The 144,179-nt window shown below is 42.6% G+C and overlaps 2 protein-coding genes across 5 annotated transcripts; one reads left to right on the forward strand and one right to left on the reverse strand.

Annotated features, from left to right (window-relative positions):
- Positions 1–39,138: 39,138 nt before the first annotated feature.
- Positions 39,139–93,337, reverse strand: PDGFRA (platelet derived growth factor receptor alpha). 4 transcript variants are annotated; one of them, XM_049886881.1, is made up of 23 exons: positions 93,154–93,337; positions 81,906–81,966; positions 79,737–80,054; positions 74,039–74,299; positions 72,646–72,776; positions 70,103–70,274; positions 69,821–70,010; positions 67,203–67,318; positions 66,140–66,266; positions 63,335–63,528; positions 62,275–62,369; positions 61,922–62,054; positions 59,481–59,585; positions 58,802–58,912; positions 58,383–58,536; positions 55,813–55,979; positions 53,105–53,220; positions 52,586–52,708; positions 51,107–51,218; positions 50,068–50,167; positions 49,847–49,952; positions 47,731–47,972; positions 39,139–42,223 (listed from the first exon to the last, which is right to left on the reverse strand). In XM_049886881.1, exons 2-23 carry the CDS (start codon positions 81,952–81,954, stop codon positions 42,076–42,078), a joined length of 3,270 nt encoding a protein of 1,089 aa, XP_049742838.1. In that variant the 5' UTR covers positions 81,955–81,966; positions 93,154–93,337; the 3' UTR covers positions 39,139–42,075. The 4 variants fall into 4 exon arrangements, with proteins under 4 accessions (XP_049742838.1, XP_049742841.1, XP_049742840.1 ...); XM_049886884.1 differs by lacking the exon at positions 93,154–93,337 and adding an exon at positions 91,997–92,080; XM_049886883.1 differs by lacking the exon at positions 93,154–93,337 and adding an exon at positions 90,294–90,479.
- On the forward strand, positions 92,536–99,936 carry LOC126076748 (uncharacterized). The gene is made up of 3 exons (XM_049885305.1): positions 92,536–92,679; positions 95,563–95,934; positions 98,748–99,936. The coding sequence occupies exons 1-3, from the start codon at positions 92,536–92,538 to the stop codon at positions 98,970–98,972; spliced, it is 741 nt and encodes a 246-aa protein (XP_049741262.1). The 3' UTR covers positions 98,973–99,936.
- The last annotated feature ends 44,243 nt before the right edge of the window (positions 99,937–144,179 follow it).

Raw genomic sequence — 144,179 nt, forward strand, 5'->3', positions numbered from 1 at the left:
TCTTCTTCAGCCTTCCTTATTCATTGTTCAGCTTTCACATGCATATGAGGCAATTTAAAAAAGCATGGCTTGGATTGGGCACACCTTAGTCCTCAAAGTGACATGTTTGCTTTCTAACACTTTAAAGAGGTCTTTTGCAGCAGATTTGCCCAATGCACTGCATCTTTTGATTCCCTGACTGCTGCTTCCACAGATGTTGGTTGTGGATTCAAGTAAAATGAAATCTGACAACATCAATCTTTTCTCCATTTATCATGGTCCATTTATGAGGATTTTTGTTTTCTTTATGTTGAGGTGTAATCCATACCGAAGGCTGTAGTCTTTGATCTTCATCAGTTAATGTTTCAAGTCCTCTTTGCTTTATATATATCTCCACCACCCATCTGACAGTTTGTTGTCCTGTGGTGGCTTGCATGTTGCTGTGATGCTGGAAATTATACCATCAGTATTTCAAATACTGGCAGTGTCACCCATGCTAAACAGGATTCATTGGAGCTTCCAGACTAAAATAGAGTAGGAAGAGAGGCCTAGTGAACTACTTACAAAAATTAGCCAATGAAAACTTTATGGATCACAACAAAATTTTGCCCAACTCACTTACTTTGGTCACATCAACAGGAAAGATCAAATCGCTGAAGGGGGACATCATGTTTGCTGAAGTAGAGGCCAGTGAGGGCTAGAGAGACCTTTGATGAGATGGATTGGCACAATAGTCACAGCAATGGACTCTAACATGCTGGCAGTTATGAGAATGACATAGGACTGGGCAACGTTTCATTCTGTTATAGGTAATGTCACCATGAGTCAAAGTCAGTGGAGGCAATCTGTCTTAGGATGGCTTCCCTAGAGAAGCAAAACCCTAGAGAGAGAGAGAGAGAGAATGATTTATCTCAAGGATATGGCTCACACAGTTGTAGAGGCTGGCAAGTCCTAAGTCCATGGGTCAGGCATCAGGCTTGAGGCTTTCCTGCAGAGGCTGATGAATCCTAGATCAGCAGGTAAGATGGCAGGTGACTGACTCACAAACTATGGAGGCCAAGCAATCCCAAGATCAGCAGATAAGATGGCAGGCTTCTGGCACATAGCCTGCAAAGGCCAACAAATTCCAAGATCTGCAGATACGACAGCAGGCCACTGGCTTACAGGCCGCAAAGGCTGATGAATCCCAAGATGGGCACATGATACAGTAGGCTGTTGGTTCAAGTTCAAAGAACCAGGGGTCAAATGATGACTAGCAGGATGCAGGACCCAGAACAACCAAGCTTTGCCAAAACATCCATATATATATTTGATACAGGCCACACCCCCCAAGGAAACTCCCTTTTCAAATGATTGAATGCTCACATCAGATCAAAAAATGAGAGATGACTACATCATTACATAACTGCCAAACCACATCATTTTATAACTGCCAAACTACTGAGAATCATGACCCAGCCAAGTTGACACACAACCTTAATCATCCCAGTCTTGGGATGATCTTACCTGCTGATCTAGGATTCATCAGCCTCTGCAGGAAAGCCTCAAGCCTGATGCCTGACCCATGGACAGTCTACCCCTTGTCAGCTTGGCATCTATGCACATGTCCTTAAACCATACATAATTTCTAAATAAAAACAATTATAAGTCATACTTGTGCCTAACATGATACAACTAACATGCATACAACTGAAAATGCACTATCCTATTTTATATCTTATATTTTATACGTGAAGAAATATTTGATGCACACATACAAGGAAGAAATACTCATAACAACTACAGACCTTGTTTCTACACCTGGTCATGTGTTTGTAATTGGAATTTAGAACTACCTTCTTCTACCACCTATTCAGTATTCCCTTTATCCTCAGCAAGCACCTCAGCTGGTCATGGTTCTTTGCCTGGTGGGTGGCCCAAACTTTTATTCCTGTAGAGTCTGGGCCATTAGTAGTCGTTTCAGAATTGGGTTGCCGTAGTTTTCCATCGACTTTAATCACAGTGCATGGTAATACTAAAAGACGTCATGAGGAATCTCCTGTATTCCAGACATGCTCTTTTTTACCTCTATTATGTAATATCAATCCATCTTCCCCTTGGTAATCAGGATCTATCACACCAGTCAATATAGTAACTCCTTTCTTTATGTGTTGATCCAGAGGCATGGAGCCCAAAGTAGCCGAGTGGCATTCTTAACTTTCAGTTCAATGGAATAAATGTTATGTCTCCAGGTGGGAGTATTCCTTCTTTTGGAACTAAGACCTCTAGTCCTCCAGACCACAGAGTCATGAGAACAGGAAGCAAAAAATTTGCTAGTAGGTCCCTAGGGGTAATAGTGAGTGCTGCCACTTCCATTTCTACACCTTGGATCATGTATCCACGAATCTTGGCTATGAGAGAAACAGCACCATATATCGAACTCTGGTTTAGGGCATATACAGTCTCCTGGAGAACATTGCTCCAACCCTGCAAAGTATTGCCACTTAGCTGGCACTATAATTGTGTCTTTAGAAGGTCATTCCATTGTTCTATCAAGCCAATCACTTTGGGATATGGGGAACATAGGAGTACCGCTGAATTCTATGAGCATAGGCCCACTGCCACACTTAATTTGCTGTGAAGTGGGTCCCTTGATCAGAGGTGATGCTGTGTGGAATACCATGATGGTGGATAAGGCATTCTGTAAGTTCACAGATGGTAGTTTTGGCAGAAGCATTGCAAGCAGAAAGGCAAATCCATATCCAGAGTAAGTGTCTATACTAGTAAGAACAAAATGCTGCCCTTTTCATGATAGAAGTGGTCCAATGTAATCAACCTGCCACCAGGTTGCTGGCTGATTACCTTGAAGAACTGTGTCATATTGAGAACTCAGTGTTGGTCTCTCCAGCTTGTAGATTAGACATTCAGCAGTGGCTGTAAGCAAGTCGGCCTTGATGATTGGAAGTCCACGTTGCTGAGCCCAAGCATAACCTCTATCCCTGCTACCATAGCCACTTTGCTCATGAGCCCATTGGGCAATGACAGGAGTGGCTGGGGAAAGAGGATGATTGGTTTCCACAGAACGAGTCATCCTATCCACTTGATTACTAAAGTCCTCCTCTGCCAAGATCACCCTTTGGTAAGCATTCATACGAGAAGCAAATATCTTCACTTCTTTGGCTCATTCAGAGAGGTCTATCCACATATCTCTTCCCCATATATCTTTGTCACCAATTTTCCAATCATGTTCCTTCCAAGTCCCTGACCATCCAGCCAAACCACTGGACACAGCCCGTGAATCAATATTCAGTTGCACATCCGGCCATTTCCCCTTTCTACCCATTGGGAAATTTCCCTTCTCCATTGTCCTTCTGGGAGGTTCTGGAAAGGGGCTGCACTGCTGCTGCAGTGCACTTTTGAGTTGTGCCTACATATCACACAGAACCATCTGTAAACCAGGCATGGCTTTTCTCTTTCCCAGTCAGTTGATCATAAGGAACTCCCCATGAGGCCATAGATGCAGACTGGGAGATGGAAGGTAATGTGACAAAGGTGGACACCATGGGTATTTGGACCATTTCCTTATGCAACTTACTTGTGCCTTCACCTGCAGCTTGAACCTGATGTCATATATACCACTTCCATTTAATGACGGAGTGCTGCTGTATCCGACTTTATGACTTTGAGGTTCAGAAAACACCCAGTTCATGATGGGCAGCTTAGGTCACATAGTTACTTGGTGGCCCACAGTTAGGCATTCAGTCTGTTCTAACATCCAAAAACTGTTACTCAAAAAGTGAGTAGTTATCCGTAGAGGATGGCAGGGCTTTGCTCCAAAATCCCAAGGGTCTGCACTGTGATTCACCAATAGAGTCCTGCTAAAGACTCTAAACAGCATCTCTGTCTGCCACTGACACTTTAAGCACCATTGTATTAGCTGCATCATATGACCCAGGTGACAAAGCAGCTTTCATGGCAGTCTGAACCTGTTGCAGAGCCTTCTGTTGTTCCAGGCCCCACTCAAAACTAGCAGCTTTTCAGGTCACCTGACAAATAGGCTGAAGTAGCACACCAAAATGAAGGATATGTTGCCTCCAAAATCCAAAGAGGCCCACCAGGCATTGTGTCTCCTTTTTAGTTGTAGGAGGGGCCAGATGCAGTAATGTATCCTTCACTTTAGAAAGAATATCTCAACATACCCCATACCACTGGACTCCTAGAAGTTTCACTGAGGTGGAAGGTGCCTGAGTTTTTGTCAGGTTAATTTTCCACCCTCTGGCATGCAACTGTCTTACCAGTAAGTCTAGAGTAATTGATATTACTTCCTTATTAGGTTCAATCAGCATAATGTCATCAATGTAATGGACCTGTGTGAAGTCTTTCAGAAGTAAAAGGCAATCAAGGTCTCTGTGCACTAAATCAAGACATAGGGCTAGAGAATTGGTATACCTCTGAAGTAGGAAAGTGAAGGCGTATTGTCAAACTGCCTCTGGTGTTCCTTCGAACAAAGATGGAATAATCTTTTTGGATGGGAGTAAGAGGGCTGGTTCTGTTGGCAGCAGTGAGTCAATGGAATTTAGGGACTCGGTGTCCCCATCTTCCTGATTATCTGTCCATACGTCTTCATCCCAAGTTTCAGGATCCCATTTCTTCCCAATCACTTCACTTTAACTTCAGACACCATTAGAGGTTGGAAATTCAATTGGCCTTGTAATTCAACCACTCTTATGATAAGAGTCTGTGTTTGGTTTTTGGTGATATTAGCTATGTTACTACAAGAAATAAGGCTTTCTTTTAGGTCACGAGTGGCAACTTGAAGGTCTTTTATGTGGTCCTTGAGCTGCAACTCTGCATTTTTATATATATATATATATATATTCTAGCAAAGCTTGGTTGCTCTATTTCTTGCATTCGGCTCCTCATCATTTGACTTCCAGTTCTTGGAACTACAACCAGTGGCCTGTTGTCATACTGTGACTCCGAAGCCCTAAGCTCATCTTTTTCTTTCACCACTTTGTCTAGTGAAAGTAAGACCAACCAGCTTCCCTATATTCTCATTCTGACAAAATTGTAGAAAGGTATCAAACATGCGGTCACCCAGAGCCTCACTTGTCATCAACACTTCATCTATTGGCAGTGATATTTTGCATATTAATATTGCTGCCTCATGCCATGGATTAGCCACACCCTCTTTACTACTGGAGGCAGAGTAATCAGTTCCTTTAAGACTAGTTAGACTTTAGAACCAATTTAGAAAACTCATCCTTACTGTTTTTCTAGAATCATTCTCAGTAGCAAATTTCTTAGGCTGGGTTCTCTGGAAAAGCAAAACTATATATATTAAAAAAAACCCTAACTCATTGCCATTGAGTTGATTCTGACTAATAGCGACCCTATAAGACAGAGTAGAACTGCCCCTTAGGGTTTCCAAGGAGTGGCTGGTGGATTTGAACTGTTGAACTTTTGGTTAGCAACTAAGCTCTTAACCACTGTGCCACCAGGGCTCTGTATATATGTAGAGAGAGACTTATCTCAAAGGAATGGCTCATGTGGTTGTAGAGGCTGACAAGTCCCAAGTCCCTGGGTCAGGGATTAGGCTGGAGGCTTACCCTGCCTCAGAGCTGTAGGGGGTGACAAATCCAAGACTGGCAGATAAGATGGCAGGCTGCTGGCTCACAGGCTGAATCCTGAATTCAGCAGTAAGACAACAGGCCACCGGCTGTAGTTTCAAAACTGGAAGTCAAATGACGACAAGCCGAATGCAAGAAACAGAGCAACAAAGCTTTGTTAGAACATATATATATATACACACATAATGCAGGCCACACACCAAGGAAACTCCATTTTCAACTGATTGGCTGCTCACATCAGATCACAAAATGGAGATGACAAAGTCAGATCACAAAAAGAAGGATGACTACATCATTACATAACTGCCAAACTACATTGTAACTGCCAAATGACTGCAAATCATGGCCCAGCCAACTCGACACACAACCTTAACCATCATACTATCTGTCTGTCTGTCAAGCTCTCTCTTTCTCTCCCTCTCTTTCTATCCTCTATTGTGTTCTTCAAACAGGAAGGAAAAGACAATTTGAGTGTGTTAAAAAATACTGACGCTCCAGCTTACATATTAATCTACAGAAAGACAAGAAAAAATAAATCTTCATTTTAATATACAAATCATGGTCATACATATATATGATGTTGTTGTTACTAGGTCCCATCAAGTCAGTTCTGACTCACAATGATCCTATGTACAACAGAATGAAACACTGCCCGGTCCTGCACCGTCCTCACAACTTTTGCTATCCTTGAACCCATTATTGCAGTCACTGTATAAATCCATCTGGTTGAGGGTCTTCTTTTTTTTGCTGACCCTCTACTTTACCAAGCATGATATCCTTCCCCAGGGACTGGTCCCTCTTGATAACATATCCAAAGTATGTGAGATGAAGCCTCATCACCGTCAATTCTAAGTAGCATTCTGGCTGTACTTCTTCCAAGAAGATTTGTTTGTTCTTCTGGCAGTTCATGGCAGTCCAATATTCTTCACCAATCCTGTTATCCAAAAAAAAAAGGCATCAATTATTCAGCCTTCTTTATTCATTGTTTAGCTTTGACATGCATATGAGGTGTTTGAAAATACGATGACTTGGTCGGGTACACCTTAGTCCTCGAAGTGACATCTTTGCTTTTTAGCACTTCAAAGAGATCTTTTGTAGCAGTTTAGTCCAATGTAATTTATCGGTTGATTTCTTGACTGCTGCTTCGATGGATGTTGATTATGGATTCAAGTAAAACAAAATCCTTGACAACATCAATATTTTCTCCATTTATCATGATGTTGCTTATTGGTCAAGTTGTGAGGATTTCTGTTTCCTTTATGTTGAGGTGTAATCCATACTGAAGGCTGTAGTCTTTGATCCTCATCGGTAAGTGCTTCAAGTCCTCTTCGCTTTCAGGAGGAAAGTTTGTGTCATCTTCATCCAATCCTGATGCCCCGTTCTTCTTCATACAGCTCTGGGATTATTGCTCAAAATACAGATTGAATAAGTATGGTGAAAGGATACAACCCTGATGCACACCCTTCCTGATTTTAAACCAAGCAATATACACTTACACTGTTCAAATGACTGCCTCTTGGTCTGTGTACAGGTTCTGCATGAGCACAATTAAATGTTCTGGAATCCCCATTCATCACAATTTATCCGTAATTTGCTATGGTCCACACAGTCAAATGCCTTTGCATAGTCAATAAAACACAGGTAAATGTGTTCCTGGTATTCTCTGCTTTTAGCCAAGGTCCGTCTGACATCAGCAATGATATCTCTGGTTCCACATTCTCTTCTGAATCCAGGTTGAATATCTGGCAGTTCTTAGTCAATGTACTGCTGCAACCATTTTTGAGTGATTTTCAGCGTAATTTTACTTGTGTGTGTTATTAATGGTATTGTTTGAGAATTTCTGCATTCTTTTGGATCACCTTTTTTTGGAATGAGCACAAATAGGGGTCTCTTCTAGTCAGTTGGCCAGGTAGGTGTCTCCCAAATTTCTTAGTATAGACCAGTGAGTGCTTCCAGTGTTGCATCTGTTTGTTGAAGCATCTCAATTGGTATCCCCTCACTTCCTGGAGCCTTGTTTTCACCAATGCCTTTAGTGCAGTTGGACTTCTTCCATCAGTACCATCAGTTCTTGGTCATATGCTACTTCCTGAAATGGATGAGTATCAACCAGTTCCTTTTGGTACAGGGACTCTGTGTATTCCTTCCATTTTCTTTTCATGCTTCCTGCATCATTCAATATTTTGCCCAGAGAACACTTTAATATTGCAACTCAAAGTTTGAATTATTTTCTTCTGTTCTTTCAGCTTGAGAAATGCTGGGCTTGTTCTTTCCTTTTGGTTTTATAACTCCTGGTTTCTGCACAGAAACCCTGGTGGCATAGTGGCTAAGAGGCTGGCTGCTAACCAAAAGGTCACCAGGCACTCCTTTGAAGCCCTGTGGGCAGTTCTACTGTCCTTTTTTTTTTTTTCTTTTCTTTCTTTTCTTTTTTTGGTCTTTGCACATTTTGTTATAATGCTTTGTCTTTTCAAGCCACCCTTTGAAATCTTCTGTTCAGCTCTTTTATTTCATCATTTCTTCCACTCGCTTTAGCCACTCAATGTTAAAGAGCAAGTTTCAGAGTCTCTTCTACATTCGTTTTGGTCTTTTCTTCCTTTCCTGTCTTTTTATGACCTTTTGCTTTCTTCATGTATGATGCCCTTCATTTCATCCCACAACTCATCTGGTCTTCTGTCATTAGTGTTCAATGAGTCAAACCTATTCTTGAGATAGTCTCTAAATTCAGGCGGCATCTTCTCAAGGTTGTACTTTGGCTCTCGTAGGCTTGTTTTAATTTTCTTCTGCTGCAATTTGAATATGCATATGAGCAATTGGTGATCTGTTCTGCAGTTGACCCCTGGCCTTGTCCTAATGATATTGAGCTTCTCCATAGTCTCTTTCCACAGATGTAGTTAATCTGGTTCGTGTGTATTCCATGTGGTGAGATCTACCTGTATAGTCCCCATTTATGTTGTTGCAAAAAAGTATTTACAGCGAATAAGTCATTGGTCTTACAAAATTGTATCATGTGATCTCCAGCATCATTTCTATCACCAAGGCCGTATTTTCCAACTAATGGTCCTTCTTGTTTATTTCCAACTTTCACGTTCCAATCACCAATAATTATCAATATATCTTAATTGCATGTTTGATCAGTTTCATACTGCAGAAGTTGGTAAAAATCTTCATTTTCCTCACATTTGGCATTAGTGCCTAGTGTGTAAATTGGAGTAATAGTCATATTAACTGGTCTTCCTGTAGGCACACTGATGTTATCCTATTACTGACAGTGTTGTATTTCAGGACAGATCTTGAAATGTCCTTTTTAACAATGAATGTGATGCCATTCCTCTCCAATTTGTCATCCTGATCATAGAAGACCATACGTACAGATATACACATGTGGAAACCCTGGTGGCATAGTGGTTAAGTGCAACAGCTGCTAACCAAAGGGTCGGCAGCTCGAATCTGCCGGGCACTCCTTGGAAACTCTGTGGGGCAGTTCTACTCTGCCCTATAGGGTTGCTATGAGTCGGAATTCACTCAACGGCACGGGGTTATACATGTACTAAAAAATTTAATCGTAACAGTGAACAATAAAAAAAAAAGTTTGGAAACCGCTGGTCTAAATAATCATAAACTCTCAGCATAATTGAAATTTGAAGAAGGAAATGGTAAAAACAGCAACAGCTGGTCAGTGTTTATCCTGCTCTGTTTAGAAACTGGGTTCCTGGCCAGAAAAATGCTTATCAGACATGTGTAGTATGCCAGCTACTATGGCTTAAATGTCAATTCTTTAAAGTTGTCCTGTCCCCTGTGCTTACAGTGGTACCTATGCAGCAACCTTCTAATCATAATCTGACTTCTCATGTAGACTTTCCTACAAGGAGATGATATATAAACCAGCTAACTTCTGACTCCGGATCCATTTGGAAGACATTTTAAATTAGTAAATTAGCTTTCTGGTTTATTAGTCAGTTTGGATTGGGGTTTCTGGTAAATTAAGTAAATGTGAGTCAGGTCTCCTGAGCCTGATTACCTGTAACCGACCTAACCCCCAACACTTGTTCTTCAGTGCTCCTCCCATGAGAAGAAGGAGTGCTTTCCCTCCCCATCTTGGGGTCCTCTCCCTGGGGAGGGACAGTGCATTTGTATGATGTAGCGACTTCTACTATGACAAAAGCAGTGATGATGATGACAGAGGTAGAGCCTAAGGCTGCATTTCTGGTTCCCCAGAGCCTCCCCATGGTAAGCGAGTGACTCAGAAGTTCCCTGGACCTATGGACAGATCCTGGAGGGGCATCGAGAACTGGTAACCTGGCCTGAGAACAAAGTTAAGGGGATGGAGCAATGGGAGACCTTGCCATCAGAGGCTGTAACTAGAACCAGAGACTACAGCAGGGGGCCCCTGAGCAGGAGGCCAGGCAGTCTCCGAAGCGGACCAGTCCTGCCACCCTCAAGAGAGGCAGGAAGGATGCAGAGTGTAACACAAGTATCCAAAGACCCAGACTCCTATTTACCGCTGTGAATCAGGGGATCCACCCCTTTTCCCCATTAAGCTAGTACTTTCTTGGAAAAGAGAAGGAGAGAAGGTGGGAATTGGAAAGCCTCAGCAGCAGCCCCAAAAAAGACTTGAGCTGAGCCTGAATCTTGTTTTTCCGGGGACTGAGAGTGGTTCCTCTGCACAAGACTGAGTTAAAATGGAGAAAGTCCTGGGCAGACCAGTTAGTTGGTCACCCTAGCCTTACAGTACCCATTGCCATCTAGTTAATTGCAATTCATGGTGACCCCATGTATTGCCAGGTAGAACTGCTACAGAGGGTTTTCTTGGCTATAATCTTTACAGAAGCAGATTGCCAGGACTTCCTTCCGTGTAGCCGTTGTGTGGGTTCAAACAACCAACCTTTAGGTTGGTAGTCGAGTATAAACTATTCGTGCTGCCAAGGGACCTATCCTATCTTTAAGAGGCTGTTTAAATGATTAGGTTGAACTAAAATTTAAACTCAGTTGTGCCCAATTGAGTGTTGCGCGCGCACACACACACACACACACACACACACACTATCCATTTCAGGAGAATCACGTCAGTAGAGAGGAGTAACGAACTGCATTTTCTTTCTTCACCTAAGTTGTGTTGTTGTTATTAGGTTCCCTAGAGTCTGTTCTGGCTCATAGCAACCCTATAGGGTAGAGTAGAACTGCCCCATAATATTTCCAAGGGAGCGACTGGTGGATTCGAACTGCTGACCTTTTGGTTAGCAGGCAAGCTCTTAACCACTGCGCTACCAGAGTTCTACCTAACCTGAAAGTGCTAGTAAATTTGCAATCCTGCTTTACAATTTTCAAAGCACTTTGCCCATATTCTCTTGGTTAATCCTCCCAACAGACTTGTAATATAGATGGAAAAGGATTATAGGGGCCATATTAAAGGTGAGGCTAAGAGATTTGCCTAAAAGCCCTTGACTGGTGAATGCATTGCAGGGCCAGGATTGGAGCCAGATTTGCTGATTCTCAGTGCTCAGCATATGATGAATCTTTAGAATCTAGAAATTTGTCACCTAGGCTTATCTTTTCCAGTGATTTAATTTCATTAATAAATTAGATCCTGAATTTCCATCAGAGTCGATTATTATTCATTGAGTGTTCATTGGCTGCACGGCTCAGTTCAAGACCCCAGGCAGGCATGGTCACAGCTGAACAGCAGCCGCCTGCAGCGGGCCCCCACCTGGCTTCCCAGCTAGGATGACAATAGGAAAGCCAGAACAAAGAGCAGGTCGGATCAGAGCACTAATCTCTGTGTGATGCTTCCCCCTTGTGGCCAATACGCTGCTTTGGGCAGGAAATAAAGAATTCTCCGAAGGTCTTCTGGGCTTCACCAGCTCAGGTGAGACAGTGGAGGGCCTGGGCTTGGGTGCGCTCCCCCACACTCATCCCCTGAAAAATTGCAAAAGGATTTAGCTTTTACACTCGTCTTGCGCTCCTGTCTGGGTAAGGGAAGTGGAGGGCAGTCTCGCCCATGAGAAATCTGGATATCTAAAGATTGTGAGGTTGTTAGTTGCCATGGCGTCAGCTTTTGACTCATGGTAATCCCAGGTACAACAGAAGGAAACACTGCCCAGTCCTGCACCATCTTCACAACCATTGGTATGCTCAAGTCCATTGTTGTGGCCACTGTGTTTTCTGAGTGCCTTCCAACCGAGGACGCTTGCCTTCCAGCATGCTGTACAAAATTCTGTTGTGAACCATGGGGATTTTATTGACTAATTTTTGAAAGTAGATCACCAGGCCTTTCTTCCTAGTCTTTCTTAGTCTGGAAGCTCACCTGAAACCCACCTACTATGGGTGACCTTGCTGGTATTTGAAATACTGATGGTATAGCTTCCAGCATCATAGCAACATGGAAGCCACCATGGTTCAACAAACTGAGAAACAGATGGTGGGTCTAAAGATTAGGATCCACAAAATGGAGTCTCTGAACTCCAATTCTAGCCAAGAACTTTATCCTTGCTCGTCAGTTGACTCCCTAGGACACATCAGTGCTTAGCTGTCAATGAATGTTCAACACATTTGAAGGTGTCTGTAGGTTGTCAGCCATGGCTGATGTCAAAGGATGACTGGGAGGGGGAATCATCGTTTAGGAAGCACTGAGCTTCTTCTGCTTATGGTGATGGAAGATTTGGCAACAGATACTGGTGATGGTTGCAAAACATGATTGATATAATTGGTGCCACTGAATTGTACACATGAAAAATGTTGAATTGGCAAATGTTGTGTTATCTGTGTTTTTACAAGAATAATTTTAAAAAGGATGGCTGGGGACAGGGGTGGGGGGATGTTTAACCACTCAATAGTCTCACTAGAACTGTCCTCAAGCCATCCTTGGTACTGTTATCCTTTCATTGTTTACATATTCCTTCAATTTGATATAAATGGAATAAAAACATTTTTAGAAAACAGTGATTTTTATTCATCTTGGCAAGCAAAGAAAAATTTTAAATTAGTTTCCTAGAACCCTTGTCTAGCTACCTCGCTATCCCTAAGGCTCTCTTGTTTAGGTCCTGGGGGCCATCATGGGCTACAAGTGCCTAATGGCCATGACCACGCTTATTCATGTTGACCTGCATCAGGAGTCCAGGGACTGAAGAATGAGGGGCATCTGGAGCCCTACTTTACGCAGATACCAGTGAGAGCAGACCAGAGAATCTAAGAGCAGGAAAATGGAAGACAGAGGTAGGCAGTGGTGGAGGCAAGGCAGAGGTATTCATGGCAGACAAATTCTGGGATTATTTTTCTGAAATCAGAAACTCCAAGTAGACGGCACTGCAGTAACTCATTGTTTAAAAAAATTTCAGCTGAGCTCGCCTCATACTGAGTTTATCTTTCTTGATCCAGAGTAAGGCGAAGGGTGGGAATGAAGACAAAGGTGAGAGCTGAGATGGCAAAAGTCTTTCTATTCGCTTTCTGGATAAAAAAACTTGCCTTCCATCCTTCTCTAACCTCCATCCAAGACAAGGTCAGATTCCCTTTTCTTTTTTTTTTTTATGATTTTATAAGGTTATTTGATAATGAGCTGTTAATTTTCTTTCATAGTGGTTGTCTATAGGTTTATGATAAACAATGCAGAGAGCTTGTCCGGTGGATCTTCATCCTCATTATAGTTTGTGGACAACCATACATGGATAGGTGTGGGACATTCCTTATCCCTTTCACCAGACATCTCTGTTGAGCCTGGTGTCGACGTGCATATCTGGTGTTCTCATCTCCTTCAGGGCAGATTTCCAAATCTTGAGTGCCCGAGGGGCATACTTCTTGAAACCTACTCCATAGATGCATTTGTGCATGTTGATGGTGTCCTCTCTGTTCACCATCTTCTTGCCACCCTTCTTTGTGGGAACCATTTGCCAGAACCCAGTTGGAAAGCCAGATCTCCTTTTTTACGTGCGTTCATAATGCGCTATCTTTTCACTTGCAGCTCTGGTCATAGCTCTAATGAAGTCATTATTTAGGTAATTATTTTACTAAGTCTTTCTGACCATTGAACTGTAAACACCGTGAGGGCAGAGAGGTCAACAACTATTTTTGAGTTAATGAGTAAACGAATGAAGGATTGTATCACTGAATGAGTATGTGCTAAGTGCTATGCCAGGTACGGGGAATGCAGGGAGGAATAAGACAAAGAGGGCCTGCCTTCAAGGTACTTATAATTGAACATGTAATTAGAAGGCTGATGAATGCTTTAAGAGACAAGCAGTAAGCTATGGGAGCCTGCCAAAATCTAACATGAGTTTGGGGGTACATGGATGTGATACCTCAAAAAATGCATGATGATTCACTAAATGAAGGGGTGGAAACAAGAGGAAAGAGCTTTCCAGGCAGACAGAACTCCGTGTGCCAACGCCCAGAGACAGGAAAGAACTTAGCTCTTAGCAAAGCTGAAAGAAAATCATTGTGGGTGGAACAGAGTGAAGGGGAGAGTGATACAAAGAGATGTGGGCAGGGGCCAGACCACGCAGGGCCTTTTAGTCCTTGTTATTGAGTTAAACTTTTCCCTGAAGATAATAAGAAGCCATTGATTGATGTTAAGCCATGGAATGGCATAATTGGATTTGTGTGTGAGTTTGAAAAAAATAATCATTTCTCTGACTGCTTTGTGGAGAATGGGTTGGAGGGAGGGAAAGAGACTTGAATGGGGGAGACTGGTCAAGAGGCTACAGGGCAGTCCAGGGTAAGAAGTGATGTGTCTTGACCTCTGGTGGTGGTTGTGGGGGAGGAGAGGTGTAGGAGGATTCAGGAGAATTTAGGAAACAAAACTTAGAGAGTAGAAGGAAGCCAGGGGAAAGGGTCATGGCAGACCCCCAGGTCTGGGGCTTGAGCAGCTGGCACATACCTTGCTGCTCACTGCAGCAGAGAACATTAGAGGAGGAGTAAGTCTCTAGAGAACAATCTTGACTTCTTGAATCTGAGGAGTCTAAGTGTTTTCCAGAGTCCCTGGGAGGTGTAAACAGTTAACATGCTCTGTTGTTGAGCGAAAGGTTGGCAGTTCAAACCCACCCAGAGGTGCCTCAGAAGACAAGCCTGGTGATCTGCTTCTGAAATTTCACAGCCTTGAAAACCCTATGGAGCAGTTCTACTCTGCACGCATGGGGTCATCATGAGTCTGAATCTATCCGATGTCAACTAATATTAACATCAGCAAAAGCCCTATGGAGCGTAGTTCTATTCTGACACACATGGTGTCACCATGAGTCAGAATCAACTCAACGGCAGCTGGTAAACTGGTGTGTCCTCCATGAGGAAATATCTAATCGGTAATTGGCTATGTGAGTCTGGAGCGCAAAGAGGGACAGCACAGGAAACAGAGAGCATCTAGATGGTAAAGGGCACCAGGAGGGTTCAAGAAGAGAGGCCTGATGAAATCCACCTACAACTAGTGAATAGATACATAGCCAATGACTGCATGAAGACAATGCAGCAACCCTCTGCAAGGTAACTCTTCTTAAGTGTTGTTTTCTAATCTCTGTACTCTCAACAACATCAGAGAATCAAATTCTTATGTGTGGTAGAGGCTACTAGTTGCGTACTCTATATCCAATGTGCCCAGCTAGAAAATTATAATTGCCAGCATCCTTTGCAGATAGGGATGGCTAATGTTAAATGCAATTTCTGAAAAAGCTCTCTAAGGACGCAAGTGCTCTTTTGCTGTTCCACCTTCCTTCACTTCTTGCCTCGAATTTAGGCATGATTACTGGGCTACAGTGGCCATCTTGGACCGTGAGATAACCTTCAGGATAGAAGCTACACACTAAGGGTAGGGAACAAACACAAAGATGGTTTCTGGATCTCTGATGATTGTGGAGTTACCATTAAAGCCTGGAGTACTCTCAGGCTTCTTAAATGTGAGATAAAAAAATAGATCTCTATGTTGTACAACCACTGATATTTGGATTTTATGACAGTCAAATGGCGGCTTCAAGAAAGAAATCGTATAGGAATGCACAAGAAAGAATAAAGCAGGTGGGACTGGTGCATGAAAGAACAAAATGCTCTTTTCTATATCATCAGGGAAAAAATTCCATATTTCTTGCACTATCTTGAGCTGGCAGTGCAACAATTTAAGTAGCTCATCTCAAATGCCTCTTCTTAGGAGTCTATCAGCAATTGAGCATCTTTGAATCACGAGGGGATGTTAACTTCCCATACTAAAAGAAATACAAAAATAGCGTTCATTGTAATTAAGTTCTAACAACTCTAATTGAATAACTGCAAAATTTAGAATATCCCAGATGTCTTAGTTATCTAGTGTTATAATAGAAATACCACAAGTGGATGGCTTTAAGAAACAAATTTATTCTCTCACAGTTTAGGAGGCTAGAAGTCCAAAATCAGGCTGATGGCTCTAGGGGAAGGCTTTTCTCTCTGTCTGCTATGAGGGAATGTCCTTATCAATCTTGCCCTGGGTCTAGGGGGTTCTCAGCGTAGGGAACCTGGGTCCAAAGGACATGCTCCGCTCCCGACTTCTTTCTTAGTGGTAGTAGGTTCCTCTCTCTTTTCTCACTTCTCTCACTTATCTCTTGTGCAATAAAAGATGATGCAGGCCACACCCCTGGAAAACTCCACTTACAACGGATCAGGGCGGTGACTTGAGTAAGGATGTTGCATCCCACCCTAATCTCCTTTAACATAACCTAATCTTGCCTCATTAACCACAGGCAGGGATTAGGGTTTACAACACATAAGATAATTACTTCAGATCACAAAATGGAGTATAACCACACAATACTGGGAATCATGGCCTAGCCAAGTTGACACATACGTTGGTGGGCCACAATTCAATCCATGACACTAGACAATTTAGAAAATGCAGGTGTCTCAGCTGCTTTGAGGTGCATACCCACTCTGTACAAAGTTCCCTAACAAAATTTCTGGGAAAAGTTTCTGTAAAAATATATACATATATTCACGTTTTATTCTCAATTCCCTTTAGTCTACTAGTTTTTCTAGGATTTCTGTCTCCAGGTTCTACTAGCCTGTGAGGTCAAGCCGTGAAATTATGTATTTGAATGGGTATGAGTTACTCAAGATGATTCACTTTCAAGAATTAGCATGCTTGTTTTTCTCATTCAATAAATAAATCTGATGCAGGCTCCACCCACCTAAGCTAAAGGGAAAATTCAATCTCAAGAGTCTTTGGATTAAGATCATATAACAGCCCCAAGGATTTGAGGCAGGGCAGAATTTTGGGGGAGAGACTTCTAGTCTTCAGGCATGATGGTTGCCATGGAGGTGTGTGCTGTCCATTAGAATGCCAACAACTCCAAGCCACATGCCAAAATTATGCAATGGGGATCTTCCACTAGTACTCCCAAGGCTGCCAACTTCGAGATTCAGTGCCTAAGCATTAACGCAACACCACATCAGATGTACATGTCCTCTTAGAGCTTCCTAGGGAATATAGTGCAGACACCTCCTTTCCATTTTGAAGCCTCCCAGATCAGCCCACCTTCAAATCAAAGCCCCAGCCTCCATCTCATTTTCTTTTGGAGATGCCTCCCACTTGTAAGAAAAAAAATGAAAGCAATTTACTTCCTCCCAGAGGGAAGGTGGGCATGGAGAAAATGCAAGACAACTTCAAAGAAACACAATGGGTTTTATTCTTTCCTGGTGAGCCAACCATTAAGTTTTCTTCTTAATAACTGTATCTGCTCACTGGCCTCATCTTCGAACTTGATGGGCCAGATTCCTTCTATGTTATTCTACTCTTCTGATGTCTCACATGTGCCACAAGTGGCCTCTGATCATTTCTGCATTACCGTCTGGTGATTCCCACTTTCCTCTTCTGTAAGCCCCTCCTAGTTGTTGCCTCATGACATCTTCCAACATGCAGAGGACACAGCAACCACTATTACCATGCTAGAGTACGGTGAGGGCCCTCCTCATCCCCCAATTCATAAATTCTCTTATTAGTCCCCTAAATGGGGCAATGTACTTTCAGATTCTTACCCCTTCTCTGGCCCCGCGTTAGAGGATCTCAGCATGGGAGGGCCATCCATCAATTGCAACAGCTCAGATCATTAGGTCCTTGTAGGATTTACCAGCCTTCTCACGGAAACATAAACTTTGGATCATTTTTACCTGCCCATCCAGATGGGCACCTGCCCACATTATCAATGTGCACGCACAGCTTAAGCCTTTCTCTGAGACCTTTCCTACACTGAATATGTGCATGAATTACTAATGCCAAAGGGCTCTGGCTTTGTGTCAGACTTGTGACCCTTCTGAGCTCCTGTAGTTGTCCTGCTGCAATGCGTTAGAAAGAACCAGCCCTGAGCAAGTTTGTAGCATTAAAGGACTATCTCCCTGAAGACTTATTCTTCCTTTGACTGTTGTGCCATTACTAGTAAAGCAGGGGCAGAAAAGCATAGCGGTTAAGAGCACAGACTTAGAAGTGAAACTGCCTGGGTTCACATCCCAGCTCAGCTACTTACCATAATTTGTTCAAATCACTTAACTGCTGTGTGCCTCATTTTCCCCATCTGTAAAGTGGGCATAAATGACAGCACTTACTTCTTAGGATTTTTAGAAAGTTTTGATTAGTTAATATTTGGATAGAGCTAAGAACAGGATCTGCTCCGTAATAAGTTCTTTGTGGGCATTTGTTACATTTTTTTATAATAAATGCAATGTCAATGCACCACTAGCTTGCTAGTGTTAAGAGCTTATCTAAACGCTCCTTGAAACATGAATATTGGTTACAAAAATTAAAACAAAAATAAAGTTTTATAGATATAAAACAGGTTAAAAATTATGCAAACTTCATTGATAACTATATTATCGTTATTACCAATTTGTTAGCAACTATGAAACTTTACAAATAATCAAGATGCATATATATACGGCAATAACCAAGGCTATTGGAAATAGATGATATCAGTGAAATAATTCATTCCACTTCCAATAAATAATGGTGTGATGTTTAGTTTACTTTGTGCGTGATGAGAATCTTCCTGAATAAATAAGTGCAGTTGAATCTGAGAGATATAGGGGGCGCTAGAGAGAAACTCTTTGGGGCAGTTCTACTCTGTCCTATAGGGTCGCTATGAGTTGGAATAGACTTGACGGCACTGGCTTCTGGGTAGAGAGAAAAAGTAAAGGGAATGGAGAACATGAGGGAAAGAAGTGGTAAAGTAGGTAAGAGCAAGATTTTCAAGCTCCAGGCTCTCTTAGACTTCATGTGACTTCTTTTGCCTCTTGCCTGTTTTCAAACCTGGACACAAACGATTTGAGCTGAACAAGAATTCATAGTGTGATGAATTCTGGACTGCTTGGTCCCTACCCCAAAAGTGGACATGAGTCCAGGGTGGATACCAAGTCCCCAGCTTATACTTGTAGTCTATGCACTGCTGAAAGATACCTGGCTAAGGGAGGAAGTGAAGGCTGAATTTCACCCTGAGTTTAGTTCTGGCCCTGGAGTCAGGCTGCATCAGCTTGGAGGCAGCAGCACTGTTTGCACTTCATGCACCCATAGGATGCCTTTGGCAATCGGCACAAAGACACTTGATGTTGCTAGTTGATTCCCCGGTGGGTACTTTGGCCCATCTTACTCCTTTTCTCTGAAAATCACATTGATTTAGATTGCATTCAAGATGTTGAGGAATAGAAAAGTGTATTAAGGGTCCCTTCAAACAGTATAGAAAATAAATGAAGCACTTTGAGGGATTAATATTAGACATTTTTCACAAGCAGCAGTCAAGAAATCAAACTACATATTGCATTGGACAAATCTGCTGCAAAAGACCTCTTTGGAGTGTTAGAAAGCAAAGATGTCACTTTGAGGACTAAGGTGTGCCTGACCCAACCCATTGTATTTTCAATTGCCTCATATGCATACAAAAACTGGACTATCAATAAGGAAGACTCAAGAAGAATTGATCCCTTTGAATTATGGTGTGCCGAAGAATATTGAATATACTATGGGCTGCCAGAAGAACAAATAATTCTGTCTTGGAAGAGGTACAGCCAGAATGCTCCTTAGAAGCGAGAATGGAGAGACTTCATCTCACACACTTCGGACATGTTACTAGGAGGGACCAGGCCTTGGTAGAGGACATCATACTTGGTAAAGTAGAGGGTCAGCGAAAAAGAGGAAGACCCTCAACCAAAGGGATTGACACAGCCGCTGCTACAATGGGCTCAAACATAGCAACAATCATGAGGATGGTGCAGGACCAGGCAGAGTTTCTTTCTGTTGTACATAGGGTCGCTATGAGTTGGAACCGACTCAATGGCATTTAACAACAGCAACACGACAGAACCGTATCCTCCGTGTAAATATAACCCTTAATGGAGGAAAACGTCTAACTTCCTACAAAGACTAAGAAAATAAGGATGTGGCCAAAAGACGAAATTTCAAACTTTCTTTGGAGAGTCTGTTGCTGTCTAGCAACCCCTTGTGGCATTTGAAACAACCTGCAGCTCAGCGCCTCTATTCTAAACCATGCTTTAGCTGCAAGAGGACTGAAATAATGTATACTTCAAATGCACTAGAATCTGTCATAGGCACAAAAATCTTACAGACCTTGCAAGAAAAAGTTAACAGTAACCAAATAAAATGAGCAATTAGCCCATTTCCTGCACACCTATGAAACGTAATTCTTTAAGAGAACCAATTGGGTTAAGCTTCCTTTCTCCTCCTGTCTCTTCTTCCCTCTCCCCTCTCATCTCCAAAATTTACTAAGATCCTACTGTGTACCAGCCCTATGACTGTGGCTCAGGATAATGAGATGGACACAGTATCACACTTTTGTAGGAAAGACAGCAAAATATGTGGGCAAGGGTCAGATCATGTAGGAGCTTTTCTGTTCTGAGAAATTTGAAGGAGATAAGAAAGCACGTAAGATCTAAGCAAGAGAATGATGTAATTAAATCTGTCACTTACAAAAGACCATATGGAAACAGGATGAAGTTGGGCTGGGAGTGGGGGAGAACGGTGGATTAGGAAATTAAGACATCAAGACAGTCTGACTCAAGGCAAAGGTAGTGGACATAAAGAAAGAAGAGGACAACTTGGAGAGATATCTGGGGTTGGAATTGAAGGACCTGGCAAACAGATCAGGTTTCTAACTAGGACAACTGAATGGCTGGTAATGTCAATAGCTAAAGTTGTGAATTTGGGAGATATGGGGTAGAGGGACCCCTGGTGGCACAGTGGTTAAGAGCTTGGCTGCTAACCAAAAGGCTGGCAGTTTAAACCCACTAGTAGCTCCTTGGAAACCCTATGGAGCAGTTCTACTCTCTTCTATAGGGTCACTATGAGTCGGAATCGATTCAGTGGCAACGGGTTTGGTTTGTTTTTTTTTGATTTAGTAAGATGGAGCCCTGGTGGCACAGTGGGTAAGAGCTACGGCTACTAACCAAAAGGTTGGTAGTAAATCCACCACGTGCTCCTTGGAAACCCTACAGGTAGTTCTACTCTGTTCTATATGATTGACTTGATGGCAATTTTTTTTGTTCGTTTGTTTTAGGTGGGAGATGGGAGAAGGGAGAATTTGATGAAGAATTTAGATGATTTCATGGAAAGAGCTTTGCATCTGGAGTCAGGCTCCTGTCTTGATGCCACCTCTTGCTTCGTAACTCTGAACAAGTTACTAACTACTTTGAATTTTCTTTATCTCATCTAACATATAGGGATAACAATAATAATGAGTTATTTCATATGATTGTCATGAGGCTTACTTAAGATATGTGATAATGGTCTTTGTACATTATAAGACCTTGTTCATTATTATCATAAAAATTTTTTATTATAAAATTTATTATTAAAAAAATCAGGAACTGATATAGGATTGTCAGCTTCTAATTTTGCCAAGTAAGAGCACTGAGGAAAGAAATATCAACTATCACTATGCTTCCATTTTTTTTTTTTTTTTTTTGTAAAGGGCATGTTAGCACCAAAAAGGAAGGTCATTGTGTCAACATAAAGGACAATTACTTAAACTGATTAAATTTGAAGTTTGAAAAATGTATTACATTAAGTCTATCTTTATTCTTTCTCTTCATTTCAATTCATAGGCCACAAACCTGGGAGAACATGTCACAGACCAGTACCAATGTGCAGATCTGCGTTAGCGACCACATAGCTCGGGAGACCTGCTTACCATCCATCCCTACCTTCCTCTGAGCATTAACTGTCAATAATCAGTTTCTTGGGGGCACAATATAGCCAATGAATCCATATTCATGGAGAATCACCCCTGTCCAAGGACAGGGTATCTAACTTTTTACCCAGGTAAATTCATGTGGTCTGATCAAAGCAACAGGTGTAGAGCTACAGAAGCTGGTTGGTCTTACCTAATGCAATATCATATGTAAAACTCTACATTTTAAAAAGAAAACAGTAGACATGATTCCCCTAGTGTATAAAATATGGTTGGATTTATAACCATTCTTAAGATAAACTAACCAGAACTTGCCCATTATGCTTTTGCTCAAATTTGGTTGCTAGTTTATTAAAAACTTCCCACAGACTCTTAATCATTGTTGTTCTAAGCACAGAAATTTGACAACAAAAATGGAAGAAATGATGTTTTGGAAAGGAAAGGAAGACAAACTGTGAAAAAAAAAGAGAAAGAAAACGGCCTTTTCCAGAAGCAAAATAGTATTATTATTATTCCAGGAAATAACAGGGTTTCCACAGAGTACACCCTCTGCACACAGTGTCAGGATGCTAACAAGGAAAGACTTGTCTAAGTAATACCAGTCAGAGAGTATCAGAACCAAGATGGTGACTCTACTTAAAGGACCTCAGCATAAGAAATTCTAGATTTCCTGGAGCATTCCTGGGTTCAGAATGAGGACAGATTACAGCAGGGCAAGGACTAGGGTGGGGAAAATAAAAAGCCTAGGGTACAAAATTTAAGGAGGCACTCAGAACACGCAACTCTGTGAGTTCCCCCTGTGCCTGCCCTTCAGTACATCTACAAGAATTTTTTTTAATTCCATTCTGAAGTCATTAACATAGAGGATCGCTACCAAGTGGCTAGCCCTCAGCTTTAGCATAATCTAAATGCAGACTATTGTGTACTGTACTCCACACTGAAGCACGCCTCTATGGATGGACTAGGTCCTTTGCCAAGTAGTCTCCATCAAGACCTAACCAGAGTCCTGAATTTGAAGAGGAATTGAGATTGAAGAATGTTTGCTTATTCAAATCAGAAGTGGAAAAAATTCTCAATTTTAATGAGGTAAAAGCAAGTGTTTCTGAGAAATTCACCCAAAATTCTAAAATATACATGGCTCTATCTTAAGAAAATAGCCACCACCCAAGACCACCCATGCAGTTAATTCCAGTAGTGCTCAAAATCAGAACTTCTCCTACCTCTAGCTCTTGTCCTTTTGCCTCACTACAGGCTTGGACACCAGAACTCTGTTTCCAGTAGAACTCTGGTTTTACTTAAAATAAGGGACTTAATTCTTCCCATATGCCTGAAAGGGTCATTGCAATGGCAAATAAGTACATTCCATGGGGTGTTTAAAAAAAAAAAAAAAAGTTTTTTTTTTTTTTTTTTTTATGGGGTGTTTGAACTTTCTGGACTCAGGAGGAGTTTTATTTAAATATGAGGAGCCGTTTTCAGACATGTCTTGCTAAAACCTTCCCATAAATTCATTAACATGATTTTTGTCCTTTATCCACTAGAGAATAGCCCAGCCATCATGTGTAAGCATTTTGGGTTGATGCACATGGGCAGGAGACTGTGGATCAACACTGAGTTTGGCCTCAGGAGTTACCACAGACTTGAGTGCTGCTTTCTCAGTTAGTCTGCTGCCCTGAAGCTTCCCCTGTAATCCCTCCATCTGTGGTTGGGTGATTTCATTCAACCCTGCAACAAATATTCACTGAACATGTTCTCTGGATGAGGCACTGTTCCAGGCACTGGAAATATATCAGGGAAAAAAACAGATGTAAATCCTATTATTATCGAGCTCACATTCTAGTAGAAGAAACAGAAAGTTAACAATTAACTTATAAACATTTAGATAAACTATACAGTAAGTTAAGAGCCCTGGTGGCACATTTGTTAAGAGCACGACTACTAACCAAAAGGTCGTCAGTTCGAACCCACCAGTCACTCTGCAGGAGAAAGATGTGGCAGCCTGCTTCTGTAAAGATTTATAGCCTTGGAAACCCTATGGGGCAGTTCTACTCTATCCTATAGGATTGTTAGGAGTCATAATCTACACGATAGCAAACAACACACAACATACAGTAAGTTGGAAGGTTATAAGTGCTGTAGAAAAAAAAAAGGAAAAGGATAGGAAGTGCTGAGGCAGGGCTGGGAGGGGTTGGGCGTGAGGATGGTGCTGATGGCTGTTTTAAATAGGGTGGTATGGAAAAGATGAAACTGAAGAAAGTGAGGGAATTATTTAAGCATATATAAGGGAAGAACATTCCATTCCAGAAAAAAGGAACAGCCAGTTCCAAGGCCATAATGTGAGCATGCCTATGGTATGTTCAAGAAACAGCTGTATTGAAAAGTCTGTTGTAAGAAGGTGTTATGGATTGAATTGTGTCCCCCCAAAATGTGTCAACTTGACTAAGCCATGATTCCCAGTATTGTGTGGTTGTTTTCCATTTTGTTATCTGATGTATTTATACTATGTGTTGTAAATCCTAACATCTATGATGTTAATGAGGCAAGACTAGAGGCAGTTACATTAATGAGGCAGGATACAATCTAGAGGATTAGGTTGCATCCCGAGTCAATCTCTTCTGAGATATAAGAGAGAAGCAAGCAGAGAGGAGAGGGACCTCATTACCACCAAGCAAGTAGAGCCAGGAGACCATTTGGATCCAGGGTCCCTGTGCTGAGAAGCTCCTAGACCAGGGGAGGGTTGATGACAAAGATCTTCCCCCAGAGCAGATACAAGGAAAGCCTTCCCCTGAAGCTGGCGCCCTGAATTTGGACTTCTAGCCTCCCAGACTGTGAGAGAATAAATTTCTGTTTGTTAAAGCCATTCACTTGTGGTATTTCTGTCATAGCAGCACAAGATAACTAAGACAGAATTTGGTACCAGGAGAGTGGGGTGCTGCTCTTAAAGATATCTACAGGGTGGAAACAGTTTTGGAATTGAGGAATGGGTAGAGGCTCTAAGAGTTTAGTAAAAGCTTAGATTGCCCTGAAGAAACTTTTGGTAGAGTTACGGACATCAAAGACAATTCTGGTGAGAGCTCAAAAGGAAACGAGGAGGGCTGTTATACTGGAAATGGCCAGGTGGTGAGAAGCAGTAGCAGAGAAACAGCAGTGATAGAACCAGGAGACCAGTGTGAGACTGTGCAGGAGGTGACCCACAGTCAGCTTCAAGCAGGAGGCTTCCTGGCAGACTGGGGTGCCTCTGGGCACTTATTGGTGGAGCTAGGCTTGCCAACCCACAGAGCGAGAGAACTGACTGCCTTCCAGCTGAGGTTTACTGGCAGAGTGAAGTGCCTCCAGGCACTTATCACTTATAGAGCTAAAGAACTTTGGAACACTTGCCCCAGCAGGGCAGATGCTGGGCCAACCCAAGGGACCCAAGGGTCTGAGGGCTCAGTCCGAGAGGCTGAGAGGCCAAGGATCCAGCAGGCAGAAGCTGAAGAGTCAAGGAGCACAAGAAGTAGAGCTGCCTCGGTCTCAAAGGGTGGGGCTGTGGCTCCTAGATTTCAAAAACTCAGGTCTTCACCAACATGGTTCCAAAATGTGAGGCTGCCATTCTTGATTGCCAGAGGGATGGGGCCAAATTCACTGCCCAGAGCTGAGGGGGTGGGGCTTCCATGCCCAAGGGCAGAAGAATGGGGCCTGCTAGGCCAGAAGGGCCGAAAGGGTTGCCACTCAGGTGGATTAGGAGAATGGGGTCACCCAAATTGGAGGGAGCAGAGTTGCAGTCCCAGTGGACCTAAAAGGAAGAGCTGAAGCCCAAGGCCGGGGGCCTCCATCCAGGATTCAGAAACTGAGGCCAACACCCAGAGTCTGGAGAGCGGGACCACTGCCTAAATGGTCTCAGAGAACAGAGGATTATTTTCAGGCCTTGTGAGCTAATGTAATGTGTGCTGCTTTCTTGGTGCCTGTTTACCTTTCTTTCCCTCCAATTTCTCCCGTTTGTAATGGAAATGTCTACCTTGTGCTTGTTCTACCATTGTACTCCGGAAGCAGATAACTTGTATTACATATTTCACAGATGAAGAGAAATTTTGCAGAAGATGATATTTTGGACTTGAAGTTGATTTAAGACTTTTGAGATGATATAATGGGGTGAATGTGTTTTACATGTGGCAAGGACATAAATTTGGAGGAGGGACAAAGCGTGGAATGTTATGGATTGAATTGTGTTGCCCCAAAATGTGTATCAACTTGGCTAGGCCATGATTGTGTGGTTGTCCTCCATTTTGTGATCTGATGTATTTATACCTCTATGATGTTAACGAGGCAGAATTAGAGGTAGTTATGTTAATGAGGCAGGACACAATCTACAGGATTAGGCTGTATCTTGACTCATTTTCTTTTGAGATATGAAAGAGAGAAGTGAGCAGAGGAGAAGGACCTCATTACCACTAAGCAAGTAAACCCAGGAGTACAGCATGTCCTTTGAACCCAGTGTTCATGTGCTGAGAAGCTCCCAGACCAGGGAAGGATTGATGACAAGGGCCTTCCCTCAGAGCCAACAGAGAGATAGCCTTCCCCTGGAGCTGGTGCACTGTATTTGGACTTCTAGATTCCTAGACTGTGGGAGAATAAATTTCTGTTTGTTAAAGTCATCCACTTGTGGTATTTCTGTTTTAGCATCATAAGGTAACTAAGACAGGAGGGGAAAACAGGTAGACTTTTTAAAAGGCTGCTGTAATAATTCAGGCAAAAGGTGATGCTGGCTTTGACCAGGGTGGTAAAAATGAAGGTGGTGAGAGGTGGCCAGATTCTGAGTATATTCTAAGATAGAACCAAAATCTTGACAGATAAGATGTATAGTCCAAGAAAGAAAAAGAGAGGAGCCAAGGATGACTCCAAGATCTGGGGCAAGAAAATCAAGATTAGAGTTGCTATCAAACGAGATGGGGAAGGTTGAAAGTGGATCAAGTCTGAGAAAGGAGAGGGAGTTAAGATTTTGAGTTAAGATGTCAACTATTAGACATCAAATAGAGATGTTGAATAGGTGGGTGGAAACAAGAATCTGCAGCTCAGGAGAGAGGACAGGGTGGGGAATATACATTTAGGAGTTGCCACCAGGATATAGATGTTATTTGAGGCCATGAGGTTAGATGAACCTAAATGAATAAATGAGGCTCAGAGACTGAGCCCTGAGACGCTCCAACAGAAACGGAGAACATGAGAAGAAAAGGATCAGCAAAGAAACTAAGAAAAATCAACCAGTGATGCAGCAAGAAAACTAAGAGAATTTAATGTCTTGGAAGCCCAGTGAAGAAACTATATTAAAAACTGGAACAGCAAGAAAAAAAAGGATGAATTGACAAATGTTATACATAATTTTGCAACTAGAACAACAACCAAGAAAAAAAGGGCCACAGATGCTGATACTAATTAGATATAATCAATCACCTCGAGGGATTAGTTCTCTAGGTTTGAAGACTTAGGGTCATGGTTTCATGGAACAATCCAGTCAATTTACATAATATAGTTATTAAAGTTTATGTTCTCCTCCCAGTACGGTGAGTGGTGTCTGGGGTCTTAAAAGTTTAAGGGTAGCCCTCTAATATACAACTATTGGTCTATTTGTCTGGAGCAAAAGAGAAAGAAGGAAACCCAAGAATTGGAGAAGGAACCAGGGTACAGGACTGTCTCCAGCTTGAGGCCAGAAGAGCTAGATAGTGCCTGGCTACCACTACTGAAAGTTTTGATCAGGGACACAATAGAAAGATCCTGACAGAAAGGGAGAAAAATGTGAAACAGAACTTCAAATTCCTAAAGAATACAGATTTACTAGACATATTCAGGCTGGAAGAGTATCCAAGACTATTGCCCTGAGTTACTCCTCAAACCTTGAATCAAAACTACAACAGTTTAGCTCAAAAAGTTAAGACTGTCACCCTTGAGTATTACGTTATTTTAAAAAATTACCTATATAAGATCCAATGAACAACAGCTATTAAAGCACAGATGAGAAGGTTGTTGGGGCAGGGAAGTTCAGTCAATGGGAGTGAAACAACTAGAACAGAAATAATGAGAATGTTGACAAAATGAGGAATGTAACCAACGTCACTGATCATTATGTCTAGAAACTATTGAATGGGAACAGTTTTGCTGTGTACATTTGCACCAAAAATAAAATAAATTAAAAAAAATTGGAATGGCAGACATTCCCATACAGCTTTTTAGCTTGTTGTTAAAGAGATTATCACTTAGGATGCACTGAGTTACTTAAATGTGCACTTTTCTCATGCGAAAAGGACTCTGGAGGTAGGTAGATCAGGGCTGATACACCTGTGGAAGAACGTCATCAAGGATTCTATCTCTTGGACTGCCACTTCTGGTATTTGGTTTTTAGCTTCAGGATCAAAAGATGGCTGCTGCAAGCCAAGGCAATGTCTACAAGTTCTGGACAGAAAGAAATGAGAAGGGTAAAATGAGAAACACGAAATCTTCTTCCAAAAGCTCTGCCTTTTTGAAGCAGTAAGGGAAGTCTTACCCAGAAATTGTACCTACATTTATTGGCCGGATTCATATCGCATGGCCAAATTCTAGCTGCAAGGGAAACTGGGAGCTTAAATATTTTGCTTTGCAACATTTGTATTAGAAAAACACAATAAAAAAATATTTAGAATGAGTGTTAAGTGAGCCAATATATAGTACTTTCTGCAGAGGTTTAAAAAAGTGCAGAAATAAGGATTGCATGGCGGCTATAAAAGTAGATATAAAGCTGGAGCTTCCAAGGTCATATCTCGCCAATAAATGAATTTATCTAAATGACGTTGAACACATATCTAAGAGTCATAACCAAACCATTGCCCTGTTGCTTCCATTCGAGCCTCATTTTCTCTTTATTCTGATAAATAACCAAGAATTTCATACATGACAGTCCTTCCTTTGATTTTCTGTTAGACCAATACCTTTCACATTTGAAATGGGACCAGTCTAAGAAACAGAAAAATCACTTCAAAAACCAAAAAACCTTTTAGTCCCATCATCACTTTTAGGTTATGAAATGACTGATTCTGTCCCTGCCTTTCAAAGAGATGTTCTATCAGTAGATTGTGTATTATGGATTGAATTGTGTCCCCCAAAATATGTCAACTTGGATAGGCCATGATTCCCAGTATTGTGAGGTTGTCTTCCATTTTGTGATGTGTGGTAAATCCTAGCCTCTAGGTCTTTGGTTGTGGTCTCATTTGGGAATAAGCTGTTTGTTACGTTAATGAGGCAGGATTAGGTCATGTTAATGAGGATTAGGTTATTTTTGTTGTGTTAATGAGGTAGGATTAGGGTAAAATGTATCTTGAGTCACTGTGCTTCACTGCCTTATAAAAGATAAAAGCAGAGAGAAGCAAGCAGAGAGGAGGGACCTCACTACCACCAAGAAAGAAGAGCTGGGAGCAAAGCACATCCTTTGGACCCAGGGTTCCTGTGCTGAGAACCTCCTAGATGCAGGAGAAGATTGATGCCAGGACACTTGGAGATCTTCAAGGAACATGGGGCCCACAGGTTTTGAAAGAAGATAAGGACCTTCCTCCAGAGCCAACAGAGAAAAAGCCTTCCCCTAGAGCCAGTGCCTTAAATTCAGACTTCTAGCCTCCTAATCTGTGAGAGAATGTTTCTGTTTGTTAAAGAAGCCATCTACTTGTAGTATTTCTGTTATAGCAGCACTAGATAATGAAGATACTACTGTTATTAAATATTCATGAGCACACTTAATAAGAGAAAGGTCAATTCATAAATCCTGGCTTATTGTTCTCTTGGCTTAGAATGCTCCTTTCTTTTTCAACTGAAAAAAAAAAATCATTCAAATCCCAGCTCAAAGACCATTGTAACTACCTTCTCCCCACCTGATTAAAGGGTCTCTTCTCAGTTCTCTGATAATACTTTGAGTTATATATCATCCTGCATTTTATTAAAATTTGTAGGATGCAGCTAAATTAATGCCTAGAGGGAAATTTATAGCATTGAATTCTTATATTAGAAAGAAATACATTCTCAAAGAATGGCCTAAGCTTCTACCTTAAGAAATTACAAAAAGAACAAATTAAATATAAAATAAGTAGAAGAAAAGACATGATGAAGAGAAATCAATTAAATAGAAACTGGACAAACAATAGTGAAAACTAATGAAATGAAAGGCTGATGTTTTGAAACAATCATTAAAATTGATAAATCTCTAACAAAAATGATCAAGAAAAGAGAGGAAAAAAAAAACACAAATTATCGGTATCATGAATGAGGATAATACTACAGATCCTAAAGATATTAAAGGAAAATAAGGGAATGTTATCAACAAATTTATGCCAAAGTATTCCACAATGTACATGAAACGAACAGATTCCTCGAAAGACACGAACTACCCAATCTTACTCGGGAAGAAATACATAGCTCGAATAGCCTATATCTGTTAAAGAAATTGAGTTCATAATTTATAACCTTCCAACAAAGAAATCTCCAGGCCCAAATGGATTCACTGGTGAATTATAGCAAATATGTTAGGAAGAAATAATACCAATTCTACACAAACTCTTCCAGAAAATAAAAGAGGAATGAATACTTCTCAACTCATCCTATAGTACTTTGATACCAAACCAAGGCAAACATACGGCAAGAAAACTACAGGCCAATATTCCTCATGAATATAGATTCAAAAATCCTTAATAAAATATTAATATGTTCAAGGGTCCCTAAGACCATCCTCAGATTCAATAAGTCACAAGAAGGACTCACAGAACTCAGAAAAGCCATTATATTCATAGTTACAATTTATTACAATGGATGGACAGAGACTAAAATCAGCAAGCGGAAGAGCTATAAAGGGCAGAATCCAGGAGACCCCAGGTGCAAGCTTCCAGTTGTCCTCTCCCAGTGGGATCATACGGACTGTGTTTAACTCTCCCAGCAACCATGTGTGGCAATATGCACAGGTTATGGCCCACCAGGTAAGTTCACCGAAGCCTTGGCATCCAGGGTTTTTCTTGGGAGTTGATCATATAGGCATGGCTGGCCAACCTCATGGCTGACCTTAGCCCCTTGAGTGGTTAGTCTGATATATCGTGGCCCACGTTCCACACTGTTAGAATAGACTATCTAGTGTGGCCCAAGGCCCTCAGGTAAGCAAAGACACTCTTATCAGGCAGGGCAGGATATTCTAAGTGTTTAGAAGTTACCTCACAGAAGCAAATCAAGGGCCAAAGCTTTCTTGGGAATGTGCAGGGTGTGACATTCCTTTACTGCTCAGTTAATCCTTTACTGCATGATTATCAAATCAAATCCAACTCTTTCTCAACCTCTCTCTCTCTTTATGCATGGGGCAGTTTTACTGTGTCCTATAGGGTTGCTGGAAACCCTGGTGGCATAGTGGTTAAGTTCTACGGCTGCTAACCAAAAGGTTGGCAGTTTGAATCCACCAGGTGCTCCTTGGAAACTCTGTGGGGCAGTTCTACTCTGTCCTATAGGGTTGTTCTGAGTCAGAATCAACTTGATGGCAACGGGTTTGGTTTTTGGTTACAGGGTCGCTATGAGTTGAAATCAACTTGACAGCAATGGTGTATATATAAATCATGACCAAGCGAATTTTATCCCAAGAATGCAAGATTGGTTCAATGTTTGAAAATCAGTCATTGTAACAAACTCACCATATTAACAAACTAATAAAGGAAAATTATATGATAATCTTGATGGATGCGGGAAAAAAGCTTTTTTAAAATAGCCATTCTAAATTAAAAAAAAAAAGAACTTTCTGAAAACTAGAAATAGAAGGAAACTTTCTTAACCTGATAAAGGGTTTCCATGACAAATCTATAGCTAATGGTGAAAGACTGAATGTCCCCTCAAGATGAGAAAACAAAGGAAAGATATTTCTTCTCACCACTTCCATTGAACTTTGTACTGGAGATCCTATCCAGTGCAATAAACCAAATAAAAGAAAGGAAAGATATCCAGATTGGAAAGGAGGAAGTAAAACTATCTTTATTTGCAGACAACATTATTGTCTATATAAAAAATCCCGAGGTATCTACAAGGTTGCTGAATATAAGGTCAAATGTACTAGCAACAATAGAATTGTAAAAATGATACCATTTACAACAACATCAATAAAGATGAAATATTTACAAATAAGTTTAACAAAATATATGCAAGGCTTATACATTGAAAACTACAAAATATGGTGAAACTAAAATAAAGAAGACTTACGTAAATGGAGAGATATGCCATATTCATCGATGGGAAGATTCAATATTGTTAAAATGGCAAGAACATAAGCCCTTTCACACGAGCAAATTTCAAGTATCTATTGTATTATGCCTGCTACAGCCCATTAGCAAAGAGCCACATGGCCAAATCCAACATCAATGAAATGAGGATGTATACTCCTCCTGAGGGAATGAAGGGGAGGAGTATACTTCTGAACAATAATTCAATTCACCACAATGTTCACTGAATATTAGTGATATTATTATTCCTAGGACTTAAAATAATGTTTGGGTAATGGTTGACGAATGGTGACTAAATGTGTTCTTAGAAAAGTACACGAAAGTATTACTTTATGTTTCAATTTGGAAGGATCCGTTTCCAAAATCATAACTACAATATCACAGCCTTACAATGTGATAATGATATTATCTCATCATCTACATCCCTGAAGGTCTGTCATTGCTCACTCTGGGAGCAAAAGGAGTTATGGCATGTGATGAGAGCTGAACGGCAACAACACAACATTCACAGCATTCTTGCTATGAGTGGGAAATTGCCATTTTCTTCTTTCTGGAGAGTTGAGATATAATGATTAAGTTGAACGTGTATAACAATAAAAAAATAGCTTTAACATTATCTCATAACTGCCTCTACCCACCTATTCTGTAAAGCTAATTCTTCCCTGCTCTTTCGGATGAAATTTAGAATCAACACAATCACATTTCTTATTATCCTTAGTTAATAAAATGTTCTCTACTTCTTCCAGTATAAAAAACCCAAAATAGTAACCATAAACTCTGTAACTCCTTGTGAAGTTTTAACTGCTATTTCCCCAGCTTGGACCTACTGAAGAGGAAAAGTCTGCAGTGGTAAAGAGATTGTTGTCATTCTTGTTAGGTGCTATTGAGTCAGTTCCAAAGCATAGCAAACCTATGTATAAACTGAATGAAACAGTAACCAGTCCTGTGCCATTCCCACAATGGTAGGTATGTTTGAGCCCATTGTTACAGCCACTGTGTCAATCCGTCTTGTTGAAGGTCTTCCTCTTTTTTTGCTCACCCTCTACATTACCAAACATGATGTCCTCCTCCAGGGAGTGGTCCCTCCTGATAACATGTCCAAAGTAAGAGAGACAAGTCTTGCCATCATTGCTTCTAATGAGCATTCTGGCTGTACTTGATAATGAATAGGGCTCATTTCTTTTCTATTTTCTCCAACAAGCACTTCTTTATTCCTTCCCTACTCACTTTGTTGCCTCTGGTCCCTCCAGAGGTTAAGGTTATATCAATCAGGGAGGAAGTAAGGAGAATAGAGAGATCTTACCTGGCTGGTATTGTTAGTGTCAAGAACTGGGAAGATTCTGAAATTTTACACTATGTGCAAGCTAGTGTAAAATTTGCTTTCCAGTTTAGCCTTCCGGTTTAATAGATGCTTGCATAAGACATGGGACTCCTGGGTCTGACACAAAGGACTTTACTACTCCAGTACATAAAACAGCATGAGCTTTATATTTGTGTCAGTTCCCCCTTGTCCCCCAAGTCCTGTGGGTGTATGTTGCACACACAGTAGGTTTATGTCACAGCTAAAGAATCTCAGACTTAAGAAACCTCAATATTTTATAAGGGTACAAGAAAGCCTGACCCACTTTTGCCCCAGAGGGAGACACTGTCTTTATTATATCATAATAGACATCAAACAAACCTGCCCTCTCCTCTAAAGGGAGACTTTATGTCTATTTTACATGAATGTAAGGATCTTGTCTGTTGCATTAATTGCTGAACCTCAGAGCCTACAGTTGTGTCTAGCTCAATAACATTGAAGAATGGGGGGATGAAAGTTTTAGTGGATGGATGGGTGGGTGGGTGGATGGATGGATGGGTGGATGGGTGGGTGGGTGGAGGGGTGGAGGGAGGGAGGTATGGGGGATGGAGGGATGGGGGATGGAGGGATGGGATGTCATGAAAGTGGAGTCAAAGCAAGGATGATCTACAAGAAACAAGGCCACCAGGTCTGACTACCCCAGCGCTAGCTCCCCATTCTCAAGAGGTTCAACCGCCCTTTCTGAAAATTTTTAGTATTTTCAGAAGGCTTCAGTAAGCCATACTCCATAGCCTATCTCTTGGCTTTTGTTACTCCCAAGTAAGAAATTGTGGCCTCCCACTACCACAATGTTCTGCTCTGCACTGCTCTGCTCTGTGACGTAACGTTCCCCTCAGATAATTAGCTATCTGGAATTAACTCTGCCAGCTGCCTCATTTAGGCTGAAGCATTTCAGAGAACAAGTAAACAAAGAGAAGGCTGTTCTCTAACGTTTGTTGAAGGAACTAATTTAAAAAATCACTTTCAGGATCTTAAAAGCCTGTGAGCGGCCATCTAAGATACTCCACTGGTCTCACCCCTTCAGGAACAAGGGAGAATGAAGAAAACTAAAGACACACGGGAAAAGTTAGTCCAAAGGACTAATAGACCACATCTACCACAGCCTCCACCAGACTGAGTCCAGTACAACTAAATGGTGCCCAGCTACCACCACTGACTGCTCTGACAGGGATCACAATACAGGGTCCTGGACAGAGCTAGAGAAAAAAGTAGAACAAAATTCTAACTCACAAAAAAAGACCAGACTTACTGACCTGACAGAGACTGGAGAAACCCCAAGAGTATGGCCCCAGTAGTGAAGTCATATTTATGGTTCACACTTTAGCCAAAGATTAGACAGGCCCATAGAACAAAACGAGACTAAATGGGCACACCAGCCCAGGGGCAAGAATTAGAAGGCAGGAGGGGACAGGAAAGCTGGTAACAGGAAACCCAAGGTCGAGAGGGGAGAGTGTTGACATGTCATGGAGTTGTGAAACCAATGTCATAAAACAATATGTGTACTAACTGTTTAATGAGAAGTTAGTTCTGTAAACTTTCACCTAAAGTATAACAAAAAAAAGAAAAAAGAAAGAAAAAAATCACTTTAGGTGGTTGGATCATTGTATTGTGATCACATGTATTTTTTCCATTTAGGAAACCTAACCTCAGTCTGTCTAGGGAGAGAGAAATGATGTCTAAGAATCTCAGACTAATGGAACGGGTATCCACTCTGAAGTTGTCTTCACATACACCAGATATTACATGCCAGCCTGTGGGGTAGCAAGCTGAAGAAAATGAGAAGTGCACTGGAATACTCGAGAGGAAAAAAAAGGCTTTCTGTATTTCAAGGAGTTACTTCATTCCAAATCAAGTCTGAAACTTTGACCAGCCACCCGGTCTGCAGTTCAAGCACCGTACAGAATACCAGAACCAATTCTGTTTGGAGCAGTCAGCAGGAAACGTGATGAAATTCCAAATAGAAGACAGGATACACATGTTCCAGAGGGAAGTCATTAATACCCATGAATAATGATAAAGCAAAATACCATCTGCCAGGATAATGTGGCAAATCTTTTTAAAATTCCAATTAGCCTATAAACTAGAAACAGGGAGCAAATATGCTCCCCCTGCCATGTAAAACCATGTGTCCTTGATGTCTCCACCGCTTTATATGTAAACTAAAATGTGGGTGATGCAAACATTACCATGTATGAATATATTGTGGAGAATGCATTCATTTTTCTTTGGGACCCAGGTGCTATTTATGTAACCAGGTGGAACAGAATGTTATAGTCTGCTAATTAAGACCACATTAGGTACTGTCACATATATTCCTATCGTGGGGTGAAAAAAATTGTATCTGTTAGAAACACAGTATATTAATTTTGCTTTAACGGTGTGCTTGGATTTCATCCTTCTATGTATTTGGAATTGGGGATAATGAAGCATTTCTATCACCCTGTTATGGCAGGGAAAACTGCGTAGTTTATGATGGTTGCAGATATTCTAAGCCGTTTGCCTGAGCTGCATTTTATGAAGCGCATCGCTATTAAAATCATAATACCCATTATTAGAACTGTTGTATTATAGCCTGAAAAGAAATTGCTCTGATTACAAACGCATGCAATAGTTCTACAGGCTGCCTAGTCCATCACTCATCTTGTGAAAATAGCTCAAGAAGCAAAGCAGCCTACTTCTGAACACCGACATTTCCCAGTACCTATTCCATTTCCCGTGGCTTGTGGTGTAAACCAGCTGAATTAGTGTATGTGGAATTTCAATCCCAGTGTTACTATTGCCCATTTGTACGATCTTAGAAAAGTCACTTAAGTCTTTTGGTGCCTTGGTTTCCTCATCAATAAAATGTCTCCCCTGCCTGAAAGTGCTATTTGTAAGAATAAAAAGAGGTACGTGTGAAAAAGATCTTTAACAAAGTTTAAACACCCTCAAGTAGTAAAAGTCATTTTATTATCATGAGAAGACAAGAAGGTAGACAGAGTTGTTGGCATTGTATTAAGAGAATTATACATAATTAATTTAAAATTATACATTTAAAAACACAAATGAAAAAGTTCTCTCCAGGCAGGTTTTGGAAACCTATGCACTGAGGCTAGAACAGGCAGCTATTATTGAATCAGCAGGATTACAGTTCCCGATAATCTGTCTTCTTTGTGGGGCTCGGACAGAAGGCAGGACCATTATCCAACCCTACAGTCAGGCTCTTCCTGGAAGGATGCCAACGATGTATGCTTTGGCATTATTTGAATTGCCAAATATTTGGATTTGTGAAAGAAGGAGTTATGTTGGAATAGGGTGCTGTATTCTATTAACGACATAATCAATTTCCATTATGCACGAGTTGAAAATAACATGAATTGTATCATTTTTTTCTGAAGTCATTTAATTCAGCATTCTAAAGCAAAACAAAAATCCCTCACATACCGCATTTTATCTCCTCCCAGCCATGTTTTAAAGACTCAATTTCTGACCAGTGTGGGGACGAAGAGACCTTAAAAAACTGCGGTTAATCGCAAAGCAGATAATTCACATGCAGACATTCAAGAATTTATTGTGACAATCATATCTGAAGACTTGGAATCAATACCAATTTATTTCTCACATCCTTTGGCCTACCTAGCAATTTTATTTCTAGGCATCTATGCTAACAAAACACTGCTAACAAAATACTGCTATGCATGCTTAAGAATGTATGTACAAGGATGTTCATGAAGTCATTTTAATAGCAAATAATTGGGAACAAACCGTAGATCCATTTACAGGAACGTGATCACAGAAATTTTGATACGTTTACATAATGGGATACTATGCAGCTGGCAAAAAAATAAGAGGGCTCTATCTATTTTTTTTTATCTATACTTCTAGCAGAGCTCTCTAAAACATAGTGTTAAAAGAAAAAAGGACGTTGCAAAGCATTGCATAAACTACAATCTCACTTTGGTAAAATGAGAAGCAAGAATAGCAACGTGTAAATACGTGTATATGCATATATACACATTGCTATTTTTAAACATGTACATACATGCATATGGTGGCACAGTGGTTAAAATGATTGACTGGTAACCAAAAGGTCAGTGGTTTGAAACCATCAGCGGTTCTGCAGAAAGACGTAGCAGTCTCCTTGCATAAAGATTACAGCCTTGGAAACTCCATTGGGCAGTTCTACTTCGTCCTGTAGGGTCACTGAGTCGGAACTGACTCGACAGCATGCCATGTCAACACACATGTATATAGGACTCCTGGGTGACACAAGCGGTTTGCACTAGACTAGTAACTTAAAGGTTGGTAGTTTGAACCCACTAGAGTTGCCACAGAAGAAAGGCCTGGTGATCTGCTTCTGTAAAGATTAGTCAAGAAAAGCCTGTGCAGCACTTCTACTCTATAACACAGGGGGTCTCTATGAGTCAGAATTGACTTGATGGCAACTGGCTTGATTTTTTCGTTTGTTTGTTTTGTAACAGATGTGTATAAGAGTCCCTGGGTAGTACAAACAGTTAACACACTTGGCTGCTAAATGAAAGGTTGGCGGTTTGAACCCACCCAGAGATGCTTCAGGAGAAAGGCCTAGTGACCTGTTTCTGAAAGGTCACAGCCACAAAAACCATATGGAGCACAGTTCTGCTCTGAAACACATGAGGCTACCATGAGTTAAAATTGACTCAACAGGCATGTATAAAGGGGACTAAAAGGGTGAAGGAATGAATGCACACCAAATGACACAGCTTTGCCTCTGGAAAACAGGACAAGGACAGAGAAGAAGGCATGGTAAGACATTTTACTTTATATACTTCTATATTGTTTGAATGTTGTACGGAGTAAAAGCAGTCATGTATTCCCTATGCGGGGGTGAAAAACACTACACAATAAAGACAAAGAAAAGAAACGGAATCCAAGATGAGTCAAGTGCTGGTCATCTTTAAGTCAAAAGCTGTGCCAGAGGACTGACTAGCTCAGACAATGTCTTAAATCTTAAATGTTCTATTGGTTTAATCAAAACCCTAAGATGGGTGAGTGGGAGAGGGAAAAGAGGAGCTATTACTTAAGGGGCACCAAGTTTGTGTAAAGGGTGAGGGAAAATTTGGAAATGGATAGTAATGATGGTGAATGTAATTAATGTTACTAAATTGTACACGTAAAAATGGTTGAAATGGCAAGCATTTTATTATATATATTTTACCACAATAAAAAAAGCCTAAGATGGTTGTCATGGATTGAATTGTGTCCCCCAAAAATGCATGTATCAATTTGGCTGGGTCATGATTCTCAGTACTGTGTGATTGTCCACCATTTTGTCATCTGATGTGATTTTCCTATGTGTTGTAAATCCTGACTCTGTGATGTTAACAAGGGGGGATGGGCAGCAGTTGTGTTGATGAGGCAGGACTCAATCTACTGAATAGGGTTGTGTCTTGAGCCACTTTCTTTTGGGATATAAAAGAAAGAAGTGAGCAGAGAGATAGGGGGAGCTCACACCACCAAGAAAGCAGTGCTGGGAGCACAGCCCATCCTTTGAACCCGGGGTTCCTGCATGGAAAATCTCCCAATTCAGGGGAAGGTTGATGAGAAGGACCTTTCCGCCAAAGCCAACAGAGAGAATGCCTTCCCCTGGAGCTGACACCCTCAATTTGGACTTTTAGCCTACTTTACTGTGAGGAAGTAAATTTCTTTTTGTTAAAGCCATCACTTGTGGTATTTCTGTTATAGCAGCACTAGATAATGGTGTTCTACTGAAATGTTAAGAAAGCAAGTTGAACAGATTTGCTATAATTTACCTCATTAAATGAAAAACAAAAATGCTAGAACTTTAGCACAACTCTAAGTTATATATATATATATATATCTCATTTATTGAAATATAAAAAATCTTCATTTACACGTTTTAAAATGAAAACATGAATGGGGCATTTGTAATACATCTTGTACCCGTGGACCCTCCCAATCAAGTTAGTTCTTCTCACACATTCACCACACCATTGTTTTGGGAATACTTAAGTATTTTTCTCTTTATTATTTCTAAAATATAATTTTTGGACATTCAAAAGTGCAACAGTTAATGTGCCTGTGGGGAATATCACAGTTAAAAAAAAATATAAACAAAGGCAGTGATACAGCTTGTCATAAATGTTTTGGCAGTATTCTCCAAGTCTATATAGAAATACATATATACATATTGATGTATAACATCATTTTATCTAATGTCCCTCTTCACAAAAATAGGACCATTTTGTACAGATTGGCAGACCACATTTTAAGGACATCATTGATCATTGAATAACTCAAAAAATTGTGTTTCTCAGGCCAGCTTTGATTGTCATCATAAAAATAGAAAGCAGAAAGATTGGCAAATTTTCTTCTGGGGACTTATCAGGAGGTCAAAAAGGAAACAAATCTGTGATACACTGAAAACACTGTAAAAACATGTGGTCACGAACTCGGGCGGGAGCATTTGTTAGAGCTTGACACCGCTGGTCTGAGAATTTTCCTCCAGCCTCAGGATGTCATGCAAGGCTCAAAGTAACATCAAAATGCAAAGCACCAACAAGAGAAGGCTATACAAGTGACAGTGAGTGATAAACAGAATGCTTGAGCTGTGGTTCTAGAAACACAAATGTATTTCAAGTCTAATTGGCTCTACACAGTCTAGTCAGGTTTTCTATTTTTAATCGGCCAGTTGGGCTCAGTCTTCACACTTACTGTGAAAAAAGATGGATAAGAAAGTTGGGGCTTGCAGTACGATTACACCAGTAGGTAGTCAAGTACCTTGTTATTGCTTCCACATCCTCCAAAGCATCAGCTGCCGTAGCACGTACAGTGATTGCGGTAATCACAGCCCATGTTTCATTCATAGGGTGTCAGCAATCAAGCAGGATCGCAAAGAATGCCAATGAACCCACACCAACTAGTTCAAGAGTTTGGGTCGATTTAACAATTCATCCTTCCATCTAACTTCAAAAAAATCAGTGAAATTTTTTAATTTTTTTCACCAAAATACTGACCTGGTTATACAGAGACTTGGAGCACCGAATTGCAACATTTTCAAACACGCTTTTTTTCAGGAAATTACAAAAACCCAAACTCAGCACCCCCACTGCAGTGGAAAGCAATGTCTTTACTTTTGGAAGAGCTGCCAAACCAAGATTTAGCTTTCTCAGCCTCAGCTAAGGCTGGAAAACTAAAAAAGGGTAGCAATTGCTAGCTCTATGGCATTAAATATGACTGACCTAAAGCCAAGGACTTAAATAGTAGGTTTCCTGCATGGTTGACTTTTAGCCCAGTTCCATTTCAAATTGTTTTCTTCCCATGGCAACTTCCTGTAACCTAAGCTGGTGTTACCCAAACCTGGCTGATCGGAAGAGCCAGGCTGTTGATAAAAATACAGGTTCCTGCTCCCTCTAGACCTAATAAATCTGAATCTCTGGAATGCAGACCCAAAATCATGTGATTCTGGCTGCCAGTCACATTTAGAGACCACAGATCCAGGCTAATGCACGCATAGCCTTCACTAAACAATGCCTTTATGGTCTCAGAGTTTCAAACTATTTCTCTTTGAGGTAAGAAATGCAGAAATGAGGCTGATGTTCACAGCATTCTTCTGATTCTTTTAGGGTTTGCAGAATCAAAATATATATATATATATGTTGGGATCCACCGAAGTTATTACCAGGCATTTTACAAACCTCTGCAAATCCGGTCTTTTTGCTGACGATGGTGTTTTCCATTGGGCAATAAAATGAAAAGTCTTAGGCATAGGCTTATGCCTTCATATTGAGAACAGTTCGGGTTTTGTTTTAATTCCATTACTTCAGAGGGTAGTTAATTGTTTTTAGTACAGTTGGTTAGGGAACCTATCAGTACACAAGTAAAAACTTTGACTTCCTGGAAGACACTACTTTTACTTTGTTCTCTATGTTCAGCTAAATTTCATCCACTAATGCTATTACCATATCTTATAGAGAAACATATGTTACTTAATATAAATGCCAAAAACTGTCAAACTTGTCACCTACTTAGTAAGGATTTCTTTTTCTTCATTGTGCTTCTTGGTAGGGAAAACGTGTTACATGTTACACATTTAACATTACTGATAACAGTGGAATTATCATAAACCTAGATTACAATATGAAAATGAATTATTGGGTTTCTAAATGACCCAAATCTATTAAAGAAGGTTGGTTAATTATTATTCTTTATCTCTTTAACACTAAAAAAAAAAAAGTAAAATGCTATAGTACCAGTACCTTTTAGGTTCAAAAGTGGTTTTGCATGTACTTCACAGGAGAGTTCAACAGCAGCTGACACCAGGTTTCAAGACAGAAGTACATGAATCGACTGAGTGGTCTCTTCAGAAGTCCAGAGAAGATAGTTAATACAAATCTAAACACATCCTTGGTTAGAGTTATTTACATAATTACAATGCTGGAGTTTTGTCGCAGTAAAAATTGTGCAGGTTGGAATCTCACCAATGCCCTTGAAACAAAAAGATTGTCTTCCGTGGCCGATTTATCCCCTTGTCCGTCTACCTCCGAACTGCACACACCGCTGAGATGCTACTGAAGTGTTGCATGAGGCAACTCTGGAAAAGTTCGTTTCAATATATCCCATTCATTCATATTTAGAAGGCTCCCTGAGGCCCTTGGCTGGGAACTTCTCTTTACACATCATCCAAGTCCTCCTCTCAACCTTTGCATTGCAATAAAGTGGTTTTCTTAAGCTATCCAAAGGCAGCACCTGGTGTGGAAGAGGACTCCTGAATCCACCAGTTACAGGAAGCTGTCCTCCACCAGGTCTGAGGAGTCTATGCCAATGTCGTCCATCATGTCGATGTCCTCAATGGTCTCATCCTCTCTCTTGATAAAGGTAGAACTGCTGGAACCTGTCTCAATGGCACTCTCTTCAGAGGTCTGTGAGCTGGAGGAGAGAGCAAATGGGAAAGGTTAATTAAGGTCTATGTACAGACCAACTAGGCTGTGGTTATATTTCCAGGATGTTCCACCGATGGCGAGGTCTTCCCTCAAGATCCTTTAGCGTGCAAATTCAGGGCTGCCCAGCTTGGCAAGATTCTGCCATTAAGTCAGAGAGCTGTTCATCACCCACCACACTGTTAGCTGGTCACATGGAAAATCAAGGTCCACAGGTAATCTGTAAACTTGCTTTGGCCCTTCAGCTCTCCTTCTCCTCTGCCAAGTTTTTAATCGAAGTTGCTAACACACTGCAACAATTTCTACTTTTACTACTCACTCCTAGTGAAAGAGAAAATAAGCAATCCGTATTCAAAAGGCTTGAGGAAAGAAAAGCAAAGGGATTAAATCATCTGCAAATTGCAGCTAGGCTAGCCACTTGCTCTCTCTGAAAACTCCTGAGCATCCATGCTGTTTTCTTAGGATTTCACCCCACTCCCCTGTATACCTCCTCCCATGTCTCTCTATACCCAATACTTTCTGAGTCTTGAAGGTCCAGGTGAAGGATTCTCACTCACTAGAGTAGTGGTTAAGAGGGGGAATTCTAGAGTCAAATGACCTAGGTCTGGAATGGTTCCACCACTTACTAGCTGAGTGAGGTTGCACAAGTTATAAAACTACCCTGAGCCTATTTCCTTGCCTGTAAAATGGAATGACAATAGTATCTAATGCACGGGAGTACTGCTATTGTTAGGTGCCATCAAGTCACTTCCAACTCTTAGAGACCTATGTACAACAAAACAAAACACTGCCAGTCCTGCACCATCCTCACAATCATTGTTATGCTTGAGCCCGTTGTTGCAGCCACTGTCAATCCATCTTGTTGAGGATCTTCCTCTTTTTCACTGACCCTCTACTTTACCAAGCATGACGTCCTGCTTCAGGGACTTATCTCTCCTGATAACATGCCCAAAGTATGTGAGACAAAGTCTCGCCATCCTTGCTTCCAAGGACCATTCCAGCTGTACTTCTTCCAAGACAGATTTGTTCCTTCTTCTGGCATTCCATGGGATATTCAATATTCTTCACCAATGCCGTAATTCAAAGGCATCAATTCTTCCTCGGTCTTCCTTATACATTTTCCAGCTTTCAGATGCATACGAGGTGACTGAAAATATCATGGCTTCAAGTCAGGTGTACATTATTTATTTTATTCTTTTTTTTTTTATTATTATTAAACTTTAGATGAAGGTTTATAGAACAAACTAGCTTCTCATCAAACAGTACACAATTGTTGTATGACATTGGTCAACAACCCCACGACACGTCAACACTCCCCCTTCTCAACTCTGGGTTCCCTACTCCCAGATTTCCTGTTCCTTCCTACCTTCTAGTCCCTACCCCAGGGCTGGTGTGTCCCTTTAGTCTAGTCAGACGCACTTTAGTCCTCAAAGTGACATCTTTGCTTTTTAACACTTTAAAGAGATCTTTTGCAGCAGATTTGCTCAGTGCAATACGTCATTTGATTTCTTGACTGCTGCTTTCGTGGGTGTTGACTTTGGATCCAAGTAAAATGAAATCCCTGACAACTTCAATATTTTCTCCATTTACCATAATGTTGCTTATTGGTCCAGTTGTGAGAATTTTTGTTTTCTTCATGTGGATGTGTAATACATACTTAAGGCTATGGTCTTCAATCTTCATCAGTAAGTGCTTCAAGTTCTATATTCTCAGCAAGCAAGTTTGTGTCATCTGCATAACAGGTTGTTTATGAGTCTTCCTCCAATCCTGATGTCTCATTCTTCTTCATATAGTCTAACTTCTAGGATTATTTGCTCAGCATATAGACTGAATAAGTATGGTGAAAGGATATAACCCTGACTCACACCTCTCCTGACTTTAAACCAGGAAGTATCCCCTTCTTCTGTTTGAATAACTGCCTCTTGGTCTATGTACAGGTTCTGCATGAGCACAATTAAGTGTTCTACAATTCCCATTATTCGCAATGTTATTCATAATTTATTATGATCCACACAGACAAATGCCTTTGCACAGTCAATAAAACACAGCTAAACATATTTCTGGTATTCTCTGCTTTCAGCCGTGATCCATCTGACATCAGCAATGATATTGCTCGTTCCACATTCTCTTCTGAATCTGGCTTAAATTTCTGGCAACTTCCAGTCAATGTACTGCTGCCACTGTTTTTGAATAATCAGCAAAATTTTACTTGGGTGTGACATTAATGATATTGTTTGATAATTCCACATTCTGTTGGGTCACCTTTCTCTGGAACAGGCGCAAATACAGATCTCTTCCAGTCACTTGGCCAGGTAGCTGTCTTGCAAATTTCTTGGCACAGACAAGTGAACGCTTCCAGAGCTGCATTTGTTTGTCAATTGGTATTCCGTCAATTCCTGGAGCCTTGTTTTCCAACAATGCCTCCAGCGCAGCTTGGACTTCTTCCTTCAGTACCATCGGTTCTTGATCACATGCTACCTCCTATAATGGTTGAATGTCGACCAATTCTTTTTGGTACAGTGAGTGTGTATTCCTTCCATCTTCTTTTGATGCTTTCAATATTTTGTCCCTAGGATCCTTCAATATTGCAACACGAGGCTTGAAATGTTTTTTTTTTTTTTTCAGTTCTTTCAGCTTGAGAAATGTCAAGCATGTTCTGCCCTTCTGGTTTTCTAACTTGGTCTTTCCATGTGTCATTACAATACTTTACTCTGTCTTCCTGAGCTTTTGAAATCTTCTCTTCAGCTCTTTTACTTCATCATTTCTTCCATTTGTTTTAGCTACTCTACATGCAGGAGCAAGTTTTAGAGTCTCTTCTGACATCCATTTTGGGCTTTTCTTTCCTTTTTTTTTAATGACCTCTTACTTTCTACAAGTATGACATCCTTCCACAACTTGTTTGTTCTTCAGTCACTGGTGTTCAATGTGTCAAATCTACTCTTGAGATGGTCTTTCAATTTAGGTAGTATATACTAAAGGTCGTACTTTGGCTCTCATGGACTTGTTTTAACTTTCTCCAGCTTCAACTTGAACTTGAATATGAGCAAGTTCCATATTCTGCAGTTGGCCTTGTGTGAACTAATGATATTGAGCTCCTTCATTGTCTCCTTCCACAGATGTAGTTGATATGATTCCTGTGTATTCCATCTAGAGAGGTCCATGTGTATAGTCGCCATTTATGTTGTTGAAAAAGGTATTTCCAATGAATAGATCATTAGCCTTACAAAATTCTATCATGAGATCTCTGGCGTCGTTTCTATCACCAAGACCATATTTTCTAACTACCAATCCTTCTGTTTTGCTTCCAACTTTTGCATTCCAATCACCAGTAGTTATCAATGCATCTTGTTTGCATGTTTGATCAAGTTCAGACTGCAGAAGTTTGTAAAAAAAAAAAAACTTCAATTTCTTCATCTTTGGCATTAGTGGTTGGTGCATAAATTTGAATAACAGTCATATTAACTGGTCTCCCTCATAGGCATATGTATATTATCTCATCACTGACAGTGCTGTACTTCAGAATAGATCTTAAAATGTTCTTTTTGACAAAGAATGCGACATTTGTTCCTCTTCAGTTCGTCATTCCACATAGTATGATCATATGATTGTCCGAATCAAAATGGCCAATACCAGCCCATTTCAGCTCACTAATGCCTAGGATATTGATCTTCAAGCATTCCATTTCTTTTTAACAACTTCCAATTTTCCTAGATTCATACTTCATACATTCTACTTTATGGCTATTAATGGATTTTGCAGCTGTTTCTTCTCATTTTGAGTCGTGCCACATCAGCAAATGAAGGTTCCGAAAGTTTGACTCCAACCACGTCATTAAGGTCAACTTAGCTTTGAGGAGGCAGCTCTTCTCCAATTATATTTTGAGTGCCTTCCAACCTGCGGGGGGGCTCATCTTCCAGCACAGTATCAGACAATGTTCTGCTGCTATTCATAAGGTTTTCACTGGCCAATTTTTTAGAAATAGATTGTCAGGTCCTTCTTCCTAGTCTGTCTTGGTCTGGAAGCTCCACTGAAACCTGTCCACCATGGGTGACCCTGCTGGTGTTTGAAATACTAATGGTATAGCTTCCAGCATCACAGAAACACGCGAGCCACCACAGTACAACAAACTGACAGATGAGTGGTAACAATAAAAGGTAGCTATTACGATTATCATTCAAACCCTTATCTAAATTTGAATAGGGCTTAGATAACACTAGCTGTTAATTTTCTTAGGTATTATAACGATATTGTGGTTATGCAGGAGAGTGTCTTATTCTTAGGAGGTGTAGTGTCTTGATATTTCCTACTTAGTTTTAAAATAGTTGGGGGAAAAAAAAAGTAGGGAATGTATGTACGTGATATACACAACACATATTACATACACAAAGCCAGATAAAGCAATTGTGGCAAAATGTTAACCAACTATTAAATCTAGGTGGTGGGTGGCTATACAGGTGTTCTTTATATTATTCTCTTAATTTTTCTGTACATTTAAAATTTTTCATAAAAAAATGTTTGGAAAAATGATCTCCCCTAAAGTCTCCAGCCTGGCACAATTCCCTATCTCTCCTCCCTTCTGTGAATTCATAACTCTCATGGTCTTATTATTATCCTGCCTTGTATTGCTATCTAAATTTTTATGTGTAACTTTTCAATCCAAACAGATTATCACTGGGTGAAAGGCAGAACCATGGTTTATTCTCCTCTTCGTGCAGCTATAGCTCTGTGCTATACACACAGCATATTAACAGTAAATATTGGTGGGCCAGCCAGAGGAATACGTCTCACACACACATGCACACACACGCACCCCAAGCAGGGGCTCTGTTCAACCTTTTCAGCTCCTTCCTGCTTGTCGGGTCCAGCCTGAACCCTCAGCTTCTCTTCCCAATTCTCCATATCAGTTCTTGAGCCGAGAACCAAAAAAAAAAAAAAAACGTTCTCGTTGAATCAATTCTCGCTCATGGCAACCCCAAGCATTTCAGTAGAACTGCGCCCATAGGGTTTTCAATGACTATGGACCTCTTGGCAGTAAAAAGGCACCTCTGGGTGGACACGAATCGCCAATCTTACTTTAGTAGCTGAGCACTTAACCATTTGCGCCACTAAGGGAGAGCCAAGCCTGGTCAATCAGAAGTCTTCTCCACTTCCCTTCTGGCCTGGAGAACATAGAACCTATGGAGCTACTGAGCTGCGGTTTCGATTCACAAGTCCTTCCCTATGACTGAGCTTTAGCCCTGGCTCCTAGTTTGTATTCCACCTATCAACCAGCCCCTTCCTGCCCTACACTCATCCCCAGCCCCAGGAAGGACATGTTAGAATCATCTGGAAATATTTTCAGATTAAACGGACCCCTTCAGGGTTCTACAACACCCTCCCCAGTACAGATTCACTACCAGGCAGAGCATGGTATCAGCGGGTCCTCTCTTTCAGGAGTGCTGGGGGAGAGGAGGATGAGAAACATTGCTGGAAGCTGAAGCTGCTGCCCACATCTACCTGTGTCTGTTCCTCTTGCCCAGGTCTTCATCCTCAGGAACAGGGTCGATGTCAGGCAGAGGGATGATGTAGCCACTGTCCGCGCTCAGTCTCTGCTCATCAAGGCCACCCTCCCAGTCCTTCAGCTTATCTTCCTCGTTTTTATAGGTGACGCCAATGTACGCGTTGTCAGAGTCCACACGCATGCGTGCCACAGCAGGATGGTCACTCTTCAGGAAGTCCAGGTGAATTTTCTCATAACTCTATAAGCATTCATTCAACATATGCAAGCGTTATTGACCAGACTGCAAAATGAATACAGATGCTGAAAACTTACTATTATTTAGTTATATGTGTTTTCCAACTACCCCATAGCTTTAAGATTTAAACAATTTAAGGAGCGAATACATCAACCATCCCCAGAGATGCAGGACAGCAGAGAAAAGGCAACCAAAGACAGAGATCTCCTGACGATAAAGCTTAAGATACCCTCCTGCAAGTCAGTAGCTGCAAACATGCTCCAACTCTTCCCTGGGACCATCCTGGACTCCACTGGCCCCTATATATTGTCCCTCTAGGGCTCAGAGGAGCCTCAATAAGAGGTGATGAGGACTTCCACTGGGCGGTCTTCCTAACCTCCAAACGTTGGGACAATCTTACTCAAAACTTAGGAACCATTGAAGAAGCCCTGGTAAAGCAATGGTTAAGAACTTAGCTGCTGACCAAAAGGGTGGTGGTTCAACCCATTCGGCATCTCTATGGGAGAAAGACCTGGCGATCTGCTTCAGTAAAGACTACAGCCTAAAAAACCCTATGGACAGTTCTACTCTGTCACATGGGTTCCCTATGAGTCGATGGCACCTAACAACAAGCACCCAACTCAGAGCAAGCCCAGAGCAAAAAATGTCTGCTAAGTAAATGAGTTTTAAAACAGTAGGGATCTTTGCTGTAAAAAGACCCCACTTTCAAGAATAGTTACAATCTCTTCCCATCAACACATCTTTACCAATCAGAGCATCTCTGACCTAGGGTTAATTTTCTTTTGCCTTCTAGACTGCCTCAATTATGGGAGCTGTTATGGGCAGTGAAATAACCAATAGACAAAAGTATTTCATTTCCAGCCCAGCATGCAACCTCCTAATGCTGTACCCCTCCTTGAAAAGAAGGAAGACAGGCAACAAGTATGAAAAGTCTGTTGCTGTGTGCTGTTGAGTCAATTCCAATACATTGTGACCCTATAGGACAGAGTAGAACTGCTCCATAGGGTTTCCTAGGCTGTAATCTTTACGGGAGCAGATCGCCAGGTCTTTTCTCCCATAGGTTCAAACTTTCAATTTAGCAGCAAACCACTGAGCCACCAGGGCTCCGTAGGAAAAGTCCACCTAGTTACCAATATGAGTCCAGGACATTGAATTTAGTATACAAGTAAGCCGGGGTTTCCTTCTCGGTACCCCAGCACAAAGTTGTTTCATCCATTTATGTACACATTTGTTCATCTGAACAATGCTTCCTATGCAACCGAAAACCAGCTGGAGCCACAGATAACAGCTGAGGCTGTTCTTTTGAATCAGCTGGTAAAAGCCAATTTCGCAGGGATTTAGGTGCATTCAAATTAGCGATTTAATGGCCGTGGATGTCCCAGACTTCTAACTGCACAGGAGCTTCAGATACTCAAACATCTGCAGAGTAAAGTGCTTACAGGTGTTGCACACTTAAAAAAGAGGATGAAAGGGGAGAATTTTGATTAATCATTGAGATCCAGGGCCCATGGAACACTCCATCTTTTCCTCCTTTGAAACAGTTCCCTTAAAACAGTGTGGAACACCACTGCTCCTTGGCATAAAAAAAAAAAAAAAAAAACAGTTGCTGCAGAGTCAATTCCGACTCATGGTGACCCCATGTGTGCAGAGCAGAACTGCTTCATAGGGTTTTCATGGTTGTGACCTTTCAGAAGCAGATTGCCAGGCCTTTCTTCCAAGGTACCTCTGGGTGGGTTTGAACAGTAAATCTTTCAGTTAGCAGCCCAGTACGTAGCCATTTGCACCACCCAGGGACTCTGCTCCTTGGCATAACTGCTAGCTATTTTCTTCTTCCTTTGCCCATTCCTTTCCCTCCATCTCAGTAAACCCAGACAAACCTTCTTATATTGTCCAGGCAGCAGATTCTCCACAATTTCACTCAGGTGGTAGAAGGAGGGTCTCTTCTCTGGCTCACTGTTCCAGCACTTCACCATGATCTCGTAGCTGGAGGGGCACAGAACCCAGAGTGGGCACAGGGAGGAGTGTCAGGGGGCCCCTCCCCATAGAGACCCACACCGGGCATGAATGGCAAGGCCAAGAGGATAGGGAGGGAGCTCACACTTCACTGGTGGCATGGTCGGGTTTGGCCATTCGGTACCCACTCTTTATCTTATTGTAAAAAGTCGAATCCACCATCATGCCAGGGTAGGGTGTGCCACCTAAAAGTCAAAGAATAAAATAAGCAGTATTAACAAACACGGGTGAGATACACTATAGAAACCCTTGGGGTGATAGCACCTTTAGAAAACGCTGGGGATTCTAAAGCCTTAAAGCACTGATTCTTTCATGGAAATTATGTGTTACCACCTCCTTCACTTGCCAGCGTCGCTCAAATCTTGAATTGAGCTAGGACTTCGAGGATGGTCACGGCCAGACACCCCAGGCAAAAATCCTACAGGCTCAGAAAAAGTACCAAAGGTCTTTCAATGTTTCTGACTACCAAAACAAATAAACAAAACCTGTTATTGTGAAGATGATCGATTCTGACTCATGGCGACCCCATGTGTTACACAGTAGGAGTGCTCCATAGCGTTTTCTTAGCTGTAATTCTCATGGAAGCAGGTAGTCTTTCTTTCTTCTATGGTACCACTGTGGGGGGTTTGAATCTCCACCCTTTAGGTTAGTAGTCAGGCGCAAACCATTTGTGCCACCCAAGGACCCTTCTAACTACTGAATCTAAAACCAAACCCATTGCAGTCAAGTCAATTTTGGCTCACAGCAACCCTGTAGGACAGAACAGAACTGCCCCATATGGTTTCCAAGGAGCAGCTGGTGGATTTGAACTGCCAACCTTTTGTTACCAGCCAAACACTTAACCACTGCCAACAGCTCCAATCTGCATAACACCAGTTGTTGTCGAGTCAGTTCAAACTCATGGCACCCCCATGTGTGTCAAGTAGAACCATGCTCCATAGGGTTTTCAATGGCTAATTTTTTTCAAAGGCAAATTGCCACGCCTTTCTTCTGAGGTGCCTCTGGTTGGACTCGAACCTCCAATCTTTCAGTTAGTAGCCAAGTGTGTTAACCGTTTGCACCACCCAGGGACTCCGCTGTTCCTCCATAATAACCCAAAATAAGCACAGAAGTCAGGCCCGTACCAAGAGAGAAGATCTCCCAAAGCAGGATGCCATAAGACCAGACGTCACTCAGGGTGGTGTAGAGGTTGTCAAAGATGCTCTCAGGAGCCATCCACTTCACGGGGAGGAAGGTCTGCAGGGAAGAAGGGGGAAACTGAATCCCGTCTACACACTGATGATCTACACCAGCAGAAATGGAAAGATGGTCACTCTGGACTAATAATAACCTGTACTAATAATCTCGCCACGTTAGTGACTCTGTTGTGCGTTTTCTACACTGCTGTCCTCTAGCACGCAGAAGAGTGCCTGGCACCTAGTGGGTGCTCACTAAATATTTGATGAGTGGTGAATGACCAATGTTGCCTCTTATGTCCTCCCCAAAAAATAACATGCAAAAAAATTTAATCCTGGATTTTTGTCCCCCAAAACATGAGTCCTGAATGCAACTGTGCCCTGTTTTCAGGCGTTCCAAGGAACAAAATTAAAAACACATTCAGTGATCTGTGAGCTTTTGGACCTTAAGAAATACAGTAATTTCCCACCACTGCAAAGAATCATGCGTTAGGGTAAATTTTTCCAACCTCTACTGCAAGGCTGACCCAACTTTTAGAGTAAACACTAGACTGAGGCAGATACATAAAGTAGCCACGTTAGCATCCTTACTCTCTCTAGGACGGCCTGGGGAGATAGCAGAGATTCATATCCTTATTTGAACAGAGGAGAAAACTGGCTCCACCGAAGTCCACTGATTTGTTCAAGGGGCCTAAAGTTGTATAGGAAGAGCCCACGGCTATGTGAGAACACGAACCACGCGGAGCCTGGACTCAGGCCGGTGTCCCTCCCAGCAGCCCTGTGGCCTCTCACAACCAGTGCAGCTGGGTGATTTGGAACTATACACGCAGGTGGCAGATGTACGCCAAGTTACTTACATCTGCTTGGAGATGGAAAGGGCAGGGAGAAGGTCCAAGTATAGGACAGAATGCTTATCTTTAAGGAAATTGTACCCCTAGGATAATACTCAAATGGCCTTAATATTGTGGGTGTTATGGATGCCTTTTGAAAATCTGATAAAAGCTAGAGATGCTCTCCCTAGAAGCACATGCATGTACATGCATGTACACAATTTATATATTAACACCCAACATTTACTGGGTGCTTATATGTGCCAGGCACTGTCCTAAGCAAGTTACAGGAATTAACCGATTTAATCGATACAGTAACCCAGGAGAAGGTACTATTACCACTTTCATCCTACAGATAGGAAAGCTTAGGCACAGAATGGTCAAGTGACTTGCCCCAAATCCCAATGCTAGTAAATGGCAGAGTTGGTACTCACACTGGCAGAGCCTGTGCTTTCCCCATGGAGCCCCCAAGCCCACTCATGACTCTCCCGGATTCCATATTGAGAATACGGGTACCCAATGGTTAGAAGTTACACCTGATTTCAGAGAGTCAAACCAGGGAGGGCGAGCATGCAAAACGAGGGGAGAGAGCACTTACGCTGCCTTTTGACACGTAGTTAGAATCATGCATGATATCTCTGGCCAGGCCAAAGTCACAGATCTTCACAATTTTCCCCTGAGCCAGGAGGACATTGCGAGCAGCCAGGTCCCGGTGGACACACTGCAGGCAAGGGGAAGAAACGACTTCAGCACAATCCATCTGCAGCTAGACAGCATCACCCCCATAAGACTGGCCACTTCATGGTGGTGCTGGGAGCTGCCGGCACAACACCTCAGGCACGGTGTCCCAGCAAACGAAGCAAACCTCCCCACATTGAGGCTCTCATCCCAACCACTCCCCAAAGACAGGGAGCACTGGAGAAAGGGAAGACACTGGTGATGTCGGACTCCTGCTTAGGCAAAGAAGAGTGGAAGAGAAATGAGAAGCAGCCATCAAGACTGCCCTCTCCCAGATCTATCTCCTAACGTCTCCTTCCACACTTGCTCACCCTGGAATCTGTGGCCAATGTCTACAGAGGTTTCTGTTCCTTGATTATTTTTGTTGTTTAATACTTACATTTTTTGAAGCCAAAAACTCCATTCCTCGGGCAACTTGATAGGTGAAGCTCAACAAATCCAACAAAGTAAGGCCTTCTGAGTTATCATCCGAGAGGAGGTTTTTGACTTCTGAGTCTGCAGAAAAGTAATTAAGTGTGTTGGTGTGGGCAGAGCAGGAGATGACACCATCAGTGACACTCCTTCTGGCTGGGCTGTTGTCTGCCCAATCCTGGCCAGAGAATTGTCCAAAGAACACATCTGAAATGATCTTCTCATATAGGGTTTCTCCATCTCACAGGGTGGGTAGCGAAACTATGCAAAGGCTCCTTCTTTAAAAAGAAGTAATATCTACAGAAAAATATACCCAGTCCAGAAAACAAATTAAAAAAAAAAAAAATCCGTGTGTGTGGACGTGGGGAGGGTGTATACACACACACACACATATTTGGAGTCCCTGGGTGGTACAAACAGTTAAGGACTCTACTACTAACTGAAAGATTGGCAGTTAGAACCATCCAGAGGTGCCTCAGAGGAAAGGCCTAGCGAGCAGCTTCCAAAAGGTCACAACCTTGCACCCTAGGGAGCACAGATGTACTCTGCACACATGGGGTCACCATGAGTTGGAATCAACTTGACGGCAGCTGGTTTGATTTTGGTTACACAGGAATATCATCTTATCCATAACGGCCGATCTCAACCAATCTTTCGGATGGTTTTTTGTTTTGTTTTTTGCCTGCTGGGTTTCCTTTTTCAACCTTATTTAGCAAATCACCTGAGTCATCTTTACACAAACACACACTCACAGTCACGCATCTTCCATGTTGAACATACATTATGCCCTTCTGAAAAAAAGAGCTCCCAGAAATTGCTTTTTAAAGCCATCTTTCCTAATACTTGGCTTATTCTGTGGAAAAAAAAAATGAAATACTAATCACAAAAGCTAGAACTCTTAAAGATCAGTGCCAATGGCTTTGCATTTAGTTCACTTTGTTTGTAACTTGTCCACGTTCTCCAGTTATCCTATCTGGAAGGGTCCCAGAGTTTTCGAGGAAGGAGGCAATCTAGGCCAGCAGTCCTCAGCTCTTTCTGAAAGTCTTCAGGCAAGTGAAGAGTGGCTCCAGCCATTCACATTTTTCCAGCCAGCCACAGGAAGGCCAGAAATCAGCGGTCTGTCTGCCAGCAGGGCCCAGGCTTGAGCATGACTCAGGCTCCCCTGCCATCTGGAGCCAAGTCCACCAGCACAGCCTGGGAAGCAATGTAAACTATTTTTAACAATATGGGAGGGAGAGGAAGCGCTGGTTCCGATAACTCTCGTTGGCTAATCTTTAAAAAGCCCTTGGACACTCACCCATTTGGCAATGGGAAGTGAATGGAACTTGGAACCACAGAAATGGAAAATATTATTGTGTACTGAGCTTTGCAAAACAAGCACATTCTTTTTTTTTTTTTTTTGATGGATCCTGCCTTTCACTTAAGAACCTGAAAACATTCAGAACATGTCAGTGATTTTCAAAACAATTTCTATGGCAACTCAACAATTTTTGCATTGACCAGAGCCAATAAGGTAAGCTCGCAGGACAGGTCAATGTCAGACCATCCATTAGTCAGCTTCCTCTCCCCACTCCAACCCTGTAATTAGATAGAACCCCAGAGGCGCCCCTCCACCGCACCTGCCGAGCTGATATGGGGTGGTCCATTTGGTATGGGTATCAGCTCCCCGGAGTTTAGAAATTAATTCAACCCTGCCATATGTTCGTCTGCTTTGAAAACAGATGATCCTCCTTCAAACAACATTCAATTGGAACACCCCCCAATCCTCGTCAGAAAATATAACCTCAGATTGTCTACTCATCAGTATCTATCACAAGCTGGACGTGAGGAAAGCTTTTTAGCAAATATTCAATATGTATTGAACTCATAGATGTCATAGACTTATAAAAAAAAAAAATATTAGGAACCAACATAAGATTCCTAACTTCTAACTTCTCCAAGTAAGGGTGTTGACAAAAGACAATAATCACCACGTTTTCATTTTCTTTTTTTTAAAAAAGAACATTTTTGAAACTATTCCCTGAATTCACCTTTAAACTAAGTTACAGGTTACTTCAAAAAGTAAAGATTGTCAACCTTGAGTATTACGTTCTTTTAAAAAAAAATTATCTATACAAGACTAAATAATCAACAGCTATTTTAAAGCACAGATGAGAAGGTTGTGGGGGTGGGGTGCAGGGAGTTTAGGTTAATGGGAGTGGAACAGAAATAACAAGAATTTGACACAATGTGAAGAACGTAATCAACATCACTGATCATTATGTCCAGAAACTGGGAGCAGAATGGGAGCAGGTTTTGTTGCACATATTTTCACCAAAAATAAAATGAAGTATATATCTTTTTTTTTAAAGGGCATGCTAACACCAAAAAAGAAGGTCATTACATCAGAAAGAACAATTCTTTAAACTGGTTACATTTAAAGCTAGAAAACTTCATTACATTAAGTGTGCCTTTATTCTCTTATTTTCGATTTACAGGTCACAAGCCTAGGGGAACGTATCACAAACCTGGGAGAACATGTCACAGACCAGTAGTGGTGCACAGACCTGCATTAGCGACCGTGTGGCCTGAAAGACCTGCTTACCATCCATCCCTACCTTCCACTGAGCATTTTAAATATCACATTAAGCCACTTAAATGTCACAACACCCAATAAGTGAGTATAGACGCCTTTACCTAACATAGATTTCTTCTTATACGAGGCTGGGCGATCGTACAAAGATCTCTGGATGTCTGAATACTTAGAGACCTCTTTCCTTTCCAGCATGGGGACATACTGCGTGGTATCGGCTTGTTTCATGTCCATGTAGTCACCATTGTTTTCAAAAGATAAAATAACGTAACTGTAAAAACAGAAAAAGAAACCTTAGCCAGGGTTCCGCTCTGGAATAATCACTGACCATTCAATAAATGATAATTTAAAAACAAAAACCAAGCCTGCTACCATGGAGTCAATTCCAACTCATGGCGACCCCACATGTTACAGAGTAGAACTGTGGCACACGGTTTTCTTGGCGGTAATCTTTGTGGAAGCAGAATGCTAGGGATTTCTCCTGCAGTGTCACTGGATGGGCTCAAACTGCCAAACTTTAGGTTAATAGTTGAGAACAAATGGTTCGAGCCACCCAGGGACCTCAGGTGATGGTTAGGTGCCTATCGTGTGGCAGGTAGTATGTGGTAGGCACTGGGGTTATAGGGATAAACAGAAGCAAAATCAATCTGTGCCCTTTCTGTGGGGAGATGAGTATGAATAAATAATCACACAACGACATAGATGATCTCAAACTCAGGTGTGCTCTGAAGGAGGGAAGGTTATAATAGCATATAAGGAAAACGACTCGATCTGGGGAGAAGAAGGGGGATCAGGAAGCACTTTCCCTAAGACATAGAATGAATCAACTTTACAAAGATGGGGAAGACTAGGGGAATGTTTGAAATGATGCTTGGCACAAATAAAGGGCTGAACAAATGTTATTACTGACTTATTTACTTATATATTCATTTATTTGTTCTCAGTGCCAGTCCCAACACCTTGTCTGCAGGAACCTAGACATTCTGAATAGCTACACCCACGACTATGGGGCTATGCTCTCATAAAACCTATAGCCATCAAGTCAATTCCAACTCACAGAAACCCTGTAGGGCAGAGCAGAACTGCCCAATAGGGTTTCCAAGGCTATAGTCTCTCCTGAAGCAGACTGCCACTCTTTCTCCCATGAAGTAGCTAGTGGCTTCAAACTACTGACCTTTTGATTATCAGCAGGGCACTTAACCACTGCACTACCAGGGCTCATTACGCTCACATAGACTTATAAAATTTTACAAGCCTATTACATTTAAAGTTTGAAAAATTCATCGCATTGCCTTTGTTCTTTCTCTTATTTTCAATTCATAGGCCACGAACCTGGGCCATGTGGCCTGGGCAACAAATTACTACTGCTCAATAATACTGAGCACCATTTGGTATCCATCAAGTAATTTTATAAGAAATGAACTCATTGTACTTTCTGATCTTTACAGAATTTAAAATCTACAGTGATCTTTATAGCCATTTGTTGCTCTCTGCAGTGAGGATTCCTACCATCGGCTTGACTTATAAGCCCAGATTCAGCAAGGGCCAGTATCTCAAACCAAAGGGTATCCAGACAGTTACTCATGCATTACAAAAACTCAGACATCACTGGCCAGAGCTGCATTATCTAGGTCCTAAGTTTTTTTTTTTTTTTTTTTTAAGTGGACTACCATGGAAGCAGCAGTCAAGAAATCAAACAATGTATTGCATCTGGCAAATCAGCTCCAAGGCCTCTTAAAGTTTTAAAAAAGCAAAGATGTCACTTTGATAACTAAGGTGCACCTGACCCACACCATGGTCTTTTCAGCAGCCTCATATGCATGCAAAAGCCGGACAATGAAATACGAAGACAGAAGAAGAACTGATGCATTTGAATTGTGGTGCTGGCAAAGAATATTGCGGTGCCTGGAGAACGAATGCGTCAACCTCAGAAGAAATACAACCACAATGCTCCTTGGAAGCAAGGCGGAGAGACTTTAGCTCACGTACTTTGTACACGTCACCAGGAGAGACCAACTGGTAGAAAAGGACATCATATTTGATGAAGTAGAGAGTCAGCAAAAATAAGGGAAACTCTCAGTGCGATCGTTTGATACAAGAGCCACAACTTTGCCCGGGTGGTACAGTGGTTAAGAGTTCAGCTGCTAACCAAAAGGTCGACAGTTTGAATCCACAAGCTGCTCTTTGAAAACGCTATGGGACAGCTCTACTCTGTCCTACAGGGTCGCTATGAGGCAAAATCAACTAGACGGCAATGGCCTTGGTTTTGGGGTTTTTATGGACTCAAACATATCAATGATCATGAAGATGGCGCAGGACTGGGCAATGTTTCTATTATACATAAGGTCGCCATGAGTTGGCACTGGCTAGATAGCAATTAACGACAACAACAACACAGGTGGATCACATATAAATGGCAGAATGGCTCCCAGGACTATTCCAACTCTCACTCTCATTCAAACCAATCAGCGAGGCCTCTCCACATGATACACCCACAGACATCATGTATCTGTCTGCACCATGTCACAGGATGACTGGGCAGGGTGACTTGACTGTAAGTCTTGCTACATCCTGGCTCTGAATCCACAGGTATTGAGTCCACCAAGACACGGTTTCTCCCCAATGGGAGGCTCGTAAGACAATGATACACAGCAGCGTCTCTCTGTGCACTCACCTCCGTGTGCTTTCATCAGCGGGGTTCAATCCAAAGATGTCCAACTCTTTCTTTGGCTTCTCTGGGTGGTGACTCAGAAAGCTGTCTCTATTCTTATGCAAATAATTGACCAAATCCCCATAGAAGCAGTACTCAGTGATGATGTAAATGGGTCCTGTGGAGACCAAAACCAGTTTGGAGATGGGTATGAAAATGAAGAACAGAAAAGCCATGAATTGCTATGTTTGGACTTGCAAGATATATTGCTCAAAGAAATGAGCTTCCATCAATTCAACTGAATCCAGTCAACTCCAGTCAACACGCATATATTCACCGGCACGTTTCGGGGAGGAGAGTGAGGAGTTAAAAAACCTAGTTCAACGGCTTTCACAACCAAGGGTGTTCCGTGAAAATCCCTACCCCAAGGTCAGTAGGCTTACCTGATTTGGTACAGGCCCCCAACAAGTTTACAATGTTTAAATGTGGCCCCAGGTGAGTCATAATCTTCAGTTCAGACATGAGAGCTTGTTTTTCACTGGATCTGGCTGTGGCTGTTGAAGAAGTACATCATGTATCAGGTCAACTGAGCCACCTACTTCCTGTTCTCCGGAAAAGCCAGTAACAGCTAATTCTGTTGAAAACTGCTTTGTTTACCCAGAGTATAAAAAAGAAGCAGTGGCTCATTCTGAATGTTAATAACTAATTCCCTAGTCTTTGAGAGTCCCTGGGTGGTGTGGTTAATGCACTCAGCTGCTAACCAAAAGGTTGAAAGTTCAAGTCCACCCAGAGGTGCCTCAGAAGAAAAATCCGGTGATCTACTTCTGAAAAGTTAGCCATTGAAAACTGTTTGGAGCACAGATCTACTCTGACACACATGGGGTCGTCATGAGTTGGAGTCAACGTGACAGCAATTGGTTTAAGAAAAAATAATAACCTTGACTTTCCAACATGCAGGCAACAAGAACAATTTAAATAAAACTAATTGACAAAATAGTCTAAATACGCATAAAATCTAGAGTCAAAAGAAGCGGAATCCAGTCTTAAACTTGGCATTTACGAGCTGTGTGTAACTCACATAACATCTCCGTGTTCAAAAAAACCCCAGGAAGAGGCACTTACGTTTTAGCATCTTCACTGCTACTTTCATCACAGGCTGAGAACGGCTTAATCCATAGGCCGTTCCTTCAACCACTTTCCCAAAGGCACCAGATCCCAGGATACGACCTGTGGACAAGCAGAACCATTAATACACACCAATGTCTCCCATCATCACCTCAGCTTCATTTGCCTCGGCCAGCACTCCTGCGTGCACAGCTGGGCTGAGGTGGGTGTGTTTCCTGTATTGAGTAAGCATAATTATTCCTCCAAGTCATCATGTCAAAAACAGAACTGAGCCCACAGGGAAGGAAATTAGTGTAATTGCTTTTGTCAAATAACATTTGCAAGGGAAAGGCAAACACAGACGGGAGAAAGGGGGGCAGGGCCCTCCCTGGTGTGAGCACTCTGTCTACCAGCTCCTGGCTGGGGCAGACCCTGGCTTGTTTGCACTTGCTCTCTGTGGCTCTCGCCCAAGCCCCCTGGTTCTCTGCCCTTCTGTTTGCCACATGCAAATGGAGACATCTACTGCATCAATAAATCCTTAACTACTGGAAATACTTCAGTACTGAAAACATTGCTGATGCCAAGAAGTGATTAGGTAAAAACTGGTCTTCTTGCTGCCTGTTTGTCAGGAAGGTGCCCTGGGAGCACTGCATTTTGCTTCATGTTGGGAGATACAAAACGAAATCAAAGCTGTTGACTCTACCATTAAAGAGCTCCCAGTCTGGGGGATGTTTCCTGGGGTGATCAGGGTCACTGTGTAGAGACAAGCCAGGGAAGGGCTCAGCTCATAAAGGACACCGATGGTATGACATTGCCTCCTATTGCATGTCTGCATTGCTGGAAACTGTACCTGGAAAAGTGTTGCTTCACTTGCAACTTCATGATACACAGGTGTGTAAATGCCTCTTGGGATATTAGGGATTTTGACCTTTTCCACCATCTGTTTTTACATCTTAATTCCCCTAAGCTTTCTTGTTCCTCTTTGTAAAACAGAGGGAAAAAATAATAAAGAGAAAACTTAATCCCCTGGTAAAAGTATTTGAAACTGAGAGCAGCTACAGTGCTTTGTTTGGTCTCGGTGAAGTAACTATGGAGAACTAAACTCCGCTCTACTCTGGAATGAAAAAAAAAAAAAAATGAGGCAGGTGGATAATTAAAAACTGCATTAGGCATTCTTCAAAGTACATACCATTAGAATATTCATGGGGAAACAACCTCTAGCTCTAACTTTCATTTGTCTTTGTCCTGTTTTCATTCATTCAAAATGCAATTTAAAAAAAAAAATTCCCTTGGACTAAAGGGTCCCGCATTTGGTCTCAACCTAGGACTGAAATATTTGAGAAGTTTGTGATAAATTGGCTTGGTAGTGTTTACATCTCTTACTTTAAAATCATTCTATATTTTTATATTCTACATTCTAAATGTGTATATATATATATTTAAAAGTATCTAATCCACCCTCAGAATGTATTGGATCAAAATATCTTTTATGGGTGTCTTCATTCATTTATCATCTGTTCCTTTTTAGTCACGGAAATTCATCTCATTTCAATTTGTGTCATTTCCAAAGCAAAACCATTTTGTTAGGTATCTCTGCCAGGCCTCCTCATATTCTCTTCTCCCTTTGTACAATTTTCTTTAACTATAATTTGCTATGGAGAAGGATTAAAAAAAATCATTGCAGCGATCCAACTAACTCATTTTTTTATTAACTAAAGTACATGCTTTATTCAGATTCTCTCCTTTTTTTTTTTTTTTTTTTACCTAATGTATTCTTTCTGCCAATTAGCTCATTTTTAATACTGGAAAATATTTCTGAAAGCCAATTTCTATTGTCTAGCTCTTTCTAAGCACAAGCTCAGATCCCTTATTCCTCCATAAGCCTATAAATAATAAAGGTATGTACAAATCAAAAGGAAGTCTTGGTCATTCTGATCAGGGCCACAATAGATGGATCCTGATAAAATGGGAGAAAATGTGGAACAGAACCTCAAAATCCTAAAAAAAAATACAGACTCACTGTACCAGTTGAGACTGGAGGACTCCCTGAGACTACTGCCCTGAGATACCCTTTAAACCTTGAACTGAAACTAGCCCCCGAGGTCACCTTTTAGCTAAAAAATAGACTGGCTCACAAAATAAAGAATACCACCCATGAGTACTGTGCTCCTTTAAAAAATCCTCTATGAGACCAAATGGTCAACAATTACTTTAAAACAAAGATGAGAATATAACGGGGTAGGGAAGCTAGATTAATGGAAACAGAACAACCAAAATAGAAATAATGAGAATGTTCACTATTTTGAAGAATGTAACCAATGTCACTGGACACTTTGTGTATAAATTGTTGAATGGGAACCTAAACTGCTCTGTCAACTTCATCAAAAACACAATAAAATATTATTTTTAAAAAAAGAGTGGAAGGGGAATCTTGCAAGATCAACCCAAGAGGAGCTTACCAAGCACTAGTCCATCTCTTGGAAACTCCCATCTGGAGTCATAAGGCAGCTGCATGGGGTCCACATAAATATATTCATGTCCATCAGGGCTGATTGATTCAATGACCCTCCAACGAATTTCATACCTCGGTTTCTATAAATGACCAAGACAGGTAACTGGTGAGTTACCAAAGTTTGAATGCACCAAAGCTTAATTAATGGCAACAGTGAAGTGTGTGGACACAGTAGGACTCAACAACATTCATTCAACATATATTACTGAGCACCTTCTCTGTGCCAAGCACTAACCTAACTGCTGTTCTCCTTGTTCTCATGGACTTCAAAGATTTTGAGTTCTTTGAGAAAATATCTACCTGTTTCCAAATGACGACCAGGACAATAAGTGAGATGATCACAATCACCAATAGCACCAAGACTGCAGCCGCCACAGTGAGTTCAGAACGCAGAGCTAAAGGACAAGAGAGAGACTTGGTGGAGAATTTTCTCATGAACATGTGGGCAGGAAGGAAGGCGGTGTGACTGGGCCTGGGCCAGGGATCGCTCACTGTCAGTGAGGAACTGTGACGGGGGCCTGGTTCCTTATAGGGACAGGCAACACCATCTCTCAAACAACTATCTGCATGAAACGTCTACTCTCACCCTTCCTTTAGAAAATGACAAAAATTAGGGGATCTCAATACTTTCTCTCAACATGCTCCAAAATTAACCTTTTGGAGAACACGAATTAGAGCAGTCAAGACTGATAATGAGTTTTGCAGCTGTTATGACCTCAGAGAAGTCCCTGGGTGGTGCAAACGGTTAATGTGCTCAACAGCTAACCAAAAGCTTGGGGGTTCCAGTCCACCCAGAGGTACCTCAGAAAAAAGGCCTGGCAATCTACTAAGGAAAAATCAGCCATTGAAACCCTACGGAGCATAGTTCCACCCTTGACACACATGAGGTCACCCTGAGTTGGAGTCAACTCAATGGCTACTGGTTTTAATAATTTCAGAAACCTCTACTTGATAAGCTTTATTATTTTGAGAGGATGAATTTTGTTTATGTTGCTTTTGGCTTTCCTGAGTTTTTTCCTTTTGAAGAACTCAACTTGTCTCAACTGTTGTCAGGATAAACAAGACAGGAGATCTTCCTTCCCCACACACCGATGCTTAGACTACAGAAATCGGGTAGCTATACAATTGAACAAGTGAGATGCCAAAGGGCCTCTGCAAGATGCAGTTTGGGATCTGCATCTTGACAAAAGAGCTCCCACAAAATGTCCAGAGAAGGCCCTGGAGGAACATCCACAGCTGACTTTCTGCTTGGGGACTTCCACGCCTGTCTGGCCCCCACTGGGGTTCAACGTTTCACCCGAGGGATTCAGGGCCCAGCTGATCACTTAGACAGAGCTGCTCTGACTGTTAAGCAACTCACTGGGAGCCACGAGCTTCAGCTCTCGGTTCTCCACCCCAAGAAGATTCTTAGCCAGGCATCGAACTGCAATGGTCTCCTCTACTTTGGTGAAAGTAACTTGGCCCTCCACGGTACTCCGGTCTCGGGAGTGGATTTCAGTGATGATGTTTGAGACATTGTTGGCCAAAATCGTCCATGAAGTTTCATTATTGCATCTGGAGAAGAAAAGGACATAAATATAGAGCAGTTCCTGGGAGTAGTGTGGGGGAGAGCAGCCATGAGAATAACCTAAAACACCAAGCAGTTCTCACGTTGTCTACATTTGGAGGTACTGCAGGCTGACTTGCTTATTTTGTGTGCAGATTAACGGTAAACCTTGTGGGAGTTACTGCTTAATGAATACCGAGATTCTGTTCGGGTTGATGGAAAAGTTTTGGAAATAGTGGTGTCCTGGTGGAGCAGTGACTAAAGCACTCAGATGCCAACCATAAGGTCAGTGGTTCAAAGCCACCACCTGCTCTGTGGGAAAAAGATGTGGCAGTCTGCTTCTGTGATGATTTACAGCCTTGGGAACCTTACAAGGGTTGCTATGAGTCGGAAGTGACACAACAGCAGTGGGTTTGGTTTCAGATTGGATGGTTGCATGTTATGAATGTAATTAACATCACTCAAAAAATTGTTATATATATTTTACCACAATTTTTAAAAAAGAGAAACCTAGAAAAAAGAAAAAAAAAACTTTTGTGCATTTTCTGGGCACACAACCAGAGAGAATAAAATACATTCAGATAATTGAAAGTTAACTGTTCATGAAGGAGAGGCAGACATAAACAAGTTCCATAAAATATCACTACAAATCCAAAACCTTGAACCAACCAAACTGAACATTTCAACTTTGAGAATATTTAACTCCCTCCCCCCATTTTCCCACCCCTTCAGAAAGGCCTGGCACCCTCCCTTCTCACCAGGATGCTCCCCCTCACCACCCACACTGTGAAGGGCACCTGAGGAGTTACTTGGGCTAGAGCAAGCCCCTGGCTGAGTTATGAGACCTAGATTCCAGCTCCGTTCTATATCCAAGTCCTGCCCCCTCAAATTCTAAGACAAGGCTATGACTAGGAAGCTCAGCCTTCAGAAGAACAAATCAAGGCTTTGAACACAGCCAGTTGCCATGGGTGGATGCCTGAACACTTGGCTCATGTGCCCATTTGAGAAGGTTGAGGGACGGGGGAGGAAGGGAGTTAACTTCCACCTAACAGCAGGTGGACGAAGGAGGTAGTGAGTAGCCACATGGGTGCTTTTTTCATTTATGTTCACATGCTAGTCTAGTCACAAGTATAAATATGAGTAGAAAAGTTCACCACACAAGAAGTGTGAGGTAAAAATGCGGGCTGGAGTAGTAAAAATTCTCCTAGAACAGTGGTTCTTAAAATTCATCACTTTTTCAGATTAGAGATCCTTTGAGAATCTGATGAAAGAAATAGACCTTCTCCCTATACTACTCATGAACATGCATACACACTCTCTGAAGCTGTTCAGAACCCCATCTTGTAGCTTGTGAGTAACATGAGCCTTAGGCCAAATAAGTTGACAACGGTCTACTTCCGTAAAAGGAAAGACAACACACAATACAGGGGAAGTTAGAACAACTGGACCAAAGCAAAAGCAACACAGTTTCCTAAACATCCAAACACTTTGAGGGACAGAGTAGCTGGGACTGGGGCCTGAGGACCATAGTTTCAGGGGACTTCTAGATCAATTGGCATAAGATAGTTTACAAAAAAAAGTTCTACATCCCACTTTGGTTAGTAGCATTTGGAGTCTTAAAAGCTTGCGAGCAGCCATCTAAAATACATCTATTGGTCCCATTCCACTGAGAGCAAAGGAGAATGAAGGAAACCAAAGACACAAGGAAAATTCTAGCCCAAAGGGCTAAAGGACCAAATGAATCAGAGATTCCACCAGCCTGAGACCAGAAGAACTAGATGGTGCCAGCTATAACTAATGACCGCCCTGACAGGGAACACAACAGCGAGTCCTGGAGAGAACAGGAGAAAAACGTAGAACAGAATTTAAATTCACATAAAAAGATCAGACTTAACAGTCTGACAGAGACTGGAGGAACCCCCAAAACTGTGGTCTCTGGACGCTCTGTTAATCCAGAACTGAAACCATTCCCGAAGCCCAGTCTTTAGGCAGAGATTAAAAAAAAAAGATTAGCTAGGACTATAAAACAAAAATAATACACATGAAAGAAGCCAGTCACAAATGACCACATATGAGATGATTCCAAACCCAAAAGCCAAACCCACTGCCGTCGAGTCAATTCTGACTCATAGTGACCATACAGGACAGAGTAGAACTGTCCCATAGGATTTCCAAGGAGTGGCTGGTGGATTCAAACTGTCGACCTTTTGGTTGGCAGCCGAATGCTTAACCACTGTGCAATCAGGGCTCCAAAATGATTCCGTGTATATGAAATGGTCATAAAAGGCCATACAGAGATAGAAATGGTTGTCCTGGGCTATGGGGGGATGAGGGATTGGGGGTATGATAACTAAAGGGTATGAGGTTTCTTTCTGGAGTGAAGAAAGTGTTCTAAAATTGGTTGTGGTGATGGTTGCACAACTCTGTGAATATACTAAAAACCATTGAATTATACACGTAAAAGGTTGAGTTTTACAGCACGTAAATTATATCTCAACAAAGCTGTTATGGGGGAAAAAAGAGAGGCAACAAAAGAAATACAATGCATTTGAGGTCAGTTTTATCAAAGGAGAAACATACTGACCACAAAAGAAAAAAAAGAACACCTGGTTTCCATACTTTTTAATATCCTTGCAAATCATCCACTCAATGTCAGGAAGAGGGGTTCCTGCTGCCATGCACTTCACAGTCTGCACCCCAGTAGAGCCATGGTGGTCATCAACCAAGTCCAGAATAGAGGAGGGAACTGCAAGAGGTTGAAGGAAGTCAGCATTGAATGGTTCATGCCCCAGAACCCTGGGGACTGCAAATTGGAAGTCTGAGTTCAGACCTCATCCACGTGGCATTCGAACCTACAAATCCAATAACCACCCCAGAGAGTGAGAAAGCCAGTTGTGTGTGGAATAGTGCTCCAGTTTGGACAGACCCACTTGGTTAAAAGCTTTTCACAGTTTCAGTGTTTTGGGATTTGTGCCCTGTGGTGTTTTAAATCTGGAGTGAGGGAAGTGAAAAGACCCTGTGGTTATTTGGCTTAAAGGCAAGGAAGCTCTTAAAATTACATTGTAGTGTGGGATTCAAGTAATAGATTCAGCTAAAGTGTAACACAAAACAGCATTTACTAAAGTGTATCTGTGGAATGTTATTAAGTTTAAATTTTTTTTTTTTTTAATCTGCTGTCAGAGAAATTAGGGATATGCTAATGTCAAATCACAAACATTCTGAGGATCAAATGAGCCCATCTGAGACAGCACCTGGCAAATGGCAGGCACTCCGCGAACAGATGCTGAACCTGAATGTAAAGAGGCTTGGGCACTCCATTATGGTAGGAGCCACTGTACAATATCTACAAGGGAAGCTAAGCAAAAATGTCAGACTGTCCAGGGCAATCCAAGGTTTCCCGGATCAAAAAGCATCCCTTCACTCTTCCCAAAACTGGAGGTGCCATATTAAGAAATGGGTGCTGAAGAAGACGTTAGAGCAGAGGAATTGCCAAATTGCTCTAGAGCAGTCTGGAACCTCCCAGAATTATCTGAATACATAAGTCCAGCAAAGCTATCCCTGACATCCCTGCTTCCCTACTGAAGTGTAGCTTTTCCCTCTTCAACCTCATAGAAAATAGAAAAAAAATAGAAAAGTGCCGGATTCACTGAGCTACCGTTGTCTTTACATTGCCTTTACATACCTTGAGTTAATAGTTCAAAAGTATAGCTCTTCACATCATCTTCATTTTGAACTACAATAGTATAATGGCCACTGTCTTCTTCCTTAGCACGGATCAGCTTTAATTTACTTCGATACCTTAAAAGAAAAGGACTTCTTGCCTCAACAAGTATTAGCTAAGCAAATCCCAATTATTAAGCCAACACAGTCTTCAATTTAAAAATTATTTTTGTATAAAGTCAAAACACCTTTTTTTTGTCTGTATCATCTCCTTTCTGGCATTATCAACATATTTTCCACATGTTGAAGGTCCAAGCTATAGACACTTAATTCTTACAACAGAAAACCAGGCATGATAAGATGAGGAACGGCTTACATGGCTCCAGGAGCACTCAGCTCTGGTAAGGCCTGACTTCTAGATGAGAATAAACCCATTCTATTTTTTTTTTTAATCAGCTTTAAAAAAAAAAAAAAAAAAAAAAACACAACAACTTAACATTTACCTTCCAAAGAAATACTTGGTTCCCCTAAATATCTACCATGTAGGTGGTTAAGCCAAACAATGGAACACCACCAGACGAAAGAAATGAGAACCCTCTCTACGTATTGATACGGAGAGATCTCAGGGATATAACATTTCCACTTGCTTGTATTTGCTTAAAGGAACTCTGGAAGGTTTCACAAGAACTTAATGAAACTAATGAATGCATTCCCTGTGGTGGGTGGGGAGGAGGGGGAGCTGGGCAGGTAGGGGCGGGAGTGGAGTGACACTTATTACAGTGTACTTTATGTTTGTTTTTAAAGCATGGGATTTCATCATCTACTCAAAAAGTGAATAAGAAAAATATATTTCCATACATTATTAAAGGGAAATTTCCCAAAAGATTTCTTACACTCATTATAAATGACATTTGGACCTCTGTGTTTGCCCATACACACAAGAGCGTGTAAGCGTAAATATTTAGCATTTGCCCAATTTTTTGCCCTTCTTAATAAAATATCACAGTGTGGAAAAACAACTGGAAAGGAGAAAGAAGAACACTGGTTATGGACTGAGAAGACCTTGGGCGTTACTTAAATTCTCTGTGCCTCAGTTTCCTTATGTATAAAATGAAATAATCGTACAGATAGCACAGGTCATTTTGAGGGTTATTTAAATGACACTGTATGTGTGAAAGCATTTAGGAGGCTCAAAAGCATCTGAAAATGTACAGTCTTCTAGCCCAAGATGCTGAAGCCCTGGGATCTGTGATATGAACACACTGGGCTGGTTTTCCCTCCGCTGCATCATATTGATCATGCTTCAGGAATGGATTTCCTCAGCTTCCCCTTAGGCACACCTGCCTTCTGATTACCAAATGATCTTCTGTCATTCATTTTCTGCACTCGTTTGATCAAGAAGGCCAATGGGTACACTGGCTTTAAGTTCCATGAAGCCAGAGACCCCATCCATCTTGTTCATCCTTGTGTCTCCCAGAACATAATAGGAACTAAAAAAATACAGGCTGGAGGAATTCTTGTATCCCTTCAACAGGCAGCTTTCCAGAACCACTTAATTGGTGAGCTTGTCTTTCCACTACTGTTGATTATGGCTTGCAGATAGTGCTAACACAAGGGTCTGATGTGCTAGCTGTGCTGGAAATACCCTACTCTTCTCCCATCACAGTCTACTGGAAAGCTCAGCACTGCCTACTTCTTTGTTCACCTTCATTTTAGGCCATCAGACAGCCTTCCAGATTCAGCATTCCACTTCATTTTCAATCACTGTTCTACACAGGTCATAAAATCCATTTTCTCACAGCTAGCTCCGTAATTACTCATTGAATTTCATCCAGAAAAAAGAAAGTACATCCTGAGCTTAAGTGAGCTGATAAGAAAGATTCTGTTCTCCCCTTTCCTGACTTTTGTCTCTTTAAGACAATTTCTGACAAGGGCTAGAGCTGGACTCTTAGATTCCAACCATAGCTTAAAACTGCAAAAGACCTCAAGACAGTATCCGATTCAATTCATTGCCTTCAGAACATAAGATATTATTAACCCTACCTTACAGATGAGGAAACTGAGGCTGAGTGGTGATTTATTCAAAACTCCACCACCAGTTAAGACATGGAGAACAGTCTATTGGAACAGAGGGGTGGGATCTAACATAACCATTGCAGGTCTCTCGCCTAAACAAACTTAACCAGGCTCTACTTCTTATTTCCTATACAGGACTCCATTGGGGCAAATAAGTTTCAAATTAAATCCATGATTTCATGTAAGTTTGCATGATAATTGCCTTGGCAGCTGGAATCACCACACATGTCTACTCTTAATAGAGACATCAAGGAAGATATATTCAGTCCAGGTGTTTCCAATTTTACTTTCTTCCATTTCTAGCTGGATCCAGTAAACTGTGTTTCACTGGAGAGCAGAGCTTTTCAGCTCTTCTCTCTTTTCATTTTATCATAAAATACTATCTAACATACTATTACCAAATTGCAGTGTTTTAATTAAAGAAACTTGTAGCATTTCTTAACTCAGATTGTTAAGCTTTCTGGATTAACTTTTGGTCTGGGCTGTAAGACAAACACACATCTTTGTCTATCTAGAGCCACACAATAAAGAGGAAAGACACACTTGGGAAAGGTCTGTCTTTACCTTATCTCCTGAATCCTGTCTACATCAGTAGTGATCTCGGTCAGGTTTTCAATCAGCGTCAGGTTGTCCTTCAGCCAGGATATCCTAGGAGGAGGGTAGGCCTTTATGTCCACCACAAAATGTTTGACTTCATGCAGGTTGACAGCTTCCAACTGGCTGAAGTTGGGTTTGATTTCAATGAATCCTTTCTCTGTATGGAGAAAAGTTTCCATTAAATAATAATTACCAGATAGCACATCCCAAGCAGCATGGATGACTGATAGTTTAGAGAGCAGGCTGTACCATGAACAGAAATGGTGACTTTCTTCATTTCTTTGACCTCCTTGGTGGCCTGGCGGGCAGCACATTCGTAATCTCCACTGTCTTTCACTGTGGCCTTGGGGATTGTCAAAGTGTACACCAGCTTGATGGTTGGAACCTTGATTTCCTCGAGCATTGTGACACCTTTGCCTTTCTACAGCAGAAGAGAGGAAAACCAACTGTTTAAAAAGCTAGCTGCTGAGAAAGTTGTTTTAGAAGAATATGTAATGACATAGGAAGGTGCCTGCCCTACACTGCTGAGGAATAAAGCATGTAACAATACCTATTAGTTATTAAATGTATATATACGTAGAGAATCCCTGGATGGAGCAAACGGTTAAGCACTCAACCAAAAGGCTGACACTTCAAGTCCACCCAGAGGTAACCCTGGAAGAAAGCCCTGGCAATCTACTTCCGAAAGATCACATCCTTTGAAACCTTACAGAACACAGTTCTATTCTGACACCCATGGGGTCACCACGAGTAGGGATTAACTTGATGGTAACTGGTTTGGCTTGCTTTTGGATCTATATATAAAATACATCTGTTTAAAAAATACTTAAAGAATTTATCACCCCAAAATATTAACAGTGATGCTCTGAGAAGCTTGTCCTCTGTTTCTCTACATGTTACAAAATTTCAACAATAAACCTGAATTACTTTTATAATCAGAAAAAAAAAGTTGTTTAAAAAAAACCAATATTTTGATTATACACTTTTGGGCCAAGTAGCATGCACTTTGGTTTGGAAAAATTGTCTATCACCAATACATGGAAAAAAAATTGTTTATGTTTTAAGGATTAAAGACAATCAAATACGAACAACAAAAAAAAAGGCTTCAAATTTTAGAGAAAATGTACACATATTGAACTGTGACTATCCCTTCAATGCACGAACTTTACCAGGCAATAAGTGAAAATGCCCAACTTCCAATCAGATGCCTCAGAAAGAAAGGAAGAAAGAGCAGCAGCAGAATGAAGGAGACGAACGGATAAAAGGAGAAAGAGAAATGGATAATAGCAGAGAACTATTAACTTCAAAAAAAAAAAAGGCAAGAAGCAGAAAGTTACAACTCAGGAGTAAAGGGAAAAAAATTTGTATCTGGCTTATGTTCTCCATGAGGCCACTGTATTAAACACTGTTCATCATTTCTGCCTTGGGCCTTCCTACACATGGTTCTCCTATACGCCTACCACAATATATTAGAATAAAGGAGACGCTGTGCATAATCTCCAGTGGCTCAGACTAAGCCTGGTGGTTTCCTTCCTTACTTCCTCCCCCTCTCCCCCTCTCCATTCTTCTGTGCAGGCACTGGTTTCTAGCACAGTGCCATGGATTTGGCAAACATCACTAAATATTCACTGAATGACTAAAGCAATGATTGCTGACCGAAGGTGAGTCACAAAAAGACAAAGCAGGCAGGTAGGAGGCAGAACAGGAAGGCACAGTGTCCTGGATGCCAAGGAAGCAGAAAAGGGAGAGGGGAGAAATCAACAGAATAAACGTCTCAAAACCCAAACGGCATGGGAGCTAAGAAAAATGAGAATCAATGTCTCAGCAATTAGAAAAATTTTAAATCCATTGGTTTTTTAGCTTTTCTAACTTTTTGGTTGTTATCTTGTAGCCACAGAACCCTCCTCTTTCTTTTTGACTTCCGGAAAGAAGGCTCAATCAGCAATCAGTACGAACTCTGAAGGTTCTGATCTAGCTACTGTCATCTCAGAATCTTCCACTGATCAAAGAGCCTTAAAGGTCATTGTTATGGATTGAATTGTGTTCTCCCCAGAAATACATGTTGGAATCTTAACCTCTATATCTGTGGATGCAATCCTGTTTGGCAATAGGGTTTTTTTTGTTAATGAGGCCATATCAGTGTGGAGTATGTCCTAATCACTTCTGAATGATATAAAGAGCAGGATAAGCACAGAGACAAATGAGCACAAATGGGGGAAGACAGACTCTATCTGATGACAATGGAGACAGATGAATTTACAAGCCCAGGAACTCCAGGGATTGCCAGCTACTAGAAACTGAAATAGTCAAGAAAGGATCTTTCTCTAGAATCACACTCTGAATTCGCACTTCTAGCCTCTTGAACCGTGAGAAAATTGATTTCTGTTCTTTAATGCCTTCTACCTGTGGTATTTGTTACAGTAACACTAAGAAACTAAAACAGTCATCTAGTCAATTACGATCATTATAGAGATGGGTATTACAGTAGAGAGTCAGTGAAAAAGAGGAAGACCCTCAACAAGATGGATTGACACAGTGGCCGCAACAATGGGCTCAAGCATAGCAACGATTCTGAGGATGGCACAGGACCAGGCAGTGTTTCGTTCTATTGTACATAGGGACGCTATGAATTGGAACCAACTCAATGGCACCTAACAACAACATAGAGATGGGAAACTGAGGTCTAGAAAAGTTCAGTGATGTGACCCATCAGTGACAGATGTAACTGGAATACAGTCTTTTGAGCCTCATTGTATTCGATGCATACCCCCATGAGCTTTGAAGGTACCTACCACTTCTCCAGGGTAAGTCCACTGAAGGTCAACCACTTCATTGTTAAAGACTACACAAGTGACCTCAATCTTCTCCCCTGATTTATACACAGTTTTAAGAGCTTCCATTTCTAGGTCAAGTTCTGATGTTGCTATAAAAAGATAAGAACAAACACAAGGACCTAAATATCCATAGCATAGTTAGAATCACATAAGGTTTTGAGTTTTTTGTTGTTGTCATATTTAATAGGATCTGTATAGTAGTTTTGTGTGTGTGTGTGCATGTAAGAAAACCCTGAAAAATAATTTGCAAACCAGTTTGTTCAAGACAAAATTTTTAAAATCTCCAAGTCCCTAATTCTGAGTTGTTACACACAATTTGGCATGTAGTTATATTACAGAGACCTGCGTGGTAAAAACGGTTAGCATGCTCAGCTGCTCAGTTTGAGTCCACCCAGAGGCATCAACAAGGCCTGGAAAAAAGGCTTGGAGATCTACTTCAGAAAAATTAGTCACTGAAAACCCTACAGAGCACAGTTCTACTCTGACACACATCGGGTGACCATGAGTTGGACTCGACTCAACAGCAACTAAAACGTGTGCCTGTACAGCAAAGAAATACGAAAAAATAATAGCAACAATAATCAATTCCAACTACACAAAACACCATAGCATTTGGTGTTCATTATGCTTTTACTATTTTCCAATCACTTTTATTGATGTATTTCTTCATGTATTCAACCAATCAACCTTTTCTGACTGGTACTCTTTTAGGCACATTGTTCCTGCCCCATCATTTATTCTCCTCCTCTCTTCCATTCTACTTTCCAGTTATTCTCAGCACTTTCCCAGAACCTAACACAGAGCCTGGCACAAAATAAGCCCTTAATACTATTGCCGTGGCATACTCTTCCTACTGCAGACCTACCTGTCCACAGTAAGTGCTCGCTGAGTATCTGTTGGCCTGAACCCGTGGTTTGCTTTACCATTCACGCTAACCACTCACATCAAAGGGATGAGGTCTTCACCTCCAAGCCTTTCTCAAAATCAAAACCGCTTTTCTTAAGTTACTAAAATTAATCCAGGCATCCAACCCCCATGGACGTATTTGTTTTTAGGGCCTCTGTGGTCAGGAATGTGAGTAAGAGGCTTATACAAGAAAAGAATTCCTTACAGTGTTTTGAAGTCAACCGATGAAACATGAAATCTTACAGAGGTAAGAAAGCTTCTTTGCCTTTAGTAATTTTAAGTGCAATATTACTATAGCCCCCAAAGTCAGCCAACCATTGTGTGGGTCCTAAACCCCCAAACTGGAATTCAAAATCTCCTTCACCAGTGACTATGGTTTTAAAAATGTCACTTTTTTTTTTTTTGCCTGTTGTTCTTATTGAAAGGAGGAAGAGGGGACAGGTACCTTTTAAAGTATACACGTTAAAAGGGATGGTCTGGAACGTCTTCCCTTTGATGGTGGCCTCACAGATGTAGGACCCCACAGGGAAAGTTCCGTTAAAGCCCTGTTTGCTGTCATAGGAGGCATGAACCACCCTATCACCACTGAGTAAGGTGACTGGGGTCTCAGGGTCAGTCGTACGGCAGGGTATGACGGCAGAATCATCCTCCTCCGTGATGACCAAATAATCCATCATTCCCAGAGGTATGAAGACTACGTCTGGGTCTGCGGTTAAAAAGAAAAAAAAATCTTATAAGACATTAATTTTACCTTTATACATATATCCAGAAAAACTCATCTCATTGGCATTAATCTTTTTAGGTGGCAACTTACCTTTACCCACATATCCAGAAGTTTCCTCACTGACTTTAGTCACCAGAACAGCTAGAAGATGATTTAAAGGAGGGAGTTCTGGGTTTTTTGTTTTTGTTTTAAATAGGATATATAAGAGTTTCGTGTGTGTGTGTTTAAGAAAACCCAGAAAAATAATTTGCAAACCAGTTTGTTCCAGACAAAATTTTTAAAACCTCAAAGTTATTACTTCTGAGTTGGTATACACAGTTTGAAGCCCTGGTGGTGCAGTGTTAAGAGCCTGGCTGCTAACCGAAAGGTCAGCAGTTTAAATCCACCAGCTGCTTCTTGGAAACCCTATGTGGCAGTTCTACTCTGTCCTATTGGGTTGCTAGGAGTTGGAATTTACTCGACAGCAATAGGTTTGGGGTTTTTTTCTTTTTTTTTTGTAACTAATTTGGCATGTAGTTATAGAGGACCTAGGTGGTGCAAATGGTTAACACGCTCAGCTGCTCGGTTTCAATCCACCCAGAGGTGTACACAACAACAGAGGTATTTCGGAAAAAAGGCCTAGAGATCTACTTCCAAAAAATCTATTTCCGAAAATTTAAAGTATAAATAATACCAGATTGCCTGTACCTTATTTAAAAAAAGAAAAAAACTGACGATAAATAGAAATACTAGTTAAGAATTCAAATCAGAATCTAAACAACTAAAAACAAAAATGTACAATAAAATAATAGAGTTCAACTCTGTTCAAGAGAACAAGAAACAAGAGAAAAAACTCATAACTAAAAAATTATGAAATACTATCACTAGCCATTAGAGAAATGCAAATTAAAACCACAATGAAATACCATCTCACCCTGGCACTACCAGGAATCCGAAATAGTACAACCATTTTGCAAAACAATATGGCACTTCCTTAGAAAGCTAGAAATAGAAATACCATATGATCTAGCAATCCCACTCCTAGGAATATACCCTAGAGAAAAAAGAGCCATCACACAAATAGACATATACACACCCATGTTCATTGCAGCATTGTTCACAATAGCAAAAAGATGGAAAAAACTTAGATGCCCATCAACAGATGAATGAATAAACAAACTATGGTACATACAAGCAATGAAATACTACGCAATGATAAAGAACAACGATGAATCTTCAAAGCTTCTCACTACATGGGGATGATTCTGGAGGGTATTATGCTGAGTGAAATAAGTCAATCACAAAAGGAACAAACATTGTATGAGACCACTATTATAAAAACTCATGAAAAGGTTTACACTCAAAAAGAAACAATCTTTGATGGTTACGAGGGAGGGGAGGGGTGGGGGTGGAAAAACACTAAATAGACAATAGATAGCTGGTAACTTTGGTGAAGGGTAAGACAGTACGCAATACTGGGGAAGCCAGCACAACATGACCAAGGCAAGGTCATGGTAGCTCCATAGACACATCTAAACTCCCTGAGCAACTGAATCGCTGGGCTGAGGGCTATGGGAACCATGGTCTCCAGGAACATCTAGCTCAACTGGCATAACATAGTTTATAAAGAAAACATTCTACATTCTACTTTCGCAAGTAGCGTGTGGGGTCTTAAAAGCTTATGAGCAGCCATCTAAGATACTCCACTGGCCTCACCCCATCGGGGGCAAGGGAGAATGAAGAAAACCAAAGACACAAGACACAAAAGGCTAATGGACCACAACTACCACAGCCTCCACCAGACTGAGTCCAGCACAACTAAATGGTGCCCGGCTACCACCACTGACTGCTCTGACAGGGATCACAATAGAAGGTCCCAGACAGAGCTGGAGAAAAATGTAGAACAAAATTCTAACTCACAAAAAAAGACCAGACTTACTGGAGGCTGGAGACAGAGGCTGCAGAACCCCTGAGAGTATGGCTCCCAGACACCCTTTTAGCTCAGTAATGATGTCACTCCTGAGATTCATCTTTCAGCCAAAGATTAGACAGGCCCATAAAACAAAATGAGACAAAAGGGGCACACCAGCTCAGGGGCAAGGACTAGAGGGCAGGAGAGGACAGGAAAGCTGGTAATAGGGAACCCAGGGTTGAGAAGAGAGAGTGTTGTCATGTCATGGGGTTGTTAACCAATGTCACAAAACAATATGTGTACTAATTGTTTAATGAGAAGCTAGTCTGTTCTGTAAACCTTCATCTAAAGTACAATAATAAAAAAAAATTATTAGAAACCATAAAAAAATTACAAATACTTTTGAAAATTCATATTGCCTATGATTATATTATTGAAAGTAGTAAAGTAATCAATGAGATGGATTGACACGATAGCCACAAAAATGGACTAAAACATATCAAAGATCATCAGGATGGCACAGGACCAGGCGATGTTTCCTTCTGTCATACCCAAGTTGGCCGTGAGTCGGAGTCAAGTCAATGGCAACCCACAACAACAACAGTATGTAAATATATCTTTTAAACAATAATTTCTCAAGTAATAAATAAGATACATAGTTAACTAGCTACTTAACTACTGTGGTCAGAAATACTGAGAGCCTCAAGCATCAATTCCAGAAAGCGTCCCTTACTCTCAATAATTACAAGTAAAAAGATTTCTGTCTACAACAATGTAGGCTACTTGGGTGGTGTTTGTGCTGGGCAGAGGGGAGAGACAGAAGAATTTTCATACAATCTTAAGCAGATTAAAACAACAGGACTCATGTAGCTTTAATTAGCTTATATTCCCACTGTTCTTTTCATTTAGAGGCTTTGGCCGAAGGAACGTAAGTGTAGCATTGAGGTGTGAATGAAGCTGGGGTGACATTTTAAACACCTTTTGCGAAACAAAACTTTGTACTGTTAGGAAGGAAGATACATCGTGTAGCAGTCTCATGAAAGAAGGAAAGACGGTCCGGATCCTTGAGGATGTCCATACTTATGCTGTTGTTGCTGTCCTTGGCTGCTGTTGAGTCAGCCCCCGACGCACGGCAACCCTGTGCACAACGGGATTGGACCACTGTGATCCACAGGGTTTTCACTGGCAGATTTTTCGGGAGCAGATCAAGGAGTCCATTTAAAAAAAAAAAAAATCAGAAAGGTAGGACAATATACCTCACAGGAACCATTTACTCAAAAGTCATATTTCCATAACAGGAAACTTGACTCCTGCCAAAACAAGGATGGTAACAGCTATAAACAGTATGGCCTTTGTTGTGTGCTTGTTTTTGAAATCAAGGACTCTGGCTATATTCCCCTTCCATTCACCCATCTACATACTGAAATTGCCATTGCTTGAATTTTGTTTTTAGAGTTCCAAATTCTTGAACACTGTTAACAAAGATTTCAGCAAACTAATCCACAAGTTAATTTCAGGTTAAAATATAGTTTAGTACCCATACCATATCAGCTGGGCCTCCCTTCAAAATGCAAGTCTCCCTATCCCATCATGTACTATCCATGCAATGTTTGAATAGCATCATGGTCCTTCTTTTAACAGTTGTTCTTGGTAAAAGCTGATATAGATAGGTGGGTGGATGGATGGATGGGTGGATGGGTAGATGGGTGGATGGGTGGACAGATGGATGGACGGATGGACGGACAGGTGGGTGGGTGGATGGATGGGTGAGTGGGTGGGTGAGTGAAGGACGGATGGACGGACAGATAGATAGATAATTGACATTATCACAAAAGGGCACACAGTGAATGTTGAGGAGATGGACCAAACACACATCAAGCCCCTGTCTAAACCTAGTCCACTAGTGTGGATGCTGTGAGAATGGACCACACAGTCTTCCAAAAAAAAAAAACCAAAAAACCAAACCCATTGCCGTTGAGTTGATTCCAACTCATTGTGACCCTATAGGACAGAGTAGAACTGCCCCATAGGGTTTTCACAGAGCAGCTGGTGGATTCAAACTGCCAGCCTTTTGGTTTGAAGCTGAGCTCTTAACCAGTGCCACAAGGGCTCCTTCCTCCAACTACAGGGGTGTGATTGTCCAAGGGTACCATCGCTGAAATCCATCACAAGCTCTACACTGAGCCCACACCCCCCCGCCCCGGGCTACTTCATGTCAATGACTCAGTGGAGCAGAGTTCTAAGGCAGACCCTATCTAGAAGACACAAGGGGCCTCTAACAGCCAACTGGCTCCAGGCTCCGGATTTGCCCAGCCTCCCTTAGACAACACAGTGGAGGCTTCCACCCCGCCTTCCTTCCCTCTCTGCTTCACTCAGGATCAGACCTGCAGTGAGTTCCTCCTCATTCTCTCTTATAGGCCTTTCCCCTAATAAACCCCTTGCATGGGGTCCCTGGGTACGGCAAACACTTGGCTGCTAACCTAAAGGTTGGAGGTTTAATTCCATCCAGAGGTACCTCGGAAAAAAGGCCTGGTGTTCTACTTCCAAAAAATCAGCCATTGGAAACCCTGTGGAGCACAGACCTACTCTGAGACACTTGGGGTCACTATAAGTAGATATCAACTCAATAGCAACAGGTTAACTGGTTATGTTTAATCCTATCTTACTCCCTGCTTCTCAGGGGACACAGGATAGCATCATTAGTATGGGATTTTCCTCTAAATTTTAATTAAAAAGAAGAAAAAAAAAACCCTTCCAATTCATCGAGAATAAATACACATTTGTATGGAATCTGAAATATAGTTATAATGATTATAGAAAACAACTATAATGAAACATAAGCAATTCCAGGACAGAGCCCACCTTTACTTAGCACAGTGCTTGACACACAATAAATACACAGTTAATACTTGTTGAACTTGACCGAACTGAATAGAAATGAGTATCTTTCAGATTTTTCTCACCACACCCATGCCAAGGGACATGACATAATAAAAACGAGTTTCAAAACTTAATACAGCTCTGTGTATAGCAAGGTATATATAGATTTTTGTATGAGAGACTGACTTGTAAACTTTCACTTAAAGCACAATAAAAATTAACTAAAAAAAAAAAGAAAAAAAGGGGTCCCCCAAATGGGATAAGCTCCAGTCCCCCTCCCCAAAAAAACTTAATATAGCTCTGAAATGTTAACAATGAACATTTCTTGATAATGAGACTACAAATGATCTTTGTTTAATTTTGTGTGCTCACCTGTGTTTTTCAAATCTTCTACAACAAACATGTATTTTTATATTTAGGAAACCCTGGTGGCCTAGTGGATAAGTGCTACACTGCTAACCAAAAGATCAGCAGTTCGAATCCACCAGCTGGTCCTTGGAAACCCTATGGGACAGTTTTACTTTGTCCTATAGCATCACCACGAGTTGACATCGACTCAATGGCAACGCGTTTTTGGTTTTTTAGTACAGCTAACATGAGAAACAGGCATCGACAAGCACCGCTGGTCCTGGGGCCCCATCCACTCACCCGGCACGTAGATATAAATACGCCTGCCTTTGACCTCGTTTTCTTCTGTCAGAGTGTGGTTGTAGTAGCAAGTGTACAGTCCTGTGTGGGCCGCCGAGGCACCGGTCACTTCCAGCACTGTCACAAAAAGGCCACTGTTGTTTTCCTCGTTTCGGATTTCCACACTGTGGTTCTCATCTTCAGACATGGGGTACTGCCAGTTCACTTCACTCTCCCCAAAGCATCTCAGAGAAAAGGAGGAATTCAGCTGCACAACCTTTTCATTTTCATTTGGAAGGATGGAGGGTAGTGAAAGCTGGCAGAGTATTAGCCCCGGCCCTGTAAAAGGAAACATGCTCTGAATAGGACGTGGCCAAAAGGGATGGTCTCACCAGAGAACTGAGGGGAGCAACAGAGCCAGCTTATCTGAATGATGGCCATTTCTAGGCAAAAACCCATTAGCCTGGATGCCCATGAAAGGTTCCCCATTGTAACAGCCATGGCATCTGCTGAGAGGGGCAAATCCTCCAAAGGCCTCGATAGCCCCCCTCATACTCCCCAAGTCACTCCCCCAGACACTCAAATGGATAGAGGATGTCTGAGTCCAATTCCATATTATAGACTTTTACGTGCAACCAGAAACTATTCCAAGATGCCACATGCTAGCGCACGTAGGGCTGCTTTACTGTCCATGTTCCTGCAGAGGTCTCGCTCAGTGAGAAATGGGATGAGAACTGGGCCAGGCAGACCGGCTGAACAAAGCACAAGGCAGATTTGTGCTCAAGAATGACACCTCTTCCATTTCTTCCAACACTCTGGCAGGCCTGCTGGCTTTAATGAGTTCCAGAAACCAAGGCAGGATCATGTGGATTTTAATTCAAAAAATAAGATTTTTTTTTTTAAAGAAATGAAACTTAGGGTAAAAACTCTAAGTTCATCTTAGAACAGAAAATTTCCATCTAGCTTCTCCTGCTTATCAAATCAATAAAAGAGCTCTTATGGCTTACTTAAATTTTGGTTAGAAACCCTGGTGGCATAGCGGTTAAGTGCTACGGCTGCTAACCAAAAGGTCAGCAGTTCAAATCTACCAGGCACTCCTTGGAAACTCTATGGGGCAGTTCTACTCCGTCCTATAGGGTCACTATGAGTCGGAATTGACTCGATGGCAACGGGTAATTATTGGTTAATGGTCTCTAGTCTACCCTGGAGCCTGACTTGGGAATCACACCCAGCTTCAGCATCTGACCACTATCATTCCTGCCATTTGTTAAGATAGGAGCCATAAGTGCACCTGGGTCACCCAGCACCCTGTAGATGGGGTATGTAGTTAGTGGAGTTTAGAATTACTAAATTGTTGATCGCGTTCAAATCCACCATATCCATACAGATAAGACCTAAAGAAGTTAACAGACATAAGCTAACTCCTCAGGCTAGAAAAACACTGCTTTCATGCCAAACCTCTGTAATGCATAAATATCTGGATGAAAACTAAGAAATTCCAATAAATATTGAACTCCAATGTCACCCTGCTGGCAGGGAAGAGTTAATGAGATTTCCCCTGACTCAATCATTCATCTATCAATTAGACTCTAAAGGAAGATTCTTAAGACAGGTATGATTTCCTGGGCTAGAACTTTCTATTTTTTTTTTCTTTGAACATTCTTGAATTCATCTGATCCACCTCTACTGGAAACCCACATCCCAGAAAAGGAACAGAGTTGTGGGAGAATTTGGACTATAACTACTAACAGCATTCCCGTGTCAGGAATGTACACATATTAAACTGCCACAGCAGGGCATTTTTTGGAAAATGGAATTGGTGCAATACTGCAAAAGGAACTGAAAGTCTGGGGTCACTCTAGATCACTATCTATAATTCTCTGTTTCTCTTCTCTCTTTTGGACTGTCTATACAGAGTAGGGAAACCCTGGTGGCCTAGTGGTTAAGTGCTATGGCTGCTAACCAAAAGGTCAGCAGTTCGAATCCGCCAGGCGCTCCTTGGGAACTCTATGGGGCAGTTCTACTCTGTCCTATAGGGTCGCTATGAGTCGGAATCAACTCGACGGCACTGGGTTTTTTGTTTTTTTTTTTGGCTATGCAGAGTAAATAATACACACAGAGCTCAGAACTTAGACAGCAAGGGCTTCCCGCTCCCTGACAATGAACTCAAGAGAGGACTGGGATTCATACCTGTGAGGAGACAGCCTAAGACGAGGAGTGCCCGTTGGGGATTCCCCATGGTTCTGGAAAACTGAAAAAATCAAACAGAATCAGCGTTAGCCAATAAAACGACCAGTGAGCTTAACTCTCTTTGTGCTTTGCTCTATGGGAAATGTGAACAGTATCATCTTAGCCAAAAAATTTCCCAGTTTAAGATACGTGGTTAAAACATTAAGATGTTTGGGAACAGATAAGGGCGATGGTCGACAAACATAATGAACACAATGTCACTAAACTGTACCTGCGAAGACTGTTGAAATGTCCAAAGTTTTGTTACCTACATATTTACCACAATTAAAAAGAACAAAAACAGTGAGATGCCTAATAAGAAAGAATCAGATCACATGATGGAGCGTCAAGATCATGGCAGGAATCATTTGAAGCTGAAAGCCCTTTGTGATTGCTTTGAAATTCTGAAAATCCATGTTTATCGTCTTGGAATGTGTCTAAGAATACAGGAGAACTGTTCTTTTTAGGCCATTTAAATTATGAATGAGAAACATAAAGAGATAAACTTATGCATTTCCTCAACTTTCAAGCTAAAGCTGTTTTCACTCAAAAAGGGTTGTTACTTGCATTGCGTTTCGCTCCATAAAGAGGTCATCCTCTACAACCACTGAAAAAGCTGCTTAATGTTTAAGGGCCATTCAGATCTGGAGTTTTTCCCACTAACCAATGTCACTTAGAGGATGCCTCTGTGATACAGGTGGTGCAGTTTGTGGCGGACTACTAACCCACCCAACGGCACCATGGAAGAACGGCCTGGCAATCTGCTGCCATTAAAAAAAAAAAAAAAAATCACAGCCCACAAAACCATCTGGTGCAGTTCTACTCTGTCACATGGGGTCACTATGAGTCAGAATCGACTCCACAACAACAGGTTTGTTTTGGGGGTTTTTGTGACACTGCCCCGTTTATCGCAGGACGTGCTGATTCACAACCAAGCTGAATGAGACGTGGAAAACTCAAGGCACAGGCATAAAAGGGAGAACAATAAAGAAAGCGAAAGAGAGGAAATGGGACCGAAAAGTGTGACAAAATTCCTGTGGTGGGGAGAAGGGGGATGAAGTAGACGATAGGATCAAATGCAGCTTCTATGGAAACTGAGGATACATTTTCTTGCTGAGGTAGTAACACCTGAAGGAACCAAGTTCTCTAGGCTCTGATTTCCCACAACAAAGTCTGAGGGATGAAGAAGTGGCAAGAGAGATTGAAATTGAGTCAAACACAACCAGACAAAGAAGTGGGCAGGCAGGAAGGAAAGGAGTGGGAAAAGAAACTAAAGGAGAAGAAGAAATTCAAGAGGGGCCCATGTTGCCCATGGAATAAGACCACTACAGGGTCTGTTCCGGTAAGCCCTTGAAAAGGTCCCTTTTCCTTCTCTTTCCGTATACAGGTACACCTCCCACCCACCTGTATTCATCTCCCCCTCCACTTCCCACATGACATCCTTGATAAAGTGGTCAATGAAAAGGAACAGTAAACGGGTTTGCAGATGTTGGGGCACCCTTTTGGATTGAAGAGGTCACGCTGAGGAGCCTCAGGAGGGGTGCAAGCTTTAGGATAACACATAATCACCATCTCAGCCTTGGCCTGGTAGGCCCGGGGCCCTCAGAAAGCCTCAGTTCACGCAGTGGAGTGAGTTGATGGGACTTAAGATGTTGCATCGCTGGCTTTGGAAACTAGGACTGTGTGTTATAGATTGAATCGTGCCCCCAAAAAAGTATGTGCTGTAAATCCTAACCCCTATACCTGTAAGGTCACTGTGAGTCAGGATCCACTCAATGGCAATGGATTTGGTTTTGGTTTATACCTGTGGCTGTAAACCCATTTGGGAATGGGTTCTTTGTTATGCTACCGAAACACAATTAGTGTAGGGCGTGTCTTAAGCCTTTTGAGATATGAAAAAGCACAGATTCAGAGAAGATAGATGCCACACCACAGGAGATCTCTACCGAACCAAGGAACAGAGAAGCTGAAAGAGACAAAGACCTTCCCCCACAGCCTTCTCCTGCAGCTGGCACCCTGAAGTCAGACCTCCAGCCTCCTAAGGAGGAAACCCTTGGTGGCGTAGTGGTTAAGCGCTACGGCTGCTAACCAAAGGGTCGGCAGTTCAAATCCGCCAGGCGCTCCTTGGAAACTCTATGGGGCAGTTCTACTGTGTCCTATAGGGTCGCTATGAGTTGAAATCGACTCGACAGCACTGGGTTTAGGTTTACTTCCTAAACTGTGAGAAAATAAATGTCTGTTTGTTAAAGCCACCTACTTGTGGTATTTCTGTTATAGCAGCACTAAGAAATTAAGACACTGTGTATACACTATAGAAACCCTGGTGGCATCGTGGTTAAGTGCTACGGCTGCTAACCAAGAGGTCAGAGGTTGGCAGTTCAAATCTGCCAGACGCTCCTTGAAACTCTATGGGGCAGTTCTACAATGTCCCATAAGGTCGCTATAAGTCGGAATTGACTCAACAGCAATGGGTTGGGTTTTGGGTATACGCTATTTCTGAGTAAACAGTCTAAAAAAAAAAAAGAGAGAGAGATTCAATGTACACCTGTGTTTAGTCTTAGTTTTTTTTGTTTTTGTTTTTTCCCCAATGTCTGTTGTTGTTGTTGTCGTTGACACTCCAGTAGATAAAAGCCTAAATGTAGTTTTTGGTGGTGCTTCGTTATGGATTTTTGTTTTAAGGTGGACTGTTGGCAAGAGTCAGACTTCTGCCTCATTGAATTCCTTTGGGAAAATGGAGGGGGAAGAAAGAGAGGTGGAATGCTGGTAACAGGGGGCTTATTTTGGACAAAGAAGTGATATTCTCTTGTCTCGGAGAGAGAATGAGAAACCAATACTTACTGACCAAAGTATAACACATGCATGCCCTGTACGTAAGCATTATTGGATTTTAACAAGTGGCAGTTGAGGCTCAGAGAGGTTTAGCAAATTACCCAAAGTCACACAGCTGATGGCAGAGCAGGATTCTAACACAAGGTCTGTGTGATACAACAGACACACTCTTTCCACTCCACCATATGGTTTCACTCGAGAGAAGGTCAATGTTTCAACCTTGTCACTCCCCCACCCCCAGCTATTTCCTAATGCAAATGGGAGCCTGCTTCCCCTCTCAGGCTTACCACAGTGCTGTGAACCCAAATGTAATTTGCACAGTGCTGGCTGGCTGGTAGCTTCTGAGGGTCCTGGCCTGTGCCCAGGGGATGCAGGGTTTCCATCCCAGAGCTGGCGGGCCAGCCTGATTTACTGTAATTAGCAGTAAGGGCCGTGTGTTTGTGCACATAAATATCAGCCTCCCACTGATAATCCACTTAGCCAACCTCAAAAGAGCGCTCCAGAGCCAGCCCAATGCCTTGGGTTTTATCACATTTATATCCTGTGTTACGTTAGCAGGACTTGCCAACGATGCATCTTTAAAGCATTCCCCAGCTTAAAAGAGGGGCTCACTGCTTTTACAGCACAGGCTCTGTGGAGTGTTCTGCCTTGCCCAGGCCCCACCAGATTTCCTTCTGTGCGTCCAGATATGGTGGACCTGATGCCAGTGAGGATTATTTACCGACATACAAAGTGGGCAATGAAAACAGGGCCTCCGTGCAAGCGATAATGATGCGAATGCTGAGAACCAACATGTGTTTGCTGAAGATTTCCAACTCCCTGCGCTGATAACAGGGGTTCCCTGGCTGTAAAGCCAAGCGTTTTTGTGAAGCTTCGTGTCATGACTCATCTGTAACTCAGACAACTTCCTCGAGAAGAAGTGCAGAGCGTTTGCCCCCGGGGAGGTAATGAGAAAACAACGGGAGAGATGGCAGCCTCTCTCTCTCCTACTGGCCCCGCGGTAAAGTCAACCTTGCTAGTTCTAGAGCTTTCCTACCCTGGGAATAAACTCTCATCCTTCATCAGCCACCCTATCCTGGAGCTCACCCAAAAGTCAGATGCGCAAATATAAGCGATTGGGGCTACAGACTCAGAGGGCCGAAACACTGTGACAGCCGGCACGGACAAACCACTTCGCAGGTAGGATCAATGGATTTCGGAAAAATCTTTTTCCAGTAATGGTTGCACAACATGATGAAGGTAATAAAACTGTGTTATACTTGTAAAAAAAAAAAAAAAAATTGTGGAAATGGCAAGTGCTCTGTTACATATATTTTTTCCCAAAAAAAATTTTTTTTAAATCGTTATTTCTCTCAAGCCAACTCTATGTTGGACTGCATTCCTGATCTTCTATAATCACTATTCTAGAAGCATTTGCCACAAATCAGAGAAACAAATGGGGAAGAGAGGGCGCTTGTCATGTTCACCCTCGGGCAGGGGACTCATGGCTGTCACCCCATTCTCTTTTCCTCAATCCTTCTCTTGGCAGATATTATGAAAATCACATTGGACTAGGTTCTAACACCAGGTCTGACACTTAAACAGTCCATCTCCCTGACCCTCGGTTTCTTCTTCTATAAATCTGGACTAATAATACCTGACTTGCTTGCTCGTCTTAAGGTTCCTGGGAGTTGCAAACAGTTTGCTCTCGACTACTAACCTAAGGTTGGCAGTTCAAACCCACCCAGCAAAGCCAAAGAAGAAATGCCTGGCAATCTGCTTCTGTAAAGATAACAGCCAAGAAAGCCCTATGGAGCAGTTCAACTCTGTAACACACAGGGTCACCGTGAACCAAAATCAACTCAACGGCGACAGGTTTGGTTTTTGTTTGCTTGCCTTGCTGGGTTATCGTAAGGAATAAATTATATAGTTTAATTGAAAGTGCTTTGTAAACTGCAGTTACTGATTTTAATACTGAATTGCTTTCACAGAATCCTAAAATGTTTTAGACGAGAGGGATGTCAGAGGTGATACTTCAACTTCCCTTTACTGGGAAGGTGAGGCCCCAGGGGCCAAGCTACTTGCCCTGCATCTCCTGCCTAAGGTGGCTCTGAACCCTGATTCCTGACCCAAGACAGCAGTCCACTCCTATGCCCTTGCTACCGCCAGCCTGGGGGCAATGCTGGTTCGGTGGTAGAATTCCCAGCTTTCATGCAGGAGACCCCGGTTTGACTCCCAGCCAATGCACTTCAAGTGCAGCCACCACGTGTCTGTCAGTAAGGCTTGTGTGTTGCTATGATGCTGAACAGATTTCCGTAGAGCTTCCTAAGGTGGACTAGGAAGAAAGGCCTGGCAATCTACTTCCAAAAAGTAGCCAGTGAAAATCCTATGGCCTGATCTGCAACCAATCACAGGGATGACACAAGACCAGGCAGCATTCCTTCCCTTATGCATGGGGTCACCAGGAGTCAGGAGTCGACTCCTGTGCAGCTAACGACATCACACAGTGAAACAAATGTTTGCAGTCACTAGTCTTCTTTCTCTTTAACTTGTTGCCATCTTGCCCTCTGCAAACACAAGTGAAGAGCCACTGAGTGTGACTCTTTAACCAAAGACAACATACCCTCCTCGAGAGTAAACCCAGTGCAAGCAAAGCCAGGGCCCTCTTTCCAGAAGCACTAAGGGCACAGCATTTTCAGGAAGTCAGAAAGCTAGCTTCCCATCACCAACTGCACTCGCATCTCTCTGCAGAGCTGCTGAGTATTGAATTTCACCCCACCCTGGCATGATTAAAGGCCACCAGAATCTCAGAGCCCCAAAAGCCACTGGTGACTTCAAGATTCAGATTTCCAAGGTTCTTAATTTCAGCTCTCCTGAGTTAATTCTAACTGTGAAAATTACATAGCTTGTCTTTTTTCTGCTACAGAGAGAATGTTCTACTCAATCGCAAACCTTCAGCCCAGGCGATCCAAGTGTGACCTCTGTAGAGGCCACATCGTCCTATTTTCCCTAGAAGGTATGTCTACCAGGATCTCTGCACCCAGCCAGGGCCTGTTCTGTTGTTTTGATCTCCCTAAACTCCATCAGACATTCCAGTGGGTGGGGCATTTTTACTTGGGAGCATTTTATGGGACAATCTAAGCTTATAAACCTTTCTCCCCTCTCTGCACTAGATATTTAACGACAAGAGATACAAGTGAGACTTCCTTTTGACCGCCACCTAACTTGTGTGACTCCCCATGGGACAACCTTAAGAGTAGCAGCTTTGGTCTCAAAGTGACCAAGCCCCCCACCCCACCCCACCCCCGACACACACAAACACACTGAGTCTCCTAGTTCATAAACAGAAATGCAAATACCTGCATTCTTTCTGCAGAGGTCAGCTCTGGGAATCAGAAGTCGTAAGAAAGCACTTTGTGCGTTATCTAAACGCAAAGGATTAACAAGTAGAGCGAAAGCTACACGAAATTCCACAAAACACATGTTGTCCCGTCCAATGATTTTTGCAGCTTCATAAGAAAAAAAACTTGGGACAATCTGAGGGAAAAAAATGCATCCTCCCAAGGCCACTACTACTTGCTTAGAACCCATGCGGAGCAGACTCCCACAGGAAGTCGTTGCAGTTCCTGAATGTGACCAGAAGATGGAAGTGTTGGTCCAAGGACGTGCACCTGGGGTTCGCTGTAACGCGTTTCGTGCTAAAACGTCCCAAATCTTAACTTCCAACCTCTTCCTTTCTTAGCTTATGTTTTTAGGTTTTGTGACCTCGGTTCAAAGCCTTCGGAGTAGGAATAGGAAAACGCTACCGAAAATGTCTAAATATCTTTGGGGCTTCAGAATTGGGAGAGGAAGCCGCATTCTCAGTGAGGCATGGTCATCATCGCTCCAAGCGGGTCCACCAAGGCAGCCAGGAGAACAACGCAGTAACAGCTGCCATCCCGAGGCTTAAAAGATGCAGCAGGAAAAGCCACTGGAGAGGAGGTGCGGTTGTGCAGGGTTTTACCTCGCCACATCGGAGATTACACACAGTTGGGGTAGGTAGACAGGCGGGTGCGGCCAGGAGTCCACCTGGACCGCGCTGCCCAATCTGTTCGCACGCCATCGTCAACCCTCATAAACCCGCCCGGCGGGGGACGCCACGATCGCGTAGCCCAGGAACCGCAGGCTCATTGGAAACGACTATTGCCGTTGCACAATAACGCGGGGTTGTAAAACAAACAAACAGCAACCGGCTGCCTGCGCGGCAGGGGAATTAGTGAAGGGCTTGAAAACAAAAGTCGACACTTTTCCCCCCAAGACCGTTCGAGATCCTTTTACCCTCCACCTTGCTGCTCTTCTTTCACATTTAATTTTAATGACACCCCCACCCTCATCCCCTAACCCCGGGACCTCAGCCCCCTCTCGCCTACCCAATGCCTCCTGGGGCCACACGGTGCCTGAAATGCCTCTATTTTACGCCTGAAGAAGGGGTAAAGGTGACCCAGGTTATTCGTTCTGGGTCTCCTTTAGTCCCAGCGCTGCGCTCCTACCCAGAGGCGGTGGCGAGGACCGCCCGCGGTGGGCTGAAAGCTGACCGCCGTCTAGGAGCCCGCTAGAGGGCGCAGCAGCCCCGCGAATCTCACCCCGCTCGCTGTCTCGCCGCTCAGGCTCCCGGTCCCCGACAGCGCAGCAGGGACCATTGCTCGCAAACTTTGGCCCGGGAGGTTCCGCCCGGCACCGCCCGGCCCCAACACCGCCCAGTCTCGGGCCCCGCCACACTCACACCAACACGGCGTGGATCGCTCCCCCTCCCGCCGCCTCCACTCCTACGGCGCCCAGTGTTGGTAGCGACGCCCGCTCCCTGTTCCGTGGCCCAGCGCCCCTGCCCGCTGCTTTCCTGGCCTCAACACTTCAGCGACGGTCCAACCCCAGGCAAGACGCTCGATGCTCTTGCATTGTTTTCGTCTGAGACCTTAGAGTGGGCCGGGCGGGGTGGAAGGAGAGGGGCCGGGCTGGGGGTGGGGGGTGGTGGCGCGGGTGCGGTTTAGGGTTACAAACGCGCGCCAGCGCCTCCTATGGGCCCAAAAGACGCACGGCCGCAACTGCGGCGCACGGGTAAGCCAGAGGCCATCGGAGACTGCGCCCCCCTCGGCTTTTAAGAGCCCGGCCTCCTTCCCTGGTGCCACTTTGCCCGACGCTTGTCTTTGCCGCGCTGTCCTGCGCCCGCCCGCGTCTCTCTCTCCTCCTTCGCTGGGGGTGAGGGGAGTCTCCGGTGGGAAAGTGGGAAGGAAGCGCTTCAAGCCCTAGATTCCCTTCAGCCTCTCTCCCTCCTACAATCTACTTTTCCAGCCGATTGTTGGTTCGGAGTTCACTGTAAAACAAAAGGAAACGCCGCCGAGCCACTGCAGCAAAAGACAAGCACCCGTACAGCCGGACTAGACCGCATTCGGAGAAGCAGTTGTCTCGCGACCTTGTGCCTCATGTTTAGGGCAAGCCAACAAGACCCCCTTCCCGACGGCTGGTGCCACGCGCGGACCCTGCTAGGGACGCTAAGAGCCGCACCTTTCGGTCCCGGAGCAGGTTTTTAGCTTTTCCCCCAGAATCGTTTCCCACCAGTGATATGTAACCAGGTCGCAGCTCCCAGGAGGCCGGAGGGAGTCCCGCCCGCTAGGGTCTGCAGGAAGGCTCTGGTCACCACGTCCCCAGGACGCGTCCGGGCGCGGCGCGCCGCCCACGTCCCGTCCCCAGGAGGCGCAAAACCGCCCGCCTCGGCGCCAGACGCGTTTGCAGCTGGAAAGCCCGGCCCTATGTCCCTCCCCCTGCACCCCTCCTCAGCCCGCGCCTTGGGAGGAAAGCGTCCCCGGGCCGTGAGCCAGGAGCCCCGGTTCTGCACCGGGTCCCTATCAGCTTAAGAGCTGGCGAAGAGACCGAGGCACTGGGGGTCAGCGGCAGGCGCATTCTCCGCGACCGATTGCCATCTTCCTCCCCGCCCCCTCACCTCCCCGCCCCCCCCCAGCCTAAAATCTAGCTGCACTTAGGTCAAGCCAAGAACAGGACTGTGCAAAGCCTACAAGCAGCGACTGAACAGGGAGTCAAAGTGAGGCTAGTCTGCTCCCCGCTACCCCCAATTCCACCATTTCTCGCCTGTCGAAGAAGCCAGGAAGGGCTCCTCACCGAAAGGATTGTGGAATGGAGGCCGAGGGGAGAGGAAGGGGGAGGGGACTCAATGCAACAGCACCAGGGTACAAGTCGGTTAAGTGGGAAAGGGTGTAAAGACAAGACCCCACGCAGCAGCGGGTGAGGTGTGCGCGCCGGGGTGCCCCTTCCTCCCCTCCGACGGACCCGGGTCTCGCTAGGCTAGGGTGTTGGTCCGCGCGCTGTGCGGCTGAGGACTGTTGTGCTCCATTTGCCCTAGATGCCTCCACTACTCCAAAAAGCTGCCTAGTTCTGGTAGGGAGCGACCGCAGTGAAGCGAGTCGGTCCAAAACGTTGAGCAATTCGGCCACGAAGCCAAAAAAGCTATTTCCCATCCCGCCCAGCCCAGGACTTTTCCAAGGGACTGGGCCCGGCGCGGAGCGACCTGGACTTGATAGAGGCCATCCACGGTCTCTCCCTAGCCCCGTTTGCCTCCCACCCTTGGAGAAGAAGTAAGTGCCAAGTTCTCCCAGGCACTCTTTCTGCCAATCCTTAAGTGTTGCCGGGGTTGGGGGCGCGAAGTGTGGGACGCGCGTTCTGGCTGCGGGAGAGAGGGACAATGGACGAACACAGCACTTTCTTCCCAGCCAAGACTCAGAACCACGCCAACCGGCAGCTTCTGCACACCTAGCTGGGCCTCTCGGGCTCCTGACTGCCTCGGGCAGCCGGAAGAGAGTCGGGTCACGCTTCCTATTTCGCTCCGAGGTGGCCAAGACACTTTCCGCACAGAGCCGCTGAGCCCAGTTGTTTCGGAGCCAAGTGGACGCCGCCCGCTCCCCTGGCGCTGCAGGAGAAGTTAATCTCACACGTAAAAGTCAACTTCCAAGGGGATAGACGGCGGAGAAAGGAGGGGCGCGAGGCTCCGATGCAGGCGGGGACGCAAGCGCAAAGAGGGGACTAAGAAAGAAGGGCACTTGAAGAGTATGAAGCAGCGCAGGGCGCGCGCAGGCGGCAAGTGCCACGCAACCGGCGCGGAGAGGAGCACAGAGGGCTGGGGGGGGGGGCGCTCCAGGACTCCGGTGCCCCGAGGGAAGGAGAGAAAATGGTCGCCTCCCACCTTTCTGTCTTACCTGGAAACAAGTTTTTCCGTTTCGAGACGTCCCTAACTTCCTTCCCCACAAGAAATCCAGCACTTTTTGGAGACCTCCCTCTGCTTCCTGAGGCCGGGACTGGCCAGCAGCAAAGCCCAAGGCTTTGCAGAATCGGTTCCAAAGGAGGAGGGGAGCGTGCAGGGACGGGTGGGGGCGGGAGACCACCGCGCACAACAAGAGCCTCTAGGAGCGCAACTCTAAATTCCTCAAATCCCAGTTGCTGGAATGCGAGGCGACGACGACTTCTTCACTCGAGGCCAAATGTGTTTGTCATTACTCCAGACCGCAAGTCCGCGCCGCCGCCGCTGCCGCCCCCGCAACCCAAGCGCACTGCGGGGCTGGCGCCCTCTCTCCCTCTCACCTCTTTGACCCGGCAAATGGCTGGGAAGCGCCCCAAACCCTCGCCCAAGCCCGCGCCCCCTCTGCTCGTCTTGCAGCCGCCGCAGCTGTGCTGAGACTGGACCCGACTGTCTCTGGGCGCAGCGCCGTCCAGTAATTACGCGCGCTCGGCCGGCGCCATGTGCACCCGGCCGGCATCCCAGGTCCGCCCTCCTCCAGCTGAGCCCTTCACGCCTCTCCGGCCCCCGAAGCCCCTTCCCGGCGTCTCGCTCGGCCTCTTCGCTCCCTTCGTTTCCCAGCCGCGCTCCACAGCGCGGGTTCCAGTGCTGTCCCGCCAAACCGCGGGGGAGGAATGAAAATATTCATTTAAAAAATCTGTCGCCCTCCAGGACCCATTGCCAAGAAGAGGGCAAAACACCTCTGCCCTCACCCCCAGGGTGATTTGGTGCTCGTCCTAGTATCCACGAAAACCACCCCTACCCCCCAAAAGAAACCTCAAAAATGTAAGCCTAAACAATTTCTCTGAGAGGCCGTAGGGTTGTTGGAAAAACACTGCTTTTAAAAATAGGTCTGGAAAATGTGTTTTTTTAATCCCCAGACTTTCTAACTCTATGGTTATCTTCTCCCCAAGTAAGGTTTATTCAGAATAAATTATTCTCTAGACACATAACTGGAATTCAACTCCTTTTTTTTCCTCTCAACGCACAAAGTTCGAGAGAAGTTACTTCACTTCTTCCAGCCCACAGTCTGATCAAGGGCTTCCCTTAGAAATAAAAATCATTTTTCTTCTCTCTTACCTTCTCCTCCTATGTCAATCCGCAATGAAAATCCTACACATGGAGTAAAAAGTGTGTCCACGGTCTCCAGTCCTCTCCTGCAGTTCCCTCCTGTTTTCTCTCCCTCTAGCTCCAACTGTAATAGGCTCAAAAACCGCGTTTTGTAATTGATTCAATGTTATAGTCTATCCTTCTAAAACTAATCATTTGCTCTAAGTAAATAGCTGTCAGAAAATGAAGCCCCCCCCCCCCTTGGCCTCTTCAAAATAAAAGTTTCCCTCGAACTCTAGGCACTCTGACTGTCCCAGCCTCCACACTGCGCCTTCGCTTTTGCTCTTACACAGTCAGGGGATCCAGCCCCAACCCCCCAGACTTCAACAACAACTGGGGGGCGGGGAGAAGCCGACCAGATGGGGTGGGGGTGGTGGATAGGGGAGGTGTTGATGCTCTGCAGGGAGAGAGGTTTCGTGAAAATACAAACTGACCATCATTTCCAGAATGAGTTTGCCTCCCGAATTGGGGGATGTTAACCTCCGCTGCTCTACTGTTTTGTATTCTCTTGAAAAAGAACACATAAAAATGCAGTTAATGGCCAGAAAGAATATAAATCTGGAATCTAGAAATGTCCCTTCTGGTGAAACTCCTGGTGCAACTAGAGATGGAGTCTCCAAGCGGTTGCGTCGTTTTGAACCTGGTATCTTTTGGGAAAAGTGCGGTGTCCTTGCTAATCCTTTAATGGGATTAGGCAAACTCTATAGTCCCATATGACGATGATGGTTTGTTAAAAGACTGGGTCTGAAAGGGGTTAGAAAGAATCGAGGGTCTGTGTGAATTTGGATATCTCTCTGGCAGAAAGACCTTTACTCCCATGGAGCCACTTATCTTGTCATGCCTTTGTTTTCGGGGTTATCTGGGCGAGGTGACCCAGTCTTCTTTCTCGAATACAAAAAGGCACACGCTTGGACATTTGGGGATCGTCTACAACAAGCCTGCCTTCTCTGCGTCCTGGGGGTGGGTGCGTTTTGACCCCACCGGTGCCCCCTTACCTTAGTAGGTCAGACCCTACGAAAGCCCTAGGGTTGAGAGCGGAGCCCCAAATCCTGCGCCTAAGGCGCTAGGCAAGAGACTGAGACGGGAGAGAACCATCCTGCTCGCGAGGGAAAGGGGGCGCTGACGCTCCAGGAACCAGGCTTAGGCTGAGCGGGGCTTCCGAGCGAGCGCGGGGGAGGGGAGAGCTTTCACCTCCCTGCTTTCTCTAATTTTGAATTCTTTTGTTGGGAGAGTAGGGGTGATCTTTATACCCCTCTTCCCCCATCAACACGCACACCCTCAGAGTTGCTGGAGCAGCCCGGATGAGGATGGCAATTTGGACAGCTGTCACCTCTTCCCTAACCCGGAGGGTGGGCACAAGGCAGTGGGCAGGGAGGGTGCTGAGTTTAACAGGACCAGACTTTTGGGGTGTCGGGCTAGGAAGGAGGGCGCCTGGGGCTGGGCTGGGGGCCCCATTCCCCCGGCCCTTCTGCACGCCCGCCTCTCGTGCATCTTCAGCTCGGGTGACTGCACGGGCCCGCTATTACTTCCACATGTTCCTTCAGGAAATCATTGAAGGCAAATATATGAACAGCCCCTTGTTCGGAATGCTAACAGGATACCGTAATGTTTGTAGATAATGAACAGAGACTAACGAACCCCCAAAACAAATGCAGAAAGCAGAACAAAGGAAAAAAGTGGGGTGGCTTTCATGCTGTTATTGAAGACAAGTTGAGACCCAGGTTTTTATTCCAGGTGCTCAAGAGGGCAGGAGGTGAGGCCGGGAGTCTACCCAGGAGGGTCTGCTTTGCAGCCGGGAAACTGCCAGCGGGATCGGCCGGGGTCTCCTGCAAGCCGGGCCCCAGCGCTCCCCGCCCACAAATAGTAACTTCACAGTTCATTTCAGAGACGCTTAAAGGAGCCCGAAAAGCAGGCTAGGCGGGCGGGGCAGGGGGGTGTTCTTCGGGCCGTAACTCTTCGCCTTTAGAGCCCAGAGAATGGATGAGCCAGCGAGCACCCAGTTGTCCTTCTGGTAGTAATTACCTGCCTAATTTGAATGATGCCTTTGTTATGATCATTAACAAACATTTGCTAAAGGCTTCCATGTGTGACATTCTCGACGGTTTAAAGGCCTGGGGAGCTGGCTCCGGGGATAGCGCGCCGGTGGGGGGTGGCGCAGGGAAGCAAATGGTTGGGGGCAGATTTCGCCTAGTCGGGACCAAGCAAAGACAGAGAGGTCAACATCTGCCTCCCCTGCAAAAGCAAAATAAACCCAGTGGTCAGGAGCAACCTCGGGGCAGGAGGCCCTGGAACAGAGGCTGTTCGTTCCAGAAACCCCGTCCTGCCCGGCAATCCCGCTCCCCCGCCCCTCCCACTGCTAATAGGCGGGTTTGAATGTAGTGTCCGCCCTACGCGCCTGGTCCGCGGCTTCGCGAGAGGTCAGGTCTGCGTCGATCGCTCAGCGGTGGTGTCAAGGAAGATGGGCAAGCCGAGCGGCCCTCTTTCCGTGTTGCTCTAAAATCCTTCCAGATTACTGCCCCGACGCCCGTGAGCAGAAACCTGCAAGAAGCCGCGCAGGCGAGGCGGGCTACGGAGGCGGGCCATTGCCCCGAGGGAGGGAGGGGTGAGGAACTCTGGCCTGGGCTGCTGGCAAAGGTCGCGGCCTGCACCCAGATTTTCTCATGCTTTTTCTCCTTGCGAGAGCATCAAGGCGTTAAGAATGAGGGTTTTCTCCGAAAACTGGGAGTTCGGCTACAGCGACCGGAGGAGAAGGTGGTTCAACTCCCGAGCTGAGCAGAGGGAAATTTGGGAAAGCGGTGGGGTTCGGGGCGCAGCGGTTCTGACTTTGGCCTCCCATGGCTAGGCCCGCAGGCCACACGAAATCGATTGCAAAGGTAGGAAGAGGAGACTTAGTAGCTGAGCCAGCCTTCAAAACGAGAGCCCTGAAAACTTTTTAACAAACAAATGAAAATGATCACTGAAAACAGAAACCTCTCCCTGCCTTGCCTCCCGGGCTCGCAGGTCCAATTCCTAGGAGCGTCCCACCTTTGGCTTTCGTGGGCGTTTCCCGCAGAGTTGGCTTTTTGTCTGCTCTCCTCTGCTCCGACACCCCCCCCAGCTCCGCCCCCAATTCTCCTTTCCTCGGAGATTCCAGAAGGTTTTTTTGTTTTAGAAGACCTGTGATTGTTGTTGTTAGGTGCCCTCCAGTCAATTCTGACTTATAACAACCCCATGTGACAAAGTAGAACTGCCCCATAGGGTTTTGTAGGCTGTAATCCTGAAGCACCAGTCCTACTGGGGAACAGATCGCCTGGTCTTTCTCCCTCAGAGCCGCTGGGTGGGCCAAACACCGACCTTTCGGTTAGGAGTCCAGCGCTTAAACTTGCCACCAGGGCTTCTTTATCAAAATCCTTGTTGTGAAATTGACGTTTAAACAGACTTGCAATTTTTTTTTTTTTTAAGAGTTAATAGGGGCGGGGTAGGTTTCTGGCTTCGCCATTTGAAAATAAAAAGCAGTTTGGTGGTTTGCAAAAGAAAACGGCACTAACTACCCCTCCCTCCCCCATTCAACTCTTGACTGCGCGTGAGGAGCCACTTCCCTGGGCCCTGCGAAGGGACCTTGGCCAAGAAGGCTCTGAGGAGCTTGTGGATGTGGAGCACAGATGTGAGGGTCCCCAGGGGAAGTGGGAAGGAGCTCCGCCCTTGCCTGGGGCCTGCCTCAGCTAAGGCTCCAAAGCTTGCTCTGTACCGCTTTGCACGCTCAGAATTCAGAGAGGCCCAAGTCATGGAGAAGGAGGAAGAAAACCTCTCCAGAAGGGTTCAGGCTGGTGGGTAATTTGGAACAGCAGTTAGCCTCTCTCTGGGACCCCTCACACACCTCCACTCCTCCTTGTCTGCTGACTGGATCTAAAGGCACAGCGCCACTTCAGGGTCCCTTGAACCCCATCCCCTCTGCAGAGAGAAGTAGTAGAAAGCAGTTTCCAGTGAAGAGAATCATGACCAGCAGCACCCTCACTGAGGGGTTCCTAGCACCATAGCGTGCTAACTGACCTAACTAAGGACCCAAGCTGTTAACTGTGTTTTATGATTCAGCCCAGCAAGGGGGCCATAGGCTACTCACGAGCCCGGGAAAGATGTGGCTGGACTGGCCCTCCACTGGATCTGGATTTCTTTGATACCTTTTCCTGGCCTCCTCAGTCTGGCGATATTTTTGTGCCTCCTACTTCCCTCTCTCCTCAGGACTTAGTTTTCAGTTGCTTTTAATTTGAAAACTCATGTGAGGGATGGGGGAGGGAATGAGGAGATGGGGAGGTCTGCTCTTTATTAGGGGCCTCAGCCAGCCAGCTTTCCAACACACAGCTGTGGCCAGGAGGTGATGGAGGCTGGCTCTTGGTTAGGTCATCCTGACTGAAGAAAGGGCCTTGTCCTCTGGAAGTCCCAGGAGGACAGCAGGGCCCTGTGATTAAAAAAAAAAAAAAAAGTCCTCAAGTAGAAAGGCGTTGGGAAATATAAAGCTAGTAGAATTTGGGTCCCACAATTCCATAAATTATGTTGTTGTTAAGTGCCGTGGAGTCAATTTTTGACTCAAAATGACTCTGTGTGACAGAGTAGAACTGCCTCAGAGGGTTTTTATAAGCTGCAATCTTTGCAGAAGCAGATCACCAGGTCTTTTCTCCTGCAGAGCGGCTGGGTGGGTTCGAACCGCCAACCTTTCGGTTAGCAGCCAAGCACATAACTGTTGACCACAGATGGCAACAAATGTTTCTCTAATTATAGTACATATACTATGTACAGAAACCCTGGTAGCGTAGTGGTTGAGTGCTGTGGCTGCTAACCAAAAGGTCAGTGGTTCGAATCTGCCAGGCGCTCCTTGAAAACCCTGTGGGGCAGTTCTACTCTGTCCTGTAGGGTCGCTATGAGTCAGAATTGACTCGACGGCAGTGGGTTTGGTTTTTTTTTTTTATTGTTGTTGTTTATAGTATGTACATCATATTACAAACATAGGACATATGCATGATTAGGAGTCACATGACATATTAGAGATATTATCTGATTTAATCCTCAAGACAACCCAGTGAGATATGCATGATTACCCCCATTTAATGGATGGGGAAACAAAGTCAGAAAGGATAGGTAATTTGCCTACAGCAGCACTAGGATGGTGCCCAGATCTGCCTAACCAGGCACTTCCTGGTTCCAGTTACTGTGTGATCTGATCAAGACAAGTCATGTCTCAGAGCCTCAGTTTCCTCATCTGTACAAATGGGCATAATGTCTATAGTACTTCCTGGAGTGTTTGAAGATTAAATGAGATGATGTATATGAATTCCAATGAGGGGCTAAATAAATTTTCTCATTGTCTTTTCTTCTTTGAGCTTTTCTGCACGCAGAGGTTTTATCATGCTCATCCCCAGTCTCCTGCTTCCCTTATATTAATGCTCTGAGTTGTGTGAAGGACCATCTGCCTTTCTGTTTCATACTCCCGATTAGAGGTAGGGGTGGGGGAAGGGGGATCCTGGTTCCCAGCTGCTACTCCCCAGTGTCTCATACCCAATCAAGAAATGAGAACTGTCTCTTTCTTCCAGTCCCAGGTGCTCTTGGAGGTACGAGTGATGGTACAGATGTGGCCAAGTCCAAGAACCACACCACGTACAACCAGTCCCAAAAGTGGTACAGAAATGGCATCAAGAAACCCCTATCACAAAGATGCAAATCTCTTAAGAAGGTGCACCCCAAGGTGGCCTGAAGAAGATGCAAGCCAACAATGCCAAGGCCACGGATGCGTGTGTGGGGGCTCTTGGAAAGCATAAGGAAGTCAAGCCTGAGATCCCAAGAGGCATCAACTGCCAACTCAGTTGACTCACCTACATTGCCCTTCCCAAGCTTGGGAATCGTGTTTATGCCTGCCTTGCCAAGGGTCTCAGGCTCTGCTGGCCTAAGGCCAAGGCCAAGGCTCAAAGTAAGGCTGAAGCTCTGGCCAAGGCTTTGACTCAGGTTTTGGCTCCAGGTCAGGCTCCCAAAGGTGCCCAGACACCCACAAAGGCTCCGAAGTAGAGTCCTCCATCTGAGGACAGAAGCCTAGTATGATTCCCTGGGCTGCCATCTGCTTGAGGATGGTATCCTCCTGTGCTGTATATACAGTCAAACCTGAGACAGGAAAAAAAAAAAAAAGAAGAAGAAGAACCAAAGTAGGAAGGCAGGAGGATCCAGGAAGGTTTTGTTATATGTAAGGTCACCATGATTCAGCAACGAAATACCCAAAGTAGGGTAAAAGCCAGATGCTTGTCCTAAGGATACTCAATACTCGGCTCTTAGTCTTCCGCTCCCACCTCTTGCCATGCACGGGGGAGACTGGGGCAGGGTTCACTTTCAGGGCCTGAAAAATATGTATGGTTCCATTGACAAAGAGCACTTACTGTCCTCTGGTAATCATTCTTTTCTTCCTGGAATAAGGTCTTCATTTCACAGTCTTTCTTGTAACTAGAAGTGATCATGAAGAAAAGTTCTGGCCAGTGGGATGTAAGCAGAAGTTGTGGATACAACTGCTAAGAAATGTCCTTAATAAAAGGCACATCCTTCTTATTCTAGTCTTTTTGCTGGATGGAAAGCAGATGTACGAATGGAGCTTCTGCAGCCATCTTAGACTATGAGGCAAACGTGAACATGGAAATTGTGCACTATGAAACAATAAAACAGAAGGTCTCTGATCTGTGAAGCACCCAACAAACCCTGGCAAACTACCTCATGGCTTCTTGAAAATGAGGGAGAAATAAAATTCTGTCTTCTTAAGTCATTTATTTTGAATTTTTGTTACTCCTAGCTAAACTTGATCCTAACTAATAAATTCAGAGAGGGCTTACTCATGCCAAATATAAATATAACCACCCTCGCTCAAAATGAAAACTGTCTGAGGATAGCAGGGCTGAAAACACATACACAGCTGCCTGACATCCTCATTAAGCCTAACCAGCCTGGACTTCTCCCTGCCGACGTGTTCACATTTACAATTCCCCTGTGGGACCTTAAGTGTCTGTGTGTGCTTTTCTACACTGGGTTCACACATGCTGCTTGTTCAACTTAATTTATCTTTGGACAGTCAGTGACACAAAAGGAAATCTGAGAGAGAACATTAGTTCTCTTTTGCATATCTTCTTCCTGATCTTATATTTTCATTCTGCATTGTATTCTTACCCTTGCTCTTCGTTATATTCTTACAGTTTTCACACTCTGGCCTTCTCTCTTTGCTGCCCCAGAGCCTCAAAGTATTTACAGTACCAGTTGATTTTTAGTATGCTTTAAACAATATGCTTTCAGAAAGGGGAACTTTGTCCCCACATTTTGAGGTAGTAAAATGCCCTTGCTGAAAAACCTGTCATGCCACGGGACCTAGGCCAACTTCCACCCAGCCCTTGGCAAAGAAACACAGCCCCAAGAGACAAGGAAAGGATGATTCCTGCCTGAGTCAGGAATTTGTTGAGGGATCTCTGTGCTTCTCTGCTTTCGCAGCACTAACATGGCTATAGATGTCCATGAGCCATCTGGGGGCTAATCTCAGCCTCTAACCTGGTTATCAATGAGCCTTTAATCTGCATATTCTTTCTGCTTATAATTTGAGAGGGAAGTCACCTCATAACCCCAATATAAGAATCAAAATAAGCTCTCCTCCATGGCCTGTTTCCTCAGCAGTCACCCCACCTGATTATAACAGGTGACAAATGTTTGTTCAGCACCTTTTGTGCCAGGCACTGTGCTAGCCTCTGGGATGACACGGTTCACAAACAAACAAGGTCTCTGCACTACAGGGCTTAGCTTCTGGTGGGAGGGACAGTGGGAAAACAAACAGGCACTGAGGAAATGGCAGAGTGTTCTGCAGACACCCGGGTGCTGTGGGAAGCTATGGGGGGGAAGCCTGAGCTAGTCTCCTGCTAGAAAACTCTCTCTGAGAAGGTGGTATTTAAGTCTGCCTATAACACTGATGGAAACACTAGTGGTGTAGTGGATAAGTGCTACGGCTGCTAACCAAAAGGTTGGCAGTTCAGATCCGTCAGGTGCTTCTTGGAAACCCTGTGGGGCAGTTCTACACTGTACTTTAGGATCACTATGAGTCAGAATTGACTCAATGGCAACGGGTTTGGTTTGGTTTTTATAACACTGAGGAAAGAAGCAGTATTCAGCTATTATTTTTAAGACATTCAGAAAGTCTAAGTCTTGGCACAAAATGGTTAAGCTGTGGACTACTAACTGAAAGATTGGGGATTCAAACCCACCCAGAGGCTCCACGGAAGTAAGACCTGGTGATCTGCTTCCGAAAGGTTACAGTCTTGACAACCCTAAGGGGCAGTTCTACTCTGCACACACGGGGTCACCATGAGTCAGAACCAGCTGGAAGGTGACTAACAACAACAGGTCTTACAATAAGAATATGTTTTGGGCAGTAACAAAAATAGTAATGCACACTCCCTTGTTTCTAGGAAATGGCAGTTTTTAGTGCTTCAAAACAAAAAACCCATTGCTGTCGAATCAATTCTGACTCATAGTGACCCTACAGGCCAGAATAGAACTGCCTGATAGGGTTTCCAAGGAGCGGCTGGTGGATTCAAACTGCTGACCTTTTGGTTAGCAGCCTGAGCTCTTCACCACTGAGCCACTAGGGCTCCTTAGTATTTCAAAGGAAATACAAGTATCTAATATTGAATCACAAAATGACTGAACACACTCAACTAAGAAATTGCCTTTGTTCAAAAGAGACAATTCCATTCCCCTGAGATTGACTATCATGAAATTTGCACGTGACTGAGACAACCCCAAATCTGGTGTGTGTGTCATCCTAGGGGTGGAGTTATCTTTGAGAGATAAGAGGAACACGTGCTGGCCTCCAGCTCCTGAGCTAATGTTTCACAGGCTGACAATGACAGAGTGGTTATCTTTGATTAAGGGCACATTTTCAATTATCCACTGATATAAACAGCCTTTTAAGGTTGGCATTACAAAATAAGAACCCAAAGGCCCTTCAAAGATGTCACAAGATGTTTCAATTTCTTTACCGTATGTGTATGTGGTTAATTATTTTCTTGCTTTTTAAATGTATTTACAGGTTGACTTCACTGTGTGGTGGATGCCCTCAAGTAGTTAATGCTGATTCTCCCTTGGAGGAAACAGGTCTTGTCTGTTGAGTTCCAGCTCTGCAGGGCTGTGGTTTTAAACCACTAGAGGGCTCTAGAGGCCAGCTCAGAATCTAAATCCAGCCTGGGCTAGACCACAATTAGTGCCTGAAAGGAAGCCAAGTGTTCCCAAAGGCTCTGGAAAGCAACCAAGTCCGGGCCTCTCCCATCTAGAACTCTCCCCAGCCACCTCTAGGAACCGGTTCAGTTCCAGTCCAGCCCTCAGTAAGCCAAGGCTGAGGCTCCACTTGAAAGTCTGACCCAATGCAGAGTCACCCTCAGAACACTAGGGTTTGTGTGTAAGTGTGTAAGGGTTGGACTGGAAGGAGCACAATGCAATTCAAATTCAGGCAGCTTCCATTACCTAGCAACTTTCAGGTTCTGTACTAGGTTGTTTAGTTGCTGTTGTTAGTTGCCATTGAGTCAATTCCAACTCATGGCGACCCCATGTATGTACAGTAGAACTGCTCCACAGGGTTTTCAACCTGTCCCCTAATTGTACTTTCTGCTTTTGCTGCTCTAGAGGAAATGAAGCAGAGAAAAGTCATAGACGTGATTCTATCTCATTGTTGTTGGTTACCTTCCAGTCGATTCTAACTCACAGCAACCCCATGTGTGCAGAGTAGAACTGCTCCATAGGGTTTTCAAGGCTGTGTCCTTTCGGAAGCAGATTGCCAGGCCTGTCTTCTGAGGTGCTGCAGGGTGGGTTCAAATTGTCAACCTTGCAGCTAGTCTAGTAGTTGAGCGTCATTCAGAAAGTCTAGGCCTTGGCACAAATTGCTAAGCATAAAATGGTCAAAGAAGAGGTACAATTATAAAGCCATGAAAGCACAGAATCAGGTATCTTCCCAATCTAAGGGGTTGGAGAAGGCTTCCTGGGGCATTGACAGTTAAGTTTTGAAAAGTAGAAATAGCCAAAGAAGAAAGGGGAGGGATATGTCCCTTATAGAGGGTCTGGCATGACGAGGGCACAGAGGCAGGAATGGGGAGGAGGGAGGCTGTGCCCGCCATCAGAGGCAGGGTTGGCAGAAATAGCCGCCCTGACCCTGGCTGCCTGTGCCATTCCAGAGCAGACTTGGAATCTCAAATCAGCCCAGGTCCCCAGGGACTTCAGAGAGATGATAACTCAGGACCTGAACTTCAGTTCAACTCCAATTAAAATGTCCAAAATTGGCTCCTGTAACATATATTAGTGCCTCGTAATGTTCATTCTGGAGAAATTGCCAGAACTATTAAACGTAACAAAAACACAGTTGCTGATAATGACTGTCATGGAAAGTTTTGCATTTATTACCACAAAAACAGTATTTTGATAGACTGCCCTGTATTGCGGAAAGATTTAACTTATTCAGGTTATTCCGTGGAATTAACATTTCAAACGTTGACAGGTATTATGGGAAATATTTCTTATCAAACGATTTTCCTTGGTAGCCTGGTGAGAAACCTAATGTTACTGGGGGTTAGTCACATTTTATTCACTGGAAACATAAAGGTCAATTGAACCAAATTGGTTCATCCAACTAAAAGGCTCCTGTCTTTGTGGCTGAGTCGTGTTACTGTAGACACAATACATCTTTAAGAACAATCTTGATAACACAGATCCAATACCTATTTCCATTCTGGTCGAATGCAGGCATGATTGCGATGACTTTCAATCTTTGTGTTTAATTCTGTTACACTAACCCATCTTCTACTAAATAAGCGTGCAATGGCATCTTTTTATTTGCAGAAACACATGAAAGTGAATTTTATCTAAGATATACTTCAATGCTCCTTGAGATAGAGCCACACCAGACTATCATATACACAAAAAGTAAGGAAGTAATAGAAATTCTGTCAAAGATCCCTGTGGGTCATCGGAATTTGCCAGCAACAGCACCTGGACTACATTTGACAACTCTGGCCTATGTAGTTACTGTTTTTATAGGTCAAAAGCAGTTAACTATCAGCAATTTTTTATGGTTAACTGAACATCTAGCCGGTTAATCTATTGTTGTCATTAGAGATTCACATCATATACTTATTCTGCAAATTTAATCAATGAGTTGCCTATAGCTATGTGGAGCCCTGGTGGCACAGCAGTTAAGCGTTCAGTGGCTAACCAAAAGGTCGGCAGTTCGAATCCACCAGCCGCTCTTTAGAAACCCCATGGGGCATTTCTACTCTGTCCTATAGGGTCACTATGAGTTGGAATCAACTTGACGGCAATGGGATAGCTATGTGCTTGAATACTTAAGTTTCGTCCAAATGAAATTGAATGAATGTACTTCAAAATAAAACGCAATTTAAAACCACAGGATTCACACTTCAGATAGTGGTTATCTTGTCTGAGTGCTGTTTGATTTCCCCTAAAGTCACCAATAAAATTGAAGAAAGTGGAATTGGTAGCTCAAGGGCCCCCCACCTTCACTCCAATGCGTACCTGTATGACAGAGGAAGAGCTTGTCTGATGGGTGCACCTTAATACTGGTCTTTGAACACAGTGGTACGTCAAGATGAGTGGTTAAAACGTATAGCCCTCTCCCTGCCCACGCACTCTGGTGGCTTGCATGTTGCTGTGATGTTGGAAGCTAAGGCACCAGTATTTCAAATATCAGCAGGGTAACCCACAGTGGACAGGTTTCAGCAGAGCTTCCAGACTAAGACAGACTAGCAAGAAAGGCCAGGCAATCTACTCCTGAAAATTAGCCAATGAAAACACAGAATAGGTCACAGAATATTGTCCAATATAGTTCTGGAAGATGAGCCCCTAGGTTGGAAAGCACTCAGAATAGTTGGTGGCAGCAACAATGGAGCATACTAACAATCATGAAGGTAGCACAGGATGGGAAAACATTTTGTTCTGTTATACACGGGGTCACCATGAGTCAGAGGCAACTTGATGGTAACAAACAACTCCCTGCCCATCACAGGCTTTCATTCCAAAGCTGTGTGACAAATAGCTCATCCTATGTCACACAAACAATCACACATATCATCCAGAGGAGAAAGGACGGCTGGGCCTACATATTACCTGAAGGTTGGATGGAAAAAAAAAAAAAGTGAATATTTCATTAACCTAATACTTTCAAAATTCAGACAGACAAATGGAAGTATGGGTCACTTTTCTTTAATTTCAGTTTTTCTATTCCATATTATATGGGTCCCAAACTTCTATAGCATTTTATACTTTCCAAAGCACTTCTGAATATGCTAGTTTATTTGATGCCCATCACAGCCATGAACAGAAGGGCAGGAACTCATGCCCACTTGACACGGAAATGGAGGCAAGGTCCTTGGCTAGTTCAAGCTACCATATGCAGGTAGAGAAAGACTAGGGACACTCCAGACTTCTAGCAATGGTTTCCCCATACACATCATTATGTTCTTCGCCGTTCAAAATAATTGATGTGGACATAATGGGGATAAAGCTGCTAACAAGAAATTTAAAAGTCAACAATCCTTCCCCTCCTTTGATCTGAATGGGATAGGTTTCCATGTTCCTGGGCCTTTTTTTCTAGTATTACAACACACACCATCTAAACACCACTAAATTCAAAAAGCATACTGAGTACCCTTTAATGTGCAAGGTTGGATCCTAGGTACTAAAGAGATACCGCAGAGACAGCAAGACACATAAATTGACCTCCTCGAAGTTTAAAATCTGTTGTTGTCGTCTGTCATTGTGTCTTCCTCTGACTCATGGCGACCCCATGTGTTACAGAGCAGACCTGCTCAATGGGGTTTTCTTGGCTACCACCTTTACGGAACCAGATTGCCAGGCCTTTTCTTTGGCGAAGACACTGGGTGAATTTGAGCCACAACCTGTGAGTTAAAGCTGACAGCAAACTGCTTGTTGTTAAGAAACAAAACCATTAGCATATGGACAAAGGAGGGCAGTCAGTGACCCAGTTTCTGGGAAGATTTGACAAGGCCAGAACAATGTGGATATTTGCAGATAGCAGGTTTTAGGTTTGCATCAGGTCAGAAGGATTCCATTGCTCCCATTCAGGCTCATCCCCTATACCCTGCTTCTCATTCTGTATGTTCTCCATTGTTGATATCACAGTTCCAGAAGTTTTTCCACCTTAAGAGTTATCCCGGACTAGCTTATCCTTCTTTCTATCTGAATCTGTTCTGTCCCATGACCTCCAGATTTAACCTCTCAAATCTTTCTGGACCCCAGCCTATCCTTTCCTTTCCTTTCATTCTGGCAAAAACCAAAATTATTGCCTTGGAGTTGATTCTCACTCATGGTGACCCCATGTGTTACAGAGTAGAACAGCTCCATGGGTTTTCTTAGCTGTAATCTCTAAGGAAGTAAATGGCCAGGCCTTTCTGGTGCCACTGAGTGGGTTTGAATCACTAACCTTTCAGTTAGTAAAAAAAAAAATTAGTAGGCAAGTGTAAACCATTTGTACCTGGGAACCTTTCCTTCCTGGCATCAGGGCCCTATTTCAAGTCCTTCTGATCTATTGTCCACATTACAGAAAAGCCTCCTAACTGCTTTTCTTAACTCTAATCTTTGCTCCCTCCCAACACCTTCCACAACACCGCAGGCAACCATCTAAAATGCCAATCTGACTTTGCTGCTCAGAGCTCTTTGATGGTTCCTCTAAGGCTACAAGACCAAGTTCAGAATCCTTGGTGCAGCCTACAAAGCCCACTACATGGGGTCCCTGCTGACTCCGCCAGCCTAGCCCTAGGCACCTCCACCTCTTAGTCTGAGGCTCCAGCATCACAGCTCTCTCAACAACCTGTGTTTGGGTCAGAACCTAGACAAGTCCGAGAACATTCTTTTTTTCCCTTCCCCTTTATATTCTCTGGTTAGTGTTTTGGTTCCTTTTGTTATTTTCCTAGTAAAAGTAATTTCTTTAATTATAACTAAATTGTAAAGGAGAGAGGGGAATTTTCCACTTTCTGGTTCAGAGAGAGGAATGTAACGATATCTTTACCAGTTTCTTTTTTTTTTTTCTAAGTGTTACTTTGTTTTGTTGCTGTTGAGTATATACACCAACTCAACAGTTCTACATGTACAGTTTAGCAACATAGATGACATTCTTCCAGTTGTGCAACCATTCTCATTCTCCTTTTCTGAGTTGTTCCTCCCTCATTAACAAAAACTCACTGCCTCCTAAGGTTCCTGTCTAATCTTTCAAGTTGCTATCATCAATTTGATCCCATATAAATAGTCCTTAAAAGAGCACAATGCTCAAGGTAGGCCTTTTTTTTAAATTAGTTAGGCTAAATTATTGTTCGGTTTTAAGATGACTTCAGGGGATATTTTGCCAGCTTCTTGGTGGTGGGAGTTTGCTTGTTAGATCCAGAACTAAAGGAGTAGGGAGGAGCTGGAGTGGAAACCTGGGAAGAAAAGATCTCACTCTGAATGTGAGTAGCACCCCTTATTCTGTCCAGAGTGTCTATTTGAGAACTGACAAAGCTATAGATGTTCTGAGTCATTTTCATCTTCTCCATCTCCCCTGAAATCAGTTGAGGTAGTAGGGAAGTCTTGATTCACACACTATAAGTTCTCACCGAAACTTGATTCTCCCCGTCTCCCGGTCACAGGTAATGATACCATCATTCACTCAGCTGCCCAAGTCCCAAATCTAGGGTTTTTTTTTTTTTTCTTCCTCCTTAATCTCCAAATGCAGGCTATTAGCAAATTTTGTTGATTCTACCTTCCAAGAGTCTCTATCTCAAGTCTGCCCTCTCCTGTCTGCCTTCACTTACCCACCTGGTCCTCAGAGATTCCTCTCACCTAGAGTCACCTTCCAATCACTTTTCTACATCCATACTTGCCCGAGTCAATCCATTCTCTACAGAGCAGTTGGGATGCCCTTTTGTGAATGTAAACTGTTATTTTTTATGCAAGTTATATATACATTATTGAACATATGTACATATATAACATATGCACAAAAAGAGCACAAATCCTAAGTGTGCAGCTCAGTGATTTTTCATAAAGTGAACACACCCATGTGACCAGCACCCAGATCAAGACATAGAACATGACCAGTATCCCAGAAGCCCTCCTCCTACTATCCCCTCCCAAAGGTAACCAGTATCCTAACTTTTAACACCATAGATTGATTTTACTGGTTTTCAGGCTTTATATAAATAGAATCATGCAGTGTGTACTCTTTCGTATCTGACTTCTTTCACTCAACATTTTGTAATGAAATCCATCCATATTGTTGCTTACAGTTGTAGACAGTTTATTTTCATTTCTGCAAAGTATTCCATTGTGTGAATTCACTGCAACGTATTTATCCATTCTATTTTGATGGGTATTTGAGTAGTTTTCAGTTTTTAATCATGAATAATATTGCTATGAGCATTGTCATGTCTGTCTTTTGGTGAGTACATGTATGCATTTCTGTTGAGAATTTGCAAAGGAGTAGAATTGCTGGATCGTGGCACTTGCATACTTTAGCAGATATCACCAAATTTCCAAGTAGTTAGTTATGGATTGAATTGTGTCCCCTAAAATTATGTGTTGTAAATTCTAACCCCTCTAATCAGTGGCAGGAGCCCTGGTGTTGCAGCGGTTAAGAGCTTGGCTGTTAACCAAAAGATTGGCTGTTCTACCAGCTGCTCCTTGGAAACACTATGGAGCAGTTCTACTCTATCCTATAGGGTGGATATGAGTCGGAACCGACTCTATGGCATTAGGTTTGGTTTTTTTTGGTTTGATATACCTGTGGTTATAATTCCATTTGCGAATGGGTTTTCTTTGTTATGTTAGAATGGGTTTTCTTTGTTATGTTAACGAGGCAGTATTAGTGTAGGATGTGTCTCAATCTCTTGAGATATAAAAGAGCAGGTTAAGCAAGCAAGCAGAGATGGGGAAAGATAGATGCCATACCACATGAAGATCAACGAAGGAACCAAGAATCAGAAGCTGAAAAGAGACAAGGACCTTCCCCCCAGAGCTGACAGAGAGAGAAATCTTTCCTCTAGAGTCAGTGCCCTGAATTCAGACTTCTGGCCTCCTAAACTGTGAAAAAATCAGTTTCAGTTTCCTAAAGCCAGCTACTTGTGGTATTTTTGTTACAGCAGCACTAGATAATTAAAGACATAGTTGTACCAGTTTATGCTCTTACCAGCAATGTATGCGTGTTCCTTTTGTTCTGTATCCTTGCCAACACTTGTTATTTGTCCATCTTTTTCATTTTAGCTATTCTCCTAAGCAATATGCTCATTTGTAAATCTGGTCAATGTCATTTTCCTACTTAATAGCTTTCAATGACTTTCCACTGAATTTAAAACAAAACCCATACTCCTAACTTTGACCCTGCCTACACCCCCCCCATGGAAACCCTGGTGTTGTAGTGGTTAAGCGCTATGGCTGCTAACCAAAAGGTTGGCAGTTCGAACCTACGAAGTTCTCCTTGGAAACTCTATGAGGCAGTTCTACTCTGTCCCATAGGGTCGCTGTGAGTCGGAATCAATGGCAACAGGTTCGGTTTTTTTACCCATTCCCCTCTGATGGAGCCCTGGTAGCTCAATGGTTAAGAGCTCAGCTGCTAACCAAAAGGTTGGCCGTTTGAATCCACCAGCCACTCTTCGGAAACCCTGTGGGACAGTTTCTACTCTGTCTTATAGGGTTGCTGTGAGTCAGAGTCGACTCAATGGATACGGGTTTTTTTTACCCCTCTGATGCCATGCCGTTCTTTCTCTCTTTCTATGCTGGTCTTTCCCTTCTTAAAGTCTATCAAGCTCTTTTTCACCTCTGGACCCACACACTGCTGCTGTTCCCTGTGTCTGCAAAGCTCACCCCTCTCCCAGCCTCTCTTCTACCCTTTTACCACCAGCTTCACTGTCCTTCCTTCCAACCCTTCAGGTCTTAAAGTCTGTCCTTAGGAAGGTAGCCCCTGACCACTGCTGCCTAATTCTTTCCCACCCTTAATCACCTCAAAGAACTAATTACATAGCACTTATCATATATTTATCTGTTTGTTTACCTTTTACTTATTTATCTTTGGTCTCTTCCATTGGACTTCAAAGTCCATGAGGACAGGGACCCCAACTGTTTTACTCACCACTATAGCCCCACTACATAAGCAAAAATCCTCATAACTGAACCAATAAGCAACATCATGATAAATGGGGAAAATATTGAAGTTGTCAAGAATTTCATTTTACCTGGATCCACAATCAATGCCCAGGAAAACAGCAGTCAAGAAATCAGAGGACATATAAACCCAAACCCAAACTCGTTGCTGTCGAGTTGATTCCAACACATAGCAATCCCATAGGACAGAGTAGAACTACCCCATAGGGTTTCCAAGGAGCTGCTGGTGGATTCAAACTGCCAACCTTTTGGTTAGTAGCCAAACTCTTAACCATTGTGCCACAGGGCTCCTAGATGACACATAGCATTGGCAAATCTGCTGCAAAAGATCTCTTTAAAGTGTTAAAAAGCAAAGGTGTCACTTTGAGAACTAAGGTGCATCTGATCCAACCCATGATACTTTCAATTGCCTCATATACACAGAAAAACAAGCCAATGAATAAGGAAGACCAAAGAATTGATGCCTCTGAATTATGGTGTTGGCAAAGAATATTGAATATATCAGGGACTACCAGAAGAATGAACAAATCTGTCTTGGAAGAAGTACAGCCAGAATGCGTCTTAGAAGGGGTGATGGTGAGACTTGTACTTTGGACATGCTATCAGGAGGGACCAGTCCCTGAAGAAGGACATCATGTTTGGTAAAGTAGAGGTTCAGTGAGAGAGAGGAAGACCCTCAATGAGATGGACTGACACAATGGCTGCAACAATGAGCTCAAACTCAGCAAGGATTGTGAGAACGGTGCAGGACCGGGCAGTGCTTTGTTCTGCGGTGCATAGGATCGCTATGAGATGGAACTGACTCAACATGACCTAACAATAACAACACAGCCCCACTGCCCAGCAGACAGTGCTTGGTGTACACTGGACATTCAGAAAATGGCTGCAGAATGAGTGAATGAATCTACTCTATTTTTAACAATGAGTAAAATAATGTTTTAGATCATATTTAAGTGTGGAGTTTTGACACCCACTCAAGGAAGGCATTTTCGCCTGGGGATGTGGAAAAAAACATGACCAGAAGAGATTGTGGAGAAGGTCTGAGGGATGAACCAAGCAATACACAGACCAACAGCCCAGGACATGTAATAACAGCAGGTGAAGGAGTCTTCAGGAAAAAAAAAAAAAAGCTAACAGAGTTGGGGTTTATCCAAAGAAGTTTCCTAAAGAAGCCGTGTATGACTTATTTCCTGGGGAAACGATTGGGTATTTCAGAAACCGCGTTTTTTAAAAAAATCAAATAGCCCTCCATGTCCGCCAGGAAACACCCTAATGTCTTCCAACAGAGAACATCCTTTTCTAAGGGCTTAAATTATTCCTAGAATTGCTGGGTGTTGCAAACATTTAACGTGTGTGGCTGCTAGTAGAAAGGCTGGAGGTTCATATCCACCTAGCGATGCCTGAGAAGAAATGCCTGGCTCTCTACTTCCAAAAAGTCAGCCATTAAAAATCCTGTGAAGCACAGTTCCACTCTGACACACATGGAGTCACCAGAGTTGGAATGACCCATGGCAACTGGTTAAATTATTCCTAGGGAATGGCTTAGGTCTGAGGGATCTGCTCACACAGATCCTAAAGCCTGTAACTTTAGTGTAAGAAAGAAAGAATAGGCTATAAATATTCGTACATTTCAATAACAATAGGGACATAATTTAATAATGTGAAAAATTGTGTTCATGGGAAGAATTTTTAGAATACATTAATTATTATAAATTGGTAGTTTTGTGCATTTCTTAAATATGTTCAGCTTCTCTTATGCTAACCTGATTTCCCTCTATTGTCTATTCCGTCAAACAGCACCCACCTGACAACCACTGCTATATACTTCACACTGGACTAGAGAGGCTAAACCCTTCATGTGTGAGTAGAATTGAAAAGTACAAGTATTCAAATGAGAACAAGAGCAGGATTTATTGTCATTTTCATTTAAAATGCCATATTAACTTTCCAGATAATTGGAAGGCATTCATCCTTCATGGCATATGCATTTAAAAGGTTTATTTTGGCTCTGATAATCCGCCTGATTTCGCCACAAAAGTATGTTTCAAATAATGAGCTGCATGTTCAGTGTATCTCAGCGCTACTTAAATGTGCATTTCTGCAGGGGAAATGGTATTTTCAATCAAATGCAGTTATGTTATTGTGTAAAATACCAAATTTCAGAAAAAAATAACTGAGGGTAGGTCTTTTCAGTAAACCCTTGTGGGAGGATCTCCTAGGTGCTCAGAATACAAAATAACTCAAAAAACCAAACCAAACCCACTGCCGTCGAGTCTATTCCGACTCATAGCAACCCTATAGGACAGAGTAGAACTGCCCCATACAGTTTATAAGGAGCACCTGGTGGATTTGAACTGCCAACCTTTGGGTTAGCAGCTGTAGCACTTAACCACTACGCCAACAGGCTTTCCACAAAATGACCAAGCCAAGCCCAGTGCCATCGAGTCAATTCTGACTCAGTGATGACAAGATGACCAGGCAGGTCTATATCTGCAAAGAGCTTGTATTTAACAAGGAAACAGATAAACAGGCAACTGCAGTAAAATGTACTGAAGGGGTAACTACGGTTGGTGTAGGAGCCCTAGTGGTGCAGCGGTTAAGGCTCAGCTGCTAACTGAAAGGTCTGCAGTTCAAACCCACCAGCCATTCCACAGGAGAAAGATGTGGTAGCCTGCTGCCATAAAGATTTACAGCCCTGAAACCCTAAAAGGCAGTTCTATTCTGTCCTACAGGGTCGCTATTAGTTGGAATCGACTTGACAGCAGTGGGTATGGGTATAGTTGGTGTGGGAACGCAGGTGAGGGGCCTACCCTAGTGTTGGTGGGACAGGGCAGTGTCACTCAAGGCCTCTAAGAAGCTGTTTGCTCTTGATTGGCATTGCTTTTCCCAGTCTTTCCAAATTCAGCTCAATTACCATTCCTCAGAGAAGTTTTCTCAGCGTCTTGGCTGGAATGTTCCACAGTGATGTCTTCTGGCTCTCACCAGATTATACTTGCATTACTGCTATTTGCATACTTTTAGGAGGCAATAGAGTATAGTGCTTAGGAATTGGGACTCCGCAGCCAGACTGCCTGGTTGGAATCCCATCTGCTACTGCCTGGCTCTGCCACCTTACTTCGCTGTGCCTCAGTTTCCTTATCTATGTGAAGATGAAATGAGTTAGTTTGAGTAAAACACAGAACACTGCCTGGCACAGACTAAGTGCCCAATAAAAGTTCAATTGTTGTTCGATGAATTTTCTTGCCTTTTCCCCTGATTGTTGGTCCTTAGGAGCAGGCACTATAGTATTTATTTTTGGGTGCTACCCAGATACTCCCAACCACTCCCTGCCTGCCACCTCCTCCAATGTCTAACATAGTCTCCTGTTCGTGTCAAGTGCAAAAAATAGACTTTGGTATTCATAAGAGTCTATGAGGTACCTTGTGATCCAAATTTGTGTTCTTTGTGGAAGTCATTTATAAAATGCGTAATAAACATCATCTGCATCAAACGCTTACTTAGGTTTATGCTCTTGCCAAGTGCCTCCTTAAATTTACCAAAATACTTTGAGATTGTTGTATAAATTAATGATCACTTCCCATGTGTCTGGCCCTCAGCTAAGCAAGTTCCATGAATTATGCTACTTAAATCCAGAAGGCACTTTGGCACTCTTGTGGGAGAACTTAAAAATTGCTATATGCTCTTTTTTTTTCTTGCACCAAAAATAAGATGCAGTCGATAAAATTAAATTTTTTTATTATCTAAATACACTATCCTTAATTTACATGCTACTTTGAAACCACTTCTTTCTGCAAACTTGACATAATTGCAACAGCATTGTACTTCTCCGTGTTCTAATTCCGAAATTACCATGTGCATAGGGGGGAGATTCCTTTGTACTTTCATAATAGGAGATTTCTCCACCACTCTCAAAAGTGCACATACACAAATGCACAGTCAGCTATGTTGCTCGAATATATTGTACAGGTCAAACCGTAATTAAAATAATTATTATTTATATAGCACCATAAATGTATCTACCACTTGAGTCATAATCACAGTAGTTAGAGACAGAAAACAGCAATTATATAATCTAGCCGAGCCCCGCAAGTGTATGTCAGCCAAGATCCCAGCAGAGAAGTTCTGAGAGTTAACTTCAAGCAAAAATAACAGGCATGTGGAATCACACTCCCTTCTCAGATTTCCACATTCTCTTAACTTCAGTGAGGCTTTTTTATTTATTCATTCATTCATTCATTCAACAAGCATTTTTTGGTACATTGTTTACGACGTGCCAGGCCCTTGCTAGGAGTTGGGACTGATACCTAGAAGAATAAGGGACAGTTCCTACCTTCAAGGAGCTCTCAGTCATAAGGAGAGACAACAACGAATGCATTCAAAGTCTCCTCCCAGGGACTTATAATCAAATGAGAGCAACTTAAAAAAAATTGCTGTCAAGTGGATTCTGACTCACGCAACCCCATGTGTGCCAGCCCAGAACTGTGCTCCAGAGTTTTCAGTGGCTGACTTTTTGGAAGTAGAGCACCAGGCCTTTACTCTGGTGCACCTCTGGGCAGGCTCAAATGCCAACCTTTTGGTTAGCAGACAAGCATGTTAACCATCACACAAGCAAATGACTCTAGTACAAGTATTATAGTAACCAAGATTTATGGAACTCTTAAGAGTCCCTGGATGGTGCAAAAGGTTAAGTACTTGACAACTAGCTTTAATGTTGGTGGTTCGAACCCAACCAAAGACTCCTCAGAAGACAGAAGCGATCTGCTTCCGAAAGGTCACCACCTCGAAAACCCTGTGGAGCAGTTCTACTTTGCACGTGTGGGGCTGCCATGAGTCAGAATCTACTCAATGGCAACTAACAACAGACAACAACATAAAACTCCTACTAAGTGCCAGGCGCTGTGCTAGGTGCTTTTCACGTGTTACTGTACTTAACATCTCAGCAGATTACCAGATAGACATTATTATTATTCCATTTTATAGATGGTGAAAATGAGACCTGGTGAGGTTGAGTAACCTAGTCTCAAACAGCCTTCATCTTCCCCCAACCCCCTGCCCTTACCATTAAATGTCCCCTGGAGTTTTAAGTGGAGCCCTGGTGGTGCAGTGGTTAAGAGCTTGGCTGTTAACTGAAAGGTTGGCAATTCAAATCTACCACCTGCTCCTTGAAAACCCCATGGGCAGTTCTACTGTGTCCTATAGGGTCGCTATGAGTCGGCAGCAACTCAATGGCAATGGGTTTGGTTTGGCTGGTTTTTGGAGTTTAAGTATCTAGGGGCGAAGCAGGGCTGCCTTGCAGGAACTGACCAAAGGCTTGAAACAGGTGGGACCCAATCTGCAATGGTATCTTGGCTAGCAGAAGGGCCCTAGAACTTGGTCCTGGCTGGGTCCCCTATTCTGACCTCCGCTCTCAGCACTGCTCTGAGTGCAGACCTGTCTTTTCTCCCTCCCACCCTTCCCATATCTCACTTTGAGTCCACATTTTTAGACAATAAAATTGCCTCAGAGTAACTCTTTTCCATACCTTCAAAATAGATTTTTTTTACTTCTTCCCCTACAGGAGTGTATCAGTCAGTCTCCAGAGAAACAGAATAAATATATTTTGAAGAATCAGTTCACAAGATTGTGGCAGCTGGCAAGTCTGAAATTTGTAAGGCAGGCAAGCCAGCAAGCTGGAAACTTTGACAGGGTTTCTTTTTCAGTCTTGAAGTGAAATTCCTTCTTCTCTGGGAAACCTCGGTTTTTGCTCTTAAGGCCTTCAGCTGATTGGATAAGGCCCACCCATATTATGGAGGGTAACTTCCTTTACTTAAAGTCAGCTGATTGCAAACGTTAATCACATCTACAGAACACCTTCACAGAAACATCTAGTGTTTGACCAAACAACTGGGCATCACAGCCTAGCTAAGTTGCTACATAAAATTAACCATCACAGGAAGGAACATCTTTTACATCTCAAACGAGAATTCCCCTCCCAAAGGCTACACAGTGTTTCTCCTTAGGCTGGAGAGAACACACACACACACACACACACACACACACACACACACACGCTAGACAGAGACAGAGAAGGAGAAGCTTACTTTCCACCTGGCTTCTGCTCTGAAATATTTCATGACAGTGAGCATATTTAAACATCGAAGCATTCCTAATTATGAGCCTTCCTAGCCTGGCGAACTTTGGTGCCACCCCTCCTTACCGAAGGGTTGGTAGGAAAGTGACTTATCAAGATCTCCTCCGCCCAACCGATCTGGGCCACCTGCTTGCTGGTGGATCTTGCCTATGGGGCTTCTGTCAAGGCTATTCTGCTTCCTGATTCCCTGGGGGTAGAAAGAAGGAACGGTGATGGTTGGCCATGTACATGAGTTCCCTCCATCCTCACCTTATTCCCTCAGACCTTCAGATGGGATCCAGTGGTGGTAGCCATGGGAGGTAATGGAGGAGTACATGAGATGGCTAGGGACTCCTCCAGTAGACCCTTGGTTCAATCAGTCCCACTCCTCCTAGTTTATCCTATATCTAGCTCTCAAGGCCTTCCTTTGTAAGCCATTGCTGTCACAACTCACACAGCAACTGTATAGGGCAGAGTAGAACTGCCCCACAGGGTTTCCAAGGTTGCAATCTTTACAGAAGCAGACTGCCACATCTTTCTCTCATGGAGCGGCTGGTGAATTCAAACTGCTGGCCTTTCGGTTAGCAGCCGACTTCTTAACCACTGTGCCACCAAGGCTCCTCTTCCTTTGTACAGAAGATGCTGATTTCTGGTTCCCAAGGTAAGGGCAGTCAGGACACATATGGGTGGACCTTTGAAATTCTGTGAGAGATGCTCTTGAGCCTCCTTGGAAAAACTGTTCCAGTAGCCTGGAAATTGTTTCTGTGGCTTACCAGCCATGACGCAGCTGTCAACAAACATGAAACTTATTAATTGTTGTTGGTCTTTACTTGACCACTGCTCAACTGGTAGAGAAGTTATAGAATGAAAGTCCAGTCCTTATTTAGAAAATTGTCCCCCTGAATGCCACATTATTAAAATCATTGCCATCAATAGCCAGCACACACTATGTTCTCACAGGTAGTGTTGTTGTTAGTGGCTGTCCAGTCAGTCCAGTTCATGGCAACCTTATGTATAACAGAACAACACATTGCCTGTTCTGCACCGTCCACTCAGTCATTGGTATGTTTGAGCCCATTGTTGCAGCTTTTGTGTCGAGCCATTTCATGGAGGGTTTGCCTCATTTTCACTGACCCTCTAATTTACCAAGCATGATTTCCTTTTCTTTCCTGATCTTTTCTTTGGTCTTTCCTGATGATGTATCCAAAGTAAGCAAGATGAAGTGTCACCACCATCTTGGCTTCTGAGGAGCATTCTGGCTGTACTTCCTCCAAAACTGAACTGTTCGTTCCTCTGTCAGTCCACAGTATATTTGATATTCTTCACCAACACCATAATTCAAATGAGCCAATTCTTCTCCCATCCTTTTTCATCGTCCAGCTTTTGCATGCATATGAGATGATTGAAAAGGCCATGGCTTGGGTCAGGCACACCTTAGTCATCAAAGTGACATCTTTGCTTATAGACTTTAAAGAGCTCTTTTGCCGCAGACTTGCCCAATGCAATACATTATTTGATTTCTTGACTGCTGGTTCCAGGAGCGCTGATGGTTGATCAATGTTTTCACTACAGTGGAACAATTCCATGCCAGTGGCATAATTATGAATACTTCAAGCTCATTACAGACAAATTTTTTAAGGGAAACAGAACATTCATTTGGTATCCTTTAGCTGCTTGACCTGGACCATCAAAATCCTCTTCTAGAAGCTCTTACATATTCTAAACCAGCAAACAAATGTATTTTTATGCTACCTTATTTCAAACAGTTGAGGGCAATGTAGTTCAGTGGTCAAATTCTTGCCTTCTATGTGGGAGACCCAGGTGTGATTCCTGGCCAGTGCACCTCCTGCTCAGTGACCCCATCTGTCAGTGGATGCTTGTGTGTTGCTATGATGCTGAACAGGTTTCAGCAGACCTTCCAGATTAAGATGAACAAGGAAAAAGGCCTGCTGATCTACTTCTAAAGATCAACTGATGATAACCCTATGGATCACAATGGTCAAATCCACAATTGGTACTGAGCAGCTTTTTGATGCATTGTGCCTGAGGTCACAATGAATCAGGGGAGCTAACTCGAAAGGAACTAACAACACATTTCAAACAATAGCCTCTGATGCAGAATTTATGGAAAATGAAATGCAAGTTACCTCATCACTATCCTTTCTCACCACCTTCTCTTTGACGTATAACATCCTGATTTTTTCACCCGCAAAAATCTCAGTTGACACAAAGACCCTGTGCAGTAGGCATGGCAAGTAGAATTATCTTCATTTAACAGATGGGAAACGTGACCTGTCCAAAGTCACAGAGCTAGTGACAAAAATCAGTCTAAAACACAGATTTCTGCTTCTGTAAATGCTGACCTCCCTCACCAAGGTCTGCTGATTCCTGACCCGGAGCTCAAGGATCCAATGGTGAACTCCCTTCTGCAGGTGTGTTAGTGATTCATGCAAGCACTCTTCTGGGCCATCAATAATATGGCTAATATCAAACATGATGACTATCACAATTAATAAAACGCAAACAAAGTGAAAATTTGCCCCCAAAAGTCCTAAAAAGACAGACACTCAATAACTTTTAAGCTCTATTTTTTATTAAAACTTGGACTTAAATTTATTCTTACTGAGCATTTTCACAACAGTGAATCAATCCAAAAGTATGTATTAACTATCTACCACGTACAGATATTTGGGGACATTGGTAGTTAAGTGGTAGAATTCTTGCCTTGCATGCAGTTTCTATTCACAGCCACAAAAGCCTGATGCTTTGATGCTGAACATGTGTCAATGGAGCTTCCAGACTCAGATGGACTAGGGAGAAAGGCCTGGCAATCTACTTTTGAAAATCAGCCAGTGAATACCCTATGGATCATGATGGTCCAATCCCCAACTGATCATGGGATGGTGCAGAACCAGGCAACATTTTATTCCAATATGCACAGGGTCAGGGGCAACTCCACGGCAGCTAACGACAACATGCAGTGAGAGAGCGAAGTGTGAGAAGTTACTCCTGGCTCCAAGGAACTTTCGTCTTATTGAAGGAGATGAGGAACACAGATGAAACAACTAGTAGGCAATGTCAACAGCTTGGAAATATTGACTGTAATAGTGTATGGTGGGAAAACTGGGCCGAAGACAGCCTGATGTATGCCAGTTAAAGCTGGACTGAGTAAGCCTTTCAAAGGAAAGTCAGTCCTTTGTTATTATTTATAGTCTTCATGCCTAGTTGTCCTAGTAGATCAAGATCACATTAAGGAACGGAGGACCCTATTTGTTAATGTATCTCTTTATTCCTGGAGCCCCTATTTTAGCAGACTAATTCTGGAGTGGAGTCCCTTGGGTCATGGAAATGGATAACACACTTGGCTGCTAACCAAAAGGCTGGTGGTTCAAGTTCACCCACAGGTGCCTCAGATAAAGGCCTGGTGATCTACTTCCAAAAAGTCAGCCATTGAGAACCCTATGGAGCAGTCCTACTTTGACACACATGGGGACATCAGGAGTTGGAATAGACTTGACAGGAACGGGTACTGGTAATTCTAGAGTTAACTCTTTAGCTTCAAATCCTGGCTTTGCCACTTGCTGGTTCTATAACCTTGGGCAAGTTCTTAAAACTCTCTATGACTCAGTTTCCTCATTTGTAAAATAAGCACCTATTTCATTGGGTTGTCATGAGGAGTAGATGAATTACTGCATTGTTAAGGGTCTAGAACAATGCCTGACACACAATGAGTTTCATACATGTTATTATAGAAAGTTTGCCACCAAAAGTACTGAAAAAAACTAGCATACAATCCAATAGCTATAATAATTTTTCCTTGGCTCAAGGTTTAATGAACAAATAAATGAGAGCACAAAGATAGAAGAGCTGAGTTCTAACAGCTAAACCTTTGTGAGCTTATTGATGCAGCAGTCTTTATTGAGCACCTACTATGTGCCATTGGGATAAAATGGTGACTAAGACAGACAGACAAGAGTCCTAGTGGAGAGAACATAGAAATAAGATATAGGGATACAGAGTTTTCTTATGTGATGATAGAAACTAGTATATTGAGTGATAATGTGTTGACTCAATGAGTTAAGATTCACTGATCCTTTTGGATTAGTATTCGACTATGCTATTGCTTTGGTACCAGTGCTAGCTTCTTGCACAAAATAGGTGTGGAAGGATGTCTTGGTTATCTAGTGCTACCATAGCAGAAATACGAAGAGTGGATGGCTTTAACAAAGAGAAATTTATTTTCTCACAGTCTAGTAGGTTACAAGTCCAAATTCAGGACATTGGCGCCAGCATAAGGCTTTCTCTATCTGTCAGCTCTGCAGGAAAGTCCTTGTCCTCAATCTTCCCCTGGTCGAGGAGCTTCTCAGGTGCAGGGACCCCATGTCCAAAGGATGTGCTCTGCTCCTGGTGCTGCTTTCTTGGTGGTTTGAGGTCCCCAACTCTCTGCTTGCTTCCCTTTCCTTTCATCTCCTGAGAGATAAAAGGTGATGCAGGCCATACCCCAGGGAAACTCCCTTTACCTTGGATCAGGGAGGTGACCTGAGTAAGGGTGGTGTTAAAACCCCACCCTAATCTTCTCAACATAAAATTACAATCACAAAATGAAGGACAACCACACAATACTGGGAATCACAGCCTAACCAAGTTGGCACACACATTTTTGGGGGGACATAATTCAATCCGTGACAAAGCAAGAAAGACACAAAACACATGAAAAAAAAATTGAGGAGCTCAGAACAACTTCAAAGTGCTTGCTTGGGGGTGTTCATAGCCCCACAGGCTTAAAATGCAAAAGAATTTCATCAAATATTTTTTCTTATAAATTAGAAATTTGATTGACTAAATAGTCTCAAATAACATCAGAAAAACTACATTTAAATATGGTTTCTGTTAGGAAAAGTCCTGTCTAAAATAAATGTTTGGCAGTAAAGGCTAAGGATAGATTTTTCCCCCTACATTTACACCCAACAAATTTCTTTGCTTCAGAATATGCCTCTGTATTTAATAAGATCCATTGAGAGCATGCAACAAAAAGGTATTAAATCTTTGAAGCGTTATTATAAATCCTATTTCTTGGCCACACTAACAGAAACCTAGCCTAGGATCCCCCTCACCCTTCCCTGAAGAACCTTACAGTGTCAATTAGTCATCCACATAGATGACTTCATCCATTAAGGAGGCATAGCCATTTGGCCTGGCTGAGAGCCGGCAGCCATTCTGCATCAGAAATAACTCCACTCAACATTTTGGGAGGGAAGGAACAGGGAAAACTGTAGGGAGGGCCTAGGCATGGTCATGAACCAGCTGAAAGCTTTCCGGGAACATTTGGAACACTCTTTACACTTGTGACAATTGCCATGGGTTCTCTTAATGAGCACAAGCAGCCAAATCCCAGTACATAAGTTAGAAGGAAAACAATCTCATGATATGGGCAATGCTACTCTGAGTAATGAGTTGAGAAACAACTCCAGATCCCAGAAGGCTAAAAGTTGACTTGTGAACACTCTTGTTCTCTGATACCCGCGAGTGAGGTCCAGGCCTCGCCCTGGCCTGAAGACAATTCTCAGGACCACCTCACAAGGTGGTATGTCAGCCATGGAGAACAATGCCGTTAACATGAAGGCAAAATGCAATCCAAAGCGTTCTAGCAGTGGAAATATGAAGAATAATGTTTTCCACATGGCTGCACTAGAGTTCATTAAAAGAAAAAAAAAATTGCAACTATTATAGAAAATTCCAACTTAAATGTACTTTAAAAAAAATTTAAATCTGGTAAATATTTTTCTGGGAAATTCACACTTAAAAAAATGGTCATTGAGGTTTCTGGGAATAGGGCAGTATTCTGATACACTTTGCAAATCAAATGGTTACTTTAAAAATACGTTGTTGTTAGGTGTAGTCAGTCAATTTCAACTCATGGTGACTCCATGTGTTACAGAGTAGAACTGCCCATAGGGCTTTCTAGGTTGTAATCTTTTTTTTTTTTTTTTCTTTAATTGTACTTTAAAAACCAAAAATGAAAAAAACAAAATCAGTGCCATCGAGTCAATTCCAACTCATAGCAACCCTATAGGACAGAGTAGAACTGCCCTGTAGAGTTTCCAAGGAGAGCCTGGCGGATTCGAACTGCAAGCCCTTTGGTTAGCAGCCATAGCACTTAACCACTACGCCACCAGGGTTTCCAATTGTACTTTAGAAGAAGGTTTATGGAACAAACTAGTTTGTCATTAAACAGTTAGTACACCTATTGTTTTATGACATTCGTTAACAACCCGCATGACATGTCAACACTCTCCCTTCTCAACTTTGGCTTCCCTATTACTAGCTTTCCTGTCCCCTCCTGCCTTCCAGTCCTTGCCCCTGGGCTGGTGTGCTCCTTTAGCCTTGTTTTGTTTTATGGACCTGTCCAGTCTTCGGCTGAAGGGTGAACTTCAGGAGTGACCTCATTACTGAGCAGAAAGTGTGCCCAGGGGCCATACACTACTCAGGGTTTCTCCAGTCTCTGCCAGGCCAGCAAGTCTGGTCTTTCTTTTTGAGTTAGAATTTTGTTCTACATTTTTCTCCAGCTCTGTCTGGGACCCTCTATTGTGATCCCTGTCAAAGCAGTCAGTGGTGGTAGCTAGGCATCATCTAGTTGTACTGGACTCAGTCTGGTGAAGGTCATGGTAGATGTGGTCCATTAGTCCTTTGGACTAATTTTCCCCTTGTATCTTTAGTTTTCTTCATTCTTCCTTGCTCCTAAAGTGATGAGATCAGTGGAGTATCCTAGATGGCTGCTCACAGGCTTTTAAGACCCCAAACACTACTCACCAGAGTGTAGACCATTTTCTTTATAAGCTATGTTATGCCTATTGGGCTAGATGTTCCCTGAGACCATGGTTCCCACAGCCCTCAGCCCAGCAATTCAGTCCCTCAGGGAATTTGGATGTGTCTATGCTGCTCCAGTATTGTGTACTATCTTACCCTTCACCAAAGTTACCACTTATCTATTGTACGGGTTGTAATCTTCACGGGAGCAGTTTGCCAGGTTACACTTTTTCAAAATACCACTGAAGAGAGCCCCTTCCTTTCTGTGCTGAGGATGCTCACTACCTACTCATAGCACACTGTGCCAAGGAGAAATCAAACTGTAGAAAACTGACTTGATCCCAAGCACTAATGGTCAGTGAAGAAACTGTGTAGCACCTTGGTTTTCGTTTTGCATTGTTTCATTTTTCAGATTGTGATGATCACACCTGTTTTTTATCTTCCACAGTGATTTTGTTTCAAAGGGTCGCAGAAGCAACAGGGACCATAGACTCTCCATACAGATGACAGGAGACAAGTCTCACAGGGCATAGTCACTGTGTCTGCAGAACACAGAGCACACAGCAGGGTTTTCAGAGTCACTGCCAACACTCAACTGAGTTACTAGGCTCATGGCCTGGAATGCAACTGGAAGGGAGACTGTTTTGCCTGGGGAAGACCCAGAAACCTGGTTACACTTTTTCTAATGTAACCCCTTGACAAGTGCTTGCCCAGCTCCATCCCCAGTCAGAAGTTCTGTTTTGTTTGGGAGTTTTCTAACCAAACATCTGCCTGGAATTCTGCGCCTTTCATTTGCTTATTCTACTCCCTTTCCTTTCCTCCTATGTTGTTGTTGTTGTTAGCTGCTATCAGGTGGATCCTTGAAATCCTGACTCGTGAACCCCATGCACAAGGAAAAAAAGGCTGCTGGGTCCTGTCACATCCCCATGATCAGTTGTCGATCGGACCATTGTGCTCCATGTGGTTTTCACTGGCAGAGTTTTGGAAGTAGAGTGTTAGGTTTTTCTCCCTAGTCCATTTCAGGACAGAAGCTCCTCTGAAACCTGCTCAGCATCGTAGCAATACACAAGTCTGCATTGACAGATGAACAGTGGCTGGGAAGGGAACCTGGGTCTTCCACATGGAAGTCGAGAATTCGACCAATGTCTCATTTCCCTTCTTTTGTTCCTAGAGTCTAAGAAGTCAAGGTCAGAGCGGGATTACCAGTTCTCAAACTCCCCTATTTTGGCAAACCCATGGAATGAATGACTACCAAAAGTAATCTGAAAGCTTCATCTAAAAAACCCAAACCAAACCCAGTGCCCTCGAGTCGATTCCGACTATTAGTGACCCTATAGGACAGAGTAGACCTGCCCCATAGAGTTTCCAAGGAGTGCCTGGCGGATTCAAACTGCTGACCCTTTAGTTAGCAGCTGTAGCACTTAATCACTAGGCCACGAGGGTTTCCATCTAGACACCCACAAATCCAAGAGCACAGCCGTGACTTTTCAAAGTAGAACCTTGGCTTTTGGTTTTATTAATTTTTTTAACCTCACTGTTCAATGTCATTTTTCAAACATGAAAAATCTGGGCTTCAGTGTTGCTCAAAGTTTGGGCCATGGATAGCTGCTGCTCAACAAAACTGTTGCCACTGGTCAATAGTGAGACAAGTGCAGAAATTAATAAGAGTATACATTTAGAAACTTTTGTGTCAATTTCGTGGAGTAGTAGCCTTGTGTTTGTTGAGACTAATAAAAATTGGAAGGAGGGAATCCCATATTTATATGTCTTTGGTTTTTTATTTCATTTTTCTAGTAATTCATCTTATTGTATTTACAAAACTATCGGTGTGTGATGAATTGTCAATAAAAAAAATTCTGATCCTTCGCCACATATAGTTTGAGAAGCAAATTAATCAGATACTATTAAAAACTACTCGTATACCCATTACCTAAGCTTTGTCAGTTCTTAGCATTTGGCAATATTTGCTTTTGACCTTTTTTTTTTTTTAAGATGAAACTTTACACATTGCCCTTCCTTTTCCCTTCCCTTTCCTTTTTCCTTTCCTTTTATGGAAGAAGTCCCTAAGTGGTGCAAATGGTTAACCTTTCTGCTGCTAATTGAAAAGCTGGAGGTTTGAGTCCACCCAGAAGCACCTTAGAAGAAAGACCTGATGATCTAGTTCCAAAAAATCAGCCATCGAAAACTCTGAAGCACAGCTCTGCCTTGACAGCACGGGGTTCTGCCTGACACACCGTGAGTCTGAATCAACTCTGCGGTAGGTAACTGGTTGTTAAAGGGCAGTGGCCTCTATGACTGGGGGAGGGAAGGAGCCACAGTGGCCCGCTGGGGGAACCAGAGCCTGAGTGACAGAAACGGGGTGCTCACACAAAGCAGAATGGAGTGTCAGAGCCCAGACGGGCGAGAAGGGTGTCCACACACAGGCCCATCCGAGGTGGGGCATCGAAGCTGAAATGAAGCAGGGTGAGAATGGTGTCCACATACAGGGGCAGCTTGGCATAGGTAATTCAAACCCAAAAAGGAGATGAAGGCTTCCACACAGAAGCCAGAGTGATGAAAGAAATGGGAGATTAGCTCTACCGAGGGAAATTAATCCAATAATAAATATCATATGGATAATAGGCCCAACTATCAATGAAAACGGGGAAAAATAGAAAAAAATCTGTGGTATTGGAGCCCTGATGGTGCAGTGGTTAAGAGTTTGGCTGCTAACCAAAAAGTCAGCAGTTGCAATCTACCAGCTACTTCTTGGAAACCCTATGGGGCAGCTGTCCTCTGTCCTATAGGGTTGCTATGTGTCAGAATTAACTCAACGGCAACAGGTTTGGTTTGGTTTATGGTGCAAATTTCTGGTTTTCCACCTATGCACATCAACATAAAAAATAAATATGTATGTAAATGGGGTATGTGTATATATATATACATATATATATGTGTGTGTATACATACAGCTCTACCCACTGAGAGCGCATAGGAGGAGTGACAACCCAACGCCAATGAACACACCTAGTCCTCAGATCTTGATTTCTATAGTCAGTCTCCTCACTTATCAACATAGTTAGGCTCCAAAGACCAGGTCATAATGCAAAAATCTGCCTTATGTGCAAACGGAGGATGACCACATTGGATCACAAAGCAGAGGATGACCGTATCATTACACAATTGCCGAATTACATCATTACATAACTGCCAAATTACATCATTACCTAACTGCCAAATTACATCATTACATAGCTGCCAAACCACTGAAAATCATGGCACAGCAAAGTGGACACATAAGCTTAACCATCATAGCCAGCATTACTCTCACCTTAACCTCAGCATTCATTACTGCCAGATATATGTTAATATGTGAAACAGTCAAATAGTAGATTTTTTACTATCGTCGTGAATGTGAAATATCAGGTAATGAGACAGTCAATAAGAAAGAAGCAGGTGTATAGTACTTTAAAAGCAATGAGGGCTCCTTAGAGAACTGAGTGATTCTAGGGCTAGGATCAAGAAAGTACAAGATACAGTTGGAACATCAGGTGCCAAAAAGCAAGAAAGTTTTCAAACAGTAATGGAGACACATCAAAGGACACAAAAGTGAACACAAATGTGCTCCCTTTGGTCAATTTGGGAATTAAGGCAAATAATGTTGTTGTTTGGTGCTGTCAAGTTGGTTCCAAATCATAATTACCGTATATAAAACAGAACCAAACAGTGACTGGTCCTGTGCCATCCTCACAATACTTGTTGTGTTTCAGGCCATTGTTGCAGCCACTATGTTGTTCCATCGCCTTGAGGGTCTTCTTTTTTGCTGACCCCTCTACCTTACCAAGCAAGATGTCCTTTTCCAGAGACTTGTCCCTCCTGATAACATGTCCAAAGTAAGCGAAACGAAGTTTCACCATCCTCGCTTCTAAAAAGCATTCTGGCTATACTTCTTCCAAGACAGATTCATTCATGCTTTTGGCAATCCATGGTACATTCAATATTCTTCACCAACACCATAATTCAAAGGCATCAGTTTTTCTTTTGTCTTCCTTATTCGTTGTCCAGCTTTCCCGCTTTCCCATGCATCCTAGGCAATCAGTGCATGGGAAAGCTGGACAATGAATAAGGATGTACCTTAGCCCTCAAAGTGACATCTTTGCTTTTTAACACTTTAGATAGGTCTTTTGCAGCAGATTTGCCCAATGCCATACATCGTTTGATTTCCTGACTGCTGCTTCCATGGGTGTTGAATGAGGATCCAAGTACCATGAAAGCCGTGACAACCTTAATATTTTCTCCATTTATCATAATGTTGCTTGTTGGTCCAGTTGTGAGGATTTTTGTTTTCTTTATGTTGAGATGTAATCCATACTGAAGGCTTCCATCTACCTCAGTAAGTGCTTCAAGTCCCCCTCACTTTCAGCAGGCGTAGTTGTGTCATCTACATATCGAAGGTTCTTAATGAGTCTTCCTCCAATCCTGATGCTGCATTCTTCTTCATATACTCCAGCTTCTCCGATTATTAGCTCAGCATACTGATTAAATAAGTATAGTGAAAGGATACAACCCTGACGTACACCATTCCCGATTTTAAAACACTCAGTATTCCCCTCCAATGACTGTCTCATTCTATGCACACGTTCTGCATGGGCATAATTAAGTATTCTGGAAATTCCACTCTTCGCAGTGTTGTCCATAATTTATTATGATTCACACAGTTGAATGACTTTGCATAATCGATAAAACACAGGTAAACATCTTTCTGGTATTCTCTGCTTTCTGCCAAGATTCATCTGACATCAACAGTGATATCCCTTGTTCCACTTCCTCTTCTGAATCTGGCTTGAATTTCTGGCAGTTCCCTGTCATGTACTGATGAAACCACTTTTTAATTATCTTCAGCAAAATTTTAATGCATGAGGTATTAATGAAATCATTTGACGATTTCTGCTTTCTGTTGGATTGCCTTTCTTTGGAATGGGCACAAATATGGATCTCTTCCAGGCTATTGGTTAGGTAGCTATCTTCCAGTTTCTTGGCACAGACAAGTGAGTGCTTCTAGCATTGCATCTGTTTGTTGAAACGTCTCAGTTGGTATTCCCTCAATTCCTCAAGCCTTGTTTTTCACCAATGCATTCAGTGCAGCTTAGACTTCTTCCTTCAATACCATCGGTTCTTATCATATGCTACCTCCTGAAATGGTTGAACATCAACCGATTATTTTTGGTACAGTAACTTTGTGTTTGCCTTCCATCTTCCTTTGATGCTTCCTGTGTCATTCAATGTTTTGCTCGTAGAATCCTTCAATATTGCAACTCGAGGCTTGAATTTTTTCTTCAATTCTTTCACCTTGACGACTACCAACCATGTTCTTCCCTTTTAGTTTTCTAACTCCAGGTCTTTGCAAATTCCCTTATAATACTTTATTTTGTCTTGTTGAGCTTCCTTTGAAATATTCTGTTCAACTCTTTGGCATGATCATTTCTTCTGTTTGCTTTAGCTGTTCTACATTCAAGAGCAAGTTTCTGAGTCTCTTCTGATATCCATTTTGGTCTTTTCTTTCTTTCTTGTCTTTTTAATGACCTTTTAGTTTCCTCATGTATGATATCCTTGATGTCATTCCACAACTCATCTGTTCTTCAGTCACTGGTGTTCAAAGCGTCAAATCTATTCTTGAGATGGTTTCTAAATTCAGGTGGGATATACTCAAGGTTATACTTTGGCTCTTGTGGACTTGTTTTGATTTTCTTCAGCTTCATCTTGAACTTGCATATCTGCAGTTGGCCTCTGGCCTTCTTCGGACTGATGATATTGAGTTTATCCTTTGTCTCTTTCCACAGATTTAGGTGATTTGATTCATGTGTATCCCATCTGCCAAGGTCCAGTTGTACAGTTGCTATTCATGTTGTTGAAAAAATGTATTTGCAATGAAATTAGTCATTGGTCTTACAAAATTCTATCATGCAATCTCTGGCATTTCTTTGTTTCTGTCATAAAGGCCATATTTTTCAAATACTGTTCTTCTGCTTTGTTTCCAACTTTCACATTCCAATCACCAGTAATTATCAACGCATCTTGATTGCATGTTTGACCAACTTTAGACTGCAGAAGTTGATAAAAGTCTTCAATTTCTTCATCTTTGACCTTAGTGGCTGGTGCATAAATTTGAGTAACTGGTCTTCCTAGTAGGTATATGTCTATTATCCTATCATGGACAGCTTTTTACTACAGGATAGAATTTTTTTGTGTGTGTGTGCTTTAACTGAAAGTTTACAGTTCAAGTTAGTTTCTCATATGAAAATTCATACACACATTGTTATCTGACCCTAGTTGCTCTCCCTGTAATTGACATTGCACTCCTCCTTTCCACCTCAGATTTCTCGTGTCCATTCAACCAGCCCCTATCCCTTTTTGCCTTATCATCTGGCCTCTGGACAGGAGCTGCCCATTTAGTCTCGTGTATCTACTTGAGCTATGAAGAACTGTTTTCACGAGTATCATTTTTGTCTTATAGTCCAATCTAATCTTTGTCTGAATTGTTGGCTTCAGGAATGGTTTCAGTTCTGGGCTAACAGAGAGTCCAGGGGGCATGTCTTCCAGTGTCCCTCCAGCCACATTCAGACCACTAATTCTGGTCTTTTTACTAGAATTTGAGTTCTGCACCCCATTTTTTTCCTACTCCATCAAGGACTCCCTGATTTGTTCCCTGTCAGGGTGGTCATTGGTGGTAGCCGGGCACCGTCTAGTTCTTCTGGTCACAGGCTGATGGAGCCTCTGGTTTATGTGGCCCTTTCTGTCTCTGGGGCTCATATTTTCCTTGTATCTTTGGTGTTCTTCATTCTCCTTTGCTCCAGGTGGGTTGGGACCAATTGATGTAACTTAGATGGCCACTAGCTAGGTTTTAAGTCCCCAGACACCACTCACCAAAGTGGGATGCAGAGCATTTTCTTAATAAACTTTGCTATGCCAATTGACCTAGATGTTCCATGAGACCATGGTCCCTAGACCCCTGCCTCTGCTACTCTGTCCCTCGAAGTATTTGGTTGTATTTAGGAAACTTCTTGTCTTTTGGTTTAGTCCAGTTGTGCTGACTTCCCCTGTATTGTATGCTGTCCTTCCCTTAACCTAAGCTAATTCTTATCTATTATCTGGCTAGCGAATACCCCTCTCCCTCCCCACCCACCCTCATAACTATCAAAGAATTTTTTTTCTGTGTTTAAACCATTTCTTGAGTTTCTATGATAGTGGCCTCATACAATATTTGTCCTTTTGTGACTAATTTCACTCAGCACAATGCCTTCCAGCTTCATCCATGTTATGAGATGTTTCACTGATTCATCATTGTTCTTTATTGTTGGGTAGTATTCCATTGTGTGAATATCCTATAATTTGTTTATCCATTTGTCTGTTGATGGGCACCTAGGTTGTCTCCATCTTTTTGTTATGGTGAACAGTGTTGCAATGAACCTAGGTGTGTATATATCTATTCATGTGATGGCTCTTTTTTCTCTAGGATATAGTCCAAAGAGTGGGATTGCTGGATCCTATGGTAGTTCTATTTCTAGCTTTTTAAGGAAGTGCCAAATCTATTTCCAAAGTGGTTGTACCAATTTACACTCCCACCAGCAGTGTATAAGTATTCTAGCCTCTCCACAACCTCTCCAACATTTCTTATTTTGTGTTTTTTGGATTAATGCTAGCCTTGTTGGGGTGAGATGGTCTCTCATCGTGGTTTTGATTTGCATTTCTCTAATGGCTAATGATCGTGAGCATTTCCTTATGTAGCTGTTAGTCACCTGAATGTCTTCTTTGGTGAAGTACCTGTTCATATCCTTTGCTCATTTTTTAATTGGGTTATTTGTTGTTGAGGTTTTGCAGTATCTTGAAGATTTTAGAGATTAGACTCTGATTGGATTTGTTGTAACAAAAAAAATTTTTCCCAGTATGTAGGTTGTCTTTTTACTCTTTTGGTGAAGTTTTTTGATGAGCATGAGTGTTTGATTTTTAGGAGCTCTCAATTGTCTAGTTTCTGCTCTTGAGTTTGTACATTGTTAGTAAAGTTTTGTATTCTGTTTATGCCATGTATTAGGGCTCCTAGTGTTGTCCCTATTTTCTCTTCCATGATCTTCATTGTTTTAGATTATATATTTAGGTCTTTGATCCATTTTGAGTTTGTTTTTGTGCATGGTGTGAGGTATGGTTCTTGTTTCACTTTTTTGCAGGTGGATACCCAGTTATGCCAGCATCATTTGTTAAAGAGACTGTCTTTTCCCCAATTAATGGACTTTGGCCCTTTGTCACAGGATAGATCTTGAAATGCTGTTTTTGATGATGAATACAACACTATTCCTCTTCAATTTGTCATTCTTGGCAGAGCACACTATGTGATTGCCCAATTCAAAATGGCCAGTAACAGTCCAATTTAGTTCACTAATGCCTAGGATATCAATGTTTGTGCATTCTATTTCATTTTTGACAATTTCCAATTTTCCTGGATTTATACTTCGTACCTTCCATGTTCCAACTATTAAGGGATGTTTGCAGCTATTTCTTCTCATTTTGAGTCATGCCACATGAGCAAACAAAGGCCCCGAAAGCTTCACTCCATCCACATCATTAAGGTCGACCTACTTTGAGGAGACAGCTCTTCCCCAGTCATCTTTTGAGTGCCTTCCAACCTGAGAGGCTGAACTTCAGGCGCTATATTAGACAATGTTCTGCTGTTATTCATAAGATTTTCGCTGGCTAATTTTTTCAGAAGTAGACTGCTAGGCCCTCTTCCTGGTATGTTTTAGTCTGAAAGCTCAGCTGAAAACTGTCCACCATGTGTGACCCTGCTGGTATTTGATGTACCAGTGGTATAGCTTCCAGCATCACAGCAACATGCAAGCCACCACGGTATGATACACTGACAGATATAAGGGGCATTAGCCATTAGAGAGATGGAAATCAAAACTACAGTGAGATACCATGTCACCACTGCAAAAATGGCAATGATGTAAAAAAGAAAAAAAAAAGGAAAACAACAAATGCTGATAGGTTGTAGGGTAATTGGAACTCTTATACATTGCTAGTGAAATAGTAGAATGTTACAACCACTATGGAAAACAGTATGGTGATTCCTCAAAAACCTAAAAATAGAAATACCTTATGATCCAGCAATCCTACTCCTAGAGCTGTAAGAGCAATGACACAAATAAACATATGCACACCTACGTTCACTGCAGCATTATTCGAAATAGCAAAAAGATGGAAACAACCTAAGTGCCCATCAACAGAAGAAGGGATAAACAAATTGCAATACATACAATGGAATACTATGCAACGATAAAGAATAATGGTGAGTCCCTGAAAAGTAACACGGATGAATCTGGAGGATATTATGCTAAGTGAAATAAGTCAGTCACAAAAGGACAAATATTTTATGGTCTCACTTTTATAAAAAAAAAATCAATAAATGATATACACACAGAAAGCAACATTCTTTGAAGGTTACCAGGAATGGGAGGGGGAAGGAAGAGGAATCACTTTGGGGATAGTAGACACTTGTTATTTTTGGTGATGGGAAAGGCAATATTAATATGGGTGAAGTCTGAACAAACTGTTCAAGGTAAATGAAGACACCAAGAAGTATGCAAGAATAAGAGATAGTTTTGGTAAATGCTACAACATACGATTTTACAACAACGACAACCAAAAAAAATGTGTGTGGTTACATAGGTAGATATGTATGTGTACATGTGTATAGGAAGGCACATGTGAGTATATGGATAGGCATGTATCTGTAGGCATATGTACATGCATGTGTATGTATGCTACATGTTCATTTATATATATAATTAACTACATGGGGTACAGTTATGGATACTCCCTTAACATAACCAAATACCTCACAGGATTGGGTTATTGAGTTTGAAGGTTTAGGACCACAGCCTGGTGGGCTAAACTTGGTCAATTGGCATAACAATGTTCACAAAGATAATGTTCTGCATCCTAGTTTTGTTAAGTAGCATCTGGGGTCTTAAAAACTTGTGAGCAGCCACCTAAGACACAACAATTTCTATTCATCTGGAACAAAAGAGAATGAAGGAAACCAAAAACTCAAAGAAGAAACTAGTCCACCTGAGTAATAGCCCATATGAACCATGGCCTGATATAGCTTGAGACCAGAAAAACTAGATGGTTCCTGGCTACCACTGCTGACTTTCCTGTCCAGAGACACAATAGAAGGTCCTGCATAGAAAGGGAGAAAAATGTAGAACAAAATTCAAATTCCTGATAAGGCCACACATATTGGACTGACAGAAACTAGAGGAACCCCCAAGACTATCACCTTAAGATACTCTGAATTTGCACTGAAGCCACTCCGAGTGGTCACCTTTTACGCAAATAATAGACTAACATATAAAATAAACAATATCACCCATGAACACTATCCTACCTTAAATAATCAACTATATGAGACAGAAGAGTCAACATTTACCCTAAAACAAAGATGAGACTCTAAGGAGGGGGAGAGAAGCTAGATTAATGAAAACAGAACAAAAAGAATGAAAATAATGAGAATGTTGACACATTGTAAAAATGTAACCAATGTCATGGAAAAAGTATAAACATTGTTAAGTGAAAACTTAATTTGCTATGTAAACTTTAACCTAAAACACAATAAAACAGTAAAAATAAATAAATAAAAGCAAATTGTTCAATAAACATTTAGTAACATTCTCCTTATTACTCATTAGTTTAAGACTATAGAAATCAGGAGGCGGAGCCAAGATGGTAAAACAGACAGATGCTTCCGGTGAGCCCTCTTTACAACAAAGACCCCAAAAAACAAGTGAAACGAGTATATTTGTGACAAGCTGAGAAGCCTGAGCTTCAAAGGCAAGCTTAGAAAATGAACTGAGGGGCAGCAGGAGGAAGAGACCGTTCAAAAGCAGAGAGGATTTACCGGACCTGAATCACGGGGAGCCCTCAGGCACCATTCCCAGAGCCGTGGCACCAGACTGGTACTAGCATTTGGCTACAGTTTCCTCAAGGAGGAGCAGCCAGCCACACAGCCTACTCACAGCTCTGGAATCAGAGAAGAACCACGCTCTCGACCAAAGATGAGTACTTGCGTGTATTTTACCATCCCCCCCACCCCCACCCCCAAGCCGGCTTCACTGGCTGATTTCCCTGGGCCTGAGATAGGCCCTGTTGAGCACCTAGAGCCATCCTCCCAGACTTGGAGAAGGAAAAAATTTGCATTTGGGGAAAAAGATAATTTGCCAGCTCCACTAACCAGGGGAGCTCAGGACAGAAGCAGCTCCTGTCCAGATATAAACCATCCGTGGACTCTGAGCACCTTTCCCTTCTGCATGTACCTGTGTGGGCCTATTTTGGAAGAATAGGCCCTTGTTGGCAGACTCCAACCATTTCAGCTGTGTGGTGGAGAGTTGGGTGTTTGACATTGTTTTGCCTATTAAATAAGGTTCTCACCTACCCACATCCGGGACCTAAGGACTGGTAGCTCCACTCAGGTCACCCAGCCACCCATGACAGGAGTCCAATGATAATTGGTACCTCCTAGTCCTTTTTTTTTTTTTTTAGTCCTTACAACCAAAAACTTTGGGTGCCCATGGTCTGTCTGCAAAACCCACCCACCTGCACACTCTAGGGAACAGGGAAGTGCTTTCATCAGAGACACTTGGGAGTCAGTTCTCAGCCCTCTGCCTTGTTCAGAGCATGACCCCTTGCTGCAATCAGACACTGGTACATACACCAATCACCGCTGCCTCTCTAAGTCTGTAGGACAGAGCCTGTACCACACACTTGATGATCAGCTACCTGGAAACCTGAGTGGAATTCATACAAGAAAAGTGAATGGACTCCTACACTAATATACCTGATAACTGCTCTAGCCATCTGGGGACAGGACATCAGAGCTCCAAAGGTGAAAATAATCAAGCTAGTTCACTCAAGCAGCCCATCTGGGCATATCAAAACAAAGCAAAGAAAAAAGCTACAACACAGTAAGCAAGAATAAACTAATACAATAACTTACAGATGGCTCAGAGAAAACAGTCAATACCAAGTTACATAAAGAAACAGACCATGATCACCTCAACAAGCTCTCAAAACAAAGAATCCAGGGATCTTTTAGATGAAAGTGCATTCCTGGAATTACCAGAGACAGGATACAAAAGATTAATATACAGAACCCTTCAAGACATCAGGAAGGAAATGAGGCAATACACAGAACAAGCCAAGGAACACACAGATAAAGCAATTGAAAAAATTAGAAAGATTATTCAGGAACATAATGAAAAATTTAATAAGCTGGAAAAATCCATAGACAAACAGCAATCAGAAGTTCAGAAGATTAACATTAAAATTACAGAAGTAAACAACTCAATAGAAAGTCAGAGGAGCAGAATTGAGCAAGTAGAAGCCAGAATTTCTGAACTCGAAGAAAAATCACTTGGCAGTAACAAATTTGAAGAAAAATCAGATAAAAGAATTTTTTTAAATGAAGAAAACTTAAGAATCATGTGGGGCTCTATCAAGAGAAATAACCTATGAGTGTTTGGAGTACCAGAACAGGGAGGGGTAACAGAAAAAAGAGAGAATTGTTGAAGAATTGTTGGCAGAAAACTTCCCTGATATTGTGAAAGATGAGAAGATATCTATCCAAGATGCTCATCGAACTCTACATAAGGTAGATGTTAAAAGAAAGTCACCAAGACATATTATGCTCAAACTTGCCAAAACCAAAGATAAAGAGAGAATTTTAAGAGCTGTTAGGGATAAACGAAAAGTCACTTACAAAGGAGAGTCAATAAGAGTAAGCGTGGACTACTCTGCAGAAACCATGCAGGCAAGAAGGCAATGGGATGACATATTTAAAAAATTGAAAGAAAAAAATTGCCAGCCAAGAATCCTATATCTGGCAAAACTGTCTCTTAAATGTGAAGGTGAAATTAAGACATTTTCAGATAAACAGAAGTTGAGGGAATTCATAAAAACCAAACCAAAACTACAAGAAATACTAAAGGGAGTTCTTTGGTTAGAAAATCAATAATATCCGGTATCAACTCAAGACTAGAACACTTGGCAGAGCAACCAGAAGTTAACCCAGACAGGGAAATCAAAAAAACAAAGCAAGATTATTAAAATCAAAAAAACAAACAAAAAAAAACTCAAAACAAGATAACAGCAATGTTATTACATGCAAGAAGACAATTAAAACAATAAAGAGGGAATAAGAAATGTAATCATAAATCTTCCACATGGGGAGGAAGATACGGCAATACAAAGAAATAAAAGTTAGGTTTAAATTTAGAAAAATACAGGTAAATAATAAGGTAACTACAGAGGAGACACACTATCCTACTCATCATAATAAAATACAAAAAAAAAAAATACAGGCTCAGCAGAAACAAAATCAACAACAATGAATATGAGGAACAGACAATATATAAAGATAATCTACTCAGCACATAAAATTAAGTGGGAAAAAGAAACTCTCAACAACACACCAAAAAACACATCAAAATGATAGCACTAAATTCATACCTATCCATAACTACGCTGAATGTAAAGGGTCTAAATGCACCAATAAAGAGACAGAGAGTGGCAGAATGGATAAAAAACACGATCCGTCCATATGCTGCCTACAAGAGACACACCTTAGACTTAGAGACACAAACAAACTAAAACTCAAAGGATGGAAAAAAATATATCAAGCAAACAATAATCCAAAAAGAGCAGGAGTGGCAATATTAATTTCTGACAAAATAGACCTTAAAGTTAAATTCATCATAAAGGATAAGGAAGGACACTATATAACGATTAAAGGGACAATACACCAAGAAGATATAACCATATTAAATATTTATGCACCCAATCACAAGGCTGCAAGATACATAAAACAAACTCTATCAGCATTGAAAAGTGAGGTAGACAGCTCCACAATAATAATAGGAGACCTCAACACACCACTTTTGGTGAAGGACAGGACATCCAGAAAGAAGCTCAATAAAGACACGGAAGATCTAAATGCCACAATCAACCAACTTGACCTCATAGACATATACAGAACACTCCACCCAACAGCAACCAAGTATAATTTTTTTTCTAGTGCACATGGAACATTCTCTAGGATAGACCACATATTAGGTCATAAAGCAAGCCTTAGCAGAGTCCAAAATGTTGAAATATTTACAAAGCATCTTCTTTGACCATAAGGCCATAAAACTGGAAATCAATAACAGAAAAATCAGGGAAAAGAAATCAAACACTTGGAAACTGAGCAGTACCCTGCTCAAAAAAGACAGGATTATAGAAGACATTAGGGATGGAATAAAGAAATTCATAGAATCCAAAGAGAATGAAAACACTTCCTATCAGAACCTTTGGAACACAGCGAAAGCAGTGCTCAGAGGTCAATTTATATCAATAAATGCACACATCCAAAAAGAAGAAAGGGCCAAAATCAAAGAATTATCCCTACAACTAGAAAAAATAGAAAGAGAGCAACAAAAGAATCCATCAGGCACCAGAAGAAAACAAATAATAAAAATTAGAGCAGAACTAAATGAAACAGAAAACAGAAAAACAATTGAAAGAAGTAACAAGACCAAAAGCCAGTTCTTTGAAAAAAATCAACAAAATTCATAAACCATTGGCCAAACTGACAAAAGAAAAACAGGAGAGGAAGCAAATAACCCAAATAAGAAATGAGATGAGGGGTATTACAACAGACCCAACTGATATTAAAAAAGAATCATATCAGATTACTATGAAAAATTGTACTCTAACAAATTTGAAAGCCTGGAAGAAGTGGATGAGTTCCTGGAAACACACTACCTACCTATACTAACACAAACAGAGCTAGAACAACTAAGTAAACCCATAACACAAGAAGAGGTTGAAAAGGTAATCAAAAAACTCCCAACAAAAAAAGCACTGGCCCTGTCAGCTTTACCGCAGAGTTCTACACAACTTTCAGAGAAGAGTTAACACCATTACTACTAAAGGTATTTCAAAGCATAGAAAAGGACGGAATACTACCAAACTCATTCTATGAAGCCACCATATCCCTGATACCAAAACCAGGTAAATACACCACAAAAAAAAATTACAGACCTGTATCCCTCATGAATGTAGATGCAAAAATTCTCAACAAAATTCTAGCCAGTAGAATTCAACAACATATCAAAAAAATAATTCACCATGACCAAGTGGAATTCATACCAGGTATGCATTTTTTTATGCAGGGATGGTTCAACATTAGAAAAACAATTAATGTAATCCATCACATAAATAAAACAAAAGACAAGAATCACGTGATTTTATCAATTGATGCAGAAAAGGCATTTGACAAAGTACAACACCCATTCATGATAAAAACTTTCAGCACAACAGGAATAGAAGGAAAATTCCTCAATATAATAAAGGGCATTTATACAAAGCCAATTATAGCCAACATCATCCTAAATGGAGACAGCCTGAAAGCATTTCCCTAGAGAACAGGAACCAGACAAGGATGCCCTTTATCACCACTCTTATTCAACGTTGTGCTTGAGGTTTTAGCCAGAGCAATTAGGCTGGACAAAGAAATAAAGGGCATCCAGATTGGCAAGGAAGAAGTAAAATTATCTCTATTTGCAGACGACATGATCTTATACACAGAAAACCCTAAAGAATCCTCAAGAAAACTACTGAAACTAATAGAAGAGTTCGGCAGAGTATCGGGATACAAGATATACATACGGTAGCGCCCAAGGAGATAAAATACCTAGGAATAAATCTTACAAGAGATGTAAAAGACTTATACAAAGAAAACTATAAAACACTTCTGCAAGAAACCAAAGAAGACCTACATAAGTGGAAAAACATACCTTGCTCATGGATAGGAAGACTTAACATTATAAAAATGTCTATTCTACCAAAAGCAATCTATATATTTAATACAATTCCCGTCCAAATTCCAATGACATTCTTTAATGAGATGGAGAAAAAAATCACCAACTTCATATGGAAGGGAAAGAGGACCCAGATAAGTAAAACATTGCTGAAAAAGAACAAAGTGAGAGGCCAAACAATACCTGATTTTAGAACCTATTATACTGCCACAGTAGTCAAAACAGCCTGGTACTGGTACAACAACAGACACATAGACCAATGGAACAGAACTGAGAATGCAGACATAAATCCATCCACATATGAGCAGATGATATTTGACAAAGGCCCCAAAACAGTTAAATGGGGAAGAGACAGCCTGTTTAACAAATGGTTCTGGCATACCCATCTGCAAAAAAATGAAACAAGACCCATACCTCACTCCATGCACAAAAACAAGCTCAAAATGGATCAAAGACCTAAATATAAAATCTAAAATGATAAAGATCATGGGAGAAAAAATAGGGACAACGTTAGAAGCCCTGATACATGGCATAAACAGTACACAAAACATTATTAAGAATGCAGAAGAAAAACTAGATAACTGGGAGCTCCTAGAAATCAAACACTCATCCAAAGACTTCACTGAAAGAGTAAAAAGACTACCTACAGACTGGGAAAGTTTTTAGCTATGACATTTCCAATCAGCACCTCATCTCTAAAATCTACATGATACTGCAAAAACTCAACTACAAAAAGACAAATAACCCAATTAAAAAATCGGCAAAGGATATGAACAGACACTTCACTAAAGAAGACATTCAGGTAACTAACAGATACATGAGGAAATGCGCACGATCACTAGTCATTAGAGAAATGCATATCAAAACTACAATGACATTTCTCCTCACTCCAACAAAAAAAAAAACAAGGCTGGTATTAATCCAAAAAAACACAAAATAGGAAATGTTGGAGAGGTTGTGGAGAGATTAGAACACTTATACACTGCTGGCAGGAATGTAAAATGGTACAATCACTTTGGAATTCGATTTTGTGCTTCCTTAAAAAGCTAGAAATAGAACTACCATACGATCCAGCAATCCCACTCCTTGTAATATATCCTAGAGAAATAAGAGCCTTTACACCAACAGATATAGGTACACTCATGTTTATTACAGTACTGTTTACGATAGCAAAAAGATGGAAGCAACCAAGGTGCCCATCAATGGATGAATGGATAAATAAATTATGGTATATTCACACAATGGAATACTACGCATCGATAAAGAACAGTGGGGAATCTGTGAAACATTTCATAACATGGAGGAACCTGGAAGGCATCATGCTGAGTGAAATTAGTCAATTGCAAAAGGACAAATATTGTATAAAAGCACTATTATAAGACATTGAGAAGTAGTTTAAACTGAGAAGAAAACATTCTTTTGTGGTTATGGCGGGGGAGGGAGGGAGGGTGGGAGAGGGGTATTGTCGAATTAGATAGTAGGTATGAACCATTTTAGGTGAAGGGAAAGACAACACACAATACAGAGGAGGTCAGCACAACTGGACTAAACCAAAAGCAGTCTCCTGAATAAACTGAATGCTTTGAAGGCCAGTGTAGCAGGGGCAGGGGTTTGGGGACCATGGTTTCAGGGGACATCTAAGTCAATTGACATAATAAAATCCATTAAGAAAACATTCTGCATCTCACTTTGAAAAATGGCACCTGGGGTCTTAAATGCTAGCAAGTGGCCATCTAAGATACATCAATTGGTCTCAACCCACCTGGATCAAAGGAGAATTAAGAACACCAAGGAGACAAGGTAATTACGAGCCCAAGAGACACAAAGGGCCACATGAACCAGAGACTCCATCATCCTGAGACCAGAAGAACTAGATGGTGCCTGGCTACAACTGATGACTGCCCTGACAGGGAACAAAACAGAGAACCCCTGAGGGAGCAGGAGAGCAGTGGGATGCAGACCACAAATTCTCATAAAAAGACCAGACTTAATGGTCTGGCTGAGACTAGAAGGACCCCAGTGGTCATGGCCCCCAGACCTTCTGTTGGCCCAGGACAGGAACCATTCCCGAAGCCAACTCTTCAGACATGGATTGGACTGAACAATGGGTTGGAGAGGGATGCTGGTGAGGAGTGAGTTTTTTGGATCAGGTGGACCCCTGAGACTATGTTGGCATCTCCTGCCTGGAGGGGAGATAAGAAGGTAGAGGGGGTTAGAAGCTGGAGAAATGGACATGAAATGAGAGAGTGGAGGAAGGACCAGGCTGTCTCATTAGGGGGAGAGTCATTGGAAGTATGTAGCAAGGTGTACATAAGTTTTTGTGTAAGAGACTGAGTTGATTTGTAAACTTTCTCTTAAGGCACAATAAAAATCATTAAAAAAAAAAAAAAAAAGACTATAAATAAGTTAAAAACCATCCAGATCTGCATTGTCTGATATGATAGGTACTAGCCACATGTAACTGTTGAACCACTGAAATGTGGCTAAAGTTGTAAGTGTAAAACATACATCAGATTTCAAAAAAGAATGTTTAAAAAGAAAAGAATGAAAAATAATATTTTATGTTGATTACATGCAGAAATAACATTTGGATATACTAGGTTAAATAAAACATATTATTAAATTAACATCACCTGATCCTTCTTACGTTTTTAGTGTAGCTACTAGAAAATTTAAACTTATGTATGTGAACCTTGTTATATTTTTATTGAACAGCACTGATCAGCAAACTATGCCTTGTGATCCAAATCCAACTTGCTGGCTGTTTTTGCAAAGTTTTATTGGAACACAGCCATGGTCATTCATTTATGTATTGTTCATGGATATTTTGTGCTACAATGGCAGAGTTGAACAGTTGAGACAGAGACTGTATGGACCACAAGGCTGAAATATTTACTATTTGATCCTTTACAGCAAAAGTTTGTTGACCTCTGGGAGACATAGCCAACATGTCACTATAGGTAGAAGTGTCATGCCATTCCTTTGCAGCAAAGACCACAAAAACTAAGTAAAACAGATGCAAATGTCAATCCTGGAAACCTAAGCATCAAACGAAGGAATAAAGAACTTGATCAAGCACTGAATGGAATAAGAAACTTACAGGGAACAGAGAACAACAAGAGTGGAGTGGAGGTCTCCTACCAGCTAACGTGGCATGAATTTGCCATCTGGAACTACAGCCACCAAGGAACGCAGACAGTGAGTACAAGAAGGCAACTTCACAGAGCTCACAATAGGAGACAGAGCACCTGGTAACCAGTGGCAAATGCGTTCCCACCGCCTCCCTTCTTCCCTATACACAGTCTCTGCCACTTTCCAAAGAGGCATGGTCACTCAGTTGGAGAGACACAAGCTCAGTGCTGCCAGGTTGGCACTGCCCCCACCAGCTGACCCCTTCAGCAACATTTGTTGTTGTTGTTTGTTAGGGTTTTTTTGTTTGGGGTTTTTTTTGGGGGGGGGGCTTTTTTTTTTGTTGCCTCTCTCTCTCTCCCTTCCTTCCTTTCCTTCCTCCCACCCAGCTAGCCCCATGTGCCATCCTTTCTTCTTGATGGACTGTGATTTTTTGGTTTGTTTGCTTTGTTCTTTTTTTCTGTTCTCTCTCCTTTCCTTTCTCCCACCCACCCAGCCCTATGCACCACCCTGCCCTTTCTCGAGAGGCTGTGCTGCACCACTCAACTAGATAGTCACTGCATGTAGCCTCCCTAGGTCTGCACTGCCATCACCAATCAGTTCCCTCAGTGCCATTTTATTTATTTATTGTTTGTAGGTTTGCTTTGTCTTTTTCTTTTTCGTGGTCGTTTCTTCTCTCTCTCTCCCTCCTTTCCTTGCCTTTCATCCACTCCCTTAGCCCTGTGTGCCTAGCCCCTCTTCTTGGTGGGCTGTGCTGTACTGATGGGCTGGAGAGCCTCTGGCACATGGCCTCCCTTAGTCTGTGTGGCTGCCAAGGCCAGGTCCCTCAGCACCATAGTTTTTATTTTCCTTTGCTTTCCTTTTATCCCTTTTCCTTCTTTCTCCCATCAAGGCCCTGTCCTGCCTCCTTCCCCTCCTGATGGACTGTGCCATGTGACCCAGCTAGAGAGACATCAGCTCACAGGCACCCCAGTTCCACCCCACCCCCAACAGCTGGCTTCTCCACCAGCATATTTTTTGTTGTTGTTATTGTTCTCTTTATTTTTTAATTTTTGTTTGTTTATTGGTTTCTTCTCTCTTTCCCCTTTCCTTTATCCTGCCCACCTAGCCTTTTGCACAGCCCATGTCCCTTCTCAACAGGCCAAGCCACACTGCTCACCTAGAGATCCACCAGCACACAGCCTCACTGGGTCTGTCTCATCCCCACCTGCTGAATCCTACTGAACTCCATTTTTATTTATTTATTTTTCTTTTTTCTTGCTTTTTTTGCTTTTGTTTCTCTTCCTTCACTAATCCACTTAGCTCTGCACATCACATTCTCTCCCTTCCCTCCTGCCCGTCTGTACTGTGCATCAAGCACCAGTCCCCCAAGTGGCACCAACACAGTCCCCCAGCTCCTGTCCTGCACTGTTCCCCAGCCCTCACTGGCCTCAATTCATGCTGCAAACTATGCATCCCTGTACCTCCACCCCTGCTGGACAAGCCCTGCTACACCATAGCTGAGTGACTGACCCTGCTCACCTGGACAAGGTGGTGAGAAGTATCATACCCATAGGCAAGAAAACAGCAAAAACACACACAGTCCACCTGCCCAACATAGCCAAATAAAACAAAAAAGCTTAATGAAACAAACAAATCTATAATCAATAAACAAAGAAAATAATTCTTGAATGTTCCAGAGACAATATCAAAACATATTTTAAACAAACAAGACAGCATGGCTCCAGAAAGCAACCAAGATAAAATACCAGATGACTTTCTGGTAGAAGAAAAGGCACTGGAACTACCTGATTGGGAATTTGAAACTAATACTCAAGGTTCTCCAAGAGATGAAGGAAAATGCATACAAAAATAAGGAAAAATAGACA

This window comes from Elephas maximus, chromosome 5 (assembly GCF_024166365.1).
Source record: "Elephas maximus indicus isolate mEleMax1 chromosome 5, mEleMax1 primary haplotype, whole genome shotgun sequence".
In the NCBI taxonomy this organism is placed as follows: domain Eukaryota; kingdom Metazoa; phylum Chordata; class Mammalia; order Proboscidea; family Elephantidae; genus Elephas; species Elephas maximus.

Coding starts and splice junctions, on each gene's coding strand:
- PDGFRA (XM_049886881.1), bottom strand. CDS start 81,954: ATGGGGAATCCCCAACGGGCACTCCTCGTCTTAGGCTGTCTCCTCACA. Junction 74,300..79,736: donor TATTTATATCTACGTGCCGG/GTGAGTGGATGG, acceptor TTTTAACCGCAG/ACCCAGACGTAGTCTTCATA. Junction 55,980..58,382: donor GCTGATGAAAGCACACGGAG/GTGAGTGCACAG, acceptor CTGTTTTTACAG/TTACGTTATTTTATCTTTTG.
- LOC126076748 (XM_049885305.1), top strand. CDS start 92,536: ATGTGCACCCGGCCGGCATCCCAGGTCCGCCCTCCTCCAGCTGAGCCC. Junction 92,680..95,562: donor GCTCCACAGCGCGGGTTCCA/GTGCTGTCCCGC, acceptor GTTTGAATGTAG/TGTCCGCCCTACGCGCCTGG. Junction 95,935..98,747: donor TACAGCGACCGGAGGAGAAG/GTGGTTCAACTC, acceptor TCTTTCTTCCAG/TCCCAGGTGCTCTTGGAGGT.